The sequence below is a fragment of the Sphaerodactylus townsendi genome, linkage group LG07, assembly GCF_021028975.2.
Source record: "Sphaerodactylus townsendi isolate TG3544 linkage group LG07, MPM_Stown_v2.3, whole genome shotgun sequence".
In the NCBI taxonomy this organism is placed as follows: domain Eukaryota; kingdom Metazoa; phylum Chordata; class Lepidosauria; order Squamata; family Sphaerodactylidae; genus Sphaerodactylus; species Sphaerodactylus townsendi.
Window position 1 is genome coordinate 53,567,847 of NC_059431.1, and position 144,179 is coordinate 53,712,025.

The 144,179-nt window shown below is 43.8% G+C and overlaps 1 protein-coding gene across 5 annotated transcripts; it reads right to left on the bottom strand.

Moving 5' to 3' along the window:
* Nucleotides 1–2,241: 2,241 nt before the first annotated feature.
* On the bottom strand, nt 2,242–65,014 carry PJA2 (praja ring finger ubiquitin ligase 2). Of its 5 annotated transcripts, none has more exons than XM_048503060.1 (10): nt 64,939–65,014; nt 45,889–46,005; nt 41,692–41,892; nt 38,504–39,530; nt 33,300–33,485; nt 26,064–26,249; nt 20,536–20,647; nt 5,991–6,105; nt 5,650–5,771; nt 2,242–2,838 (listed from the first exon to the last, which is right to left on the bottom strand). In XM_048503060.1, the coding sequence occupies exons 2-10, from the start codon at nt 45,932–45,934 to the stop codon at nt 2,710–2,712; spliced, it is 2,124 nt and encodes a 707-aa protein (XP_048359017.1). In that variant the 5' UTR covers nt 45,935–46,005; nt 64,939–65,014; the 3' UTR covers nt 2,242–2,709. The 5 variants fall into 5 exon arrangements, with proteins under 5 accessions (XP_048359017.1, XP_048359013.1, XP_048359016.1 ...); XM_048503056.1 differs by having other exon boundaries at nt 38,504–39,569; XM_048503059.1 differs by having other exon boundaries at nt 38,504–39,569; nt 64,892–64,987.
* Nucleotides 65,015–144,179: the final 79,165 nt, after the last annotated feature.

Below are 144,179 nucleotides of genomic sequence, written 5' to 3' on the forward strand. Positions count from 1 at the left end.
GGGTGAGTGAGAGAACTCAATAGAAGTTTTAATAATTCTCCCTGTACCTCTTTGAAATAGACCGATACTTCCATTTTGTTCTGGAAATTGTGAGCTGCTGGCCCTGCGGGTGAAGTGCTAAATTAGTATCTTTCCCTGCACAACTCTTTACCGTGCTAATACATTGCTACAAAAATTTATTTTTCCAGGACAACAAACATGAACAAATGTGTTTTTAAAATTGAAAGTATTCTGCACGGGCTTAAACTATCTTGTATTATGTAGCAAATTAAATGACACATGGATCAAGTCCCAAAATGAAAATTTCTTACAGCTTATAATAAAATAATGCAGTGTGCACGCACCTATGTGCACTTTCACAGGAACTGATCTGTGAAATTTCCTTAAATTGGAGCCATCTGTTTTAGACTTACTATTTACACTGTGTAAAAGAAACAGTTAAACGAGTATAATTTAGTCTGAACAAATCACTAGTTCTATAAAACTGATGAAGCTGGCAGACACATTTGAGGACTAGTTTCAGCATTCTCCTAGCTGTTTACCTCTAGAGATTTGATTGACAAGGTGCCACAGAGTTCTACCCTATGTATTTAAGTTGCTTTGCTTTCATTAATATCCTTTGTGCTCCTCTTATGGAACTGCATGGTGGTTCAGTTCAGTTATGCTTAGGACCATGGAAAGAAGAGTGCAGTGAAAGCAGGCGTTTTAGAAACCTACAAAACAGATATTTTAGAAACCTACAAAAGTACAAGCTACAGGTGCTCAGTCATATATTTTGAATTTGCCTTTAGTGTTATTTGCATGACAATAATTTTACTATAAACACTCCATTCTATAATCTTCCTTCCGTTTTATCCTCCTTTTCAGCAGATGAATAAACTTTCTCTTATTTTGACTGGTCTGCCAAGTGGAGTTTTACTGTACTCGGATTATGTGTTACAAAGACTCAAATCAAGGGTTAATCTTTGGCTGTGATTTTTTAAAAATCCTTCTGAGCTTACTTAGTGCTATGCAGAGTAATGAGGCTGGGTAGTGTTTGCTCTCCAGGACACAGTGAAATCTGGATTTGGTGGAAGCTTTACCTTCCTCTCCCCTCCTTACCTTGTGACTATGGGGACAGGGTTCACATAAACATGGCAACTACATAAAGATGCCCAAAGATATATCACTGTATAAGTATCAGATACATTGGGTTGAATGCAGTCAGCTTTTTCATTCAGTCTTGCAGGATTATCTCCCTTACTTATCCCACCTGTGCATGCAAGTTCATAAAAGTTCTGTGATCCCTAATATAGTCTTCATGGGTGGTTAAGAGGAATCATCTTCTTTTCACCAATGGAATCCTCCTCTTTTCACCAGTGAAAAAGCTGGTGTGATCTAACCTATTCTCTCTTCCTCTCGTTCTCATATAGACACTCTCATTATGTATAGTGGTTAAGAGCAGTGGCCTGTAATCTGGACAACCGAGTTTAATTCGTCACTTCTCCATATGAGCAGCAAATCGTGCAAATCGTAATCTGGTGAACTGGATTTGTTTCCCAACTCCTACACATGAAGCATCCTGGCTGACCTTGGACTAATCACAGTTCTCTCACAACTCTCTCAGCCTCACCTACTTCACAAGGTGTCTGTTGTGGGGAGGGGAAGGTGATCGTTAGCCATTTTAACAGCCCAGTCCTGAGGGCCAGGGGAGTAGCGCCTGTATGTCAGAGATGGCACCATGGCACTTCCAGCGAGATTCCTTGGTAGTATAGAGAATGGAGGAATTCAAAACCCTCTCCGCCGCCAGGACTTCCCCAATGGAGCCCTATGTACTTTGCCACCCTTCTGGCATGCAGGGTTGGGTTTGCGACACAACTGGCTCCAAGCTGGGGTGGAAGCTGACCAAGATTTGCTCTGCCCCAGGAAATGTCTCCACCATGTTGACATGACTGGGGATAACACGAAAGCGCCAATGTGAGATGGGTGCTGTGGCCAGCTGTCACAGGGCACTGCAATGACCAGGCACCAGTGTATTTGCCCCTCCACTGGGATAAGTGCCCTGGGGAGGACATTTCTGGTGGCCTACTCCCACTCTGCCTCCAGAGAGGGATTTTGCCCCCCTTCTGGATTGGGCTGGCCACCTCCTTAAAAACTAAAGAAAACCAACTCATCACCATCATCTTTTTCTTCTTCTGTCTCTTTCTCTCACATACACAAATGCAAAACATATACACAGTATTACAAAGTCACAGGGAAGAGTTTGATTATGCCATTTATTTCCAGTGAAACCAAAGGATTCTACTACTGTGATCACAGAACATCTTCACATTTGATGCAAATATGAAAGAGCTATGTACAAAGTAATTGTGGCACTATTTTGGAACAAAAGGAAACAACCCATGACTCCAATATATAACGTAAAACAAGTACAATGCATACCCTTTTGTAAGCTCCAACTGCACTGCAGTTGCATTTTGAACACAAGTGCCACATTAATTATCATTCCATGAGACAAATTCAATAGAAGCATTAGACATTAGTTAATAGCAACATGTTTACTGCAGAAGACTAGTGCAATCTCATATACCTTTCAGTCTGATTATTTTAACCCTCCCAGTTTAGTGTATATATATATATACTTACATATAAACCAAATTCACATTGTAATTGAACAGGAAGAATTTACAATAAAGTCTGATAGGTAAACTCTCTTTTCAGATGTTATTTTTATTGTGTTCCCGAAGTACTGTGGACTGAAGGAGTAGAATCGTGATCAGGCAGAAAGGTTACTGTAGGAGTGGCTGTTTCTGGAAGCACAGGTGCAAGCACATGACGGCATACAGGACATGTTCCTGACTAAAAGGGGGAAAACACTGATTAATTGCAAAGGAAGGACATAACTTCACGTCAATTTAGAGGAAAGAACAACATGGAATGGGAAGAATGGAACCAAAAGGGTCAATCAGAAATTAACAGACTATAATGTTATTCAAAGCTTGATTTAGTTAATTTGATATGTAATTAATTGGCTTAGCATTTATTTGTAAAGTGCTTGTTCTTAGTGTGTTATATTGTCTTATGTTAATAAAATGATGGGTTACAAGTCTTATGCTCAGAACTATACAGTATTAAACAATTTTTTTTGGGTTTCATTTCACCAACAGATTTATTTACTGACTGCTCTAGTCATAATACAGTTTCATTGCTGTCCAGGATCTAATTCTATTTTTGATGCTATACTACAGCAATTCAGATCAAGGTACTCCATACAAAACATACAGTGTTTTTATTGCTGATGTTGTCTCCTTGCCAATCTAAGATAAATCCTGATACAGAACACTGAAGTGGTGTGGAAGTCCTGCCTTCAAAGTGGTTAGTATGAGAGTCTGCTAAACTGGTTGGCTTGACCTGAATTGCCCTGGTGCTATATGACAGCATCCTTATTATTACTGAAATTATTGTGCAGATCTTAATTCAAGTTTCTATTGAATATTTTTAAATACATCCATATGGACTGCACTATTTTCCTCAACACCGCTTCCATGAGAATTTCTGATGCCTTAGTTTTATTTATTAAGTACTGCTCATAAAAATGAACACAAACAATTATAATTCAAACAAACCAAAAGACTAATAAGAAGTTTGAAGGCAGGTAATACTGGTAATATCAGTGTACATGTGTGGGGGGAGAACAGCCTATTTGTAGTCTATAGCCAACTCAGTTTTGCTATTAAGCTCAAAAAGGTAGGTAAAGATAGGGTCTAAGGAGGCTTGCACATTTTAACCTTAATTTGTTACCCAGCTTAACTGGATTGCTGAAGTTTACAAGGTGTTACACTCTTTACAAGGTGTTATGTTATCAGTAAAATTACTGTTTGAATCACACAGAAAATCTCCTCAAACAGAAGGAATTTCTGTCACTAGACTTTCTCATCTCTCTCCTCCAAATCAAGGAACAAAATGATCAGTGGATATACAAACTCCTTCTTTCTCCCCACTGCCTGCATGTAATTTCTATTGTCCATTTAGCATTTACAAGTTTGTCATGAAATTGCAAACAGCAAATTATACTTCATACTTATCCTCTAATCCAAAACTAGAAGCCCATTTTAAACTATGGCCTAACCTTCATCTTTGCACACCTACTCTTGTCTTCTCTGCTTCATGCAGAGCAAGAGGCTTATGATTCTTTAAAACACGACCCCAAACTATAGAAAAAACATCCTTTTCTAACACTCTTGGTTTGTATAAATAATCCTTTGGTAAAAATCAGCTACTATCAAAAGGAAAGTCTATTCCTCTTTCTGTCTCCCTTCCTGGTGCTCTTGGTCCCCTGGAGGATTAGGTCATGATAGCGCGTGAGCTAAGCAGACATGAGCAGAGTTCTCATATGCCCTCTGCTCCCCAATCTCTCTATTGCTCAGCCAGCACTGCCCTGCTAGCATGTACCGTAGCTAGATTCTGGTTGCACAGAAGAACATTGTCAGCTTCAAGGGAAAGTCTCAAAAGCAGTCCAGCCAGACTTTAGATCATTAAAGGGAATAACTAATAAATCCTATTAAATAAATAAATCCTACTAAATACAAATATCTGGAAATACACAGATAACTAGGAACAAAACACTAAACAAAATAACAAAAAGGTATAATGCTAGCTAAAACTGTACTTACACAGAGACTTTGACATTCCTTCTTTGGAATGAACACAGGAAAATAGAAGCTTTCCAAATACTGTCCCTAAGTCTTGGCACAAACCAATCCTTGAACACAGACTTTACTTCTAGGCTTCAAGAGGCAATCTAGGCCTTTATTCCTTTTTGGGACTAATCATTCTTTTGGGGGGGGGGGGGGGGGAAATTAAGCTACCGATATAAGCTTTTTGTCAAACCTGTGCTGGTTAACCACCACAAAGTTCAGATTACTAATTTTAGGGCTCCAGCAAGAGATATTAAGATCAATCAATCTTGTCTCTCTAAACAGCATTACCAAAAGGTCAGATTTGAGCCCAAAGGCTCATCTTGTTCTTCAGCCCATCTGTCATCCTAATGCTGCCCCTTTCCCAATCCAAACTAATTTGAGGATTTTAGTTGCCTCTCATCTCACAAACAAGCCTATGCTATTTCAAGGCTTATTTCCTCCTCTCACAACTAAAACTGTTTGCCGATTCAGATACTGTTGCAAACTACAGCTACCACAAACAGGGGAAAAGGGCTGTATATTAGAAAATACACAAGTCTGTGGTTTGTTCATTAGGCTCCAAAGCATGAAGCTCTAAATTTTGTTTTATATTTCTCTCAATGAGACTTCAAAGTTTGGCAACAAAGCTATCCTACAGGCATTATCTTTAAACATGGGAGCAATTATACCTCTAGTCAGCTAAGTGCTTGAAAAGGAATTAAGCATAAGTAGCCCTGTTGGCACTGAACATATTCAGGCAAACAGAAAGTGGATAAAATCATGCAAATGTGGTTAAAACATTTAAATTGGTTTGAATTGAGGCCAACATGGATCTAACATTATGCAAAGAAATTATTACTCTATGTTTATTTGCCAACTTTGCAAAGAACTAAAAGCTATGCCCACTTGCAAAGCTGGGTAAAACATCAACGTATTTCAGAAATCTTGAGTTTTGAAGTATTGTAACTTTTTAGAAAAACAACTAGCATACCTTTTGTAACCAAAGTGTTATACAGGGTTTATGAAAAAAGTGATGACATGGAAGCTCCGTTACAATTTCTTCTTTGATGTACTCGCTGCAACAGATAGCACAACACTGCTCCTGCCCTACAGCTGAAGACAACACATGTATTAGCATTCGATTTTAAAACATTAGATCTCAAAGATAATGGATGCCAAAATTAACAAGTCTTTAAAATAAAATTCTGAAACTAAATCAGTTCTAACTAACTACAAGTTAGATTATGTTCCTAGGAAAGATACAAAGCTTAGGCTAGCACATTAATTTAATATTATATTTACCTGAATAATTAATGAAACAGTAATCCTTACCATTGTGATCTTCTGTGATAATAATTTGTGGTAGGCAGTCTATACTCTCTTTACTAGCTGGTGGATGAGCTTGTTCAACATCAATTGCAAGAGACTCCAGATGTGCCAAAGCAGTCTAAAAAAAACACATAAAAAGTCACTTCTGCTGCTCGTAATATATTTTAAAATCTTGCTTAAACACCATCTCAGCAACTGCAGAAAAAATGGCTACAAGTTAGTTGTTTTTATTTTTTTGCAGAAATTAAAACAAAAAGATTATTTATATGAATGACATTTCCAGGGACCAAGCAGGAAATACTAGATTCTGAAAATGACAGAATAATGGCCACTTCTTAATTAAGTCAAGAATATATTGTAGAAAGAGCTGGTCACCTGCCATGTTTCGCTACAATGGTAGAATGCAGACCAAGGTAGTCTGCTATAGTGATATAGTGATACTGTCAGTTTTTCTTGTTCAACTTGTTCAGAGTGGGTGTAAATGGGAAGTTCTCACAATGGAGAGATGTCGGGAGTGGTGTCCCCCAAGGATCCGTTTTGGGACCAGTGCTCTTTAACCTATTCATAAATGACCTGGAAGTAGGGGTGGGTAGCGTGGTGGCCAAGTTTGCAGATGATACCAAATTATGTAGGGTGGTGAGAACCACAAAGGATTGCGAAGAGCTCCAAGCGGACCTTGATAAATTAGGTGAGTGGGCTCAGAAATGGCAAATGCAGTTCAATGTAGCAAAATGTAAAGTGATGCACATAGGGGCAAAAAATCCAAACTTCACATACACGCTACAGGGGTCAGTGCTATCAGTCACAGACCAGGAAAGGGATTGCAGGCGTCTTAGTTGATAGTTCCATGGGAATGTCAACTCAATGCATGGCAGCTGTGAAAAAGGCAAACTCTATGCTGGGGATCATTAGAAAAGGAATTGAGAATAAAACTGCAAAGATTGTCATGCCCTTATATAAAGCAGTGGTGCGACCGCACTTGGAGTACTGTGTCCAGTTCTGGTCGCCGCATCTCAAAAAGGATATTGAGGAGATAGAAAAAGTGCAGAGAAGGGCAACAAGGATGATTGAGGGACTGGAGCACCTTCCCTATGAGGAGAGGCTGCAGCGTTTGGGACTCTTTAGTTTGGAGAGGAGGCGGCTGAGGGGGGATATGATTGAAGTCTACAAAATTATGCATGGGGTAGAAAATGTTGACAGAGAGAAATTTTCACAATACTAGAACCAGGGGGCATTCATTGAAAATGCTGGGGGGAAGAATTAGGACTAATAAAAGGAAACACTTCTTCACGCAACGTGTGATTGGTGTTTGGAATATGCTGCCAGAGGAGGTGGTGATGGCCACTAACCTGGATAGCTTTAAAAGGGGCTTGGACAGATTTATGGAGGAGAAGTCGATTTATGGCTACCAATCTTGATCCTCTTTGATCTGAGATTGCAAATGCCTTAACAGACCAGGTGATCGGGAGCAACAGCCGCAGAAGGCCATTGCGTTCACATCCTACATGTGAGCTCCCAAAGGCACCTGGTGGGCCACTGCGAGTAGCAGAGAGCTGGACTAGATGGACTTTGGTCTGATCCAGCTGGCTTGTTCTTATGTTCTTATGTTCTTAACTACTCGTGTTTTTAACTGGAATGCAAATAATAGGTACTTCAAATAATCGAACACCACTCTAACACACAAAAGTCAGGTAATACTCATTAGGACCAACAAAAATAAATCAATGCAAGTATGCAAGCTTTTAAACAATATCAGGGTATGATGGCAAAGACTAACCTGAGCAAAGTCTCTGACTTGAAACATCTTACTTTTCCCCACTCTCCTTTTTTATACTTAGCATCCATGCTGATTAAAATGCTGACAATTCAATCACTTGTACACGCTTCTGGGATATTTTGGTTAGTCCTAATAAAAAGCTATTATACTACTTCTGTTCTGGGATTTTGCCACTTTCCGTTTTTGTCTGTTGTTACTTTGAAATTGCCAAAGCACACCACACTTACACATGACACTCTTCTCCATTTTAATGAACATTCAATCTTGCCTTCATCTCTACTTTACTACTTCCTGTTCCACCTTCAGAAACACCTTTCCACTCAGATAGAAATCACAGTGGGCATTGTACCTGGCAGTCTCCTAGGAAAATGTGAACTTGACAGTTTAATTAAGCATTGCCTACAGGGTCAGTTCACAGCTGGCAGCAACCTCAAAGAGACAGCCTCCAATACACATGAGACCTCTACTGGACTCATATCCAAGACCAAAGTCCCTGCATAATAGCACCTGCTGACACCTAACCTGGTGCCTACCAAGTGTTTTCAGGCAGTGGGTGGGGCTTTTGTCCCATATAGCTTCTGCCTGGCCACTGAAGATCTGGTTGGCTGTGCAGATTAAAATAACATTTCTTTGGCGGCCTCTGCCATCAGTGTTAGTTTTATTTTGTCTTTCAATCCTCAGTTTATTGTTCAAGTCACTCTCCTCCTTCACTGTTCAAGTTACTTTGCTTCAAGTCACTCTGCTACCTCAGTTCCACATGTAGGGTTGCTCATCTGGGCTTGAGAAACAGTGTGGGGTGGGGGGAGAACTGGAAAATGTCAGGTTCAAAGTTTTTTAACTGGAATATTTTTAGTAATAGCTGAATAAAGCTGATGGATTCTGCTTTCCCTCAAAATTCTGGGTTAAAAAAACACAAGCCTGAAATAAACCGAGATTTTGTATTAGTGCTCAAGCCTATTCAGAATGGGTCATACAGACGGTCCAGTCTAACCCATTGCTCAATGCAGGATCAGCCTAAGCATCCCTGACAAGTGTTCATCCAGCAGCTGCTTGAAGACTGACAGTGAGGGGAAGCTCACCAACTCCCTAGGTAGGTGATTGCATTGCTGATCAACTCTTAACTGTAATTTCCCCCCAACAGGTACCTTTCAATTCATAATTTAAACCTATTATTGCAAGTAATTACACATTTCTTATGGATTTTAGAAGGTTTAACTGAGAGTAATTCTACATAACATTACACTGACAATAAACCAAATGCTAAGCTTTTATGCAATCCAAAAAGTTTCACAAGTGGCAGTTCTGTAGATCAGGCCAGTACTATTAGCTTCACATTGCACAAGGAGGGTACAGGGAGTACAGAATTGTTACCATCACCTGGTGCAACTAATGTGACATTTTAGTAACAAACCTCCTAGCTAACATACTCAACTAGCACTGATTCAGATTTGTTCAGTCTGTTTGGATTACCTCTTCTAATCAGAGTTAGAAAGGGTGCTGACAACAACTCAGTGACAAAGGCAACTATGACCTTGTGGTACAGTTAGCGATGTAATAATCTGATTGAAGATGCTGTAACAAAATTCACTGGATAGCTTGAAGCATTATACGAAAGCCATTCTTTTGTTTGTAGTTGTACGTTTTTGACAGAAATTCAAACTCTTTAAACACTAATATCTAACAGTACCAATATGTTTTTTTAAACTGTTCCCTTTATATTGCTACAACCATTGATAAAGTAGGTCATTAGGACAATAACAGTTGCTTATCAAAGTATAAAAATAAGATAATTCAGCAACACTGTGCACATTGGCAAATTTTATGTTTTTCAAAAATATGAGAAAATCACTAAATATGGTAGTCTGTGTTTCATACAAAGCAAAGCATTCTCTCCTCCAACGGCTTTCGAGTTTAGGGCTAACTATCAAAGGGTCAGCATATGTGGGAAGTGACTTAGCACATACAAACTAATATCACAAGACAGAGATGCCTGACTGTTAGAAAATGTTTTCAATGGAAGCACACAAAATATGTGCCTGATGTTCTGATACACGCCATTCTCTTATTCTGCAATCTTATACTTGCAAGGGGTATCTGTTCCCTTCAGCCTTTCCACTAGCATGCTAAACACAGGATAAGGCTGTATGCATCTGGCCATTTGCAACACAGCAAAAGTACTGCAGACTTTTAGAGAAGTGCACAGCAAACTGTCCTGAAATACCACATTTGTCAACAAACCTAGAAGCATGGGAAATATAATATTTTGTTAGGCTTTGCATAAGTGTGCCAACTTGGCTATGATGAGAAAGTTGTTTAAATAATTGTTTAGAAGATTAATCTTCCAAGGATTTAGCACAGTTAGAAAAACTACAAAGACTTCAAAGATATTGTCGAAGGCTTTCACGGCCGGAATCACTTGGGTGCTGTGTGGTTTCCGGGCTGTATGGCCGTGTTCTAGCAGCATTCTCTCCTGACATTTCGCCTGCATCTGTATCCTCTGAAGATGCCAGCCACAGATGCAGGCGAAACGTCAGGAGAGAATGCTGCTAGAACACGGCCATACAGCCCGGAAACCACACAGCACCCACTTCAAAGATATATTTTTACTTTAGACAAAAAGTGCACAAGACAAATACTTATTGGGAAAAATATACAAAGCCTTGTTTACACTGTAAATTATAGCTTATGCTTTAGATCTAACAAGCAATATTTTTACTATCATGTCAATTTTTAAAAAAAGAAATAGATCACATAAAGTATTTTGGTGTGTACATATCCTGAGATAAACAACAACAAAAGACTAGAGATACAATCTAAAGGGCTGCATACTGAATCCTACATGTGTAACAAGGTTTCTAAGCTCAGAAACAGCAGCCCCACTCAATGTCATAGAAAATATTTTATAAGAGGTTTGCAATGTACAAAGGCGGTCTGTTGGAGAACACACCAGTTGCATTTACTTGAACAGGCAACCAACAGAGTATGTTGTGTTCAACTTACAATGAACCTAAGTAATTGGCATATATTTTTAATGATCCTTTGCTGGCAAAAAAACCCTTTACTACAAATAAATTGCAATAATATAGACCCTAAAAGAAATCAGTCGTAACAAAACTGATACAACCTCTATAGTTAAGGCTACATTCAGGCATTATAAAGAAACTGAAGTTTACAAAAGGCACAAATCTGGTTTGTTAAAGTCTTCCTTGTTTGGGAAGTCTTTACTTGCACTCTGTATGCAAAGGGAGGAGGAAGAGAGCTCATGACAAGCCAGGTATATATTCATCACAAACAAATCTATCTGAATAGCACCAGTAATGTCAACTTCATGAAAATATAGTATCATATATAGTCCAGGAGTACAACTAAAAAAACATGGAATCTGTAATCTAGAGTATGTTAATTTCCAGTGTCTAATTTATATGCTTCTTTCTCTTCTCTCCTCTCCAACCCCCTTCAATTTATCTGGGAGGTATGAACAACATATCTGTGTTTTCTGTCCATAAAATAGCTATTGTGTTTTTACATTGTTGAAATTCAGATCTTTCCTCAAAATCTTGCAGCATTTTTATTAGACCCCAGTTAACAAGTATGAGGGAAAACTGATCAAAATACTCTGACGAAATCCTCAAATTTGAAGTACAATGGGAAATCACAAATGGGAAACATCAAAGAATAAGAAGTCTCTTTAAGATAAGAGAATACAGGGATTTTGATGTGGCAAAGGGTAGAAGAAATAGTTTGATACACTTTATACTCATTGGGGATTACATGTGACCAAAAAGTTTTTTAAAAAATATTTTTTAGTGGGTTGATGTCTATTTTTGACAAAGTGCTGTTGAACAGAACTAAAATGGTTAAACTTGTGTAATTCAGCCTAGTACATCAGTTGGGTCTTCCATCTGCACAGATGATGATATATTTATTAGAGAAAATAACTTTCTGAAAAGATGCCCCCACTTTACACCTGCACTGCAAGGGAAGGGTTGTGTTCTTTTGACGATTCTCCTGACAATGTTTGCTCAGATTTACACTAGAACAAAGCTTTGTTGCATTATATCCATAAAGGTAAACACACACACACACCTCAATGTTACTAACCAGGGTGGAACCAGTTGTATGTAATGCTCAACTGGACTAAAACCTTCCTCCAAATGTCTGTTTTCCCCTTAAATGTAAATTAGAAAAAAAATCCCAGTTTTTTTCAAATAGTTTCAAAATTTACAGATGTTTTATGTTACTATACAACAGCAAAAGACATAGATTTTTTTTAGTTCTCCATCTTGCACAGATATTGTATTTCATGAAATACTGGTATAGAAATAATAAAGATGGAACTGTATAGCTTCCCCCCTCTCCCTTCTATAACATCTAGTTCAATTTCCCCTTTGTCTTTTATAATTTCCCCTACATCCCAGGCATGAGTCAATGCAGAGGAAACAGTGTAGGATGAGCGAAATGTGAAGCGAGGAACACAATTTGTTATGGGGCTGATATTCTGGTACCAGATGTGTTTGCTTTCCAGTCTGTAGTTTCATCCTGTGAGAAATTTGTGTTTTTGACAATCACTTTAAATTTCTTTCAAGTATTTTAGAGCTCAAGAAATTTGGTGAACCTAGCAGACAACTCTGAGTATTATGAGGGATACATTTGACTCAGATCAAATTTCTGTTGATGAGGATAGAATATATGTTAAAAAGTAATCGTGTTAGCTAGGTAAGAATATACAAAGAGTTCAGAGGATTATGATACAGAACTCAAATAACTTGTGCACACTGATATTGGTATGACAATTTCCAATTATGTTAATGCATCAATGTGATACATTATCTTATCTCTAAAAAATTCTGGAATACCAGTGACTACATATCTCACATGAACAGCTTGGAAATGTGCTGGGAAAAGTCACTGACTCTTTCATGAAAGAAATGAGTCCCTCAGACAATGTACACAGAATTCTGACATTCTCATATATTAAATATATTGCTGACATTCCCTTTATGTAGATAATCAGAAATTGCAGGTACCTGTAGACGTTGATAAGTCATTTCCATGAATATGCTTGTTACCTGAATTTGAAAAGATTCAGGTTAGTGAAGGAGAGGAGTACAGATTTTTTTAAAAAATTGTACTCCATAATATAAAGCCAATATTCTCTTATATGAAATTTCAGGATCTTTTCAGCTCTATGATCACTGTGACAAAACATGACAATACCCCCAAAACAGCAATTTGGTAATATGTAATTTTTTAAACTTATAGGCTCCTCTTAATCGAAGGTTCTAACAATACACTATTATTCAATGTTACATGTGGGGCCACATACATATCAGCTGATGTTATCAGGTTGCTATCCCAATTTATCCCTTTAAAAACAGATACATTGAATGTATAATCTGCAGAGATTTCATTTATAATTATAATTATATTATATTAAATATTATATATATATATATATATATATATATATATATATATATATAATTATATATTATATATATATATAATTATATATTATATACAATAATAATATAATTATATTATATAATTGGCAATTTATCCATTTGACATATTTTGTTCTTTCAAAAAAAATCACAGGAAGAACTTGCCTTATGAAATAAAATTTTATAAGTGGGATTTGTACAATTTCTCTCATATATTAATGACTATTTTAATGCAGTTACTTTAGCTGTTTTAATGCTTGTATTACTTCCCCCACTTAGAAAGAAAGCTACCAAGGTTGTATTAATTTTCTTTAAATGCAGTACTTTGAAAAGCAATCACTTTTCAAAAGAGTAGCAATCAGATATGTTGACAAAGGAACAAACAAAGTAAGTACTGGACTACTGACAAGTGCATTTTTTCCCTTGAGCACAGCCTATTTAAATCTTCATGTTTCAGTATTTTCAAAGACTTCATATAATGCTGACACACAGTTTCAGGCATTTCAGTGTTCAAAGCAGTCCCTTCACAGCACAAAGTTCAGGAAATTCGGTGATCTTCTAAAAAGATTGTTAGACTTACCAACAACAGTTCTCTCCCTACAAGAAATATGAAACATGACATGAAATGGAGCATCACTTTGATGTGAAAAAGTAAACATACAAGAATCCTTGGCGAAAGGCCAAATGACTTGTTTGAAACCTAAGTAAAATGGATAGAAGTAACATGTTTTGAATACCTGAAATATTCTGCTGGGGCTAAAGAAGGCTTTTTCTAATTCTGTCTGAAGCATTTGAGTTTCTTACATTATGGTCTAGCACAACTGAATTAGGAAAAAGGAATTTCCCTACATTAAAACAAACTACCACAAAAGTCTGAACCCAGTAATGATGGGATAATCCAATTTTAGCACTGAATAATTAGTATGCTAAGGAACCATGTTTTCCATTTTTATGTAAGCCTCAACATTGCAAAAAACAAATAGTAAACTGAATGGCACTATGAACAAACTGATACTCAAGTTTCACAAAAAATGATTATTGCTAATCAATAAAAATGGTCTCAATTCACAGTATTAATTTATATAAGAAAAACAAGTATGGACAGTGTTTATGCATTTGTCATTCTGTGGAATAAATATTTGCATTGTGTCATGACATGATCTCGACAAAAGAAATTATGATTTATATTAAAGCAAGTTAGTTTTGATATAATATACATAGTTGTTCCCTTATACAAAACTACGTATGCAAATCAAACAATTAACAAAGAATTTAATTCTTAATTCCAGAAATTTGTTTTTCCTGTCCCACCGAAAGTTTGATTTGGGAGTACTGAATTAATTTTAATTACAACCTGTTTGACCTCAGCAGTGTTTCCAACTCTACATACCAATTTCAAGAGTTTTTTCCCCCTCTAATTAAATATTAACCAGAGCTTGGCCTATTCTGTTCTCATCTATTCTCATCGACAGGGTGAGAATGGCAGTACAGATTTTAATACCTGGTATATCATTTGTTATTAAAATCTTTTATTTCCCTTAAAACTATCAAAAGCTGAGCAGAGTGCAGTGTTTCTCATGACAACTTATACCTCAGCAGAGAAGTGCAGAATTTCAGTAGAAGCAAGAGATTTATCTGCCATTGTAAAATCCCTGAGAGATTATCTAGACTGAGAAGTAAATCTAAAATATTGCATAACTATTTTATTATAATACACTCAATGCAACTAACACACTATGCTGATAACTCAAACTTCCACTAGCACGGTCACAGCCCACAAAAATCTTATTAAAAAGATCTTCTGAATCTGAAATAATGCTCTAACTTGGACTGCTTTGCCTGCCTTGTTAAACTTAATCCCTTTCAAATGACCCTTGCAAGGCAATTTTGATTTATTTTGGACTTTCCTTAATTTGTTACCCCATTTATTGAAAAAGAACTGATCGGCTTTATTCATCCACAGCACAATGTTTTGATGTTTTAATACAGAGCTGACTTTAGCAACTGGTAGTGCTGAGATTCCAGAAGCAACTGACCAAAGTACCAGGAATGTGAACAAAAGGGCATTAGTACAGGGGCAGTTATGAATATTGCAGGAAACATATCATGTTTCCTCAAAAATAATCCCCACCCTGAAAATAAGCCCTATCATGATTTTTCAGGATTTTTGGAGGATGCTTAAAATATAAGCTCTCCTCCAAAAATAAGCCCTACTGGTAGTTACAGATCACAATCGTGGACAATGCCCTGTGCTCCCTGCCAATGAGGATGCAGCTTGTGTCACACGTGACGGGGGAAGCAATGGGTTGCCAAGAGCCTGCCTTAATGTATTGTGAAGGTAACGTATTTCCCCTAATATAAACCCTACCCCGAAAATAAGCCCTACTGCATCTTTGGGTGCAAAAATTAATATAAGACCCTGTCTTATTTTTGGGAAAACACGGTAGGGAGTACATGGAGGGATAGCAATGAATCCCCCATTGGTGGGTGTGGCGAGTACACCATGCCACTCGCCACCAAGTATAATGGATTGGCCAGAGAAAAGGGATTCCTGGTGGTTGTTTTCAGGAACCCTCCTTTATTTTAGTTTTGCTACCATCATTTACTTAAGGAGATCTAGAAAACCCCACACTGCTTCTAGCCACCAGTATTTTCAAGGATTCCCGCCTCTCAGTCACTCTTGCTTGAGGGGAAGTTCCTACAGGGTCCCTTAATTAATAATTTTGGAGGGAACTCACGATGGCTGGGGTTTCTAGTCAGTCACCCACGTTATCAATCACACACTCACAGACATGTACTGGCACGAGGGAATTTGAACAAAATAAATAAAAGTTTATTTTTGAAGTAAAAGAATCTCCTTTAACTGGCTCAGAGATAACCTTCAAATAAGCTTTTGATATTTGGTGGTTCTTCAGACTTAACACGCACACAGACAAACGCAGGTGTCTTTCAATAAACGAATTGGCTTTAATACCCTGTTCCCCCGAATATAAGACATCCCCTGAAAATAAGACATAGTAGAGGTTTTGCTGAAGTGCGAAATATAAGGCATCCCCCGAAAGTAAGACGTGGCAAAGTTTTTGTTTGGAAGCACGCCCGACGAACAGAACACAGAAAAATAAGACATCCCCTGAAAATAAGACATAGCGCATCTTTGGGAGCAAAAATTAATATAAGACGTTATCTTATTTTCGGGGAAACACAGTATGATTTACTTTTCTCCACAGACACACCCTTGACCTTATTCTTCCACTACCCACTGTTTCACACACAGTCCCGGCCCTGTGAGTTTCAGGCATTACACAGCCTCCCTCACTCACACACACCAAACCCTCTCTGCCTAGAGGTTTTGGAGCCCTCTCCAGACTGGTATGGTACAGGGGCTGGACAGACTCCTAAGTCCGGTCAGTGTCCACTGACAAGCCTCTGGCCAACGCTTCGCTCTGCACCAAAAGCCAGGGCCTTCCTTGGCCTCGCACAAGCTTCCTCCGCTTGAAGAGAGTTACCAGAATTCTGTCAGCTATCTGAGCTGGATCAGAATCCCTCTTCACAAGAGTCAGAACTGAGAGACTCCACTCTTCAGACTCTGCTCTCAAAATGAACACAAGCTGTTCTCAAACTGATCTGTTCAGATCTGATCTGTACTGAGCAGAACTTCAAGCTGTTCACTTTAGCACACACAAGACTGTTCTGCTGTCTCCTCTTCTGACAGGATCTGCTCTGTCTATCTTGTCAGCATTATATTGTCCCCTAACATTGGTCATAGGCAACTGTGCCTCCCAAAGACCAATCACATTGCTTCTATGTAAATTGGGGTCTGCTGCATTACTTTAAGTGTCACCCAGGCCTCTATAAGCAGGACTATTTCACACCAACCCTTCAAGGAGGGGCAAGTCCATTACATTGGGCAACATTTAATTCCCACCATGGACTGCAGAAGTCCTCCCGCCTCCCCACAACAGCCAGCCCAGCATGCAGATCAGCTGATCCATGGGCAGTAGAAGCCCTCCCATCTTCCCCCATCCCCACCAACCATCCCAGTTTGCGGATCAGGTGACCTTGGGAAGGGAGGTGGGGCAGAAGAGGGCCCGATCCTGCCTGCTGGACTAAATGCGCTCAGTTCAGCAAGTAGGATCAGGGCCCCCACACCTCTGCCCACCGCAAGCATCCCCATTCCATCCTTCTCTCACCCCAAATCTCACCTTTCCCCCCTCCCCATCCCAAAACTCACTTTCCCGCCCTCCCCCACCCCAAGCATCACTTTGCCATCCTGTCCCTCCAAGCCTTATCTTCCAACTCACCCTGACCGTAAGCCACATCTTCCATCCCTCCCACTTCACCCTCCCACACCAGTTTCTACACACTTCCCTCTTCTCTTGCCTGTTAGCCCTCTTAACTAGTCAGATTATTTGGACTATGAATGAATTAATGGTAAAGCTGCTGGGTAAGAACCTTTTGGACAGTCTGAAATCTCCAGAAGGAAATGATTTTATAAACTAACATACCGGTACATTTCTATTTTTCTAAAAGCACAGAAAACTAGAATCAGAACCCTCACAGAAGAGTTACAATCAAAGTAATCAAAAGTAAAAAACCATGTAGCCAAGGAGGCTGTACCGTCACTTTCCATAAAGGAGAAGCAGTTCTTCTCAGGCTGAAACCTAAGGATTCAGTTGCTTGATTCCCAAGCTAGAGTGTTTTCACTGGGGCCAGTGGCTACTTGGGGTGTCAATCAAGGCTTCCTGCACTTCCTAGTCATAACAACTGCAACATCCTTTACCAGATGGATGAATACTGTCTCAATCACTATTTTATGCTCAACAGGTGAAGCTCCAAATGTAAGTATTGAGGACATTATCAGTGGCCGTTTCTGCATGGCAGCGGAAACGACTGGGTCGGCGCTTCTCACGCCGACCCGAAGACGCTGGGACCGTCCACACGGACGGTCCCGGGAAGAGGTGGGCAGCCGGTACCGCGACCGGCAATCGGCCTCTGCGTGTCACCGACGACACGCTCTGGCCCTGCACGCCTGCTCGAGCGGCGCAGGGCAGGGGGGCGTGTCCCCAGGCCTCAGCGACGCGCCGGAGGCCCAGGGACAAGGTGAGTGCCGGGTTGGGGAGGCGCCGTGAAGCCTTCACGGCGGCGTATTCCAAAAAGAACGCTTCTTAGCGTTCTCAGAATAGGCCGGCTGCGGGCCAGCCGGGCGGCGCGGGGGCGGCGCGGCTGCGCTGCAGCTGCGCCGCCCATGCGAATGGCAGCCTGGAGACGGCGTTTTTACCGTCTCCAGGCCGTCATTTTCCGCCCGTGCGGAAACGGCCAGTGGTAGAGTATGGAGTAGAACTGAGACATGCAAATGGAAGCCATAACTACATACAAGGATGTACTTGCCAATTCAAAATGAACTGTTCATTCGTTTTTCCCCTTGCTTCTCTTGCCTCTCTAAAGGCAACGCTACAGCATTCGCCTAGGCAGGAATGTCCCCCAGAAACAAGGCTTGTAAGTTACAGAAACCAGTGAAACTCCCAACTCTCTTCTCTCAAACCCACATCAGACAATTGTGTAACAGATGAAGCAGTACCTGGTATCAAGATATAGAGAAAGAGGAAGCTGTTCCTCTTACTCTATCTGTCAAGCAGCTTTAAAGGACACAAAGCTCTGGTAAGAACAAGTTTCGCATGTCTATCTTGTGGAGTTGCCTCAGACATCTGCATGATATACCTTTATATAAAAGGACAATGCATTTACTACCACAGACATTGCCTGAGGTCATTTTCCCATCTCTCCAGGTTGGTATCCAAACCCAAACTTTTCCATGACCTGGTGAGACTGAATTTGCTGTATGCACTCTTCCTTGCCCATGCCTCTCCCCTACTTCCTACAAAATATTTGTTCTACACACAAAAATGATAATACAGACAATGTGCACAATAATTCCAAGACAGAATTAAAAATACAAGGACATCTGTTTTGGAAATCCTCTACTGAGCAGAAAAGTGAAACAGAAATGTTTTAAATAAAAATTTAAATAAATACTCAGCTATCTGTCAGTTTGGACAGGAATTTGTTTGCAAATTGCAATTAACATCCTTCAACTTCTGGAAAAGGGTAGATTTTTTAACATTTGAAAGTGCCTGTAATTTAACTATAAATACATTGTGCATGCAGTTTCTTCTAAGAACTGTCTTTCCCCCTAAGCCTTGTGTACCAGCTTGACCAAACTACCAAAGAAATAAGGTTTCTAAAGGATTTTCTGCTGGAAGGGGGGAAAATGATTATAAAACAGGGTTGTCTTTCAATTAAGGAAGAGCTTTTCATGGCCAGAGTCTTTTTTGATGTTGTTGTCTTAACTCTTTCTGATGATGTCTGTCTCCATAGCTAAGACGTTTGTGATCTATTTCATTTCAGGTTCTTACTGTTGCAGCTACATTCCCATCCAAAACAATAATATACTGAGTAGTCTCACAGCGAACTGAACATGAAACTGACCAAGGCTTCTCTAGCTAATGAGTTACATACTATTGAAAAATACAAAATAAAAAAAGGAAAATGCCTGGCTATGTAAAGCAAGGGAAGGAGTCGCTGGAAGACTCCCACCAGCTGCACAGATACAGAAACAGCATAAACAATTTAATTGTTTTTAAGAGAGACATCCCACAATAATCTAGGGTACAGTAAATAATCATAAATAACCAGCAGCTAACTGAACAGTTGCCATGACAAAGGTTGGCCGCAGGAGACAGACAAAAGGGCTTGCATTCTCTTTTGCTTGGAATTGCAAGCTAATCTTCAAGGCAATCCTCAACTGTGGCTGTGTTTTACTGCCAGGTACATTTTTTTGAAATTCTCACATGGACTTGGATGCTTTACCTGGGAGACAGTCTTATGTCATACAAATTCTATGACCAGACTTACTTCCAACCATGGAGCTACAAAAGTAGGCTGACAGTCATGTTTGGAATGGTAGGCTATTTCCCTCCCAAAGCAATGCTGCATTGCATATGATGTTAACTGTATTGAAACTGCCCAGTGATTGGAATCTGAGTAAAGTCCTGGGCCACTTTTGAAGCACTGTATTAACTTTTCTTTCCACAATTATTGTTGTAATGTTGTTCACAGGATTGCAACAAATGCGAAACATTAGGTTTGGCTTAGCAAACTACTCTTGACAACCTGTGTACAGCTATGCATTTTTAAAAATATACATGGCATGACAAACACTAAAATCCTAACTTCATAATGGGATAAATGGTGACCTAGTATAAATTATATAAAATTGTGTTATTCCTCATTTTGTTATTATTTTCAAACAAGCTAACAATAACATTACCTCCATGGCTTGTGCCAAGCGTTCCTCAAGGGCCATATATGTCAGGAATTGCGGATCCACATATGAAATGGCTTGAGCAACACCAAGACCATCACCAAATTCGTCAAGCAGCCTGGGAAAGAGGGAACAGAAACACACTAAAAATAACTATCTAATTTAATTCCATCTTCCTTCGCTAAGTACTGTTTATGTCTGCCAATTTATCTCAGCTTTCGTTAAGCAGCCCATAATACTGATGAAACCTGAAACATAAAATTGGGCCAGCATAGTCATATTATCAATATGCTAGGTAAATAACCACAGTTTCGGTTTGAACAGAGATTAGCTCTGTTGCTCACTCTCTGGAAGTAGCGGAGAGCAGTAGCAGAGGAGAGGAGTAACAGGGAGAGGAGAAGTGGGACAGACAGCACTAGGCTTCTGAGAGGTGGGGTTTGCTGAGAGGAGGGGCTTGCTATTAGCTCTGTTGCTAACTCTCTGGAAGCAGCAGAGAGGAGGAGGAGAGGAGTAGCAGGGAGAGAAGTGGGACAGACACACTAGGCTTTTGAGAGGTGGGGCTGGCTGAGAGGTGGGCCTTGCTATTAGCACTGTTGCTCACTCTCTGGAAGCAGGTGTTTTACTGAAAAAAGACCATATCTTGAGGGATAGTAGAAGGTACGGAAACTCAAGGGGGAGGCATTCATTAAAAGTTTAATATTTGAATATCTAAACAGAGTTAGATATGAAGGCAGGAAGCCAGCAGGGGTGTGGAGGCTCTCCAGTGTTTTGCATTGAGTGTCACATGAACAATCTACCACTAGGGAAGACGTCATGGGTGTGCCCTCGCTGCAATGAGCTCCTGGCACTCAGGGAACGTGTGCGTTCTCTTAAAGCCAAGGTGGCAGACCTGGAGAAACTGAGAAAAGCAGAGAGAGTGACAGGTGAGGCTTTTCAGGGACCTAACAGCCAGGTTTCACTCCTAGGGTGACATTTCTTCAGATGTCATGGAGAATGAGGGTCTGGGGGACGGAGGGTGCCAGTCTAAGGTGGTGGAAGATGCTCTCTTAGATGGGACCCCTTCCTTAGCTGGTGATCAGCTATCCTCTTGCACTGAGGAAACCCCTCAGGGAGATGGGGGGCTCCTCGTAGTAGGCGATTCGATCATTAGGAATTGGGTTTGTGAGAGGTGTGATGACCGCATGGTGACTTGCCTGCCTGGTGCGAAGACTGCGAATGTCATGCTTCGTACAGGGCTGGGGTGGAATCAGCAGTTGTGATCCACATTGGAACCAACAACTTTGGGAAATGTAGCCGGGAGGTTCTGGAGGCTAAATTTAGGCTGCTAGGTAACAGGTTGAAATCCAGGACCCCCAAGGTGGCATTCTCAGAAATGCTACCTGTTCCATGTGCAGGGCGAGCTAGGCAAGCAGAGATACAGGGTCTCAATGCGTGGATGAGAAGGTGATGTAAGGCAGAGGGTTTCAGACTTGTTAGGAACTGGGGAACCTTTGAGGACAAGGCAGGTCTGTACAAAAGGGACGAGCTTCATCTTAACCAAAAAGGAACCAGGCTACTGGCACTCAACATTAAAAAGGTGGCAGAACAGCTTTCAAACTGATCCCTGGGGGAAAGCCAACAGGAGCTGAGGTGACTTCGATTCGGAATATAGAATCTATGGGGATGTAGACAGAGAGGGAGCTTTTTTTAAATCAACCACATACAGGCATGGAACATAGCAATATTAATGTGATAAGTGATAGTGTCTACAAAGGGCTAGAGGGCAAAGCACATAAATCCCAGGTTAGGGACAGAGACTGGGTATACTGGTGTCTCTATGCTAATAGTAGAAGCCTTTAACCTAAAATGAGGGAGCTGGAGTACAGAGTTTTGAAGGAGGACATTGATATAGCGGGCATCACAGAGACACAGTGGAATGAGGAGAACCAGTGGGATGCTGTTATCTCAGGTTACATGCTCTACAGGAAGTATAAGACAGGGTGTATCGGGGGTAGGGTTGCCCTCTATGCCAAAGAGAGCATAGTGTCACATAAAATACACAATGCTAGGGGAGATGATTCCCCTACAGAAGCACTGTGGATATCAATACCAGGTGTGAAGGATAGTCTAATATTAGGAATATATTATTGTCCCTGACCAAAGCGCACAAGAGGATTTGGAGATGGAAAAAGAAATTAGAGAGGCCAACAAAATCAAAAACATAGTGGTAATGGGTGATTTTAACTATCCTCACATAAACTGGAAAAATGCCTGTTCAGGTCATAGTAAGGAGAGAGCATTCCACAGTTGGATACTTACAATGATCTGTGCCTTAGAGGAGATGGTTGTGGAACCAACCAGGGGAGAGGTGATCCTAGATCTAAATTCTATGTGGGACCCAGGACCTGGTACAGGAAGTCAGTGTTGTTGAGCCGATAGGGAACAGCGACCACAATGCTGTCAGATTCAGTATCTCTGCATGCGAGCAAGTGACAACTGCTAATGTAGTTACATTCAACTTCAGAAGGGAAAATTTCTCAAAGATAAGGGGGATAGAAGCGCCTTGATAAGCTGAAAGGGAAAATCAAAGAGAGAGTCAAAACTGTCCAAAGAAGCTTGGAGGTTATTTAAAAACACAGTAATAAAAGAGATCAGGCTGGAAAGTGTTCCGTGAGGGTTAGGAAAGGTAGCACCTAGTCCAAAAGAAAGCTACCATGGTTAACAAGAGGGGAGGTTGTAGAAAACTATCAGGAAAAAAAATGTCTTTTAGAAAATGGAAGTCCAGTTCAATTGATGAAGAATACGAGAAGGAACACAAATGGTAGCAAAAGAGAAGCAAGTTAGCTGTAAGGGAGGCAAAAAAGGATTATGAGGAATGCATGGCTGCGAACATCAAGACCAGCAACAAACAGTCCTTCAAGTACATCAAAAGTAGGAAGCCAGCTAGGAAAACAGTAGGCCTGTTAGATGATGAAGGAACAAAAGATGTGTTAAAGGATGACAGGGAGATTGCAGAGAAGCTGAATGAATTCTTTTCAACTGTCTTCACCCAAGAGGAGGAGAGGAAAATTACTGCCCCTGAACCAAGCTTCTTAGGAGGCGAATCTGAGGAACCAGCAAAGATTGTGGTGGACAAATAAGAAGTTCTGGTAGCCATTGATAAACTAAATGCTACCAAAATTCTTTCTTTACTATGAGTGCAACTTGCAAGAATGGCAAGTTGAGAAGCCTGTCTCTTATTTGTTCTTCTTCACCTTTCTCACGTAAATCTCTTCACTGCTGTATCCCCTGATCCATTTTATGCAGCATAGAGAAGACAAGAAGCATCCCTATTCTGACCTCCCCCGGTGTGACAACTACCGTGTTTCCCCGAATATAAGGCATACCCATGAAATAAGACATAGTAGAGGTTTTGCTGAAGTGATCAATATAAGGCACCCCCCGAAAATAAGGCGTAGCAAAGTTTTTGTTTGCCTTGGGCCACGGAACAGAACCTGAAACCAGAGCAGGAAGCTGTGGAGCTGCCCCTGGAGGAAGTGCACCCAGCAACAGCAACGCTATTGGCTTTTTACCCCAGCCTTTCTTTCCCATAGAAAGAAAACCCTCCCGAGGCTACACCGAGGAAAGAGCAGCTTCTTTGTGCACGTTGGGAAAGGTCAAGCCGTGCCTCTTTTCTCCCTCTAAGCACTTCTAACCTTGAAAGCCACCTTGAGTCTCCTTACAGGAGAGAAAGGTGGTTTCATTAATCCAAACTCCTCCTCTTCTTCTAGTAGAGTTAAAAAAAACCCTTCTAATATTTTGAGATCGTTGCTGCCCGCCCCCAGAGCTAGCTGGCCGAGCAGCAAGTGGGCATTTAAACCTAAAGCTCCCGAGGGCCAGTCCAGCCTCTGTTTCTACAGCTGGGTGGGGCTCGGGCCGGGTGGCAGCGATGGCAGCTTCCAGGCACAGGGAGGCAGTGCGGCTGCTGCTGCCTTCCTCTCCCCCTCCCCACTTTGCAGGAGCTCAGGCTCCCACCTTGGGGCCTCGGCCGCACACCCCTCCGGGCCACTGCCCTGCTGCCTCCTACCGGGCCAAGCTGCTCATGCCCCTATCTCCCAGGAGGGATGTGATGACAGGGACGCCTGTTGTGACTGAGGGAAGTGCGGCTGAGGCGTGTGGCCAGGAGCTTCACTTCAAGCACACGCATAGGGCTCCTTCTTCCTCCCCTCTTGTTTACCAGCCCGCTTCTCCACCACCTCCTCCTCCTTCCCCCACACTCCTGTAAAGTTTGCAAGCTTCAGCTTGCAAAAAAAAGCATCTCAAAGTTGCAGCCTTTCCCTGCACCCCCCCTAATAACGGCCCGGGGGTTGCAACTTGTAAGCATCACTCCTGGCGGTTTGCAAGCAGCCTTCTGGAAGGATCAGTGGGTATGTCTCCCTCCCATTTTTTTTTTTTGCAAGGGATGCCTGGAGATGCAAAACTGCACAGGACTTTACCCCGGGCCTAGAGCACAGCTATTGGAGTTGGATTTGGAAAAGGACTGGCCCAGAGCCGGGGTTTGTTTTGGAGTAATGGGTCCCTCCCCACTCGGTGGGGCACGCTGCTTGCAAGGCGCACCAGGTCGGCTTTCTGCATGCATCGGGCTGGAAGTAGGAAGGGAAGGGGGGACCAAACAGCTCCCTAGCTGGTGCTGGATTCTGCCACAAGCGCTTTTGCACGCTGCTTAGAGCCTGGGGTAGGGAGAATTAAGCGTACTTTTAGGCCCCTGTTTGGAAGAAGCAAAGAGTGACTTTTAAGGAGGAGTTTAGGGTGTGGGTTGTTCCATGCAGGAGATGGAAAGGAAGTGCATGGATTTGGATTCCCCCCTCTCAGGGACTTAGCAGCCCTAACCTGCAAAGCTCACTTCAGAGCCCAGCAACAGCTCGAGCCTGCCTCCCCGAAGTCTTCCAAGAGGGGGGGGGAAGGGTCACTGGGCTGTCAAGAAAGCGGGCGGGATGAGACGAGGAGGCTGGCGGCGTGCAGCCAGTCCGGCCGGAGGGGACAGCTTGGGGGCAAGCAGGAGGCGCTGGGGTGGGAGGGGAAGGAGAGTGATGACGCGAGCAGGGAGAAAGTCAGAAGGAAAGAGAAAGAGAACGGAGCAGAGAGGGAGCCAAAACAGAAGAGAGAGAAATGCAAGGGGGAGAGAGAGAAGACGAAGCAAGACAGGGAGAGAACAGAGAGAAACTGCAAGAAAGGGCTACCAGGAAGGGAAGGGGGAATTGGAAGCCCTGAGAGTCAGAAGGAGGGGAAAAGAGGAGGGTATCTAGGGAAGAGGCAAACCCAGTATATAATAAATGTTCATTTTTTTGTTCAACAATAAATGTGAATTCTTCTTCATGGAAAAATAAGACATCCCCTGAAAATAAGACATAGCGCATCTTTGTGAACAAAAATTAATATAAGACACTGTCTTATATTCGGGGAAACAGGGTAGGAAGCAAGCAGCACCCATCAAGAAATGTTATCTGGCTCTAGGACCCACCAGTTGCTAATATTTATTTTTAAGTTTACTTCTGTAGCAAAGAGAACACCCATACCTCCATTCCACATCTAAGTCTTCACTCATACTAGAATCATCCTCCAAATTGTTGTTGCCATCCAACATGAAAAAGCCAGGATGTACAAAGTGGCTGACTTGATCGTTTTCCTCATCACTGCTGCTTTCAATTTCCTCAGGATACTGCAACCAAGGAATTTCACCGTCTTCCAGAGAGGTCTGTTCCCTTTATACAAAAATTAGAAAAGCTATACAAAATGAAAGCAAAACTAAATGTAAGCAATCATACAGAGAGTTATCTTCATTTGTGCTGAGTGGCCATATTACATCCAGGTGTATGTAAAAAAATACAACCCTGGCAACCATTTTCCACATATAGTGCATTCTAAGGAGCCAGCAATTGTTGAAGTAACAGCTAAAATACATTTATATAAAGCAAGACATTTGGGACTTCAAGATAGAAAGGATACAGTTACTAGGCCTCCAACAAGCTACACAGATTTGGCAATACTTAGATGTCAGTCCAACATCAACTCACAATGGACTTCGGAACAAGGCCTCACTATCAGACCTCTAGACTGTATGTTTGGGAGCAGATGCTCCCTCAGTGTTCTGGCACCAAATCATTTTGGGCTTAAAACTAGTAGCTTGAATTGAAACCAGAAACAAACAATGAAGTTGTTGGCACACTGCTAGTATGTGCTCCCTTGTGCACATATGGTAATGGTAATGTGGAAGTAGTGAAGATAGACTTTAAAACTTGTCTCAACAACTTAGTGACACTGCAATGCAATCTTAATACCCCCTCCTTAAACCTCCGCATTTTGGAGAACCATTTTTTAAAAACGATTCCATCCCTACATTTCAACCACATTGTGTGGTTATGTCCCACCACTATTACTCAACAAGTATATGTTTGTTAGGAGAATAGAGCACAAAGCTCAAGAATTAACCACCTGTTAGTATCTGCTTTATTTTAGATACATCACCTTTACTTATACTTTATACTATACACGGGCGGATTCAACTGGTTGTTGTGGGTTTTCCGGACTGTGTGGCTGTGGTCTGGTAGATCTTGTTCCTAATGTTTTGCCTACATCTGTGGCTGGGATCTTCAGAGGTGTATCACAGAGAGAAGTCTGTTACACTGGACACAGTGTGTAACAGACTTCTCTCTGTGATACACCTCAGAAGATCCCAGCCACAGATGCAGACAAAACATTAGGAACAAGATCTACCAGACCACGGCCACACAGCCCGGAAAACCAACAAAACTGCATGAATCTCCAATTTCTGGTTGAATTAGCAATAAATGCATTTTGTTTGCTTGCTGATCAGCCTGTTTTCTTTATTTATAAGACACTGACAGCAAACTATTTTAAAACCTTATAGTATTCTTGTGTGAAGACAAGAGAATTATATAAGGTACCTGCTACTTAAAACTTCAATGTCATAAATTCAAGCACATAGAAACTACTTTTCCAAGTCATTCTGTAAGTCACGATTTACTGAAAAAGGTCTCAGAAAGCAAGAGAAACAATTACCCTTTCAATTGCTTCATTGTGTAGGTGGACAAAATTAATGGTCTTAACTACATTTTTTCCAATTTAGGAAAAAATCCAACGTATTCAAATGAATCATACAATACCTCACTATTTGTGACAGGCCATTCCTCCTTCTTTCACACTAAGAAAGCAATTGACAATGTAAAGGCCAAGCTAATTACAAACCCTATTAATGAACTCAAGAACCGTACAATTGTTTGTGTACAGGCATAAACCAGTACTAATATTAAGAAAATCTGACCAATTTATCAGGGAAATAGTGCAACGTGCTTTCAGTCATCTTTAATGAAACAGACTTAATACCTGCCACAAAGAAAAGCTTTAAACAGGAATGCTTAATACACTCAAGTGTAACAAAGGCTAATTAAAAAAAAACCTCAGGTATGGAGGACTCTGCTGAAGATGCCTTGCAGCAGTAGCAGCAAATTTGAGTATCTTAAATTACAGAGTCTTCCTCTCATTTTGATATTTGGCACAGCAAGCAAACCTTCTAAAATTTCCTCGCTTTTCTTCTATTTTCTCTTACATTTACATAATCAACAACATTGTTCTCAATACCGCTGTTAAAAAAGCACAGCCAGCACTGTAACAGTGGAGATAAGATGAACTCTCCAGCATTTATACCTTTCCATTACAGTTTTTATTTTCTTTACGAGTTAGTACTTTTAGTATTCTGAACTGAAAGTTTTATTTCCTAGATGGAAAATGAACAAATAAATCTATACAAAACACAAAGAATAGGTGCACTGTCATAATTTCATTGTCATTCAAGGCTAATACAAGGTTTCTACAAAAGATTAATATGTGCCTATGTCATTAAACTTGGGCTTCCTCAACTGTCTTGCTTTTAATGTGAAATCTGTCTATTTTAGAAAAACTGCTATATTTCCAATATTATTGCCAATCTTCTCTTTTAGAACAGAATGAGTTTAGACAAAAAAGGGAAATTAGGAATTTAGACAAAAAAGGGAAAATAATCTATTTTATTTACTCCTCATTTAGCACAATATTATTACTACATGGATGGATGTGCTGCTCCTACTTATTTTTCCTGTAATTGTCCTTATTGCCTACACTATTTAGATTCTAATCTCATCAACTCACCTTCCGTGTTAGTAACAAAAAAGGGATACAGGATTGGATCCACATTAAGATTTCTACTGACAAGGGTAAGGAAATTTCCACAAAATTCCCTGCTGCATACCCCGTTTGGCTTTCATGGTGTTCCTGAGGGTCTTCTGTCCCCCAGCAGCACCATTTCAGAAAGATCAGTGGACTGCAATGGGAAGGGGACAGGAAATTCTCTTTCACTGGTAGATATGTGATGTGTGAGCAGAACATTTAGCCTGGAACTACCCATGACATCATTTTCAATCACAGCTAGCTTATAATCAGACAGAAATAAGGGCTGAACTATGAATTCAGAACTGTCGTTTTGTTGAGAGTTATCACTTGATAATGCAGACAAAGGAACTGCATGTCTGAATGCTCATACCTGCACCAGCAGGAAATGCACCATAATGTACTCATAATGTACTCATTCTCCATAATGTACTCATATCCACAATGTACTCATTTTCTGTTGAAAATAAAACAAAAATTCTAATTTAACATAAAAATAGAAATTGCAGGGACTACTATTTTTATGGGTTTTAAAAAAGAAATTATTTCCTTGCCTGCATAGTTTTACCCCTCACACATAGCACTGTCTTTAATTAATAACAATGCCCAGGACAGAAGCAGCCTCGGTTTGTTAATTTACTGTGGAAACATCTAGACTGTCCCAAAAGTTGCAACTGAGGTTCAGTATGCTTACCAGATTAAATGACTGCAGTGTCAAGTCAGTACCTGAATAAAACTAAACCAAATAAAATGAAAGCTGTGACTGCATTTTGCCAATCAGAAACAACTTGTCCAAACAATCTGAGTCATTATTACAGGAATCTTCACTTCACTGTGGTAAGATCCAGCAGTACTACAAGATTGGGAAACACCTGGCATGATTACTAAAATAAACATTGCCAGGCAAGCAATGGGAGTGGGAGAATGTTTCCAGATAGTGCCTTGTCACTTCTAAAGGTGCCATAGACAGTTCAGACCAAGATAGATGCTGGTATGCTTCCCATTGGACACCTCTCTGTGTCAGTTCTTGAATCTGGACTTTGACCCCTAGCAGAGGAGCTTTGCCTGGACAAATTCCCAGTTCCCACATCAGTATTCACAGCAGCCAGCTGTGCCTCTAGCCTCAAGAATTTCCATTTGGATTACAATAGCCACAGCCCTGGGAAAGTGGTCACAGCCCTGGAAAAGGCACACCTGCTCGCTAGCCCACAAAGGATATGCTAACACGAGGCAGTCTTAACACAATCAGCCTTCCTGAGGCTTACCTAGAAAAATCCCATCACACACTTTCTGCCCCACTACCAGAGGACCATCCAACCTTCCTCTGAATTGGAATATCCGGGAGTTGTAATTCCATCAACTCTATACAAATCTACCGTATATACTCATGTATAAGTCGAATTTTTCAGCACATTTTTAATGCTGAAAAAGCTCCCCTCGACTTATATGCGGGTCATTAAAAATTTTTGTGTTTTTACTTTGCCGGCCAGCAGGGGGTGCAGTTTTTGTACTAGTGGCACCAAAATCTCAGGGTACCCTCAGAAGACTCTCCTGATGATACCAGCCAAGTGTGGTAAAATCTGGTTCAGGGGGTCAAAAGTTATGGACCCCCAAAGGAGGTGCCCCCATTCCCCATTGTTTTCAATGGGAGCTATTAGTAGTTGGGGCTACCCTTTTGAGGGTCCATAACTTTGGACCCTCTGAACCAAACTTCACCAAACCTGGCTGGTCTCATCAGGAGAGTCTCTTTATGATATCAGCCAGGTTTGGTGAAGTTTGGGTCAGGGGATCCAAAGTTATTATTGGACCCCCCCAAAGGGATGCCCCCATCCCCCCATTGTTTACAATGGGAAGCTAATAATAGATTTTCCATTTCTGATAATATCCCGCTTAAAATCTACGTTGGGTTACATTTGGACATGTACAGATGATGATGAGGAATCCAGGCCTTTGAAGGATTTTAACTCTTGTGTTTTAGCTTGGTTGCTGGTTGAGCTAAGGTTTTTGTACTTTTAAAGTTATTGTTGATACCATATTGTTCTTGTTGACCCTCTTTTCTACTTACAGAGCCAGTTTACTGTTTTTCTTTGAAATAAATATTCAAAAACATTTAACCTACTGATGCCTCAATTGATGCTGCATTTCCCACCCTCGACTTATACGTGAGTCAATAAGTTTTCCCAGTTTTTTGTGGTAAAATTAGGTGCCTCGACTTATATGCGGGTCGACTTATACACGAGTATATACGGTAATTAAAAGCTGGATGCTCCCTGGCTTTGACTCATCAAGTCATCATCCATTGTATCGTCCTCTCCTGAGAACAGGAACTCTGCTTTGTGTAGAAAGAATGGCTTTCTTAGCATAGTCAGAGGGTCGATTTTTCCTATATCTAGTCTACCCAAACAGCAACCTTTCACCCAATGTTTTCTGAACTGTCTTTGGTTTGGTTGCACTGTGTGCTAGACATCACCCTTTTCTTCTCTCATCCAACGCTAGCATTGGACTTCCTTTTCCTCGATCAGGTAATTATTACCCCTTATGAAATGACCTCAACTCTTCCCATCTACCCTTCACCTCTTTCAAAATCTTAGGCTTCTTCAAATTCTGTGTGTTCGTGTGTATTTTGCCAAAGATGTGTGTGTACTTTTATTATTTTTATTTATTATTTTTATACTTCTAATTCTGGTCTCCTGTGGCTTTCTAAAGAGGATAAAAACCCATGAACTTTGGGGGAGATCTTGCAGCCTGAACCTCTCATATTGCTGGGTTTGTTCCTGCTAACTGCCCTAACCTAAAAGGGAACAAACATGGGTTACAGAATCTTGCATGGGAGATTTTTTGTGGCATGCCTTTTTTGTGGCATGGGAGAACATCATGATGCACCAGAGTTGTGAGAAATACTATTTCACATACTCATGTTTTCTCAAAGTGTGGGAGGGATTGTTGGGTTAGTTCCTTTATTCCCTGTGAGAGTTATACTGGACACAGACTGGGAGATCAGCAAGTCAGACAATTGCTAACACTGCCAAGGCAGATTACTGCAAGTAAAGACACCACTGAGGATATTACTCTTGAATATGTCAACAATAGTAAATAACCTGTCAACTGGCCAATCAAATATGGGTTAAAATGTTTCAATCTTTTAAAACCATTTTTATTAAGAATAAGCAAAGCATACTTTGATAATGAACAAATATTGATACTGATGGTAATTACATAAAGAGGTTAGCTGCTGTTGTGAAACCTTGCAATTAACGTTTTAAAAATTGTAATTATGTTACAATGTAAGATAAGGATACTTTATAATTGAATAGTTCACTAAACAGTGTTATCTCTTAGATTTTGACCTGGAATACCAAAGCCAGCATACAGATATGAGTTAAAGCAAACTGCATTTGTGGCTTCAACAAATTAGAGATATGAAGGCCCCTTTAAAAATCCTGGAAATTTTAAGGAGGAATCCCATCCCATGAACTCATCTTCCTATTTTGCCAATGAAAGCACCTGAAAAACCCTCTAATGAAGTACTTTCTGTTTGGTAGGACTGAAATGCTTTTTAAGGCCTGGGATTATTTATCCAAACTTAATAGCATGAAAAGTTTTTATGGAAAAATCCTGTAAACATAAACAATTCAAGGATATGCTTATAGTTTAAATGTGACTAATTTTGTCCACAATTAACATGCTATAGTGTATGTGATAACAGTATTCAAAATTATCATAACGTTTAACCTGAAATATAAATATGTGGTGTAAATATGTGGTGTATAAGAATGTCCAAAAAACCTAGCACAGTGTGCAGCAGCTTTCAGAGGTCTCTTTTTGTTTGTAGTAAATAAAGGCAATTAGATTTCATAAATATGTCAAAAGGCTTGATTTTCTATGCTAAGTTATGTGATACATTTTATGTCGTTAAAGCAACAAAAGAAGTTTAGATTTGATAAGTATTTATATATTTATAAATGTACGTATTTCATTGCTCCCAAAATTTCTGTGGGGAGAAAATGGGACACAGGTTTTCCCCAAGGCTTCCAAATCTCTGGAAATTTTACATCTCTACATAGACTAGTTGGCTGTAGTTATATAAGCACTCAATCAACAACAGTTATCTGATAAGCATGCCAGTCTCGAGATAGTATCTTGTATTAGTTTGCCATTTTAAAAATCAAGATGGAATAAGTCCTAGAAAGATCTGACTCAAGAGTGTTGCCTTAAGTTACACACAAACTCATAAAGAAGAAGTAAGGAAATAACAAAGAGCCAGGCAATTATTCCAGATTTGTATCTATTGAAAATGTAAACAGAAAATGTAAACAGAAAAAAATGACTAGTTGCATGGCTTACAGTTTGGTATTGAAAGAAAAGATTAAGAATTAAGAAAGTAAAGATTAAGAAAGTAAAGATCTTTCTCCAGAAAAGAAGAAAACAGTTGAGTTGTTTAAGTTATATGAGTTTACCATCTAAAACACTGAGCACTCTCCATGTCAAGAGGTGTGGTTCTATGACTATGACAGAATGGAGGGCATAATCCTGTACTTTTAAGTATTTGCTGATAAGCACAGTTCAGTGTCTGAAATAGGAAGACATACCCTGATTGGAAACCAAACTCATTATGTTCCTCTTCCACACCACTGCTGTCACTCTGCACCTCAGGTTCCTGTTCCTCTTTTCCTGGAAGTGTCTCCCAGCTCTCATCACTGGAAGACTGATCTTTCATGGCCACAGCAAAATAGGATGGCAGAAATGCAGACCATTCACCATCACTGCATTCTGAGCTGCAATTTGAAACACCCCATTTGTATATAAGATGTCAAGTGATTTGTTATCAATTTTAATATTTTGAGCACAGTTCTGTCAAAAGCAAAATTTATTTTAAATAACAATATATAAAATCTTCACTACCAAACTCAAGTGGCACATAACAGGATTTTGGGCAAAATACCTCTGTCTGTGAAGTACTGCCTTAGTTGGAGTTGCTTTTTCACTTGCACAAGAGGGAGAAGGGGTGGTCTTGCCCAATTCCCTCACCTGTGTAGCCCCCATCCAGAGCAGCTTTTGTCCACAGGATCCCATGATCTCTCATATAAACTTTATAAAAGTCAAAATTGACACCTCTCTCTTTCATAATACCAAAAAAGCTGGTAGATCCAACCCTTTGTAATTTACAAATGAAAGCAGTATTCTTCATATGCACCTCTGTTAAAGGAAAAATACCAACAACCTGCTTTTAAAAGTTCTAAGAGGGCAGTTTAATCAAATTAAGAGCTACTTAACTAGCCAATATTTATTTCTGACATAGAAGATTAACAGTTCATCTCATCTGAATTGCCACAAAACATGCATTTTACTTTTAATATATGAAGCAGCTTGCCAGCAGACTGTCACAGACACTTGCATGGTCATTCATATTTTAGTGTATGCTTTCCCCTTACAAATATTTGGTTTTCACCAGAAATTTTTACGAATAAGGCAGGTCCAATTTAATTGATTCCAGAAGCATCCAAGCCCACTTAAAAAGCCTATCTTAAGATATTAAGCAGCAACTTCCCAACTACATTAAGGGACAGACAATGTGAACAACTTCCCTTCAACCATATGTTCATGGCTCCTTTGTTAAAAGCTGCATTCCAGCAGGTTTTCTGGCACTGTGGGGTATCTCCAATTGCTCCAGCAACATAGAAGATAAATATGATGAAATGTGATGAAATACTTCCATCTGTTCTTTGTTGTGAAAGAGCACATACTCCCATTACAGTAGTTAAACAAAACCTCAAAATGAAGTCAGCTTTATAGAACATACATATTCACCATTATGTGTGTGTGTGTGTGTGTGTGTGTGTGTGTGTGTGTGTGTGTACTCATCCATGTATGTAACTATCTGAATGTTTTAACTGTATGTATTTTTGGATGTTATAGCCAATGGCTCAAACAATAAATACTAATTGACTTGACTTGTATGTAACTGGATACCAATTTAGCAGTTTCTGAATAAACTTCAGACAGAAATAATTAGATGGTTTGCAGCAGTGGCGTAGCACCAAGGGGATGGGGGGGACACTGGTGCAGGGGCATGGCATGGCGTTCCCGGGGCATTACAGGGTGGGGTAGGGGCAGGTGGGGGCATGGCAGGGGCGCGGGGCACACGCGTGCCCCAGCTGCAGTTCCCCCTTGCTCCGGCCCTGGTTTGCAGTTCAATCCTAAGAATATTCTCTGTAAGAGTCTGTGTATACCTGCTTGGGATTGCACAGTTGGTCACCTAAATCTCTTGCTTTAGAAGAGTCTAAACACACTTTTCTAAACGTAGTCACTTCTAAATAGATCAATGTTTTTTGGTTGTTCTGAAAAGGATGCCCTTCTGCATCATATTTTCTAATACTACTTCTCCTTTCTCTCAATTGTGTAGCAATTTCTAAGAAAACATTGCAAAGTTCCAGCATATTATAATTACATTTAAACACCAAGTCCTCTTCCTAACTACACTCTGCAACACATACTCCAGTAGCACCAAGGAAATACTTAAGAACCAAGTAGGAAGATTGCCAAATTAGAGAACCATTATGGATACTTTTATTTCCTTTGACAACTTTGTGTTGCACTGATGATGTAACATGGCCATTCTTTTATTAAAGAGTTGTATAGATTCAAAAGATTCCACCTGGAAGCACTGGATTGACATTGCTCAGTCGTTTTCAGTCAACCTGGGTTGTCAGTTTTCCACTGTCATGCTGTCTATATCTTAAGATTATGAAGCTGTAGCACACTCTACTCATTATAATATTATAACTGTTAAAAATACCTATTTGTTATAACAGTACATCAGCTAAAAAAACCTGCACTGAGTATGTTAGCTGATATGGGTTTACTGGACTGCGTGCCCGGGGTCTGACAGTTTTAGCTTTTAACATTTCACCTGCATCTATGGCTAGCATCTTCAGAGGCGTGGCATGGTAAAATGTGTCTCCCTCTGTGGCACAGGGTAAAATAATTTATGCAGTTGGGTATCTGTTTTGTCCATCTCTCAGGTGGGAGAAATATTTGCATGTTTATTCAGTTATGTCTGCTCATTTGCAACTGCAATTAAGAGTTCGTTTGCAACTGTATTTGTATGTGTCTTGGTGGTTTGAATGTGTGCGATTCATTTCAGAAACCAGAGTGAAGTTAGGTGGTGGGGAAAAGGAGGAAATGCAGTTATATTTGTATGTATCCTGGTGGTTTAGATGTGTTTTGGTTACCAAAAGCACCAGAACTGAAAACCAGAATCGAATCAATTACTATTCAACAATCCACCAGATACTACAAACTCTTTCCACCCCGCATTTCCCTTTCAGAACTGAAGTCAGCACATTGGTCAGTACCTGCAAATCTCTCAAACTGAATTGTAGTCCGTATCAGAAAGTTTAAAGTTTGTGCCGTTTAATATCCAAAGGCAAAATTTAAAAACTGCACATCCATACTACCCCGTTTCCCTGAAAATAAGCCCTACCCCAAAAATAAGCCCTAGAATGATTTTTCAGGATTTTTGGAGGATGCTTGAAATATAAGTCCTACTCCAAAAATAAGCCCTATTTACAGATTCCCCAACACAGCTGAACTGGTCATGTGGGGGGCGCAAAATCATGGGGGGAAAAAAAGACATCCCCTGAAAATAAGCCGTAACACATCTTTTGGAGCAAAAATTAATATAAGATCCTGTCTTATTTTTGGGGAAACAGGGTAGCTGCTTTCCTAAAACTCAGTCTGTTAAGAGCATGCCTAACAAAATAAGATAAGGTATTCAGTTGGAAGGAGGCAGTGGGGGCAAGAGTGGGAGACAATCCACTTCAATGAAATGACTTCCTTCTGCCCACTACCCAAGCCAGCCCCCTGCCCTCAAAGCTAGATTTCAGATCTGTTTCTTTTTTAAAGGGAGTGATATTTGGGAAATGAATGGATGAAGTAATGTGGAAGAGGTTAGAAGTTGAAGTTTTCTTCTTCTCCCCCGTAAAATTTCAGATACACTCAGATAAAGTACAATCCTAATTTTTCCTTTGTGTCTATTTAGATATTTAACTTCAAGCTTAAATCGAGTAGTCTTTGTGATTCCAATAAGTGCACTAACAGTAAAACTACAGAAAGCCAGGTAAATAATTTATAAACATATTACCGGTATATCTTGTCTATCTGAACAGGCCACCAGAGAAAAGATTTTTTACTGTCATCATCTGCTTTAGATTTCCTTTCTGACTTATTTTACCTCTGTAACTCAATTCTTCTTCTATCATATGGAGATAATGTCTTACACAGTTCTCAAGTGCTTTGGGGATATTCAGACAGTATTTAAGGTAGCAAAATATATCACAGAAAAGGAAAATTGTTTGGTTTGTTAGCAGATGATCTTTAATGAAAGGCAATAAAGCACACACCTAATAGGGGAACCCTAATAAACATCATAAAATGCAAGTAAAGAACAAAAAAAATTTGTATTGATACAGTCTCCAATGAAGTATTTTTATCAACAGAAATATAGTTCTGAAATGTATTTAAAAGTAATATTGGGATATAAAGTCAGGGCTTTGCACAAGTTGCAAATAATATCCCCTCCTCCTTGCACAGAGATCATCTCAGCAGGGATGTAAGGTGACACCTGTTCCGAACGGACTTGCATTCTCATTTCAAGAACAGGTCCAGAACAGGGGGTGCTCTTGGACCAAGACCTACTGTTGGATCAGAAGGAAACAGCTGTGCCTTTTACCTGCTTTGTTTGGTTAGCCAGTTGATGCCTTTCCAGGACAGAAAAGAACTGGTTCACCACAGTGACCAGGTTACTTCTAGATCAGATTACTGCAATGTACTCTACATGGGGCTGCCCTTGAGAAGTGTCCAAAAACTTCAATTGGTAAAGAATGCTGCAGCCAGAATGCTGACTGGAGTGGGTCAAAAGGACCCTATCACTCCAGTCTTGGTCCACTTACACTGGCTTCCAATTTGTTTCAGTTCTGGCTGCCTGCTAACTGCCGGTATCAGGTTACAGCATCTCTCTGTCAATTTTCAAGTAGCAGCAATCAGAGGGAATTCCACAAGTGTAGTCAAACAATCCAGGTCAGGGAAGCCAGAGAATTTAAAGAAGCCAGTAATGCAGTGCAAGGATCAAAGGTTTAGTAGATTTCTGTCCCACCCTGAAATTTATTCGAACAAACAAACAAATCAAAGTTCCAGAAATCAATCAAGATGGGGTCAGCAGGTTCACCGTTAGTTGAGCTGGAGTTGTGTCCATGCCCAGGAACCCTTTCCTAGGAGGCTGTATAGCCACACACAAAGAACTCACACATATGGCCTGCCATTCAGGAACCATCCTATGAAAATTCATCTTCGCTGTCGGCCTGTAGATTGCTCTGAGAAGCCAGGTGTGCACTTCATCTTTGTGCCAGAAGTTCTGACCTCAGTCTCTTTCTGTGGGCTGAGAGACCCTGGGAGTCTCTTTCCACAGGAGACCCTGGAGAGCTAGGGCCAGGGGGCTGGTCTGCCCTGACTGCCTCGAAGTTAGGTGTTGCAAGTGCCACTGAGCTAACTGTTGGCTGTTCCTCTGGGACTGCCTGATCTATCTGCTGATCGTATACTGCCAGCTGTGGGCTAGCTGCACAGGGGTCCTCCTCCTCCAAGGAGGGCCTTCTTCAAGGAGTCCTCACTGCCACTGAGTTGGACCATGATAGTTTCCTTTTACATTGTATTCTAACAATTTGATATTGATATATTTATCCAAGCACTTAGTCATACCTATAGAAGAGTTAAACTTAAGTGTACATAAAACTCTTACCTGTCTTCATCTTTGTTGGAGCTAGATAGATTCCTTCCACAGTCTTCAAATTCATCCCAGAAAGCATTATCGTCTACTTTACTTTTGTTGTCTTGGGGAGTGATATTTTGTTTCCTTAGTTCACTTTTTGTTTTCTTTTGAACAGTTTCATAATCTCTTGGGTCAAAAAACATACTAGAATTGATTTTTTCTTTGTTGTGTTTCAAAACACGTTCTGTACTGTGTTGCTGGACATCGACATTCTCATTCCATCTCCTAGAACTGCTTTTTTCTTCCTCATCATTTGTAAATGGTTGCTTCTTATCCAAATGGCTCACAGAATTTTGCTTTCGAATTTTAGGTCTTACTACCAATTCAGATGAATTACCTTGGTCCACTTTTCCATGATTAGTACTCAAGTCGTTATAAATTCCTACTGGTGTCCTAACTGTAGGCTCAGCCGTATTTTTTTGCTGTTCCAGGTCACAAATGGTGCTAAAATTATTTTTTATTAGTGAATTGTCTTCACTGGGTGTTTTTAGAAGTGTCTTAGTTTGGTGAGTATTATCAAATTCTATGCTAGAAAGTCTCTTGAAAGGCACTGGTCTTAGATCTTCAAAGCTGTTGCTTGAAGCATTATGAGTCAATTCCGACAAATGTGACTGTAGGTCACTGAGGGAATCTACTTCTTTTTCCAACTCAGAAAGCACACTTTCCAGCGTCTCTTGAAATATTCCTGCTTCTTCTTTTCCTAAGGACAGATTTGTTTGGCCACCTTCTTCTTCACCATCACTGCTATCAGGCTCATAAGAGTCAATGTTTACAAAAGCAATGCCATTCTGGCCGTTCATGTTGTTATGCTCTGCAGAAGTATACTCTGCACAATTGTCAAAAGTGTCATCAGAATTCACACTGGTGCTCACAGCTGAGTTGTCTCCTAAACAGTAAGATCCTGGTAAACATGAAGCAGTATCTGTTTTGAGTGCTTGGCTCAATTCGGGTTGAACAAGAGGACCTTCTGATCCAACAGTTGCTGACAATGGTACATCTGTCAAAGCAGAACAAACTTGAGCCAGTGGACTGGAACCTTCATATAAAAAGTGTAAAAAAAAGCATATGTTGAAAAGGGTAGATTTGTTATAACTTTGTCATTACATACTCATGTGAGATGTGCATCTTTTTATTTGATGAATTTTCAGATGCACAACTGGGAAACATTATTTAGATAAATACATCAACACTGCATAACAGCAAGAGAAACTCTTGAGTTTATTTCTAGTTTAGAAGCACTTCAGTTTAACCCTAACATTACCTGGGCTTTTGTCACACTGCATAGTTGTAGATGCTGATACACCTCACACTTAGATGACAAGAGGACAGTTCACTGTAAGATCATTATATAGTATTTTACTATTATTATGATTTTATAATGCCAAGTCATCACACAAAATTAAATTGCTGTCTTTGATAAGAATGTCCCTGAAAGGAAAGCCCCATCCAAGTACATAGTATGACCAGGTTAAGAAGATGTTTTTGCTTTAAGAAACAAATGAATGTTTCACCATTACTATTCATGTTAAAAAGCACAGAAAAAATGTATATTTAATTATAATAAAGTTGCTATATATTTAATTATAATCAAGGTTTTGTTGGCAATACTATCTTCTAGAAAAGAAGTGCAGTAAATGGATGCAAGTTACAGCTTTTTGGCTTTCCCAATAATATTGGTATGTGACGACTAATTTTTCATGGAAGGCTTGAAGCGTTTTCCCATGTCCATTGCTGGTACAGCAGGATCCATGAAGAGGAACACGTGGGTTAATGGGCTGAAGGAATAAGTGAATGAAATTTAGCCCTTTCCTCAGTAGAATTGTACAGTTGGAAGAGACAGGAGGAACCATTTCACAAACTTTTCCTTCCTTGCACCAACCCCAGCCCCAAACCTACATAGATAGTCTTCTGTACAGATCCAACAAGCTCAGAACTGATCTTTGTATGGGTCAGGGATGTAGGTATAGATTTTTAATGGGGAGGATTCAGGGGGTGGGGCCAGGCCCCCAACCGCCCCTGGGTGCATGGCCACGCCTCCCCAAGCCCCACCCCCGGCCTCAGTGCTTATAAAGGCAGCTCTCCGAGGCCAGGGACGGCAGACTCTCCTGCCCAGTCCTGCCCAGCCCCCCCCCCCAGCTGGCAGCCCCTTCTGCCTTCCCCTCTGGGCAGAGGCATAGCTCGGGAAAATGGAGCCTGGTGCAAAATCTGAGTTTTGTGCCCCCCCCATGAGCGGCCACTGTGATGCTTGAATCCACCCTAAACAGCATCACTTTCAATGGTGTTTAAACTAGAGAGCCCAAATTCTCCTTTTAAATCCACCTTAAAGGGAGAATCTGGGGTCCCCAGTTAGAACAACATTGAAAGAGATGCTGTTTTGGGGTGGATTCTCCCCCACCCTGAAACAGCATCACATTCAATGTTTAAACTGGGGACCTCAAATTCTCCCTTTAAATCCATGCCGAAGGGGGTGGATTTAAAAGGAGAATCTGGGGAAATTTGGAGGGTGCCTTCTGTCACCAGTGCAATTGTTCAGCTAGCAGCACCAAACTTTCAGGGTATCTTTAGGAGACTCTCCTGATGATACCACTCAAGTTTGGTGAAGTTTGGTTCAGGGGGTCCAAGGTTATGGACCCTCAAAGGTGTAGCTCCCATCTTCTATTAGCTCCCATTGGAAACAATGGGAGATGGGGCACCCACTATGGGAGTCCATAACTTTGGACCCCCTGAACCAAACCTCACCAAACCTAGATAATATCATCAGGAGAATCTCCCAACAAATCCTGAAATTTAGGTGTTGCTCGCCTTAAACATGAACCCCCTGCAGGCCAAAAACCAAAAAACAGTAAAAAATACAAAAAACACACAAATGGGGCGCGGAGCTTCGGACATGCAATGTGGGGTTGAACCCGAGAACCTCCCCCCTTACTTACATCCTTGGTATGGGTCATAAGGGGCTACAGGAACAGAAAGTGATATGGAAAAACTGTTCCATGAAGGTAATATACATGCTGCAGCCATAAAAATACAATTTTGCTATGGTTGAGTAGCAGCAGCATCACATATATACAACAATAAAAAAATTCAGTAATACCAATCAACAGCAAATTATTTCAAATTTCCATGAAGAAAATTTCACTTTACAATGCGGTAACACTCACACAAAGAATTTTCTTTTTGAACATCATCTAGCTCTAATCCTTCACACTCTCCATCATGTTGGCTTGAATTTCTCTCCAGATTTGTCAGAGATGGTCTAAAACTGACATAGGCATGCCTTCTTCCGTATCTTCTACCAGTAATGGTCTGATATCCTCCTGCCGGTTTTGGCCATGTGGGCTTCCCGGCTTCCTGACCCATTGCTGCAAATAAATGAAAGCTGGGGTAAAAAATGGAATTCTCAACATATTAAAAGCTTATTTTTAAACACTTAGGTGAGTTATAAACATAAATTAATTTTCATGCAAAAATTAAAATTTAAATGCTCATAATGCTAAAACAGGTGTGCATCTTAGTTGTCTTCTATTTTAATATTTGTTGCAACCTCTAAATTTAAGAGAACTCTAATATAACGAAAACTCTCTAAGATAAACATCAAAATCTCATTGATGAACATAGACCATTCTATCACTCCCCAAAACAGCTTAAATAGTAATAAAAATGATTTGTATTATACAGAATCTCCCCATCTTAATGATTAATTCCTATTGCCAACCCTCCCAATGTTGTTTTATCAGGGCCTGTCTAAATGGAATCTTCCCCACCAGCATAACTAGAATTGGAAAGGCAGCACTTCAACTAGAAGACACCAAGAAGCCTACATAATTAATGAAGCAATTTCACTTCTAGGTATAGATCTGTGGCTGGGATCCCCCGAAAACAATTCTTCTTCTTCCTTCATACCAACTGGCATAGAGATATAAAACTTCTGGAAATCCTGAAGCCACATGAAAAACTGTTTTTTGGGAGTGGCAGAGAATTTTGGGAAAATGTGCAATTTTATGTAATACTTTTCTGTCAAACCTGAAATTAAAAAAACGTATTTAATAATGTAAAACACATCAATTATACTTAGTACATAACAATGTATTAGCACATATATGGAACTTAAAATTATAAGTATACCCGATACTTGAGAAAAATTTGCGAAGTGCTGTACCCTATATTACCATATCACCTGCATTTAATTTTTGGAATTTGAAAAATTTTGGAATCTGACTTATGGTGCCCCCAGGGGGGTTTCAAGATAAGAGTTAGAGGTGGTTTGCCACTGTCTGTCTTCATGTTATAACTCTGCACTTGGAGGTCTCCTATCCAAATACCTGCCAAGGCCGACCCTGCTTAGCTTCTGTGACCTGACAAGATCAGGCTGGCCTGAAGGCAGAAAACAAATTCTGTAGTAAAGAAAAGATATATCATTTGGACAGAAACACTCTCATGTGGTCATTAGCATATCTGAATATTAAGTTAAATTTCATAACATTGAAAACATTGAACTCTTTAATAGTGTATTATCATTAAGCACATTAAAGCCTAGTAATAGTAGCCAAAATTTAAATAAAAAACAATGTTCTATATGTCTTCAGTACACACAAGAATTATAATTAATGCTACAGACTGTCTTACAAATTTTCATACTACATATTTTGAGTAAAACGTTGTCTTTCACTATACTTATTCCCAAAAAAGAGAGAAAAACTGGACGCATTCACCCCACCCCCAATTTTAATCTACAAACTGCGGTAATTTTCTTTCCTGTTATAAGGCTACAAAATAGAACTATGTGAAGGAATTGTTTGATAGCCACAGGTGTTCAAATTAAGTATCAGCCATTCACTAAAACATTTATACATAATCACAGAAAAACCTTTTCTTACCCAGCACTTGATTATCCAGAATGCTCATAACTATTTTTGCCCAGAAGACAAGTCCTTCTTGTTCAGCCACTATATCCCTGTGTATTAAGATGCAAGTACCACTCCCACTTCTCCAGCTAACTAGCTAGTTTGATGTCTCCATCATAGATGAGCTTCTGACAGTTGATACTACCAGTTGATGTCATCCTTGGCTACCACTCTTTCCCTCAGCTTGCCTCAAGCGGTTGGAAGATAAATTCTGCAGGAAGGTCATGTATGCTCATATATTTTTAACTGCTCTTACTTATGCCAGGTTTTTTGTGTGCCACTAATGTTATAAAATCATGTCTAGAATTATTAAATGATTTTACAAATAATTTTTTTAACTCAAACCTAAGCAATGGAGAGAAATGGAGTAATGGCTGGAGAATACAGGGTTTTCACATTCAACCTGGGAACAAAAATAAGCCTCAGATCTTCCCTTAAATTCAAAAGACTGGGTCCTGAAAAGTGAACATTAGAGGGAATACCCCTTGTTACAAAGTGGCTTGACTCTAGTGCAGTGATGGCAAACCTTTTCGAGACCCAGTGCCCAAATTGCAACCCAAAACCCACTTATTTATTGCAAAGTGCCAACATGGCAATTTAACCTGAATATTGAGGTTTTAGCATGCATTACTCAGGAGTAAGCTTGGTGTTAGTCGGTGGCTTTGCTTTGAAGCAACCGTGCAACTATTCCAATGGGTGAATCATGACCCTAGGAGGGTTTACACAGAAGCAAGCCCCATTGCTAGCAACCGAGCTTACTCTCAGGTAAAGGATCGTGCTTCAGTTATTTGCATGAAAATCAGTGGGGTTTAACAGCGCTTAACAGGGTTACCTACACTGCTTCCTCAAAACTTGATCATAGGTTTAATGCTAATAATAGAGCCCAGAGGCCCAGGCCAGCCTAGATGTGGGGGGGGGGGCACTCTGTGCGTGCCACAGAAAGGGCTCTGAGTGCCACCTCTGGCACCCGTGCCATAGGTTCGCCACCACTGCTCTAGTGGGTATTGCATTTCTCTAGTTTCCATGTGGCTATTTTTGGGAAATGCTCACTCTCAAGTGGGTCTAATTAGGCTATTTTACTGCTTTCCCCTATTCATTACTATGGCCTTTCTGTTGGTATGACAGCTGCTATTCTTTCAGCTTGCAGACTAAGACAAAGAAGTCCCACAAAGTTTTATATATAATGCAGCAGAAGGTCAAGGGAACAAGTAAGACAAGCTATGGTTTCACAATCTAATATCATGGAATTATAGCAAGTAGCATGAGTTTTCCATCAACTGCAGAAGATTCATCAGAGATGCTAAAGCAAGTGCAAAACTACAAAGTTAGTTTAAAAAATTTACATGAATTCTACCATAATAATTACATAATAAGTAATAGTAACAGCTAGAAGTAACAAATGCAATGCTTGCTTCTTACTGATGCTGTCACAAACAAACTAAGCATGATTTCAGAAATCTGGAAGATTCCACATAGAAAAGTTTCCCCACCTTTTATGAATGGGTATATTTTGCCCTAACCTTTAAAAGATTGGATGAAGCACATGTTTGTTTGTTTATAGTTCATCTTTCTCACTTGGATTCAAGGCTGATTACCCAGAGTGAGTCAATACAATCAATAGGATGGGACGTTCAATAAACAAAGCAATAGGATTAGGGTTGTAAAACCAATCAGAAATCTAAAAACACAACTGAAGCAAAACACAAATATTAATACCACATTAAATAATGCAAAATGATGTAGAAGGATCCTAGTTTCAGAGAGGTGCGCACTCTAGGAAAGATCACAGTTCCTAATAATTTATCTGAGTAGCTGTGCATCATTTAGTACATTGAAACTCTATTGCCTATAGAGCACCCTTCTTGAAAAATTTAGTTTTTCATAGTTCAAGGAAAGCTAGTAGAATAGGAGCCTTCCTGACCTCTCCAAGAAGGCCATTCCATAAGGTAGAGACCACAATAAAGAAGGAATGTGTACGGGTAGTTGTTGATTGAGCAAACATAGATGCATCAACCTCAGTCTAATTCGCTTTCACCTACCTTTCCCTTTGTGGTCAACTTTCCTGCCCAAGTTAGTAAAACAGTTCAGGAAAACAAGACGGACATTCAGGCAAATGTGAAAAGTTATACACTAAAATCACATGAGAAAATTACTTTGTTTGCTCTTTTCTCTGTTCTCCCCATCTCCATGGGCACCCCTCCCCCCAAAAAACTGGCTGCAAGGCTGGATCCTGGCTTTGCAAAGGGAGGGAGCCAACAGGTTGCCTGTCAAGTTGGGGAGACATAGCCACACACCTCCAATTTGCAAGGTTGGATTCTAGCTTTGTAAAGGGAGTCAGCTGGACTTTATAAAAAGGGGGAGCCAATAGAGCTCCTATCATGATGCGGAGGATTCATAGGAAACACAAAGGAAGATTTGGAATTGTTAGTAAGTGGCTGATGTCAGGATACATACTGCAGTTCAGTAGGATCTTGTTAGAAAAGACTTCAATCTGATCCATATTCTTTCAGGAGCTTTCTTTCTGCCATCTCCTCAGTCCATATGATCTATCATTTTATTCGTCCATGAAACCTGTGATACCAATTACATTATTTTAATTAGTAACTTTAACAGAAATGCCAAGTTTGTGCATTCTACTGCAGCAGCCCATATATACATTTCAGCTCCATAAAAAAGCACCATATGTTTACTCACTGATTTGCTCATTCATTTCCCCCATGACCTCTCAAGAGGACTAAGAAAAGTAATTTTCAGTTGTAAGTCTAGCTGAATTTCCTATAAGCATTTTTATAACTTTTAGAATTGTATATTCTCCAATTATATAAGTAAAAAAGTGGAGCAATTTTAAAAAAGTAAACAAATATTTTGAAGCTTTTACAAACCAGGACATAGCAGAAATGTTAGAGAAATTTTATTGTGATTTCTGTGAAACAAGCAATCATACCAATACTACTGTCCCATTACTACCACATATCCAACCAATCATGTCAATTTGTTGTATTTTAAATTGCACAGAAGTTCGACATCAAGAAGCAAAACTAAAACCATAGAATTCACATGATTATAAAGCAACACTAAGCAATACAGAATTTTATTTTCAAAATTCTAATGTTTATCAGCCAGTCAAGATCTAAGTATGTTGAATTCCCCGCCCCCGCCCCCCAACCTCACAGAGCTCTATGGCTTTGGTCCGTAGATCTGTTATACAGAGTGACAGCGTAAATTAGCAGAATAATTAGAAATGGGAGAGGTCATCAGGGGATTTGGAGTCTAGTCTCATCAAGAATGCTATGTCCCACAGCATTCTTACAATTTTATTCTTAGTAATTCTATAAGGTATTATTCTAATGCTAAAAAACAAGATACAGATGCCATAGTGGTGCATATACAAACATGGGAAATCTATCCTTATTTGTAAAAAAAAAATCAGGACAAACAGAGCATTTTTTATATCAGAATTTTTTTTGACAAATCTTAGGTACACAATTAGTAAGAATCCACAGGACTTAATGACATTCTGGACCTTTCTGCCTTAGATAACCTGTACCACTTGTGTGCTACATTCCTTTAAATGACTGCCAGCACTCTCTGGCTTCAAGGGACCTTTGCAGCAAAGAGATAGCTTGGCAGAGGTAACGCACGTTAAAATTGAGTAATTAGCTGACTTAAAATTTCTTTAGTGCCCACATTGTTGCCACAAATATGAGGGGCAGGGCCATGTTTAAATAGGTGTCATGATGGTATCTGTATTTCTCTTTATAGAATTGTAAGAATATCTTTCTTTGGACCCTATATTGGTCTGGATACATACATGTATTTATAGTTTTGTTAATTTGCATATTTTCATTGCAGATACCTCGTGCCCATGAGCCTTCAAAGAGTCATCAAAGCCAGACACTACCGGATATTGGCAGCTTGTTGTGAGTTTTCTATTGAGCTTTGAGAAGCTTTCATTGATTTGAATTGTTAAAAGATTGCATGCTTTGACATATATTTGTGGAGACTGGGGCATTAGTTGTCTCATAGCCCCATTTGTAGACTATGTTCATATGTAGACTATGTACTACTGATTGAATAAAGTATCAAGTTATTCAGTCCTACTGACTGCTAGCCATTGTTTGTGCATTACTCACAGTTTTGATCATTAATGTACAAACCCCCACTTTTGTATTTTCTATGGAAGCAGTTGTGGGCTGGATGGGGGCCAACGAACTGAGGCTGAATCCAGACAAAATTGAGGTTCTCTGTGTTCTGGGCTTCTGAGTCTGCGAGATCATGGGACACCCGGTTCTGGGGTTGTATTGCCTCAGAAGGATGGGGTACAAGATCTGGGGGTGCTCCTGGATTCATCACTGTCCTTTGAGCCTCAGGTGACTGTGGTGGCCATGAGGGTCTTCCAGCATTTCTGTCTGGTTCACCAACTCTGCCCAGTTTTCGACAAAGGGGACCTAGCCACAGTATTACATGCTCTGGTAACCTCCCAATTGGATGACTGTAATGCACTCTACATGGGGCTGCCCTTGAAGACGATCTGGAAGCTGGAGTTAGTGTAGCATGCAGCAGCTAGACTGTTAGCCAGTATATCTGGCTGGATACACACCAAGCTGGTCCTTAAGGAACTGCACTAGTTCCCAACTCACTCCTGGGAACAATTAAGAACATAAGAAAGATCCTGCTGGATTAGACCAGAGTCCATCTAGTCCAGCACTCTGCTACTCACAGTGGCCCACCAGATGCCTTTGGGAGTTCACATGCAAGATGTGAAAGCAATGGCCTTCTGCTGCTGCTGCTTCCAAGCACCTGGTCACTGGAGCATTTTACAATCCTCAGGAGGATCAAGGATTGATAGCCATAGATTGACTTCTCCTCCATAAATCTGTCCAAGCCCCTTTTAAAGCTATCCAGGTTAGTGGCCATCACCACCTCCTGTGGCAGCATATTCCAAACACCAATCACATGTTGTGTGAAGAAATGTTTCCTTTTATTAGTCCTAATTCTTCCCCCTAGCATTTTCAATGTATGCCCCCTGGTTATAGTATTGTGAGAAAGAGAGAAAAAATTCTCTGTCAACATTTTCTACCCCATGCATAATTTTATAGACTTCAATCATATCCCCCCTCAGACGTCTCTTCTCCAAACTAAAGAGTCTCAAACACTACAGCCTCTCCTCATAAGGAAGGTGCTCCAGTCCCTCAATCATCCTCGTTGCCCTTCTCTGCACTTTTTCTATCTCTTCGATATCCTTTTTGAGATGTGGCGACCAGAACTGTACACAGTACTCCAAGTGCGGCCGCATCGCTGCTTTATATAAGGACCACTTTATGTAAGGGCTTTTATATAATTCAAGGTGCTGACGTACAAAGCCCTAAACAGCTTGGGCCCTGCCTACCTAAAGGAGCACCAGTGCCAATATTACCTGCCTGGGCAGTGAGATCACAGGGGAAGGCGTTCTTGGTGATTCCTCCCTCTGTTAATGTGCAAGGAAGCATGTAGGTAGGCTTTTTCCATGACTGCCCTCTGGAATACTCTCCCCTTAAAGATTTACCATCTGCCTACACTTTATGGGTTTAGGTGCATGGCAAAGACCTTCCTCTTCACCCAGGTATTTGGTTAGCCTCCCTGGAAACCTCTACAACTGCTGATCGGGGGGGGGGGGGGGGGGGGGGAGTGAAGGTTCCTTCAGTGTAGTTTCTTCTTCCATTATTCTCAATTCTTATCCTTCCTTCCATGATCCTTCTATTGTGGATTTTTTTAACCTTTGCAAGCTGCCTAGACTCTAGTACAGGGGTAGGGAACCTTTAACACTCAAAGAGCCATTTGGACCCGTTTTCCACAGGAAAAGAAAACACTTGGAGCCGCAAATAATTTTTGACATTTAAAATAAAGATAACACTGTATATATTAGGGTTTTTTTACCTTTTACTCCACTCATTCTAAGAAGCGCATGGATGCGCCCGCCCTGCTCGCTCGGCCGCCCCCTACTCGCCCGGCAGCTTGCTTGCCCCCCCGCCCGCCCCCCTCCTCGCTTGCTCACCCCCCCCGCTCACTTGCCCGCCCGCTTACCTGCTTGGCTTGCCCGCCCGCTCACTTGCCCGCCCGCTTACCTTGCCCGCCCGCTCACTTGCCCGCCCGCTTACCTGCTTGGCTTGCCCCCCACTCACTTGCCCGCCCGCTTACCTGCTTGCCTTGCCCCCATGTCACTTGCCCGCCATATTTTGTGCCATCCTTGTCCACCATTCACTTTCACGCCCGCTTACCTGCTTGCCTTTCCACCTGATTTCTTATCCACCTATTGCCTTTTCCACCCGCTCATGTTCCTGCCCGCTTACCTGCTTGCCTTGCTCGCCCGCTCACTTGCCCGCCCGCTTACCTGCTTGCCTTGTCCACCCGACCATTTGCCCACCATATTTCTTTTCCTTGCCTTTCCACCATACCACCTTGCCCGCCCGCTTACCTGCTTGCCCTGCCCGCCCGCTCACTTGCCCGCCCGCTTACCTGCTTGCCTTGCCCGCCCACTCACTTGCCCGCCCGCTTACCTGCTTGCCTTGCCCGCCCGCCCGCTCACTTGCCCGCCCGCTTACCTGCTTGCCTTGCCCGCCCGCTCACTTGCCCGCCCGCTTACCTGCTTGCCCTGCCCGCCCACTCACTTGCCCGCCCGCTTACCTGCTTGCCCTGCCCGCCCGCTCACTTGCCCGCCCGCTTACCTGCTTGCCCTGCCCGCCCGCTCACTTGCCCGCCCGCTTACCTGCTTGCCTTGCCCCCCCCGCTCACTTGCCCGCCCGCTTACCTGCCTGCCTTGCCCGCCCGCTCACTTGCCCGCCCGCTCACTTGCCCGCCCGCTTACCTGCTTGCCTTGCCCGCCCGCTCACTTGCCTGCCCGCTTACCTGCTTGCCTTGCCCCCCGCTCACTTGCCCGCCCGCTTACCTGCTTGCCTTGCCCCTGATCACTTGCCCGCCCGCTTACCTGCTTGCCCTGCCCGCCCACTCACTTGCCCGCCCGCTTACCTGCTTGCCCTGCCCGCCCGCTCACTTGCCCGCCCGCTTACCTGCTTGCCTTGCCCGCCCGCTCACTTGCCCGCCCGCTTACCTGCTTGCCTTGCCCGCCCCCCTCACTTGCCCGCCCGCTTACCTGCTTGCCTTGCCCCCCGCTCACTTGCCCGCCCACTTACCTGCTTGCCTTGCCCGCCCGCTCACTTGCCCGCCCGCTTACCTGCTTGCCTTGCCCGCCCGCTCACTTGCCCGCCCGCTTACCTGCTTGCCTTGCCCGCCCGCTCACTTGCCCGCCCGCTTACCTGCTTGCCCTGCCCGCCCGCTCACTTGCCCGCCCGCTTACCTGCTTGCCTTGCCCCCCCGCTCACTTGCCCGCCCGCTTACCTGCTTGCCTTGCCCACCCGCTCACTTGCCCGCCCGCTTACCTGTTAGCCTTGCCCCCCGCTCACTTGCCCGCCCGCTTACCTGCTTGCCTTGCCCGCCCCCCTCACTTGCCCGCCCGCTTACCTGCTTGCCTTGCCCGCCCGCTCACTTGCCCGCCTGCTTACCTGCTTGCCTTGCCCGCCCCCCTCACTTGCCCGCCCGCTTACCTGCTTGCCTTGCCCGCCCGCTCACTTGCCCGCCCGCTTACCTGCTTGCCTTGCCCCGGCTCCGCCCACTTGCCCTCTTGCCGGCTCGGCTTGCTGCGGCCTCGGCTCACTTGCCCGCTCAACCACCCACCTTCCTGCTTTCGGCCCTCGGCGGTGTTCGCCCCCCGCCCACTCGCCGGCTCGTGGCTGGCCCCCGACCGTTCGACGCCTGGCCACCTGCTTGCCTCGCTTGCCCGTCCGCCCCCGCTCAGTTGCCTGCCTGCCCGCTCGCTCCCCCCCCCCCACTTGCTCGCTCGCTTCCTCGCCCCCGCTCTGCTCGCTCGCCCCCTTACCTCGTTGCCTTTAATTTCTGCCCAGGCTTGCCCGGGAAGGGGCAGCCAGCAGGGAGCCTCACGAGAAGCCCCGAAGAGCCGCATGCGGCTCGCGAGCCGCGGGTTCCCGACCCCTGCTCTAGTACAACGTTGGGTATAGATATCGTAAATAAATAAACAAATCCCTGGTCTAGATCTATCTTTTAAAGAATATACATTATTGGCTAGCAACGTGAGGCAGAGGCAATATCCAGATATATATTATTGCCTGTATTCACTAGGTAGCACAAATTCCCTATGGTGAAGGCCTGGCTTAGACAACATACTCTGCTAACATACAAGTCACCACTCCACACAACAGAATTATCAGCCCAAGTTCATGGAGTGCTTATGGGGGGTGGGGGAGAACACTGAACATGGTCTTGGCCGGTGATAAATGTAGTACATTTGTTGCTGCAAGCAATGCTTTTCCTGGCACAGAATCCTTCAAAGAACAAGATTAAGAAAATGCTCATTTTCTTACCAGCACTTGCTAACTCTTTTACAAATAAATTTCAACAAAAGTTTTGCTATCTGGAACTTGATTATCCAGGGCACTCTGGAACAGCTAAGAGGGTAAGCCTTCCTGCTCAGCCATCATGCCCATGGATCTTCAAGAAAGCACACACCCCATTCTCACCTCTCCAGTCAGCCAGCCTTTGGCTATTGTAGAGTTTCTGACAGCTAGCACCATCAGGTTATTTGATCTCTGGATGCCTTCTTTCCTCTTAGCTTGCCTCTAGTAGTTGGGAGTCAACTCTGCTAGCTCACAGGTTGCCCTCATGTCTACCTGCTAAATGCCTTTGTGGATCAGGGAAAATGGAAAGGGTTCCTCTGCCTGTGGGAGCTGTCCCTATGCTGTCTCCAATGAACTGGAGTTTGGTTACTACATATTCTTTTCAGTAGTGGAAAAGGCACAGCAATAAGCCTGAGTGATTGGCAACCTCCAAACTCCACCAGTGCCAGATAATAAACTCAATTTAGATTCAGTTTACTGAATCTTATGCCCATCTTGATAGGAGTTCAGAAGTTCAAAGAGTCTGGACCCTTCGCTAGTTGTGTTTGTTAATCAATACAAGATGCACTGATGTCTGTCATCACTGCAATCCATTATTTGTTTCCAGCTCTTCCGAAAATTGCTATTAACAGCTGACCAACTTCCAACACATCTGGATTCAAGCAAGCTTTCAAGACACTTTTAATTGATGATCTCTGCTGATTAAGAAGTGATTGTGATTTAATTTAATATACAAAGAAAGAACTGATTGTGAAGACAAACTGAATGTACTGATCCTTAGATCTTTCTGAAGCTTCCATCATTGTTGGTCCTGACATAGGAATTACTCCTGCATGATACTGCACCATTCTCCCATGGAATGGGAGCCTTTTTATTAACTCACTGGAATATTATATCTACCAGTTTAGACTGTTCAGCATTTGTAAGAGCCTAAGATTGTCATATGGTGGCATTAAACTTTATACAACATCCGGTTCTCAGACTATTTCCAAATGACAATGTTTTGCAGTATGGTGTTTACTTGGTGTTGTTACAATGCAACACCAGAAGCAAGAGTCCAAAGAGAAGCTGACATCCATATATTTGGGCTGGGCTTATTACAAAACCATTGTCACTGGCAGGCAGTGAAGAAGCTTCCATTTGTAACGTCCCAATCCTCAAAGACAAAGTAAATGTAGCCTTTTTGTGCCTGCTGGTTGACAAGGAAAGGACAGCAGCTGACTGTATGTTGATAACAGCACCCTTTGATCAATGACACTGTTACTATGTCCTGACTCAATATACACCCAGGAGCCATTTTTAAAAGACAAGCTTCTTCCCATATTGCTGCCTGCTTTTTCAAAACTTAATACCCATAGAGCAGGGATCTGCAACCTGCGGCTCTCCAGATGTTCACGGACTACAATTCCCATCAGCCCCTGCCAGCATGGCCAATTGGCCATGCTAGCAGGGGCTGATGGGATTTGTAGTTCATGAACATCTGGAGAGCTGCAGGTTGCAGACCCCTGCCATAGAGGCATATATGACTTTCCCTGCTAATCACCAGAACGATGGTTATAGCTCCAAAGGCTCTGTTCAAATACAGTGGAACCTCTGTTTTTGTTGGTAATCTGTCTGAAAAGAATCGATAAAAACCAAAACTGATGAAAACCGATGCAAACTTTTCCATAGGAATCAATGTAAATCCAATTAATCCATTCTAAGCACTCCAAAAACCATACCAAAAACACATTTTTGGTGAATAAACATAGTGTTTAGTGCTGAAAACAGTAACAAACAATAACACGAGGACCAGCTTCAGAGCCAGTGGACCAATGTTGCACCAGAAACATCCAGAGAGGTCTGTTTCTGACACCTCTTCAAGATCTGTCTGAAATGGGGCAAGACATTGTCATTAAACAAGTTGCAGGCATGGCCTGCAACAGCTTTGTCCGGGTTATTTTTCTCCACAAACCCCTGCACCTTACTGCAAATCGATGAAAACCGATGAAAATCAATAAAAACTGAGACAAATTTTTCACAGAAAAAATCGATGAAAACCGAAACCAATGAAAACCAAAGGCAATGAATACCGAGGTTTCACTGTAAAGACAATGTGCTCAACTCAAGGAGCTTCCTTCTTTCAATGTAAGAGCTATGCTCAGTAGGTGCAAGGGTTCACTTTTAAACGAAATTGTGGATCAAATTCCAGGCCACCATTAGTACCCATAATTATGAGTCCTATTTATTGAGGCTAAATCTGAAACAGTTACAAGCAGAATGTGACCAAGGGTTAATAGGGACTCCTGTTATTTATATGCTTCTGGTGATGTAGGTGCCCTCCCACTTATACAGAAGATATCAAACGTATGATATCCTGTCTATTCTGTTCCTGAATTTTCTGTTCCATTGAAAAGTTACAGCAAAATTCACCTGATGCTTGGGGGAATTAGTCCCACAATATCTTTGTCCCCCTCCCCCATCTTTCTCCCCTCTCTGGGCAACTCAACAGTCTCCCAATAACCCCTTTCTAGGTGGAAAAACAAATGAGAAACAAAATGACAGAGATAATTTCCATACATCTCAAGTTAAGTGTCCCTTCGGTCCTTTAACTGAAGCCCTTGCACAGGGTTCTCAATTTCTCATAGACTGCTAGTTAAGAACAAGCCCTTCGGGGATGAGGCCTATAAATTTAATAAACAAACAAACAAACAAACATACATAATTGACACAATGATATGTTTTCTTCCTCTATTATATCAACAGAAGTTAGTTAGTTAGTCTCTGGTCCATGAGAAGATTGTTGGCCAATTTGTAGTCAATCACTTAGTGTCAGCAGAATTACTGCAAAAAAAATATCGAGTACATGAATCTTGGTCAGATCCAGCAAGGCACTTAAGGAAAAAATGCGTACTCAAGATCACTTAACACTAATTAGATGTAGGTCTTAACAGATCTTAAATATACAATCTTCATTGTTCAGGAATCCTGTGTATAGACCCTTGTTTTGAATATTCAGCCCCCACTGATGGACCATAAGAGTTGTAGTTAAAGATTAGACCTCAAAAGATATATTTACTGAATCTATGACTGTAAAATGTTTTCACCAAGGTGACTGTCCTTACAGGCATAAATTTCCTTTTTTCAATTTGACTACTTCAGCACTGTGAAGTCACCACTCCATACATTGTCTAATTTTGCCATATGATGCTTCCATTAGTATGGGGGCAAACAGTTCAGACCTGCCTAATTAAGAACCTGAGTTTTGTACCACAAGCAGTAACAGGGTTGCCACTAGAATTTTATTTTCCATTTCTGATTCCCTGACCAGCTTTTCTCAATTCCCCTGAATTCCATTTTAAAAAAAAACCCATTTGAAAAATGCATAGGTTACTGTACATTAAAGGTTTTATTAAACATTTTAAAACTACACTAGTACTAAAGTGCAAAATTTTAAGAACTTCAATGTGTTCTTCAAACACTGATTGTTAACTCAATACATCGGTTTTGAAACTGAACTAAAAATTATAAGATGGAACTTCAATACACGGAATCTCTAAACATTAACAAACAACATTTTTGTTCTAGTTTTAAAACTAAAAATTATATATTTATTTTAAATGGCTCAACTGAAACCACATTACGAACCTTAGTTCTGAAACTGCAATTAAAAATCAAGTTAGAAATCATACAAGTATTCTTTTTAAAAATGACGTAATAATATAACTTGTTACTTCTACAGTTCTCTCTTTTTAGCATCTTCAAGTTGTTTAATTTCTCCCTCAAGTTTCTTCTTTTATTCTTGTTGCTTATCGCATTTCACCTCTTAAGTAATCCGTGTATTGCGTGTGAACATACTCGACTGACTGAAATACTCTCCTATCAATTACAATGAATTCAATTTCTCTAGAATTCAAGGCAGCATCATAAACCTTGTGTTAACAGACAACAGTTTCTTCGCTGGAAGTTCTTTATTAACACTGACTTATTAACAGAAAAACATACTTTCAACTGAAGAATTACCATAAGACATGATAGGAAATATCTTGACAACATTTTATGGGACTTAGAAATTCTTGTTGGCCATCAAAATGTCTCTATCAGAGAGTCAAATCCAGTTTCATCATCATATTTTACCATGTATACCTGAAATTGAGATATGAATTCATTGTGGGCCACTGTGGTTAAAGCAAGGCACTATTTTGATTTTTCAGCTATTGTGTCATTGATTCAAATTGTTCATGTAAAAGTTACAGTACAGTTCCTATTCTGGGAATTCAAATCTTTGGTTTTGTATTAATGATGATAGGATCTAATGCTGATAAGCCATAAACCTATCTTGAGCTTCAGAGGACTTCCCTCAACCAACTATTCAGCTCAACAACTATGTTTCGACATGGTATGTAAACTTGGTTGCCTGACATTCACGGGCAACCCCATCCAAACCTGGAATGAGGCAACGTCCTCCTGCCTCTAATAGGGCTTTCTGGAGATTCAAAGAGCTCAGGAAAGTCTGGAAGCTTCCCCACTGCCAGAAGGCCCCATAGGGTTTAAGGCAGGGGCTGATGGGAATTGCAGTCCATGAACATCTGGAGTGCCATAGGTTGGCCACCCCTGGTTTAAGGAATATATGCCACCAAAAGGGTGGCAAGGGCTGATGCACCATGCAACCAGCCTTAAGCTCTGAAAAGAGCCGACTAATGTCAGCTCTGCCCCAGGGAATGCATCAGCCTCCCCCCCACACACACATGCACACTGGCGCCCAAGCAGGATACCAGTGCAGCCCGAACTTCCAGGTTCTGCAGCAGAAGGGCTGTGGGACATGTGGCCACCAGTGCATCTGGCCCCTCCACAAGGGCAAGTGCCCAGAGGAGGGTGAGTGCCCCTTGAATGGAGCCAGTGGTGTAGGGGGGGGGGAATGGCGCTCAGGGCAAAATAGTACCCAAACGTCGCCCCCACTCCTCCACCCTACTTACCTTAGCTCAGCCGACAGCTTTTTGCAGCCTGGTGGGAAAAGCAGCCTGGTGGGAACTACACTTCCCAGGAGACCTTGCAAGCCCCAACAAGCCCGCAAGGTCTCCTGGGAAGTGTAGTTCCCACCAGGCTGCAAAAAGCAGCTGGCTGAATTCAGGTGAATGGGGGGATGTAGCGCCACAGGGCGACGCTGTGAGGTGGCAAGATCCAGCCACTTCTGGGAAGGAGAAGGGGCGTGGCTGGGCCTCGGCATGACATACACAAGCCACCCGGGCAGGCCTTGGCCCAGGTGGCGCGTGCATGTTGCGCAGAGGCCCAACCACACCCGTCCTCCTTCCCGGAAGTGTGGGGGCGCCCGGGGCGTTTGTCCCCAGATGTCTCAGTGGCAGCTACGCCTATGAATGGAGCTGTACATTTAGCTTCTTTTAAGAGCTTCTTTACTGCAAAGCCAATTTTAACCAGGTTTCTGTCAAGCAAGTTCTGAGACAATTTTGCTTCAATTGTTAACAACTATGAACTAGATGATAATTCTTGCAGCTTGTCTGATTTTATACAATGAGTCATGAGCTTCTTAATTAGCTTATAAAGCTCTTCATACAAAATAGCTGCCAATGTTTTTTGGATTTAAAACCTTTGTAGAAATTGTTTGCAATTGTTTTCATGAAAGCCATTTTATGCCTCATGAGAAGATTTTGCACTTTTATGTCACTTACAGAGCTACTGTTAGGGAGTTTTGCCTCTTCTACATCATTCTTAATATTGCCAAAAACAGTTATACCCCTATCGATACATAACATTCTCCAACCACGTAGTGGAGCAAAACTTGGGAAACTGTGTGCTTCCTTTTATACAGATTATGATGCCTGCCTAGCTGGGGAATCTTTGAACAGATAATACACATTGTATGAGGCTGAATTAAAGTCCCATTTCACTGTATGCAACGCTATTTTAAAGGAACATCAAAGCTACATGTTCCAAGGTCTATCAAACCATTTTCATCTTTTCAGAGTTGGTTTTCATTTTTTTTCTTTTCATTTTTTAAGGAAAAGGTGATCTAAATGTGGCCCATCCATACATAGCGATAGAAATTTTACAACTGGTAAAGAGGACATTACTTTCTTGACATTTCTGAAGAAGGTTTTCAGTAACAGTAGTTTGAAAAATAGAACACTGGTCAAAACCCGCGCAGAAACCCTTTGGCAGCATTCATCCCCAAAATTAACCACTAGATCCATTTGACCCTTTTGGATCACCTTATTCAAAGTTTCATCAAAACAGATTACGTATGCCTGGCACTGTTTCAGTAGAACATCAGAAAGGTATGATGCCAAAGCAAAAATGACAGCACACATTGCTTTTGTTTTTCCAAGATAAAACGGTTGGGCTATTTGGCTATTTGACAACATTGCTAAACAACCACCTCATTCCAAAGCATGATTCCTGTGAGCAAAAGGCAGGGCTTTTTTGGCCTTTCAGGGAAGACTCATCAGAGCCAATCCTGTTAGTAAGTATGGATGACTTGATTCCACCGAACTTGCATGACTGATCTAGGCCTGGCAGCTTGATTGTGTTTAACAGCATTCAACCTATGAAAACCAGTGTGGTGTAACAGTTGGAACTTCAGAGAAGGGTCTGGGAGAACCGGGTTTGAATTCCCACCTTGCTGTGGAAGCTCACTGGGTGATTTTGAGCCAGTTACATACTCTCAGCTTAACTGACATCACAGGATTGTTGTGAAGAAGAAAAAAAATGAAAATAATGTAAGCTTCTTTGATCCCCACTGTGGAGAAGGGGGTATAATTAAAGTAAATAAACAATAAATATAGCTGAAGATGAGAAGCAGATAAAGGGCTGTTTGGTGAATGGCTGAAAGGAGGGAATGAGGCAGGAAAAGAGGAGAGAAAATGGAGGAGCAAAAGAGGAAATAGTGTGGGGAGTAGGATACGGTGGAAAGTGAAATGCACCCCCACAAGTCCTTGAGAGTTCTCAACCATGCATGAATGCAGGCCTGGGCCAGTGGCCAGCACTACACAACTGGGACACAGTTTTCCTAGGTAGAGGTTGTTTGGGGGAAAAGAAAACCTAAAGTCAAATGGACAGATAAATGTAAGTTAGCTGTTGGGTGTGGAGGCGAGAAGGAAGCAGGAAGAAGGGAAAAGCTATATCAGCTTTCAGAAAACAGAAAGAGGCAGAGGCGTAGGGGGGGCAAAATGGTGCCCAGCCCTACCCACCCCTCACGGCACTCCCCCCCCCCCAAACTTACCTTAGTTCCTTTCTTTTGCAGCCTGGTGGCAACTACACTTCCCACCAGGAAGTTCCTTTCTGCTGCAGCCTGGTGGGAACTACACTTCCCACCAGGAAGTTCCTTTCTGCTGCAGCCTGGTGGGAACTACACTTCCAAGGAACAAGGTCTCCTGGGAAGTGTAGTTCCCACCAGGCTGCAGGAGAGAGGAATTTCCTGGTGGGAAGAGAGAGAAACTAAAGGGCAAGAGAGAAGAACTAAGGTAAGTGGGGGGCATGGGGGGTTGCGATCTGGCATGCGATCAGTGCACGGTGTGCTCCCCCGCCCCCTTATAGCTCCGCCACTGGAAAGAAGAGACAATGAGAGAGGGAAACAAGATGCCCCACACAAGTTCTTGTGGAGTCCTATTTGTAAACTATTTAAATTACTGTTGTTGTTTTTTAAATAACATTTTAAATAGTTTTCATTTTATTAATATAGTTCTGCATTATAAACCAATCTCAAATGTATTGTTAAGAGTAGTATTGTGATATCTGAACTTCACAGCTGGCAGAAGAAATAATGCACAATTTGGTGAACTGTCAAAATATTTCAATCTTCAAATCACATGAAATTGATTCCAGTTTATTTAAATACAAAAAACTTTTAAGAAGCCAGTCAGCTTCTTCATAAAATAATGCTAACTCATACAATTTTATTTTGTTTCGTTTTATTGTTCAGTTATCAGCTAATAAAAATTTTCAAAATCATATAATAGAATGTGTGTGTATCATTATATTACACTTGTATTCTGCCACCTCTGTATTCAGCTGCCACAAAATATAGACTGTTCTCTTGCAGCAATGTTTCAAAAGTAGGTCAATCACATTTTTTCTGCCTTTAGAACAATTTTCCTTGCTTTCCAGAAAGTGGCAAACCTGTTATATCTGTTCTCCTCCAGAAGCAGGTTTCTTCCTATGGTATGCTCCAGATATTATAATTAGGCTAGGTTTTTGTTATCTGTGGTAAATTGTGGGACCAAGAGAGAGGGATTGGCCCCCTCAGTGAATGCCGTTAACCCACCAACAGTTATCTACAACCAGCTGTATCTGTTCATGCAATAGGCTTTACTGCTAGTATGCTCTAGAAATTAGGACAAGGTATAAGAATTCCATATACACTACTGATAACATCTTTCCAAGTATTCTAGATGTTCTCAGTAGGTTATAGAACTCTCATCCTCAGGAGTTTTGTGAACCACTTTGCATCTTTCAAAAGTGTTGCTGAGATAGGACAGGAAGGGAGAACAGGAATGCAAAATCAGTTAGCAATGATGTTTTATGTACCTGTCGCTTATCCTTCATCTATGCCTCCTAACTATGCTGGGCTGGTTTTCTTGCCTTTTCTATGACTTAGTTGTTTTGACGGAAGCATATGAGGTGTTTTATGCTTGTTTTTTCAGCCTTAGGAACTCCAGAAAGATGAAGGGAGCCTTTTTTTCCTATGGCAACCCCCCCCCCCCTTTCAAGGCACCAGAAAATTGAGGCAAGTTCAACAAACAAAAGTGAAAGTTTTCCCATTCATATACTCTTTTCAACAACAACAACAAAAACCCATAAGTAGAAATGTAACTACACCACCTAGACCAGTGGTGGCTAACCTTTGGCACTCCAGATGTTATGGACTACAATTCCCATCAGCCCCTGCCAGCATGGCCAATTGGGTCCTAGTGCCTACCTAACAGAAGTAGGTAGGCACGAGGACCCAAGCAGGGCATTCTAAAACAAAGACAGCCGAGCTCATGGCAGATGAAGTTACAGTTCTAAGGGTTTTGTTGTTGAGAAGGAAGCTTTTACAACTCTGTTGCAATGGCATCTTGTTCCACTGACTGACTTGCATCAGATAAGCTGGATGTTATGAATGAACCACTGTTAAGTTCCCCAAACTAACTTAATACAAATTAAATTCTCTTTACTCCACTGTCATCTTAAAAAAAAGTACTGAATCAGACCCAATTCTCAAATTAACACCTCTTTTATTATTTTTTTTGTAAAAGTCTTTTTTTCTCATTCTTCCTTAGACTCTTCTAGAGGGGATATGCAACAGCTGGCTTAGTTTCTACACAGCTTGTACTATAACTTTTCCAATATATAACAAAAGACCCCACCTATGAGACAGTCGCAAACCAAGTCGCTTGACAGAAGTCTCATTACAAATTTGTAAATTCTTTTTATATTGTATCTTTTAAAGTAATGCTTTTGATATAAATGAAAACATACTTTTGAGAAATTCTCACATCTATCATAGTACTACTGCACTTTAAAACTAGCCAAATATTTAGATAAATCACAGATTACCGTATATACTCATGTATAAGTCAAATTTTTCAGCACATTTTTAATGCTGAAAAAGCTCCCCTCGACTTATATGCGGGTCATTAAAGAAAATGTGTGTTTTTATGCTAGAGGCACCAAAATTTCAGGGTACCCTCAGAAGACACTCCTGATGATACCAGCCAAGTTTGGTAAAGTTTGGTGCCCCCATTCCCCATTGTTTTCAATGGGAGCTATTAGTAGTTGGGGCTACCCTTTTGAGGGTCCATAACTTTGGACCCTCTGAACCAAACTTCACCAAACCTGGCTGGTCTCATCAGGAGAGTCTCTTTATGATACCAGCCAGGTTTGGTGACGTTTGGGTCAGGGGATCCAAAGTTATTGACCCCCAAAGAGGATGCCCCATCCCCCATTGTTTACAACGGAAGCTAATAGTAGATTTTCCATTTCTGATAATATCCCTCTTAAAATCTAAGTTGGGTTACATTTGGACATACAGATGATGATGAGGAATCCAGTTTTGGAGGATTTTAACTCTTGTGTTTTAGCTTGGTTGCTGGTTGAGCTAAAGTTTTTGTACTTTTAAAGTTATTGTTGATACCATATTGTTCTTGTTGACCCTCTTTTCCACTTACATAGCTAGTTTACTGTTTTTCTTTGAAATAAATATTCAAAAACATTTAACCCACTGATGCCTCAATTGATGTAATTTTATTGGCATCCATTTTTATTTTTGAAATTTACCAGCAGCTGCTGCATTTCCCACCCTCGACTTATACACAAGTCAATAAGTTTTCCCAGTTTTTTGTGGTAAAATTAGGTGCCTCGACTTATATGCGGGTCGACTTATACGCGAGTATATACGGTATGTATTGTATCTGCCAGTACTGCTAGGTAAATAGAGAGAGATGCATAGAAAAATATAAAGATACATGAACTTGAAAACAACATTGGTAACAACAGCCACCTGTGTGACGCCTGGCACTGCCAGTCTTTTCACTCTGGAGAGTCAGGACTTAAAATTAAAACATTCCACCTATCTATTTAGAATAATCAAGAAACTGCATAATTCCAGGAAGCTTTCTACAGAAGGCAAAAATTTTCAACTCAGCCCAACCACATCTTGCATTTCGTAATTCAAAGTATTTGTGGTACAAATTAATTGTTAAATGTGTATTTGATGCAGCACTCACAAGGTAATCCTTAAGAGTGCTGCATCAAAAACAGGACTCAAATAAGAGTGAACGATAGAACTGTCTAAAGTGTTATCTGAGGTTTGAAATATTTAATCTTGCTTCTAAAGTCTGGGCCCAACACCACAACATCTGATTGTTTTTATGTGCATCTGTACTCTGAACAAGAAGATACTGTTAGGACAGAATACTGAGAAACAGAATGGTCTTCAACTGGCAAAGATGTCAGACAAGAATGTATTTTATCTTCCTGTCTCTTCAATCTATATGCAGAACATAATCATACGGAAAGCTGGATTAGATTTAGACAAAGCAAAAATTGGTGCAAGGAACATTAACAATTTGAGATATGCAGGTCATACCACATTACTGGCAGAAAATATTGAAAACTTGAAAAGACTTAAGTTACAGCAGAAAGCACCAAAGCAGGCTTACATCTGAACTTCATAAAGGCAAATGTAATAACTACTTGGGATTACAAAACTTTAAGATTGAAGACAAAGAAATTGAAAGTGTTAAAGATTTTCTATTCCTTGGCTCCTTCATTTGAAATATGGTACTGGAGGAAAGTTTTACAGATACTATGGACTGCCAAAAAGACAAATTAGTGGTTTCTAGTCCAAATCAAATCTGAACTCTCACTAGAAACTAAAATGACCAATCTGAAGTGATAGTGTTGTGGTCACAAGAGTCACTGAAAACCCCCCCAATAATGCTTGGAAAAGTTGCAGGCAGCAGGACAAGAGAAAGAACCAACATGGGATGGATTGATTCAATAAAGAAAGCCATAGCATTAGTTTTCAAGGCCTGAGCAAGACTGTTAATAATGATAGAACATTTTGAAGGACTCAAATTCATAGGGTCTCCGTTAGTTGGAAGGGACTTGATGACACTTAACAAACACAAACAATAAAAGAGTCTTAAGTCTAAGAATTTGTGGTCTAGGGCCTGCTTCATAGATTAGGGGCTAAAGGAGCATTTATATAAATTTTGTTTTCTCATCAGCACTTCTGCAATCTCTATTGATATAAGTTTTGATACACAATCCATATATGTATGTAACCAAATATCAAACTACATAAAATATACATTAACTCTCTGGTTCGTATTTAGCACAATGCATCCATACAAGCATTAAACTTGATTTTTTCCCCTCCAGTTCCCAGGCGATATAGGAAAAATGGTATCATTGTAACGAATGCAATGTAAATATTTTAGTGTTCTTTCTTCACCATTTTGCATCATGAAACATGGCATTTTAAATATGATGGACTCAAACTTTTATGTTAAATACTCTCATGGAGGCTGAGTAAGATGACAGAAAATAGAGTGGCAGAAACATCCTGAGTCATAGATTGGACAATACAGTCTTTTGATCCCTTCCAAACTTGAGTTTATAAAGCAACTAACCATGATTACTTGTGACTGGCCAACAGCCAGTGCAACACAGAGAAAATAGTATTTCTTTCACACAAAAAGCAGTTACTATGTACACCCATAGATCTCTATCCTTACATAATAGTCCCTGAGCTCCTAACATAAAAGCAGAAACCAATAACTTAATGATGCACTCAACATGAATACATATGCATGTTTTTAATGAAAGAGTTGATATACAAATACTTACAGGAGTTATACAGTGGGGGCAAAGCACTGTGTGTTCATCAGATATGCTTCATAAAAATAATTTCATTTACAGTCTCAGGCAAGTTACAAATTCCGTTTTACATATTGCAAAGGAGGGGTGCCTTAAGAAGACCACAGTATCCATGCAAATTTCACAGGCCAAACCTCCTATGAGACTGTCAGTGGATGACAACAAAACCTCCCTCGGTATACTCACGTGTCCTTCCACATCCTACACACAGAGAGCCTGCAACAACTGGGATCTGGGGGGACAAGCAGGCTCACGTCTCTCTCGTGTACGCACTCCTTCTATAGACAACTTGTGGACCACCATCCCTTCCCACTTGCCCCTCAGGGCAGCTCCCCATTCTCCTCCCCTTCGCTGCAGGAAAGTGGCATCACCTTATAAAGTAGCATCACCGCACCTCCCTCGCCTTTCACCGAAAGCCTGGAGAGGCAGTTGCGAAACTTCGATAAATCCCGGACCTCTCGGCTGGGGAAGCAACCCCAACCCGGGGCACAAGAGAAAGAGAGAGAGGCTGCTGATGCGGCCTGTTTCCCCACCCCCACCACAGGCCTCGGCACAGAGGAGAACAAGAAGGATTCAGCTGGAGCGAAAGAACCTCCGATCGCTCTGGAGCTCTCCTGAGGCTCCGGACCCGACAGAAGCCCCTCCGAGCCCACCCTGCGCTCGGCCTCCCGCCGCCCAGGCGTCCAGACGCGGAACTCACCCGCCTTCCCTGAGCCAAAGGCCGACAGGGCAGCGACAGCAGAGGCAGCTCCGACACCCAGCCTCGGAATGGAAAGCTAGCCCAACCAATCCGGTGCTGCGACTTTAACAGCGCCAACCAATCCCGCCCCGCATCTATGACCCAGGAACCAATGGATGGGAAAAGAAGGCTGCTTGTGGGCGGGCCCTGTGAGGGAAGGAGTGAGGTTTGCTGATGTCTGTCAGCGGCATCCACAGACGCCTTCCGCTCGCCACCAGCGCATCCTTCCCTGGCCCGTCGCTGGCAACTCTACCCCCTCGGGGCCGTCCATAGCCGCAGCCCGCCCTCTTCGCCGCAGAGCTGTGCCGATTCCGCGTCATAAGCAGAGCTGGTTCTGTATCATTATGATCTAATTGGGCCCCTCGAAAAGCGAAGTCCACGCGACACCTTTCATTAAGGCCAACCAAAGCGACCCGAGTGACAAGGAATCAGATACCAAGCTCAATTGATCTTGGCCGTCAGGAGAGTAGCCAAGAGAACAGCACGAAGCGCTGCGGCAACCTGTACAAACTCAGACATTGTCAAATGCAGGAAAGTTGAAATGCTGCATGACCAATCTCTTCTGCAGCCTGGCACGCTTGCATTTAAAGTGGCTTTTCGGGTTTTTATGCGTGCCTTTGAAACTCTTCTATTTCTCAGGCATTACACCGGCAGTGGGAGAGGGACTGAAAAACACTTTCAATGGAATTATGTCTACACTCTACAGCAGGGGTGGGCAATTATTTTTTCCATGGGGCCGCATAAGAAAGAGAAAATATTGTGGAGGGTTGGGCCAAAACGCAGTGGGGGCGAGGCGCAGTGGCGTAACTAGGCAAACTGGAGCCCTGGGCAAAACCTGAGTTTATGCCCCCCCCCAGGCGCATGCCCAATGCAACGCGCACCCCCCCTTGTAGCTACGCCCACTGGCGTATCTAGGCAAACTGGAGTTTGGCGCCCCGCATGGGCAGCCACCCTCCTCCACTGTGACCAAGCAATGATTTTTTACACCAGGTTGTTCCAAAGTCACCATCACATTATAGAACATGCCCCAACTCACAAATCTGAACACAGCAATAAACCATGCCACACAGCAGAAATAATTTTTTGAAAACATTTTCAAAATGCTTTCAAAATGTTTTATGCTATGAAAACATTTTATGGTGTTGTATCCAGTACCCCCAATTGGGGGAAACAGCATCAGTTTAAACAACATTGGAAGTGATGCTATTTTGGGGTTGATTCTCCCCCACCCTGAAACAGCATAACGTGCAATGTTTAAACTGGGGACCTCAGATTCTCCCTTTAAAGCCATGTCATAGGCGGGGGGATTTAAAAGGAAAAACCGGGGAAATTTGGGAGGTGCCTGTTGGCAGGGGTACAATTGTTAAGCTAGCAGCACCAAACTTTCAGGGTATCTTTAGGAGACTCCCCTAATGATACCACCCAGGTTTGGTGAAGTTTGGTTCAGGGGATCCAAAGTTATGGACACTCAAAGGTGTAGCCCCCATCTTCTGTTAGCTCCCATTGGAAACAATGGATGATGAGGCACCCCCTTTGGGAGTCCATAGCTTTGGACCCCCTGGACCAAACTTCACAAAACCTGGGTGGTATCAGTAAAAGATGCTGCTGATGATACCTCCCAGGTTTGGTGAAGTTTGGTTCAGGGGGTCCAAAGTTATCAACCCTCAAAAGGTGTAGCCCTCATCTCCTATTAGCTCCCATTGGAAAACAATGGGGATGGGGCACCCCCTCTGGGAGTCCATAACTCTGGACTCCCCTTGAACCAAAACCTCACCAAAACCTGGGTGTGGTAGCATCAGAGAGAGTCTCCCCAAAACATCCCTGAAATTTTCGTGGTGCTGCTAGTTTAAAACAGCGCCTCTCTGCAGGCCAGGAAAATGGAAAACACTGAAAATTCAAAAAATCCCACAAAACAAACCTGGTGCTTTCTCCCACAGTGGCTGCTCTTGCGGCGGCAACTGCCCACTTTAGCCCAATGGGAGGAACGCCTGCTGGCTTAGCGGGCAGTTTAAAGTTTCGCAGCCGGCAGCCAAGGTAACCGGCTTCTGCGGGGCTTTCAAAGTCAGCCAGCCTCAGCAGCAGGCGCAGGCGAAAGCCCCGGCGAGAAGCCGGCAGCCAAGGCAACCGGGCTTCATGCAGGTTTTCTTAAAGCCATTCCCCAGCAGGTAGGGCGAGGCGCGAGTTCGCGAGAAGCCGGCAGCCAAGGCAACCGGCTTCTGCGGGGCTTTCAAAGATGCCTCGCTCCCCAGCATGGCAGGGGGGCCGGTCAGGGTCATCCGGCAGGCCGGATCCGGCCCACGGGCCATATCATGCCCAGGTCTGCTCTACACCCTAAGCTTAGCCATTGTGAAAAAGCATACCCCTGGGACAAGCTGTTAACCACCCCAGGGTGTATCAGGGACATCTGGGGTCAAATATCCTTGGGCTGTGGCCATTTATGTGGGGGAAGGAAAATCCCCCCCCCCATCCCTCCTCCTTCCCTGGGGTCCATACACTGACTTCAAGACCTGATGCATAAAAAGTTGTGGTGGGGGAGGGCTGCTGCCCAATGTGAGGGAGGGGGGGGGGCGGGGAACTCAGATTTTGCACCAGGCTACATTTTCCCTAGAAACGCCTCTGAACTCAGATTTTGCACCAGGCTACATTTTCCCTAGAAACGCCTCTGAACCACCCTAACATAGTCTGCTCACCACATACCAGATCAGCATATCTGATGTTAAATATAAAATATAGCTTCAGCATGTGCATAGCCAGGGAAGTGTATAGAGCAGTGATGGTGAACCTTTTTGAGACTGAGTGCCCAAACTCCACTTATTTATCGCAAAATGCCAATCCGGCAATTTAACCTGAATGCTGAGGTTTTAGTTTAGAAAAAAACGGTTGGCTCCCTCTTCCTCCCCCCACTTGAGCAGGGGCCAGCTGCTTGAGCTGGGACCAGCCTGCTCTAGCCTCCAGCAAGTCCCATTCACACCGCTCTGTGCCTCTCTAGCATCTCTGCCTCCTCTGCACCCCCCCCCCCCCCCCCCCCCCCCCCCATAAAGGGGTCAATATCGTGAGCACAGTAAGCACCAGACCTCGCCAGCCGAGCCCCTCTCTCTGCTCACCATGTGGTGTCCGCGTTGTGCTCAGTGGCCCAGACCAGCCTAGATGTGTGTGTGTGTGGGGGGGTGATTTTCCACCCCCCACATGACGTACTCTGTGTGTGTGTGCCCACAGAAAGGGCTCTAAGTGCCACCTCTGGCATCCGTGCCATAGGTTCACCATCACTGGTATAGAGGATTAATTTAAGGCTTACATTAGTCATTCACAAATTGTTACTTGCAATCAAAAAGTTGTCTGCAACTTTCTCACACTTGAGTCCATGCACATCCACAGAAATTAATGGGAAGGAGTCTTTTAATGATGCCTATATGTTATTTACCTGAGTGACTGTCATATTTACACCACTGACAATATAACCTGCCCATCAGACTCTGTAATAGGCTGAAGAGAAGTGGTAAAAATTGAGCATTTCCTGATGGTGATTTACTGCATTGTGCTGGGGCTAGTATTTTGATGGAATACTTCCAAAGAATACCAGGATCCTGACACAGAGGCTGGCAGTGGCAAATTATTTCTGGACATCTCTTGTCTTGAAACTCTATGGGGTTGTCAAAGACAGCTGTTACTTGACAGCAAAGGGGGGGGGGATCACACATTTCAGAACTAACCTGTAAGAAACTGCTTTTATTTTTCCTTGTAACAATAACAGGGCAAGGCACTCGAAAGACATACAGCTTTCATTTGTGTACTGAATGACACAATTATGGGATTCCAAACCGAGAAAGTCATGCCTCTAATATTGCACTTGATAACTTTTACACAGAATCTGTCTTTGCTGTTGGAAGCAAAGCATGTCTGAAGATAATCTGAATTATTTGTTAAAGTCTTAGCATAATAGAAAACATAATAAAAAGGAGTTCATTCTTTGAAATAAAAGCTGAAGTCTTTGAGGATCTTGGCTAAAACAGTTGATAATTTAATTCTTTCTGCTATATATTGTCGGCGCTACTTCTATGGTCAGAATCATTTAGGTGTTGTTGAGCTTCGGCTAGTATGGCTACAATGTTCTAGCAGCATTCTCTCCTGACGTTTCCCCTGCATCTGTGGCCAGCCACAGATGCAGGTGAAAGAAGATGAAGATGCCAGCCACAGATGCAGGCAAAACGTCAGGAATGCTGCTAGAACATGGCCATACAGCCCGGAAACCACACAGCACCCAAATATTTTATATATGTTTCTTTGGGATAAGTCTTCATGTTTTCTCTGTGTACACTTAAGAAATGCAATGCAGTCAACTATATTTTCCTGTGTTTTCCCTTTTGTTCAGTTGCTTAATTCCCACCAAACATCTATTATACAAGCATTTGGTTACATAAAACCTCCTCTGGCCTTAAAGTCTATGCACCCACCTTTATCAGTGCATCCAGTTTACCAGAGATAATAGCCATCTTTACCTTCTCCCAGTCCCAACTTGAGCTGAACTGCTCTCTAAAGTGAAGATAAATGAATGGCTGTAATAATTTTGCATTAAAAGTGTTTCATGTATAACTGAACTGAAACTGTTTATGCTAAGCTTTCCACAGCCCCACCCCATCCCCTAGTGAACAAGCTGCAGGCACACCACTTACTTCCATTAAATCAATAGGAGAAAAGCAGGAAGGCAAGCAGGGGGAAGGATGACACTTGAAAAAATGGGGGCAGTAAGGAAACACTTATTTTCAAATTACTGTGGGATGAGATCGTATCCCTTCATAAACCTTAATAATAGTATTGTCGAAGGCTTTCACGGCCAGATTCATCTGGTTCTGGTGGGTTTTTCAGGCTGTGTGGCCGTGGTCTGGTGGATCTTGTTCCTAACGTTTCGCCTGCATCTGTGGCTGGCATCTTTAGAGGTGTTATCACAGAGGGAAGTCTGTTACACACTGTGTCCAGAGAGAAGGGAATGTTTAGGGTATATATTGTCCATGTCTTAGGGTGGGGAACCAATCAGTAAGTGTTTGGGTGGAACTTGTTATGCAAAGATGTGATTGATAGTATTGTATTGTGGGTGAGGCTTATCAGTCCAGGGAGTGATTCACATTTTCATGCCCTGCAGCAGCAGCAGTATTGGTGAATGCAAATCCTGTGTTTGGGTGGAGTCCATTGTTCATGAACTTAGCATACCCTTGGGGTTTGCTTTTGGTGTTTTTAAGTACTGGTAGCCAAGCTTTGTTAATTCTCAGAGTCTCTTCTTTCCTCTGAGAATTAACAAAGCTTGGCTACCAGTAATTAGAAACACCAAAAGCAAACACCAAGAGTATGCTAAGTTCATCTAGCCAATTACAACCGTTCTAGGTTGTAGATTTCTGGCACATTTAGCCAATTAGCAGCCTCTCCCCAGAGCCAGGTCCTGATCTCGAACACTCTCCCAGTCCAAGTAAAAGCTGTTACCATGGACCTCCATGTACAAACCCACTTGAATCAAGAAAAAGCAAGTTCGTCTGGGTTCCCATCAAAGTCCACCTTAAAACTTTTCTGAGGCCCTCCCTGGGACACAGAGCCTTGTCGGTAGGTCAGAGCGCTCCTCCCTGCTGTGACCGACCCGCCACCCTGGTGGTAGTGACTGCGGTTCAGTGTAAGGTCGGACAGCTGCCCCCATAAGGAGCGCAGCTTGGCTCTCAGTTTACCTTCTGTGTCGTCCCCCTTGACCCCCCTCCTCAGATGTGGGGAGCTTGAGAGCCGTTTTCTCCCTTTCCTGTTCGGCCATCAGGAATGCCACTTGCTGCCAAAAGTCTGAAAAGTCAGATTGTAGCTGGTCCCTCTCCCGAGTGACCTCCTCTGTCCGGAGTTGCAGTGCATCATAAGCACACCATTGCTTGTCCACCTCATGGTTCGATCCACCCCCCAGTGCTTCGGATTTCTCTAGGAATGTCACCAGGCGCGCTCGTTCCCTGTCCACATCTTCGTGGAGGGTGCCGACCCCTGTCCAGGATGAACAGCTTGCCTGCTCGTTCGGGTGTAGGCCGCCTCACCGGGGTCCCTCATCCTACTGGGGAGAGTCCAGGATAGCGGGCAAAGATTTGTTCTCCTGACCCAGCCATTCCTATAGGATGTCTGGGCACGTGGTAGAACAATAAGAGTGAGTTTCAGCATAATGTAAGGCTGAACACACTCAAAGTTAACTTAAAGAAAATAACTTTATTGATTTGCGTTGCCCTAAATAGAGGGTGATGGAACTGAGGATTCGTGTGCTCAGTTCGAGTATTTATTTTATTTCTGAACTTAACAACCACCAAACAGTTTTCTCCCCTCGCCCAGTCTCTGTCTTCTCATTGGCCATGAAGCTCCGGTGGAATGTAGCTTCTCAGTTTGTTTTCCTGCTCTTGTTGGAAAAGGTGGGAGCCGGTGCATGCTGGGAGTTGTAGTCCTGACAGCAGGGGCTTTTCTGTTCTTGGCCAGCAGCAGCAAGGGTAATAGCAGATTTAATTTTTGGCCATTGCTTCCTAGGCCTGCAGCAGCTCCAAGCTGAGCCCTTGTTCTGCAGGTCTAGGAAGCAGCAATGGGCCTCAAAAGGTAAACTGAGTTTGGTTGTGGGTCCTATTTCAAAACATTTGAGAACCACTGGCTTAGATTAATCTTAAGGGGGGGTGGGGGTGGGGGTGGCTAGATATGTTAAAGCAGGACAATGGCTGATACAGTATCCCCAAAATTAGGATCAAAACTATCTTTTTACAATGGTGCAAAATTGCCGAAATCACGATTAACTTCAAACACACCATTAACATCAAGGCACAGCTCATAAAACATGAAAGGTGGTAAATATAGGTTTAAAGAAGAGGTTTTTTTAAATTGTATTTGCTAGAAAATATTTGCTTATCTGATAAGAAGCCTATGATTGCTTTTTGGAGAACTAAGAACTGGAGAGAGTATCTAGTCCATAGTAACTCTCATGAATGTATAGGCATCAAAGAGTTTTTCCAAACACAAATCCTCCCAGGAACATTCTGCCTCTGGAAACTGTAATTGCAGTTAATTAATATTCCATATGATACACACACACACACACACACACACACACACACACACACACACAAACAGAGTATAGGTTTTTACAACATGTAATTCTATACAGCTTTTATATTGGAATATCAGCAAGGAACCTAAGAACACAGCAAAACATAGAAGTAGTATTACATTGAAAAGAACAAATGCCCCATTGTCTGAATACTTTATTGATAACAGTCAGAATCCCTCTGACTTTACCTTTTGGGCTGTACAAAAATTGGCTTGACAAAATGAGAAGCTGCTATTGAAACAAAGAAGCAGTTTGAATTATGAAACTCCAGACACTGACTCCTAAATGTTTAAAATTGATTCTGGAATTGCATCAATATAAAATCAGCCACCAGCACTCAAGGGGACAGTCCTAGGACATTCCCAAGGTAGAGCCAACTTTAGTCAGCTTCCTGAGGGCTTTCAGCCCAGAAATGCTTCCTTTTGCTTCTGGTTGACTTAACGCCAGCTAAAAGTGAGGTGCAGCACAATTGAAGGATTTCCGTTGTTTTTCCGTGTTTTCTTCCAGTGAATGCTGCTGGGAACCTGGGGGGGGGGGGGGGGGGTGTCCCAAGGATTGAGCTGTTAGGAAACAACCCTAGGCAATTCTATTCAAGAATAAGTTCCATGTTATTCAATTGGATTACTGCCAGCAAAATATCCTCAGTATTTCATTGTAAATCCCACAAGATTAATAGAAATTAAGTCTGAGCAAAAATGCTTGAGACTATGCTACACATGTTATCAGTCTTTCTGCAACTGTGAGCTATTGCTGTATAGATGTCTTTGAGTGAAACTGCCATGATGCTGAGTTGCTATGATAATTTTCTTTGGGAACAGTTTTGTGGAAAGGTTTGTTCCTGTATTGGTGGTGGTTGTGATGTTTTTCATGTGTTTCTAGGATTTCTAAGAATAGCTGTCATGCATATACTGCAGCAGCAGACTGCCAACTTTCTTAACTGATAGGTATTAACACTAAACATTTATCAGACGTATTGCCATGTTAGTGCCCAGTAATTCCAAGAACTGACAACTTTGTAATCTTTTCTGGCCTCCCATATTATGCACAAAGATAATATATGGAGGTTTATTGGAAAAAACACCTTTCAAATTCACTTTTCACCTTCTCATTCAGTTCCTACCTTCCCCTAGTCAGGGATCTTGACACTGGTGATACTCTCAGTTCACTACTTCTTGGTTCTTGTTTTGAGTTCCTTAGATTCCCGTATCTTCTGCCATAAAATCTGGAAAACATCTTTTCATCTTACTTCCACTACCTGTAAAATGTTCTCAATGAGCTCCTCTGTGCATTCCATCTCTTGACACATTACCTGCTTTCCCGCTATCCTTTCCTAGGCAGGGTATATAGGACTGATTATGTCCTGTGTGTTTAACTTTCACAGCTCTGGCAAGTATTTACACAGTGTTTTTGTTCACCATGAGTATTGCTCATATCATAGTACAGCATTATTAGCTATCCAGTGATGTCACATATGTGCCTGTACCACTTTCCCATTAATTTTACATTTTTTAACATCTCCTTAAGAATGGAACAAGCCTTCAGGAAATATGTCAGGTATTCAGGAATTAAGTCTCAATGGCAAACGGTCCATGACTTAGATAGTACTGCTGCTACCACCAGTCATGTTAGGAAGGATAACAATTCTCTACTGTTGTGCAAATTCAATATCAGGTGACCAAGGAGTAGATGTGAATATGCATTATTTTTTGCTCTACAGGTAGGATATTTAGTTGCTACATCAAAGCACAGTTCTTTCTGACTCAAGTAATTTGCCCAATGTGCCTACTGGCAAATGGAAGGAGAATTTTTAAAATAAGAATGAACCAAAGAAGGGGCAAAAATGGTAAACCAGAAAGTCAAAGAGCTGGTTGGACTGCAGAACAATGAGGAAAGAACACCAAAGTGTTGCAATCATTTTTATAATATATCAGCCACTGATTCTTGATAGAATCCTCCATACTGCTTGGCAAACTACTTGACAAAGCTCTTCCTGGATTAGCGTTATTCAGTTGTGTGAACTAAGAAATGGGTTTGAATGTGCTCACTAAGGGAACTCTCCAGTAGATATCAGCAAGTCACTTGCCTTCAACCTCATGCAAGTCCTTATTTTTTTTAAAAAAATTATTGTATCATTTGAATTTTATATTTTATATAAGTATCCTTTATTTGTTTTTGGAAGGCTGCCAAGTCCCGTTTAGTGATTGGCTTGTTGTTCTGTGCCATGATCTTTCTTTCTGTTTAATTGGCTTTTTAATGAGTTATAAATCACTCACCGGCTCTCTCCTGGCTTGGATTAGCTTCCATTGGAAACAATGGGGGATGGAGGTACCCGCTTTGGGAGTCCATAACTTTGTACCCTCTGGACCAACCTTCACCAAACTGGGGTGGTATCAGCAACAGACTGTCCTAATGATACCACGTAGGTTTGGTGAAGTTTGATTCAGGGGGTTCAAAGATATGGACCCTCAAATGGGTAGACCTTCTACTATTAGCTTCCATTGGAAACAATGGGGGATGGAGGCACCCACTTTGGGAGTCCATAAGTTTGTACCCCCTGGACCAACCTTCACCAAACCAGGGTGGTATCAGCATAAGACTATCCTGATGATACCACCTAGGTTTAGTGAAGTTTTATTCAGGGGGTCCAAAGATATGGACCCTCAAATGGGTAGACCCATCTACTATTAGCTCCCATTGGAAACAATGGGGGATGGAGGCACCTGCTTTGGGAGTCCATAACTTTGGACCCCCTGAACCAAACTTCATCAAACTTGGCTGGTATCATCAGGAGTGTCACTTGACGATAGCCTGAAATTCGGGTGTTGCTAACCTAAAATCTGCGCCCTCGTCAAGGGCAAAAACCAAAAAAACACTTTAAAAATACAAAAACCCACAAACGGGGGCGGGACAGAGCTTTGGACATGCAATGGGGGGTCTGAACCAGAGAACCCCCCCCCCTTACCTACATCCTTGTTTGGATGGTATAACTTTACCTAACCTCCTTTTTATCATTTAAACTACCCTATGAAGTAGTTTAGACCGAGCAGAGTAGTGGTCCAACAAGCTTTATCACTAAATGAGCTTTTGAATGCAGGTTTTCACAGCTGGACCTCAAACAACCATCTAAATATTATACTTCTCTGGGGCTCAATGTTTCTGGGTGCAAGAAACTGTGTATAAGAGGAAACTAGATCTGATGTTGAGTATTTTGTCTTTAAACAGAAAAACAAAATGCTGTAGATATCTGGTCTAATCAGATTGTACCTTTTTTGGACAAATATACAAGTGCTGATGTTTTTACAGGATCATAATACACATATAGTCCTAAGCTCCTGAAGTGTTATTGAAGAAAATTGACTTGCTTAGCCATCAAAATAAAGCTTTTGCTTATTTTGATGTTTGTTAGTATTATCAATAGAATCATAGAAACAAAAAGGTGAGTATAGATTTTATTTTCAGGTAAATAGCTCTCATTGATTTTTCCAGGCTTCTCGACAACTATTCTGTCAAGCAAAGAATCTACAATATAGAAAGACATAAGCAGCATGACACCCAAACAGTCAAGAGAAAAAAATTCACACAGATCCTTACAGGTATACAGAGACATATCCGAGATATATTCCTTCCTGTTAAAAGAATAGGTAAAATAAATGTACAATGCTGAGAATGCTACTGACAGAAAAGAACAGGGGGGACAAAGGAAAAAGAATCTCACATCTTCATTTGTTCTATCAAATGTCCCCCAGTTGATTTACAAATTAATTGCTGTCTCTCCCAAATATCAATGTCTTATAATGATCCTGAAAGCAGGCAACTTGCTTTTAGTTTATTTTATTGTAACTGCTTTTTTAGTACCATGAAAAGGACATTTATGGGTTATAAAAAGAAGAGAAGAAAAAGAGTTTAGATTTATAGTCTGCTTTTCTTATCTGTAAGAAGTCTCGAAGCAGCTTACAAACTCCTTCCCTTCCTGTCCCCACAACAGACATCTTGTGAGGTAGCTGGGGCTGAGAGAGTTCTGAGAGAATTGTGACCAGTCGAAGACCATCCAGCAGGTTTCATGTGCAGGACTGGGGAATCAAACCCAGTTCTCCAGATTAGAGTACACTGCTCTCAACCACTATATCATACTGACATAAAAGGAAAGAATATGATGATTTTCTTATAGGATAGTTGCCCATATCTTAGTAAGTGGGAAGATGGGATAGTGTGATGAACTAGTCCCACCTTCAGAGAAATGTGCATTTATGAGGTGGGGTTAAAGTCAAATAAGTGGCCTGACTTTTGTCTTTGCAGACCTATGAGTTCTTTAACAAAAGAAAGAGCCAATGCAGGTCCACAGTTATTCACACCGCAAACCAGAAGACAGTTCACTATTGTAGACTCCAGAGGACAGAAGGGAAAAATTGTACATTTGTAAAAGAATACATAAAAGAATGGATAATATAGGCAGCAAAATCAGGATTCAGTAAATAGTTTGGAGATATTCTGCATTGCCCATGAGTTGCTCCACAGTGGTGTTCTTGGTAAAATGGTGATGGTACCTCTTGTTTATGTGCATCCTTGTCTTGTTCCTTTATTTACTATTATATACCTAACCAGACAGTTTCACATAATTAAAAAACATCTAACAGGTAGCCAAGGTATATGTGTCATGATTTGAAATGGTAATTCCATTTATAATGTTTCTTTTTACATGCATCTTTAAAGAGATTAAGAAAATAATTTCCTGTCATCAACTGCCAATTTTTACTTTTCCAACTGTTTGTAATGTTCTAATTCCACTGGCTTCCCGGGTACCCTGGATTCTCTACAGGGAGTTAGGTCCTGAAGTTCTAATGTTTTTATAAGCACAATATAAAGTATAGCCTACTTTCATCATAATCAAAAAAATGAAACAAAAATTCTTTGAAGCTCTTTCAAGAAATTGTATGTTCATAATAATCTACTAGATACTTTCTTGAAATATAATTCTTAAGAGTATCTTATGACTGGCTTCTATCATTTCAAATGGAGACATCATTATTAATACACAATCCCACAAAGCTTTAGTGTAATTTAAAACCTTGGCTCAGTGTGTACTGCAGGCTGACAAAGAATATAGAGAATAGGTACAGTAACTGGCGAAAAGAAAGGGACACACCCAGAGGCATACCTAGGCAAACCGGAGCCCTGGGCAAAACCTGAGTTTGATGCCCACCCCATGGGCGGCCACCCTCCCCCACCATGAGCAAATACTTTTTTTCCCCATCAGGTCATTTCAAAGTCACCATCACATTATAGAACATGCCCCAACTCACAAATCTGAACACAGCAATGGGCCATGCCACATAGCAGAAATAATTTTTGGAAAACATTTTCAGAATGCTTTCAAAATGATTTATTACTGCTATGAAAACATTTTATGGTGTTTTTTCCAGTCCCCCCAATTGGGGGAAACAGCATCACTTTCAATGTTATTTAAACTGGGGACCCCAGATTCTCCCTTTAAGGTGGATTTAAAAGGAAAATCTGGGCTCCCTAGTTTAAACAAGTGATGCAGGAGTCCAACCCCAAACAGCATCATTTTCAATGGTATTTAAACATGGGAGCCCAGATTCTCCTTTTAAATCCATCTTAAAGGGAGAATCTGGGGTTTCCAGTTTAAACAACATTGAAAGTGATGCTATTTTGGGGTGAATTCTCCCCCACCCTGAAACAGCATCCCTTTCAATGTTAAAATTGGGGACCTCAGATTCTCCCTTTAAACCCATGCCAAAGGGGGTGGATTTTTTAATAATAATAATAATAATAATAATAATAATAATAATAATAATAATAATAATAATAATAATAAACAACCTTTATTAGGCATTGAGAAAATAAAAGAAAGAAAGAAAACAAGCATTGGCAGGAAGGGAGTGTATTTAAAAAGAGAATCTGGGGAAATTTAGGGGGTGCCTGCTGTCAGGGGTGCAATTATTAAGATAGCAGCACCAAAATTTCAGAGTATCTTCAGGAGATCCTACTGATGATACCACCCAGGTTTGGTGAAGTTTGGTTCAGGGGGTCCAAAGTTATGGATTCTCAAAGGTGTAGTAGATGCCCATGTTTCCTGAAGTAGGATCAAATCAAATTTTCTCAAATAGGAAATAAAGCCAGGATTGATACTCCTCTTGCTCCAACCAGCAACATTCCAGGAGAGGAATTCAATACTTGGGGAAGGTGTAGCCCCCATCTCCTATTAGCTCCCATTGGAAACAATGGGGGATAGGGGCACTCCCTTTGGGAGTCCATAACTTTGGACTCCCTAAACCAAATCTCACCAGGTCATATCATCAGGAAAGTCTCCCAAACAAATCCCTAAAATTCTGGTGCTGCTAGCTTAAAATCTGTGTCCCCTGAAGGCCAAAAACGGGAAAAAATGCTGAAAATACAAAATCCCCCACAAACGAACCTGCAATTTTGTCGCCCACCACAAGGTGGTGCCCTGGGCAGCTGCCCATTTTGCCCAATGGGAGGAATGCCTCTGGACACACCTTTTTTATTACAAGAGAAATCTGCAACAATCAGAACAAATAAAACATTACTCAGTTGAAGTCGTCTTTTGTCTATTCATTTCTGATATCTGGGTAAGTCTATCCTGGGTTTGAGGTCATAAACAGTCAAATGTACTGACCAAGTTCCTTTGTGCTGACTACTTACTGGTATTTGAGGGATGTGTTTGTGGTATATTCCTTCTCCCTAGCCATACTGGAGATAATGGCAGACCAAAGTGGTTCCTGTCCCAGTTCTCTGAGGCTACATCAGCCTTGCAGTCTTGATTTGAAGAATATCTTCTTGACCCTTCACTTGACCCCCTCACCAGCCATATTTCTAATCTAAATGCTTTATCCATACTAGTGTCAGGCCACACCCCGTGTAGGGTCCTGCGCAGTTGTGTTTATAAAGAATGGTAAGGAAATAATACCCAATAATCAAATTTAAACTAGAAAGAAAGATTTTACTGTGCAGAATTAGGTATTTCACACACAGGGTGAGCTCTAGAAGAGAGTCACACCTCACCATACAAAAGACCTAATCTTTTGTAGTTTCCAAGAATACATACATCATAATTCTTAATCTTACCAGCATACATAACCCATATAATCATATTTCTCATATGAGCTTTCTTCTCTTAGCAAAATCAAATTTGGCTTGTCTGCCTATTTTGTTACACAAACGCTGTACTTTCCTTTCTCTTGCCCTTATGCAAGGGACGGCAATAAACTAAATTCTGGCCATTTCCGCACGAATGTGGAAGCGGCCGGGTCGGCGTTCTTGACGGACGGTCCCAGAAAGAACCGGGGAGACGGCGCCGCTGGGCGCCGTCGCCCGGTCGCCTTACCTGCTCTCCGGCCCTCCGGCGCGTCGCCGGGGCCTGGGGACACGCCTCCCCTGCCCTGCGCGCCTGCTTCCGGGTCGCAGAGCAGGGGGGCGTGTCCCCAGGCCCCGGCGACGCGCCGGAGGGCCGGAGAGCAGGTAAGGGAAGCGAGGGGGTGGGGGGGAAGCGCCGGGAAGCCGCTGCCGTTCGCACGGCAGCGGCTTCCAGCCGGCATTTCCCCAACAAGAGCGCTTCCCAGCGCTCTGGGAAAATGCCGGCGTGGGGATGGGCGGGCGGCGCGAGGGCGGCGCGGCTGCGATGCAGCTGCGCCCCCTGTGCGAATGGCGGCCTGGGGACGGCGTTTTTGCCGTCCCCAGGCTGCCATATTCTGCCGGTGCGGAAACGGCCTCTGTTTTTTTGGTTTTCAATCTAGATAACCAGTTCCAAACATTCCTAAGGGTGGGTTAGAATCATAAAGTTCCCTTTCTCAGGGTGAAAGATTTCACATACAACTTATTCACTTTAAAAGGTTTAAAATGATTTTAACAAATATAAAAAGTGATTCTAGTAGAATACAATACAAGTTATATAAATATCTCATCATTTCAGTGTTCATTAAAATATAGAGAAACACATTTTCAATAATTTGATTAGATTCCTTTCTATTTTATTGCTATGTTTATTTCACATAGACCATCCCATACAGATAGTTTTGACAAACAAGTCTACAAGATATGTCTTCTGTCATGTCTTGGCCCTTAGTGAAAATATCTTTCTTAGTGATATAATCTTTTGCTTGCCTGCATAACTGCTACGTAACTGCTGACAAGCTGGCCTAGAGAGAAAACCATTTTAAATCCTTTGGTTCTAAAAATCCCTTATTCTTTAATATCAAATACAATTTTTAGACATTGGTTCTCCATCCCCACACTAGTATTGACATAGAGTGTGATTAGCTTGCTGTTTAGCTCCCCTAACCTCCTCTGCCCCCAGGAGGTCCCTAAGAAAAATGTCATACTGATCATCAAATGGGGGCACTCCAACATAGGTAGGTCTGATAATTGCTGCAGAATGTAAAGGCCTGTTTCAGACTCCAAACCTCTCACATATGTATTCAACTTAATACTAGTCCTATTGATACACTTAGGCTTAGAGGTGCTCATCTGTACTGTCCACTTTGAAGCATTTGTGGCCACATGAACAAAATCTCTGGGAACAGTTCTAAAAACAGGTCCTAGTTCTTTTTCCTACAAGCTAGGGAACATGCCTGTCCTTTACTAAAATCATTCTCACCTAAGTGAGTAAGGGTGACGGAGGCAGGGGGAAGGCCCTAAAATAAAGAAAAGACAGGAGAAATAAGAGAAGCATGGAAAGTCCCATGCTGGGAAAGCAAGGCAGTGGTGGTGAGTGGGCATGGGGATATGGATGGACACTTCTCAGTAGCCTTCAAGCTGAGGCAAGCAACCTGTGTATAAATAACCAAAATAAATAATAGAATAATCCATATATAAATTTATTCAAAAATAAATTCAGCATATTTCAGGTAGGTAGTCATACTCAGGCTCTGTTCAGTTGTCACATGAAACCATGATTTAATTGAACTCGCTGCAGTTAGTGTGACTATCTGCATGCCAACAGGCTACTCCACTTACTATGGTTAGTTAGGGACACGCCCTTTCAGCACAGACACTTTAAAATGTTTTGAGGCAGGAAATAAAACAATTCCTCCATGGAGTTCCACATTGTTTTTACCCCAAAACATTTCATTTGCAGCCTCAAAGCATTTTAAATGAATGCCCTTGTAAAATTATCCTTTGGTTGATTTTCAAAATGGTTTCATTTGCCTGTGCGGTCCCTTTAAGATGTTTTCCAAGCTCCTCTGCCTTCCCTGCTCTTCCACATTAGCACCCCTTTCTCAGCTCACTCCTAGCCCCTTGTCTGTTTTTCCTGCAGGTTTCTTTATTGGGGGGGGGGGGGCTAATAATTGAAGGAGTGACTGCAGAAGGTGCAGAGAATTGCAGCAATGTAGTGTGAAGCATAGAAACAATGTTCTCATACAAAAAGGAAGAAATCACAAAATTGTGGCCAGGAATTGTTTGGAGGGGGTGAGTACAGACATACATTATGGTAAAGGGGTGGGGGGTCTGAAAACAAACGTTTGCAGGGATTTGTGTGGAAAAGGCCTATATCAAACCAGAACCTGGAAACATGATTTGAAGCTGCCTCATTAATCATAGTTAATCTTAATTATGGTTTTTCATAAGTTACAAGCAGGGGCATACTGCTTAATCTTCCCACCACACATGCTGCAATGAAGGCCAGGATGCTAGCTGGGTCTCTGTGGAAGAAGAAAGGAAAAGAGCAAGGGTGATGAAATTATCGCTGGTTAAGGCAGACTAGCGTTTGAATGATTATCTGCAGGTTGAATCCTGGGTTCACAGCCTAACCATAATGAAAACCCCAGCAATTTAGAGGAACTTAAAACAAACTAAACTGCAGTACAAAGCTATTTGATGGAAAAGCTGTCAGTTATATATTGCTCCCAAAGGGCTTCAGTCTGATATTTCCTCTGGCTACTATTGACAAGGGTCAACTCCATTCCTCTGAGTGACCTAGAATTGGTCTAGGTCAGATGTAGCTGTAAAGAATGATAGAATCACCCACACACAGAGAAAGAATGATATAGAAAGTGTGTCCATCACATTCACTAAATATATTAGTGGTCAACTTGACTCATACTTCTATGGCTGTTTACAGACAATTGCTTTTCAGAGGCTTGGAGGTGGTACTCTACAGATGTCATTGCCCAGGATCCATGCATTCATTTTTGTGCTGTTGTCATATTTCCTGCACAGACAGCTGTTTGTACAGCTTTGAGCTGTAACTTGCAAAATCTGGAAGAAGCACCTCAGTAAAGTGACCAGCCTAGATTTCAGATTGAATATTCAAAAAAGTTATCTTGTAATCCAGCAAATTAAATAGTTCCCAAGCTCTGGGACACATTACTGGGAGTCTTGGATATTACCGTAATTAACGAATGCATCATGGTAAAAATAAGAACCTTGGTGACCAGCTATAAATTCTAGCAAGCCAAATGCACTGCATTTAACCCAGAACCATTTTTATAAATAGAAGCAAAACATTTGTAGACTTTTCCTGTTTTGCAACAATTGGCTATTTTTTACATCAGAGTATATTTTCCATGGCTCCCAAGTTTAGTCCATTTACATTCTGAATACCAACTCTGGTCAGTTCAAAGTAATGGAACTGCTGAGCCTATGCACAGGAATATGGAATTCTCTCTGGAAGGTCAATTCCCTTTCCCAGCACAGTATCGAAAATGTTGGAAAACAACTGGTAAAGAAAATGTTGTGGTTGAAAGATGTGTGACTGATGTGTAAAATGAAGATGTGAAATAAGAAAAAGAAAACATAATAGAAAAAGTTCAGTCAAAGAACAGTCTGAAAACTACCTTATTACATGCTTTTGACCAATATTCTAATCCTGTAGACCTTCATGGCTGCATGGCTGGATGTGTGGGAGATGTGTCCATCATGTTGCATTGCCCAGAGTTATACTGCCCTGTTATAAAAGGATATTGACAGCATTTAGGGCCATGTGTCATACTGCCAAATTGGTTCTGTGCAGTGGTAGGATTCAAATAATTTAACAACCAGTTCTGGTGGTGCGATTCAAATAAGTTAACAACTGCTTGTTCTGGTGGGTTTTCCGGGCTGTGTGGCCATGGTCTGGTGGATTTTGTTCCTAACATTTCGCCTGCATCTGTGGCTGGCATCTTTAGAGGTGTATCACAGAGAAAAGTCTGCGAACCTGCTGAATGCCACCACTGGTTCTGTGGCTGAAATGCTTTATGGATTCCACATAGCTGAAGTCTCATCTTGTTTTGCTTGTTTCACACATTTACCACTTCATGTCACACATCAATTGTGTCAGAGAACAGCTCTGTGAGGATACTGTCTTGAGTGCCCACATTTGTTGCTAGTGTTGCAGCAACATTCCATTGTATTTACAAATATGATGTCTTGGACGGCTTTTATGCAAGCAGAACACTTGTGGTATGTTATAATGCACTGCTGTCAAAGTTGTTAGACAGCATCCTAAACACTTATGACACAATCCAACATATGCTTAATTCTTTTTCATCTTACATCAATGGGACTTTGGCTGAAGTGTTCCATTAGACTACCATCCATCCCACTGGTACAAATATACAGATGATACAGCAATGCACACTTGTGACTATAGGTTAGACTGCAACTTTATTGGCAAGTGCAGCAATTCTGAGTATGCTCCAGGTTCTTCTGGCTTAAGGAGAATGACAACCAGCAAGAAGCACAGTGGTAGTTTCCTAACTTTCAGTAATTCTTAATTTTTTAAAAAGTGGCTCCTGTTGCAACACAGATTTAAATAGTCTTCCGCAGATATTTCATAATTAATTTAATGTGTTCATTTGTCTTTTTTATTATTGATATCCCGAACTCGGAACAAAAAACAATTCCCAAAGCAACTTACATAAAACAAAATACCCTAAACAGGATAGGAATAAAAATATAAAATACCTACCGGTATGTAACAATAAAAAAAACTTGCAAAATCTCAAGTCATTCTGGAGCAGCTTGGAATGGCAATCCACTGGCATAACTCAGATAATGTATTTGAAGATATGCTAGCATGACAGTGATGCAACATTATGCTGTGCCAAAGCAGCTCTAAGATTTTATCAGCATCCCAAACCCTCCCTGTGCAAGTTCCACCTGACACCAAAGTGACAAGGTTGCCAACCTCCAGGTGGCGTTAGGACAACTCCTGGATTTACCCCTAATCTCCAGGAGACTACATAGATCAGTTTCCCTGAGGACAATGGAGGGTAGGCTCTATGGCATTACCCCCCTGTTGAGGTCCCTCCTGCCCCCAAACCTTGCATTTTTCAGGCTCCAGTAGTTGGCAACCCTATAATTTTACACCAGCAAAAAATTTAAACACTCTCACTGAGCAATGAGTGAAAAATGTAGATACTTCTGCTGCCTTCCACGCAGCTAGAGCACATAGTTAAGGTGTCAGATCTAGAACCAATCAATTTGTTTTAAGCAGATTTTTGTTACTGTATATATGTTACTCATTGCAATAAAATAATGATGACATCTAATCAAGGAACTAGATGGAACTGGAGGGCAGGCTAGCTGAATTTATGGGGCAGACCTGTGAATTCTATTATTTTATAGTGCTGCTCGCTTACAGGGGAGTGCTGCCTCCTCTGGGCCTTGTTAGACCACTGCTATCTCATAGCGGATAAGCCATTGCCAGTGAAAACTGCCACCTCTAGGTCTTGCTAGGCTGCTGCCACCTCGCAGGCACTGAAGAATTGCTGCTGGCCATAAGCTGTTCCCTCATCCCACCTGTGAAGGCAATGACAAAGAACTGCTGCTGCTGAAGGAAAGCAGAAGGGTAGCTGCTGGTGTACATTGCTGACCTGGGAGAACTGAGAGCATGTGGTCAGCTGGGGAGCTGGGAGCTGCAAACTGACATTGAACAGAGCTGGGAACAACTGAGGCAAGGCAGCAGCCAGGTTAAATAAGGAAGGGTTGGACCAGAGTGACAGCTCCATGTCTCCAGGAGCTCCTTGTCTGCCTGGATCTCCTCCCTTCCCTGACTGGCCCACAGTGCTGATTGGTTGATTTAGGCTGCTGCAAGGACTTGCACACTGATCTCTCCATTGCCAGGTTGAGGCTAGCAATCGTCTCTACTTGAATTACAAATGCAACCCTGGGTAAGTCCAAGGCCATTCCTTTTCACATTTGAAGGTGCTGTGTTGTCACATATTGGAACTCCACTGCTTCTTTGGGGTTAAAATTTGACCAGCGGTAGGTAGGTGTTAAATTACTGCAGGAAGATCTGCTAACAGCTACCATTTCCTCTGGGATGCTTGAGAGAGATAATACAGCATGTTCTGTTGGGAAGAGTGCATGACTATTTTTGTCCTCCTAGTCAGCAATTGCTAGTGATGAGAGTGCCCTTTTCAAAGTCAGCATCCTCTGTACTCCCACATTGCTGATGGAGGAAACTGCTGCAGTTTGACAAGGCAAGAGCAAGTGCCTTTTACTACTGCATGGTTTGCATCATTACTTACGGGGGTATCATTTAAATTGCTGTTGTTCGTTTTTGCCTTGTCCCCATGTAAAAAGAAAAAGGGGAAAAAAGCAATGGACCACCCATGTTATTTTGTGCTGAGAAAAGGAGTATGCAGCCTTTGAAAAGGGGATTGTACCTAGTGACTTATGTCCAACAACTCAGAAATAGCTGCATGCTGGGTCCTTGAAATTAAAGTGGAATATTCAGCTAGAACTGAACATCCACCCGTTACTGCTTAATTTCAAATGCTACAATAGCAACAATACATCCAACAGCAGTCGGGAATAAATCAGCACTAAACTTTTTTAGGGTAAGAACATTAAAATGTTTACAGTTTTATTTTCAACAGAATATCTGAAATGCTGTCTTTATCATTAAAAAGTACAAAGTTATAAGGTGAACATGGGAACAACTTTGACGCACTGGAATGTAAGAATATTCTTGTAACAGGCCATATTCTTGTAACAGACCTTGTAACAGGCATAGATTAAGAAGAAAATAATTTGATATTCTTGCTTAGCATTGGCCATGAAAATAAATGAATCTATTCATGATACATATGCATAATTAAGATCTTGACAGTGAATGCTCATTTTGGTATAACTGCAGCCATGCCAACTTTCTAGATCTGTGTTAACAGAAATATGAGCATCTGCCGGACCAGTGTTTCCTAAACTTTTTTTCCATGGCCCAGTTATTTTAATACCTCTCCTCCATGACCCACTAAAATTTTATGGACTATTTATTACTAAAATAAAACAAATTTGAATGTCCATAGAGTTTTCCTTTATTATTATTATTGGGTTAATTTCACAGCTGCCAGTTCTTTTGCTAGTTGTTGGCTTCCATTACAATTTGAGCCTCACCTAGAGGCCTAGGAAGTTGTAATGTATTGACGTGGTATTCATGCGGATCTCAGTAGGGCTGCCTTCTGAATCTGACAGATGTTAATTTTTTCGATTTGAAGATGATTGAAGTGCTGCCTTAGTGTTTTGGGGATGGCGCCTAGGGTGCCGCTTATCACTGGGACAACCTCAGCTATTTTGTGCCATAGATGCTGAAGCTTGATTTTCAAATCATGGTATTTAGTGACCTTCTCCTATTCTTTTTCAGTGACCCTGCTGTCACCCGGTACTGCTATGTCAATGATGGCCACTTTCTTGTCCTCCATCACGGTAATGTCTGGTGTATTTGTTTCAACACTTTGTCAGTTTGGATTCAGAAGTCCCACCTTCTCATTTTCTATTACTTTCTCTGGACAATGTTCCCGACAGTTTTTAGTTGATCTTATGTTGTAATTCATGCATAAATTCCAGTGGATCATCTTGGCCACTGAGTTGTGCCTCTGTTTATACTCAATCTGGGCTATCTTTTTGCAGCAGCTGAGGACATGATCTACAGTTTCGTCAGCTTCTTTGCACAATCTGCATTTTGCATCATCTGAGGATTTTTTGATTTTGATTGATCGAATTTGTTCTAATGGCTTGCTCTTGATCAGTTAAAATCAGGGATTCAGTTTCCTTTTTCAGACTTCCATTTGTTAATCACACCTAGGTCTTTTTGTTGTCCACCTTGTTCTTGATTTTCTCCAGAAATCGGCCCTGTAGAGTTTTGTTATGCCAACTTTTGGTCCTCATTTTAATCACATTTTTTCTGTATTTTTGTTTAGTTTTCTGGGTCTTCAGCAAATGTCTGTTCTTCACCTCAATCAATGCCTGTTCTTGACTTTTATTCACATAAACAGCCAGCGCATGTTTCTCCTCTTCCACTGTTTGCTTTAATTGCAGAAAGCCTCTGCCCCCAGATTTCCGAGGAAGGTATAATCTATAAGTATCACTGCATGGGTGAAAGGCATGATGCAGTGTCATAAGCTTCCGAGTTTTTCTATCCAATGCATCCAACTCAGCCTGTGTCCAGTTGATGGGAATTCCTGCAGTGTGCCTAATGATGGGTATGGCCCTAGTGTTGATGGCCTTGATGGTATTCCCACTGTTTAATTAATATTTCAAAATTCTTCTGTCCCTCTGGGTGTATTCTCTGCTGACCACTGTCTTCACTTGCCAATGCTTGATGTTATCCAGCTGTAAAATACCCAGGTATTTATAAGCTCTCTCTAGGTTGCACTTGATGAGTTGACCATCAGGCATTTCTATGCCATCACTTTCAGTGATCTTGCCCCTCTTTATTGGCACAGTGTAAAGGTTTCAATGGTGTTGATGGTAAGGGCAGCCACCTAACCTTGAGTACATTCCACAGCCCGGGCGATGGGCCAGCTTCATCGGCGGAGACTTTATCTCTGCGCGGGAGATGAGGTCTCCGTTCCCATGGGAAGCAGGGAGGGGGATGGGATGAATAGAGTTATAGCCTGTGCTTCTGGCGGGAAGTGTCATTCCTGCCACTGCGTGTACTTGAGCTTTCTAAGATGTCTGAATAAACGGTCTTTTTTCACCAAAGAGCCTTTTATTTCTGCTTCTATGGAATTCCTTACATTGTGGCAGGAATCCTTAATTCATCTATATCCCTAGTGCAGTGGACCTCTGGGGTGTCTGGAAGCATGGAGAGGGGGGGTTAAATGTGTACTGCGAGGAAGATGCGGTAGCCCCCAAAGAGGGCTCCGACCTTTCCCTTCTGGATCTGGAGGAACCGACGGGAGAAGCGAGGCCTCGCTGGTGACTCTTCCACGTCCCTCCATTATCATGCACGAGTCTTCCTTTTACTCCGTTGGAGGCGAGGGGCGTGGCGGAAACCATGAGGACTTACACTTGGAAATTCGTTTAGAGCGTTATCTATGGATCGAGCATACCAATGGATGGGATCTCTACCCGTTTACATTATGGATTACAAACCTCAGATGCAACCTGTCATTGGAGGAGCCGGGCCTGACCACCTTTCATGCGGCAACCCAGGAGTCCATTAGGCGATTCCTGGACTTCGTATTTTGGTGATATAAAAGAGACCACCATTGGCACAGCACTTTCCAAGGGCCGATCCGAAGGACACTGGGGGGGACTAAACCTGGGATTGGGAGGGGTGTCCGTGCAGCCGTCCGATCGGACCCCCCTGATCCCGGGTCAGCGGCTGCACTACAGGGTACCGGTATTTCTGATTGTCTCCGATGTCTAAGCTTCCAGAGCTGACGAAGAGTCCGAAGAAAGCCTGCACTCCTAGCCGGATCTGTTCCCTCTCCCATCGAAAGGGAACTGGGATGAGGAAGTGGAGCGACTTCACCGAGATGCCCAAGAAGCATGGACCCGTGAAGGCGCCAGCTATGGGAGGAGGAACAGGCACAGTTGCACAGCAAGAGCGCCTTGAAACCTGCAGAGGGACCGGGAACAGCTTAGCATAAAGAAGTCCAACTTTCGAGTTGGACCGTGCCAAAGATGCGCTCAAGCGACAATATGCGCATGAGAACCTGTCAGTCCATGATAAGGTCCTGGAACACGCCAGACTGGATTTACAAAGCGACAACGCGAAAGCGTTCAGGCCTTGCGCACGCATAAAGTGAAACTACTGCAGCTATTAAGCGGGGCCGAACTGGCTAAATTGGAGCGAGAAAAAGCAGCCCTGCATGCGCGCCGGGATACATTGACCCGCAAGGAGAGAGAGCTGGCTGCGTTGGAGAGGGAACTGAGGAGGCAACGAAGACCAGGAAGGCTAAGAGTTGGAGTCTATGCTGTTACTGATACTGCCGGTAGCCAGAGGAGCAACGTGGCTGGGTCCTGCCACCTAAGCGCTCAGCGACACCGGTATTGATACCGCCCCCGATTCCAGCCCCCCCTGTACAACCGCTGCCAGCCCAACCATACTCAACCCGGTGCAACCGCCCGCCCTGCAGTAGCCAAGAGCGATGGAAAGGGGTTACTATAGACTGATACCTACCCGTTTTGATGGGACCGCTTCCAAGCTTCCCTACTTCATTTTACGGCAACTCGATGCCCACATGGAGGACTATGATGATTTATACCCGGTCTGGCGAAAAAATACGGGACGCTCGGCTCCAGTCCTGGATGGGGCAACTAGCCGACTGGTTTGTGACCCTTTTGGATTTGCAAGAGATGAAGACTCTCGCATACGGTGCCCGCATTCCTCCAAACCTTAAGAGCGCGCTTCCGAGATCCGGGAGCCGAGAAATGGGGCTATCCAGCACCATCAAAACTATCCAGCAGGGCAGCCGTCCGTTTGCAGAATTTGCCCGTGAATTTAGATGCTGGTGGCTGCTGGGCCTCCCTCCCTGGAATTAGCCTGAGCGCGTAGAAATGCGAATACTTCTCAGATGCTGTTGGCGGCAAGCTGCGTGAAAGCGGTGTTTTTAATTCGGGTTCCTCGCACTGTTGCTGATTGGATCCAGTTGGGATCCCAGGTGGAATCTAAGCAGAATACGCTTCGTGCCGGAGGCAGCCCACGCCAGCCGCACCACCACTCACGTCCACCAAAGGCAAGCCAACCGCCCCCCCCACCGAGACCACCTCTGAGCGCCGTCGCCGACTGGGATTAATGCCTTTACTACGGAGGACCAGATTCGTCTAGCCGCCAACTGTCCGAAGAAACAAAAACCAACAGCTCCAGCCCGCACGCGCACCCCATCTGCCAAGCCACCGCGCCAAGTCGGGGCCGCTACTCCGGCGGGCTCTTCTAAGGCGGTCATCGAAGGCGACCCTGGAGGAGGGGGAAGCAGCTGTTTGCCTTTCTTCAGCCCCCATGGATATGGGTCCGACTCCTGACGCGGTGAGTGAAGGCAGCGCTCCCATTACTATCCAAGCGTTTCTGGCCAACCCCGCTAAAAACATACTCGCATTATAGCCTGCGGCCCTTGTGGATTCTGGCTGCTCCCCATGCTTCATGCGGCCCCAGGTGGCAGAGGAGCTAGGTCTGGACCAAATTCCCCTGGCTAAGCCCATACCATTCCCACCCAAATGGGCGGCAGCCCTCACCGGGGAGCGAAGGACCGGCCCAGTTCAAAAAACACAACCGGTTCTCCTCCGTTCGCGCCGACCATTGGGAGAAAATTAGTTTTATTTTGGCGCCAGTGGCCAAACACTCCCATAGTTTGGAGCGTACCGTAGTTGTGTTACATGAACCAAAGTTCATTTTGGAAAGAGCGGATCTTAGAATTGACTGACCCCCCTGCGGTGAACACATGAATTGGGGGGTAAACTCAACTTCTCGTGCCACACCCCCCTCCCTGGCTTCATCGGCGACTGCTCCCGATTCTATTGGCATCCCACCGGCGTACCAAGATCTAGCCAGAGTTTTTCAGGAGCAAGAATGCGATCAGTTGCCACCCCATAGAGACACTGACTGCAAAATGGATTATGTACGTAGGGGCGCAACTGCCCAAAGGTAGAATCTACATTATGAGTCCCAATGAGGGAGAAGGAACTTCGTGCCTTCTTGGACAAGAACCCTGCATTTCGCTTGAGGTTCATACTGTGAGGCTACCAAACACACACCGCACGCTGCTCCCGTTTTGTTTTGTAAAAAAGAAAGATGGGTCTTCTGACTGCACAGATTATCGAGGTCTCAATGCAGTCTCCCTGTCCAGTAAATATCCTTTACCTTTGATCAAGGACCTTTTTAGATGCACTTTGGGCAAAGGGCGCATCTTTACTAAATTAGGCTTGAGAGAAGCTTACTACAAGTTGAGAATTGCTGAAGGCTATGAACACTTGACTCACGTTTAACACAAAGTTTGGACAGTTTGAATACTTAATAATGCCATTCGGGGTTAAATTGGGGCCCCCAGGACTTGCTGTAGCCCTCATCAAGCGAAGTTCTCCATGATTTATTGTACAAAGGAGTTGTGGTATACTTAGATGGCGTTTTAATTTATTCACAAACCATAGAAGAGCATGAAGCATTGGTTCGGGAAGTATTGAAGCGGCTTGCTCAACAACTCTCTCTTTGCCAAACTCTCCAAATGCTGTTTCCACCAGACCTCCATTGACTATTTGGGTTACTGGATCTGCAGCCAGGAGGCTTAAAAATGGATCACTACTAAAATTAGTAGCGGTCCTCCAATGGCCTGCCCCCACCAGCCATAAAGAACTCCAATCTTTTTTTCTGGGTTTTGCCTTCAATTTCTATCGTGACTTTATACCCCAATTGGCTGGGCAGACTCTCCCTCTCACAGACCTCTGCCAGCACTAAGGGTAAAGATCCACTGTCCATCAAGCCCGGGGCCCCCACTTCCTAGTCTGAAGAATGTCAAACACCCTTTCAGCTCTTAAGGTCTGCTTTTAACACCGAACCTATCCTAAAGCCCCCTGACCCAGATCTCCCGTTTGTGGTTCACGTGGATGCCTCGGACAAAGCGCTTGGGGCAGCCTATTTGCAGAAAAAATAAAGATAATTGCAGAGCTGGTTCGATGTGCTTATTTATCAAAGAAATTCTCCCGATTACTGAACTCAACTGGACTGTGGGGGGGATAAAGAGACTGCAGCCATCAAAGTAGCACTCTCCACTTGGCGCCACTGGCTGGAGGGGGCTAAACACCCCTTTCAGGTTTGGTCAGATCACAAAAACCTGGCCGCTCTTTCCACCCCCCTCAGGATGTCCATAGAAACAACTCCGGTGGGCCGTTTTCTTTTCACGTTTCTCTTTCACGGTCCATTTTTTCCCCGGGAAAACCAATAAACTGGCTGACGCGCTCTCGCGCCTACCCAGGGAGGGGGGTGGAGCTGCCTTACGAGACATTCCACGCACTGTTCTCTCCCCCTCCCAGTTAGGACTGGCTGTCACCCGATCTCAAAAGCGTCCACTCCTCACTGCACCGCCCATTCCTAGTCTTTCGTCTCTCCTTTCCCTCACGGGAACTTCGAGGAGGCGGGGCTGCCACGAAACCTCCAGCGGAGGAGAGTGACTCCCAATTGCGTTTGGAGAGTGGAGTTTGGCGGAGGGGGGAGTGCTGAGCCGTGCCTCCCCCCCCCTCCCGCAAGCAGGTTCTTGAAACCTGCCACGATACCAGCTTCAGCTGGACATTTTGGCTTTCTGAAAACTCTGCATTTGTGCCGTCAGTTCTGGTGGCCGCGCAATGCGTAAGGACATTAGAAGCATATATTAAAGGCTGCTCTGTTTGTGCAGAAGCCAAAACCATTCCGGGAAAGCCCCATGGGCTGTTGAAACCTCTCCCGGTGGCCTCCCGCCCTTGGGAAGTCATCTCCATGGATTTTATTACAGATTTACCCGAAAGTCCCTTATGGCAACACGGTCTTATGTGGGTGGTGGTGGACTTATTTTCTAAACAAGCCCATTTTATTCCATGTGCTTCCATCCCCTCCGCTCCTAAGTTAGCACGGCTGTTCATTCAACATGTTTACCGTCTACACTCCGCCCCCGTTAAGGTGGTCTCCGACCGCGGCCCCCAATTCATTTCAAAGTTCTGGAAGGCGTTTTTGATGATTAAAAAAGCATTTACAAAAATGTAAAGAAATCAAACTAAATAATTTATTACAAAACCAAATAATTTATTAATGAGAAGTGTGATGCTGTTTCTTATTAACTAGAAACTTCAGGTTTGGAGAAAAAAATGACAACTTTATTGACTTCCAAGCAATTTCTATATTTATTTTTTAGGAAATCCAGTGTTGAAAAGCCTATTTCACACTTATAGGTCATGACAAAAGTCCAGTACATGTGTCTGCCATTGCGTGAGCTCCATTGCTACTCATCCCTACACCTAATGCCATTTTGATTGATGTAATTTTCAATCAAAATAAAAAAATCTTCAGTTGTTGTTCTTGTCAGAGGTTAACAAAAGAGAAATTCTTCATGAGTTGTATTGTCAAAATTGTATCTCACAAAACACATTAGATTGGCATTGTCTGATATGCCTGTGCTTCCGTTGACTTGCAAGGAAAAAAACTGCATTATTTTAAGTGACCTACAACTGTTTCTTCAATATTATCTGCCATCTCCATGATTCTGTGCTTTACTATGTTATTTGACAGCCTCAGCATATTTGCTTGGTTCTCCTGTTTTTTATCACATATTTGAGATGCTAATATTTTCATTGCTGGAACTATTAATTTCTCAGCAGCTGTGTGAGGGTAACCAGTTTCAGCAATTATTTTTGATATTTCATAAGAAGCTATTACAAGGTTTTCAGACTGTGTGCCCTGAGAAAAATTTGAAGATATAGTTTTCTTGGTAGCTATTAATTCTCTCTTTTTATTTATAAAGAAGTCTATTGGCTTATTGCTGTAGTTTGGATGTTTCAATTCAAGTGTCGCTTCAATTTTTAAGGTCTCATGGATTCGTTTGAAAGTGCTGCATAACAAATAACACATAATGGTTAGTCATCAGCACCCTTCATGAAACCGAATTGCATGTAATCCTCAGAATGCTGTTGAGTCCAAGACATCTTCTTTTTTGTAGGAGTAGTAGACAACATATCATATGACTGTTTATTAGTGCTACTCTCAGAACTCGTGCCCGGCTGCACATCACTCGACTGTCTGTTAGTGCCACTCTCAGAAAGTGTTTCTGGCTGCACATCACTCAATTTTTCATCAGTGCTAATCGAAGAGTTTAAAACCAGAACTTTTTTGTTTGTTGTTTCATTACCCATTTAGCCATCTTCAAATTACACATAATCAGTAAATACAAAAATAATAAGCTCTCTCTCGATACTTAACTCAAACTGAACAAGCAGAGCACAGGTGCAGGTGAGTAAAATAAAAGCAGACTGCCAGATGATTGGGCCAGTGGTTTGGTCGCTTGTTTTTCATACCACTGTGCAGCCGCGCTATTGGTTAAGCTAGGTTTTCTAGTTTGGCCCCTTGGACCTTGGTAGTAGAGGTCAAACTCATCCCACCATCCCTTACCTGGGTGGTGGTGCACCCACCCTTGTCCCCAATCTCCGGGACACATCTTGAGGGTTGTAAGTGTTTAACGCACAGCTTGCCTGAAGGGGTCCTGACTGGCCCTGCTTGTTGGTCCTCCTCGCCCTTCTCCCGGAGTTAAGCCACCACCCTTGCACCCTCTTTCCCTATGCTCCAGTTGTTCCTCTCCTCTGGATCCTTCACTCTGCTCTCCTCTGCCATGGTGCTCATTGCTCACTCTAACCACCTCTCCATGTCCTTCTTCACCCACCCTGTGCTTTCCCTCGTTTACCCCTTTATCCCTTTTCCCCAGTGTTTGTACTCCTATCTGAGCTCACCCCCAATCACCAGCTCCACCCCTGGCCCTGGGGCTGGCATGGATGGTTTCAACAAGGCCATGCTCCCGCCAAGCATCTTCTTGTGCTGGCTCGGTAGGGGTGAGCCCAGCCTCATCTGCACGCTTTGGTTTTGTCAGTCCTGCACCATACTTGGCCTGGCAGCTTGCACGTACATGGCCTGGATGCAGATGGCCCAACTATTCTCATCGCCCAAGGCCATGGGGCCTCTTTCATTCACTTGCAATCCCTCAGGGGATGGGGCGGTATATAAATATGATAATAAATAAAAAATAAATAAAACTAGACTGGAGTACAAGACCCTAACAGGTGTCAGGGAGGCTCATTGGAGTGTCACTTCTGCCCCCACCTCCCTCGCAGCACCAGCATCTGTGGCGAGCTGCAGCTCCTAGCTCCTTTTTGGGTGGTTGCCTGGCTGACTGGGGGAGCTCCAAAGCTGCTGTATCATCCCAGCTGGTCTGGCTCCAGGTGGGTGGTGCCCTCTGAGCAAGGACAGGGGTGGGGTGGTCAGCCCCAGCCTCGTAGATTAGGTGACCCAGCATTTTGCTTTCCTGACCCAGTGCCGGGTCATGACCCACATTTGGGAAACACTGTGCTAGATCATTGTGTTTTAGAATCATGCTATCCTATGTATGTCCTGACCTGGATAGTGCAGGCTAGCCTGATATCATTGGATCTTGGAAGCTAAGCAGGATTGGCCCTAGTCAGTATTTGGATAGGAGACCACCAAGCAATACCAGGGCCATGACACAGAGGCAGGCAACAGCAAACTCCCTCTGAACATCTTTTGCAGTGAAAACCCTATAGAGATGCTATAAGTAAGCTGCACCTTGGCAAAAAAATATCCTATGTACAGAATTTGTAAAACTCACTGAATAGTGTTTGCAATAGCAGTCTACAGTAAATCCATTTTTTTGGTAACAAAGAATATTAATGAATATAGCACATGTGTTTAACATATTGATTGAATATAGGTAAGATGCTTACCTGGATTTGCGTAAATTTCTCTTGTGTAATGCGATTGCCCAGCTCCCTAACATAAAAGGGTTTGAACACATAATAGACAGGGAGGTTTGTAATCTGGAGTCACCTCCATCAGAAGTCATCCCATCAAAAATAATCCCAACCCAGAGGAGGAGGAGAAGTTCTAAAGGTCAGAGATGATTTCACTACCAGTTCCCAAGCCCTTTCTTCATGATCTAATGACCACCTGAGAACGATTTTTTGCTTAGGAGAGTGATTCCTCTATCTTTAGACCAAGAGTTGAGGCAACAGCAGGTATCCAGTCCTGCCACAGTCAATGTCTGGTCCCTTTAGTTCCCAGCCATTGTTTCTAGGGAACTGGGACACAGAGACATTTATCTCCTTGCAGGGCTCACTCAGGGCTGCAGCAATGTTCCAAGCTCCAGCCTCACTAAACTACAATTGTCATGACAGGCTGGTGATTTATCTAGATTTCTACCATGACTGTCAGCTGTTAGAGGTCCTGACTGTTGTGAAAGGGAAGTGTAAGATGCTTTGAATTACAGAGGACCCAAATCTCAGGGAAGAACACTATTGCCCAGGAGAGGGAGTAATAAACTGATTAGGAAGAGGCAAGATGGATGGCTTTTTGGATGACGTAAGGGAGGCAGTAAAGGAGGGAGATGTGAGCTCCAAGTGTATTGGACAAAAGAGTACTAAGAGGCCCACTGGGGAAATCCCTTCCCAAGAACCCCACCAAGCTACAGCAGGAAAGGTTAAAATATCTGGACATCCAATTAACAGTGCTCAAGACAGGCATGAAATCAGGGAATAAAGTTATATAAGTTCCAGCAGGCTTGTGTCCATCCCAAGGAGGGGATACCAGCTTTTTGTACATATTGCTCTCAAGTGTTTTTATTTTCTTACTTAGGCCTTTTCTTCATGCACATCTTACCACTGATATTCCCAGTGGTCAAATGTTGTGTCTTGGAAATGTTTCCTATGAAATCATTCCGCATACTTTCTTTCCACTGTCATTTGAAGTTTGCCCCTTCTTGTCTCTTCAGCTGCATTTATTTCACATGCCACTGCTGAAAATGCATTATTCCTGATGGTGATAGGATGTCATCCATGATGCAGAAGAATAACCTCCCAGGTGCTCAAGCATTACAGTACAGTTACATTTTGAAGCAGCAGTTCAAAAATACTTCAGACTCCATTTCTACTATAGAAAGCTATCAATCCAAAATGATTCCTTGAGCAGGTGCAATTATCTAATGGAACAGAAACACATAACTCCACCCCCCCCGCACAACCCCCACATTTTAGCCAAATTAGAGCTGCAATAATGCACAATCATTACTGTCGCAGTCAGTGGCATACCTAGGCAAACTAGAGCCCTGGGCAAAACCTGATTTTGATGCCCCCACATGGGCAGCCAACCTCTCCCACCATGACCAAACAATGATTTTTTCCACCAGGTCATTTCAAAGTCACCATCACATTATAGAACATGCCCCAACTCACAAATCTGAACACAGCAATGGACCATGCCACACAGCAGAAATATTTTTTGAAAACATTTTCAAAATGCTTTCAAAATGTTTTATTACTGCTATGAAAACATTTTATGGTGTTGTATCCAGTCCCCCCAATTGGGGGAAACAGCATCACTTTCAATGTTATTTAAACTGGGGACCCCAGATTCTCCCTTTAAGGTGGATTTAAAAGGAGAATCTGGGCTCCCTAGTTTAAACAAGTGATGCTGGAATCCACCCCCAAACAGCATTATTTTCAATGGTGTTTAAATTAGGGATTCTCCTTTTAAATCCACCTTAAAGGGAGAATCTGGGCCCCCCAGTTTAAACACCATTGAAAGTGATGCTGTTTTGGGGTGGATTCTCCCCCACCCTGAAACAGCATCACTTTCAATGTTTAAACTGGGGACCTCAGATTCTCTCTTTAGATCCGTGCTGAGGGGGGTGGATTTAATAATAATAATAACCTTTATTAGGCATTGAGAGAATAAAAGAAAGAAAGAAAACAAGCATTGTCAGGAAGGGGGTGGATTTAAAAGGAAAATCTGGGGAAATTTTCAGGAAGGGGGTGGATTTAAAAGGAAAACTTGGGGAAAGGGGGTGCCTGCCGTCAGGTGTGCAATTATTAAGATAGCAGCACCAAAATATCGGAGTATCATCGTGAGACCCTACTGATGATACCACCCAGGTTTGGTGAAGTTTGGTTCAGGGGGTCAAAAGTTATGGACCCTCAAAGGTGTAGCCCCCATCTCCTATTAGCTCCCATTGGAAACAATGGGGAATGGGGCACTCCTTTGGGAGTCCATAACTTTGGACTCCCTAAAACAAACCTCACCAAACCTGAATATCATCAGGAGAGTCTCCCAAAAAATACCTGAAATTTTGGTGCTGCTAGCCTAAAAACTGCGCCCTCTGCAGGCAAAAAATGGGAAAACACTGAAAATACAAAAAATCCCACAAACGAACCTGCAGTTTTTGTGCCCCCCACAAGCTGGTGCCCTGGGCAACTGCCAACTTTGCCCAATGGGAGGAACGCCTCTGGTTGCAGTCTCTTGTTAATTTCACTCACTTCTAACTGTGAACACAGTGTGTCTTTGCCTTAATGTTACTTTGCTAGTTCAATATAAAATTGAAAAAGCTGATCCAATTGCCCCTGCTTCTTTCTATCTGTGTCTGGATATTAAAATTGCAAACTGTATGTGAAATTGACAAAGCTGATCCAATCAATCATGCTCGTTTGTATCTCTGCCTGAATGTTAACATTCAAGTTTTATGTAAAATTGACAAAGCTGACCCAGTTGATCCTGCTTCTTTATATTTCTACCTAAATATTACCTTTCTAGATCGATATAACAAAAATTATGTTTTAAAAAATTTAAACAGAGGAGGAGGGGAGGAGAAAATGGCTGAAGGGGAGGTTGGGTGACTACATGGGGTGTGGATAAAGGCCAGTTTTTTTGGTGGGGTGGAGAAATAAAATCTGTTTCAACATGATTACACATTTAAGGGAAGCTGGCTTGGAAATGTATCAAAAAGCCCCATGGCAGTTCAAGTGTTTGGGAAAACAACTGAAAAAAACCTGAAGGGTAAATGTTTCCAGAACCAAAGGGGGAAAATGCAGAATTCAAAGGAAAAAAGTAGCATTTGGCACTTGCCACTCCCCAGTAAATAACTTGGGTAGAAAAGGCCTTAGATCTGCAGTCATCATTAATACTGTGATATACTTTTCTCTGTGTACATGTGATCTATAGTGAAAACCTATGTAGTCAAAGAGCCTCACCTGCCAGTCTGACCATTTCTTCCAGATATATGTTACAATCTCCTGGCTAGGGGTGGCTTGGAGACAAAAAGAAAGAGAAAGAAGGGTGGGACCTAGGAGCATCCACACTCCCCTTAAGAACACCGAGCTCAATCAGTGTGCCATGCCACTGGTAAATGAGAAAGGGACAAATCTGCTTTGCCATCTCCAAACACCTGATGGCAAAGGGGGGGGGGGCACAAGCAGGGAGTCCTTTCACACTTGCATAGACACCTCCTGCCTACTGTGACACTGATTACCTAGTTGTCTACTGAAACTTGTGCCATACCTTGCTGGTCTGAGGGCACAATGCTCTTACTTGTCTGTTACACTTCTTCAACAAACTGGATTGGAACCATTGTCTTTCTGGCCAATTCAGTTATATGAAGTTATCATAATATACAATGCCAGTTATCAACATTTGGTATTAATTTGTATTCATGTAGTCAACTTAATTACCACAATGATTATATAATTCTAGAAGTCATTGAGGGTTATCAGAATATTTTTCACATACCTCACATTTTATTTTATTTTATTTTATTTCACTGAATATGCAAGCTGCAATGGGTTAATTTTGTATCTTTTCATATTTTCTAAATTGAATTTGGATACATCTGCCAATAGCAGGTTACAACTTCTACAATTATACTTTTTGTGAAGAGAAAAAGCGATTTACACTGAGCTCCTGCAAATATTTTGAGGCACAGCAGACTTCTGGATGAGTAATTTCCTCCAAAATAAGTTAACTTGCAAATTTAACAGCACTGACATGTTTCCATAGCAGCAACATTTTCACCAATGCTGAATCTGAGAAAAACGTGCCAACAAAATTGCCCATGAATACCATAATATTGAGATATCTGCCATTTACTAAATGTGAAAGTAGGGAAATTTGAACAAATGTGTACTTCTAGGCAAATTCCTGCAGATAATAATCACAAATCTCCAGTCTGTATCATCATTAAAAGGGATAAAGCTGTATGTTAGTATTACTACTAGCCAAAGCCCAAGATAGCAATCATAAACTAGTTTGTATTGTCGAAGGCAAAAATAAACTAGTTTTACAAGCCAAATTACATAACATATGTCAGAACCGAAGAATTTTGAATAACCTTTAACAAATGAGAGTGCGCAGAAATGAACCAATCAACTAGGGTTCCAATGAATTAGGGTTACCAAGCTCCAGGAGATGGCTGAAGATCTGAAGGTGATGGCTGAGGATCTCCTGTTATTACAACTGATCTCTAGGTGACAAAGATCAGTTTACTGGGAGAAAATGGCCACTTAGGAAAATGGACTCTATGATATTGAAATCCCTCCACTCCTCAAACCCTGCCTGCCCTATTTAAACCCTTCCCCAAGTATTTCCCAACCCAACATTGGCAATTCTGATTTGAAATAAAGAAGGGTTGTGCATTTTGAGACTTTGGCTTACAGAGACATAGTTTTCTGCTTATATAGAACTTTTGTGACTTCAGTTAAATAGAGTCAGTAATAAGCTGTGAATATAGATGGGGCATATCATCAGTCATGGTTGGTGAAGGACTGCAAAAATATTGAATAAAGAAATGTAGGGACCCAGTTAATACTATGCTTCTGAAGATTATTGTTCCCCAAATACAAAAGAGGAAAGCACATATTAGGTGTGAAAAACAAGGCATCGAGACTGGATATCTTTATTACTGCAGACGGCCAAATTACATTCTATATATTCTTACTTATATCTCTAAGACAGGTCACCAAACACCATCTGGGAGTTCCATGCTTCCCAGGTGGTCATGGTCCTCGTTAGGACTGGGGCCCCAGAGCACAAGGAAAGGATACTTAAGTCTTCCTGCCATAACATTTTCCCAAGCTGAAATGGCTCTGGGAAGCTGCTATTTGCTCTTTTGGAGAAGCTTAACATATAGCACATCAGTACACATTAATTTACCCCAAAGATCCATTCAGAATGGAAGAATGGCATCGGCAGAAGGCTTAAATAATTCTTCTTTGTACAGCATCCAAAGTAAATTGGTTCCAGTTTGAACTGCATCTAGTGCTGTTTTCGCACTTTCTAATGCTCTGTGGCTTAGCCAGGGAGCGTACCTGCTGCAGGGCTTCTCACCCTGCTTGTAGTTCCCCACTACTGCCCAGCTCTGTCCTTCACTTGAGTCAGGGCTGGTGAGGAAAGCCCCAAATGGTTTACCACAAGCCTGGGATTTTCCCACAAGCACAGCTTAAGCCGCAAGCTCTTCTGGATTCTCTTTCATGCATGCTTGGGCATCCCCCCTTTTCCTGCGTCCGGATCACCCCATTCCCCCACTTGCTTTCGTTATTTTTGTTGTACACGACAAATCAGGCACTGAGAATTGGTGACCTCATCCCCCATCTAAAATCCTTGTGTGTGTGTGTGACAGAATTGTCGTCCTTCACCCACCTCCATCTAAAATGTAAATCTAAAATCCTTGCGTGTGTGAGCGAATCACCACCCTCCTGTTCACAGTGCCTGCACACACCGCTGTTCTGCCTACGGTTTCTCCCTCCTCTATAAAAACCAAGGTTTCTCCCTCTGTTTTTTTCACTGCAGGGCGGGGAGGGCACCACTTCTCAGCGCCTGTCCATTGGTGGGATGGGCCAGAGTGGCTGGGCGGGAAAACTGGCCTCGCTTATGCTACGGAGGAGTTTTGCACACTGGTGGAAGTCTCCAGAGCAATAAAGGGGCATTTCAAAAGGACCTCAACCTTTGTGGTTCATAAAATTTGCAGAGCAAAGTCATTGTTGTGGGGCGGCTCTGAGGCAGAAATGTGGCAGCCATGCTGCAGCACCGAAGTCTGTGCAAAACTCCCAATTGCATCAGGGCATTTCCCATGCCAACAGAGGAGAAGTTTTGGCATGCAAAAAAAAGCCCGTGTGCAACTGAGAAGCAAGGAATTAATAGAATACATCGTGTAAGTCATACCCAGGGCATACCTGTGGAAAATGTATAATCTAGTTTGTGAATAGGCCTTTCATTTAATGTAATAAATAACAAAAGAACCTCATTGTTGCTTTGGAAGGAAATATCATTCAGCTATTGGAAAAGGCAGATAAACAGGTTATGGCAAGTCTGAATTTGAAGAGAGAGAAATGGAGGCTGAAGATTTAGCTGACAAACATGAAGGCATACTTGGAGTGCAGTTGCTCTTTTTAGATTAGAGATAGTGCTGCCTTTTTGAAAAATCTGTTTTCCAACCAATAAGCTTTGTTTCTGAATTTGTACAAAAACAGATTAGAGAAAATCTCAACCTCTTTTTTTCTGTGATAGGAAACTGGCCTTCAATGTTTCCAAATCATTGTGAAGATAAAGAACAAAGTAAAGCATGTAGAGTTTTTAAAAAGGGAAGTACCTTTTTTTGCCAATAAGAAAGATCCAGTCAGTGGGGCTATGGATACAGTTAACCTAATCACAAGGCTGAACCTCTACCTTTTGCTCTCAACATTGATTCATGCATCTTTCATGTTCTTCTCACACAGATTCCAACGCCATATTTTGCCTTGGACTACTATCATAAAATAATGGTGACTTTTATTATGCATGATATGTGAGGAAGACATCTCCCATGGAGCTAAGATGCTCTTTTATCTTTTACACCCCCTAGAACAGTGATGGCGAACCTTTTCGAGACGGAGTGCCCAAATTGCAACCCAAAACCCACTTATTTATCACAAATGCCAATACGTTAATTTAACCTGAATACTGAGGTTTTAGTTTAGAAAAAACGGTTGGCTCCAAGGCGCACATTACTCGGGAGTAAGTTTGGTGAAGCAACCGTGCAACGCTTCGAATGGGTGAATCACGACCCTAGGAGGGTTTACTCAGAAGCAAGCCCCATTACCAGCAATCAAGCTTACTCCCAGGTAAAGGATCGTGCCCAAGCTAGCCTAGATGTGTGTGGGGGGAGGGGGATTTTCCATGCCACCCCCACATGATGAACTCTGTGCACGCGTGCCCACAGAAAGGGCTCTGAGTGCCACCTCTGGCACCCGTGCCATAGGTTCGCCATCACTGCCCTAGAACACTGGTTTCCAAACAGCATTGGAAGCATGCTAGGGGCTGATCCACAAGAAGTTCAGTAATGGTGGAGAAGGTTATCCAAAGACTGCCTCTCACTGCCATTCTTCTGTGACACATGTGTTCTTGAGAATATTCTAAGTACTTTTTTGTTCAAAGGCAACATTAAAGTAACATAAACCTGACTAGCACCTTGCATGAAGTCCTGTGCAATATTCAGGAAGTCTGTGTAAGACAAATCCATTTGGAAAGTCTACCCTGAAGACATAAAAACAGCACAGAAAAATATGTCCTGATTTGTAATCGTATTGTTCAAAACCATGCATACCTGGCAGCTTAATAGTAATGAGAAACTGAGGCACCATGTTGAGCTAAAAAGTGCAATGTAAGGAAGAACTTTGATTATTTTGCAAGCATATCTAGTGCTGAAGCTCATCTGGCCAAACTGCTAACATCTGAAAATAGAGTGCTCAACACCAAATAAATAACAAAAACGCAATAACTTTTCCTATTACTCCCAAACCCAACATAGTTATAGTCTCCTAAACAGAAAAAAGAAATAGCTACTGTGCTGAAAAGCTTGCACTTTTAACACAGATGAAAGAAACATAAAAGATTTTCTGTACATTAGAAGGAGGCTGAACACAGTGTTCAACTGTGTCATGACAGTTGTTTGGAGACAGCAATTACTTCTCAAGCTAGTGATTATGAATCCACTTAACTTGTAATGAGCTTTGATTTACAATGAGCCCAGCTAGAATGATAAAGAACTTGTGTTGTGTTGTAAACTGCCTAGAACCCTCCAGGGATGAGGCGGTCTACGAAATCCAAATAAATAAATACATAAATAAATAAATAAATAAATAAATAAATAAATAATAATAATAATAATAACTGTCCTCTGCTATCATCTTTCCCTGCTTGAGACATTTCACTGTTTAAAGGGAAGGCATTCAGAAAGAGTATAAACTCCTTCCTGGTGATTATGTCACCTCAAAATTCCCACCTTGTGCTTTCAAATTGATATCTCAAGATTACATTGAAGTCTTTGGCAGACACCTTGTTCATTACTTCCAAGTTCCATTCTTTACAATCTTCAACAGGGAAGCTGTGTTTTAGGATAAGCCTAGTATCACTACTTAGTGCAACTAGGCATCTGCCTCCTCTAATCTTCAACAGAAAAAAATTGAAATGATGGGGAAAATTGAAATCTATGGTATACATTCTTTTCAAATTTAATAATATGCTACTGCATTGTGGAGAACTTTGTCAGATCATAAAACAATACTATTTGACATAATTATGAAATCTATAATTTTCATATGGGTGTCCCTAATAGCCCTAAAGATTCCTCATCTTCCACATGTCCACTGCAAGCATGTAACCAAATTCTTGTATTGGAATCAATTACCATGGGGTTTATGGACTGCCAATGTTTCTTCTTCTCAAGTGCTTTTAAGATGTTAGCTGCTGTATCTGCGTAAGGTAGGCAGATGCCTGCAGAGAGAGGAGTGAGATTGAGGAAATCCTGCTTTGTGTGTCTGTGCTGTCAAATCACAGCTAACTTATGATGACCCTGTAGAGTTTTTAAGGCAAGAAATGTTCAGAGCTGGTTTGCCATTGCTTGCCTCCATGAGAGCTGAGAAAGTTCCAAGTGAACTATACAACAACAATAGACCTTTATTGGCATAAGAAACAAAAGCGTGAGTATAGACCATCACTAAATTTAAAAGAGTTGTACATGGCGTCTATGAGTAGTTTTACATTCTAAAATCACACTTCATTTATGAAAATAACGAAGATTAAAAATTTTTGTCCATTCCATTGTACATGGGATTGTGAACAGGTATAGTAAAACTACATTTAAAAGACAGGATTAAGATATTCGTTATTCATAGCCTATTTGCTAAAAAGGTATAGCCTTCCCCAAGATCTATAAATTGTATATACTAATTAATACTATAAATTAATTAAATTTCCATAAAATGCAATAAATAACAGTGAGCTCCTTATAAACACCTTCTAAAATACCCCAGGAGTATCAGAGGTATGGAGTATTTCACATTTAAATAGTTTTGTACTGGCCTATTTTACATACCTCTTAAGGACATGACTTGCAGCAAATAATTGGCTATTCTCCCAAGTATAGAAGGATTATTACTGTTTAACAATTTTGGGATTGATATTTTGGGGGGCACATTTCCCATTATCGGTAGTACTTCAAAGCTTCCCTCTGGGGATTATATTTTGGGCAATAACATAAAATGTGGTCTCAATGTTTCCACCATGGTGGACAGAAAAGGGCATAGTCTATGTGAAAGAGGCTGCTTCTCAATCCGCCTTGCAAAAGGGCAGGGGAAAAAACATTGCATCTGGCCTTGAGTCAGTACCCAGCTGTTTAGAACTGGGATTTGTAATAAGTATTTGGCCATCGTACAGGCCCAGTGGTTTATACCAAAGTACAATGGGGGAGCATGTTGTTGTTGCACGCATTGATTAGATGTTGATACTCCTGGATCATATAGTCTAAGCTTCTAATTAGGCTATATATTTTGTTTGGGGTCCTTCAATACCAACTCCTCTTCTAATGAGAAAACCCAATGAATTGAGTTTACCATTGATTATATTCCACTACCTCTAAGCTTTCTGACCTCAACTAAGGTCCCTATGCAGTAGGCTTCCGTGGTTGTAGCTGAAAGCATATCTTTATCCAAAACTTAAAGGTAAGTAGCCAAGTCCCTGAAGTTAGTACTAATAGGTGCATGCCCTGCCTTGCTAAGCATAGCAGCACCCTATATAAGGCACACAATGTGGGACTCCAAATATTTTGTAGAGAACTGCTGATTGTACCTTTTCAACCGCAGATTGGACCAAACGGTAATCCAGGATCGGAACCCTCAGAAAGGAGTTGTTGCAAGACTCTTGGCTCTGGAAGACCTTTTTTAAAAGCAGAGGGAATGTGTGCTTTTGGCCTTTGGAGTAGAAAAAGTTATTCACTGCATTTATTGTGGCAGTACATCCCTTCACCGCTGCATTTCTATGATGTACCCATTTGGTGTGTTGAATTGAAGATGGATCCCTAGGTATTTAAGTAGCGATTTAACCTGTTCAATGTCCTTTCCGTATAGACCATTTTATGGATTTTAAGTCTATTAGAAAGTAGACCATGATTTTGGTTTCTTTGCGGGTATTTATATTTAAGCTGTTAGTTGTGCAGTACACCGCACATTTTGACATAAGAAGGTTGAGACCAGCTCTAGTTCTTGAGAGTAGAATTGCATCATCCGCGATAAAGCAGGATGGGAGTTGATGTTACCTAGGACTGGACAACATGTGTTTATTGCTGTTAAAGTTGGAGCCAAATCATTTAGAAACAGATTAAAACAACGTGGGGGCCAAACAATACATCCTTGTTTTACACCGGTTGTTGTTAAAAAATTTTGGAGTGAGTATTCCCTCTTGTGCACACACCTCTTACCTGGGAATAAGTTTTATGGTGTAATAGTCTTATCAAGGAGAGTAGCTCCATTTTCTACCCCCCAGTAATTTCAAGTTTCGCCAGAGCTTCTGTTTCTTTCAACTGAATCAAACGCCCTCTGTAAATCAAGAAAGGCACATATACAGTTTGGAAACCTAGCTCTTTTCCTGATGTATTTATGGAAAAATTGAATCAAGGAGGTAAAACAATGATGCAACGTGAGCATACCCCTTTCCTAAAACCAATTTGTTCCGGCCTCCTAATATTTTATTCTCTGCCTCAATCCACTTTTTGTAGACGCATTGAGCAGGAGCTTTGCATACAATTTTCCTGCTACTGATAATAACAGGCTAATTGGCCTATAATTAGCTGGTACGTTAGGATCACCTTTCTTATAAATTGGAACAATAACAGCATTGGTCCAAATCCCCGGCATTTTGCCCGTGTTATTGATCTCAGTGAAAAGTTTTGCTAATATAGGTGACCACCAATCCACAAATTCCTTAAATAAATCTGGGGGGAGCTGGTCAGGCCCAGATGATTTATAAGGTTTTAGATGTCTAATAAGATTTTTTATTTCTAACTCCGTGACTGGTGGCCAAAAGGCAAATTCACTGGTCAAATAGCCTGCAATGTCAGGAGGTGAAGTTTCCGCAGACAGTCCCTGAAAATATTTGGACTAAAATAATCAAACCATTGACTTGGACGTGATAGTGTTACAGAGGAAGAGTGACTGCTCGCTCTTTGGCTACTCATCTCGCCAAAATTTCCTGGTATTCTTATCTCTCGCTGCTCGTGATAAGAGCATCCCATTCATCTTGTGTAATGCTCTTTAAGTGATTGTGTTGGAGACTCCATCGCATAATGCAGATTTTAAAGCAAAATAGTCCGTAGTCGGAAGATTGACTTCTATTGGTTGTAGTATTGTTCAGAGTAGATATTTCTTTAGCTGGACCTTTTATTCTTCGACATTCATCTATCAACAATCATTGCTTTCTTATGTCCGGTCCTGATATTGTTTATTGCTTGTCTTCTTTTGTCCCTTCCATATAATCAGCTATGTGTCTCACCAGATTGTCATATTTCTCTACGAGTACAGAAGGTGACTCGGAAGTTAAAATTCTGCTGTTTGAGTTTCTTCATTTTTGGCATGGCAAAAAAAGTGTTAAACTTCAATCGAAAAGGATTTGTTCCAACGCATTCATTGGTAAAGTGCAGCTTGGTTTCTGTATTCTCCAGTATGTCAGGAGCCTCTGTGAGAGAAGTGTTAATTCAAGTGGGTAAATGATCACTCCATAGGTTTGATGACTAATTTGATAGTTGACAATATATTGAAAAATGGGCTGGGAAACCAGAATATGATCTGGAGAACTACAACCTAACTTAGATGAAAGATACGTGTATTCTCTCCGCGCTTTTGAAATTTGGTTAATCCTAGTGAGATTGATTAAATCAAAATATAAGCTTAATAAAGTAAGTTGGTCACCTGCTGTACTTTCGAATTTGGTCTTTGCATCTTCTTTCCTCAATGCAAAGTGCCATGGGAGAGGAGATTCTATATCTAAATCCATGTATTGCTGTAAATATGCTTCATTATCACCTCAAGTCTGGCATTCCAGTCTCCCTGTTAATATTAAAGATGCCTGAGGATGTTGAGATAATATATCCTGTAAATATTCTGTGAATTTGTCCCAATGACACTTAATTTCATCTTTCGTTGATCCAGGTGGGATATATATATTAATTAATATCCATGGGGGGGACTTATCCCTCAGTATAAGCATCGCGGAGCAATTTTGCCCGTCACAGTGTGGACTGCAGCATTGTAGGATAATCTTCTCTCAGCTTTGGAGTAATATTGCCAAACCTGCCTGGTATCTTCCTTTTTCCACTTATTCTTGTATGCTGGCAGTGGGATTGTGATGTAATTTCTGAGGTGGGGAGCACCCGGGTCCCAGGTTTCTTGTAGACAGATAATGTCATATCTTGATAAAAAACTAATTACATGTGGGTTGTAGGATTTTACTCGTGCCATCCTGCAAACATTCCAGGAAAGTATTTTAAAGTTGATGGAGAACTTTAGTCAATCTCTTCATGATGTATTTCATCCAAGGTCCTGGTGGGATCGAAGAACACACATCCATTTGGGCTATTCTCATGGAGTCTTTTAATCCCGCTTGGGGGTTTATTATCAAATTCATAACTCTCATCAAAGGGTATGCATTTTCTGTGCATTATTCTGTGTATTCTGTATATTATCTCTGATCTCGTGAGAGATACTATAATTCCCATCTATAGATGGGTCAATTCCAGGGCTCTTCTTTGATGATTGACACTCCATAGGGACTGGCCCAGTAGATGAAGGGAACAGATGCGAATTTCAGCAAAGTTCTTGTGCCCACGATTTCCCCTGTTTTTTTTGTCCCTCTTGAGCATAATTTAACACTCGGCTTGGCCATCTATCACTTCCAAACTCAGGGAATGGTATTGTGCGTATGATCTCTTGCCCAAACCAACTTTGGGCTAGAGGGTTTGTTGTTTTTGTCTGCTGGCTTATAACATAACTAATAAAAGCGAGGGTTCTAAGCTATTTGCTAGAACTCTTTGTGGCTTGCACATCTTTGAAGTGTCCATGGTGCTCCTTTCTGGACTCAAGCATGTTGCATCATGCCTATTAAGAATGCGATTTTGCTCCCTTTCCTTCTCCAATTCCATCCCATGAAAGTCTTGCATACCGATCACCCTTTCCTGCGTTTGTTTCTTTGCGCTGGGACTAGGATGCTTCATTACTTCCTTAGCCGGCTGCATTCCTGTTTTGTAAATGTCTGTTTCCTTATCGAGTTCCAAGGTAGTTTTATTCTCATGCCTTTTTTGTGTGGATGATTTCTTGTAGATTAATGGTTGTATGATGGTATTTTTAAAAACCCGGAATCAAGCCTTTGTAGGATACTAACTGAGCTCTTCTGTGCAATAATAGCTTTGCAGGAATTCTAGATGAATTAAAAGTTGGGGCAAGACTCCTCAATTGATGATTTCCATTGTCCATCATTTCTATTGAGCCGAGATTAACATAATGCATATCTTCTTTTAGTAATATGCTAAGATAGTGCTTAGCCAAATACATTTTACACCCGTCAGGGACTATACTCTGTATTTACCAATGGTTAAACAGATTTTATTGGGTATATCAGCAGGTTGCAGGCATTGCTGTCTGGTCTGCTTTTTTCTGATGGGGTTTGAGGCTTGTGTCTTCTTTAATAGAAAGTGGTCTTGATGGGACTAGTCTGAGGCTCTGTTTCTTTGAGCTGTTAAATGGTCTTCAGTGCGTTCTTGCTTTTTGGCATTCATTATTGCACATCTGTTTTGCCATTTAACAGTTTAAGCTCATTATATATGTATTCAACTGTCCCCACTAAGAGAGACACAAGGCTAACTAATTCTTGCCTGTCGTCTGATAGCATAATATTACTGGCTGCACTCCCAGTTGCAGTAATTGGTGCATTCTGCTCATTTGTAGTTTTACTAGTAGACATTCCTGTTTCAATTTCTTCTGATAAGCTTTCAAGGGAGTTTTCATCTCCCACCACTGATTCATTATCAGCTAACGCCTCATAACGATTTGCTATTGGGATTTGGAAAAAGTCCCGTATTTTAGGTTGTTTAGAAATGGGAGGAGAGGTCTCATCTTTCTCTCTGGTCCGTTTTTTACTCCCCATTTTAAGTGATCTGTTCTTCACAAGAGACGTAGAAATTTAGGAAGTTATAAATAGCTGATAAGAAAAGAAAATAACAAGCCTTATCGGAGCTAGTTTTCGTGCTGCCGCTCCCAGGACGCCGGAACCGGAACCGGATCTATAACTGGCTCAAGGTCACCGAGCAGGCTGCATGTGCAGGAGTGGGGAATCAAACCCTGCTTTTCAGATTAGAGTTCCATCACTGCTTAACCACTACACCAAGCTGACTCTCTAAAATGTTGGACTAGGATCTGGGAAACCCAGATTCAACACACATTCTGCCATGGAATCTTGCTGGGTGACCTTGGACCAGTCTCAGCCTCTCAGCTTCAACCCTGGCAAATATTTGGATGGAAAATCTCCATGGAATACCAGGCAATGGCAAACAACCTCCAAATATATTTTGCCTTGAAAACTCTATGAGGTCATCATAGGTCAGCTTTATCTTGATGGTAAAACAAACAAACACACAAACACACAAACACACAAACAAACAAACAAACAAACAAACAAACAAACTGACTTTCCCAACCAGGCTGGTATCTGGCAGTTATTGCAAGAAACAACCAACTGGCCTTTTTTTGGATTGCTGAAAATATGTTGCAAAAAGTAAGAAGCTGTTGTCAGTTTTTTTGCTTGAGTTGCTGATGACTACCAACCTGAGTCACAATTTCTAGATGAATGATAAGTGAGGAGATCTATTTTAGAGTTGGCTGAGTCAGGATAAAATTCTGCTGTTGCATCTACATGTCTTCTACAACAGCAAACAATATATTTGTTTCTTTTAATATTTTGCTTCAGGACCTCTTGGTAGACATGATTATTATCTATACATTTTTATCCCACTCTTTCTCCCAAGAGCTCAGGACAGCATACCCTGAAATTTTGGTGATGCTAGCTTAACAATTGCACCTATGACAGCAGGTACCCCACAAATTTCCCCAGATTCTCCTTTTAAATCCACCCCCTTTTGCATGGATTTAAAGGGAGAATCTGAGGTCCCCAGTTTAAACAATGAAAGTGATGCCGTTTCAGGGTGGGGGATAAGCCACCCCAAAACAGCATCACTTTCAATGTTGTTTTAACTGGGGGGCCCAGATTCTCCCTTTCAGGTAGATTTAAAAGAAGAATCTGGGCTCCTAGTTTAAACATCATTGAAAGTGATGCTGCTTGGGGGTGGATTCCACTGGAGGTGTTTTGTGAGAGATGATGCTGACATTTGTTTGGTAAATGTATTGCTGGGGTGATTTGTGAGAGATTTACATGCTTAATACCCACTTGCATTGGCTTGGAGCTGTTTCTCAGACTAACAGCCTAGCTCATAAGGTTGGTGTGAGGACAAATGTAGGAAAGCGAGTTGGTGAGGAGAGAGCCATGTATGTTTTGCTGGGGTTGGGAGGTGTTTTGTGAGCTAGTGCAAAAAATCATTGTTTGGTCATGGTGGGGGAGTGTGGCCGCCCATACGAGGGGGGGCGCCAAACTTAGGTTTTATCCCCTGGCTCCAGTTTTCCTAGATACACCTCTGCCTGGATGTTTGCAACCTTGTTTTCCTGGCTAATTATTTAGCAGAGAAATCTATATTGTAAACAATAATTTTGCAAGAAGCTGCTGAAACCTGATGTGCTTTTTGTACCCGTCTGTGAGTAGAGATATTGACATAGTGAAGGCTGGTTCTCTCAAAATGCAAATTTGCCCAGATTGAAAATACTTACCTTCAAGAAACTGTAAATCTTGACTCAAACAAATTTAGATATGGGGTAGCATTCAAAAGAGCTCATACTCGTGAAACCTCTCTTCCCTTTCCCTAGACTTGTCTGGTCATGAGGAGGTGATGACAAGCCTTTCTGTTTCTGTACAGTCCTTTTCAGATACCTCAAGATGTTACAACAGGAGTGTTACAAGCACACAATCCTCTGGGAAAAGTACAGGGAATCAGAAGGGGTGGTGCTTATGATTTATACTTTTTCTGTGAGCTTCTTTGTGAACACTTAAAAAATTTGATGGGTTTTTACTTTGTTGTGTTCATAAAGAAAAAAACTCACATGGGATTGTCCCTCAGGAAAGGAAGGGTGAGGATGATCAAGGCCTTTTGGAACACAATATCATTTTGATTGGAAATATGAACAAACCATGGTATTTATTTGACTTTTTTTGACTGATATCAAAAATTACAGAAGGAGCAGCCGTCATAGAGAACAAATTCTGCCAGTAATGTTACAAGAAGAACTGACAGTTGAGACATTGTGGAGACAGTGTGGCTGCATAGAGCCGGGTGTGATATGCCATCTGCTGTGTGGGTGGATAAATGGGTAGGGGGGACTCATAAACTCAATGTCCTTTAGCTTTGGGAACTGCCAGGAAAATTTGTACTTGAAACTTGAGACATAGTTTCAGATACTTTCACACCTTTTTCTCTCTAAAAATGAAGTTTACAGTTCTGTATCAATGAATTACCAGTGAAGAAAAGATCCAAAGAAGCAATAACAATGATTAAATGCCTCTTTGAAGGCAAGCTGGTCTGCTAAAGAGATAGATAAAAGATTAAATATCCGTGTGTGATGTGTGTGTTTGTGTGTGTGTGTGTGTTTATGTACAATAAAAAAATTAAGCTCCTTTGCTTAAGGAGACATGATGGAATTATTGTGGACCTGTATGGTTTTCTAGGAGTTATAAAGATGTACTCTCAAAAAACAATAATTACCAGTAATTTTTTAAAATTCAAAATTTTCTCAATTTCACTTCAAAAGCCATACTTAAAAAAGTTCTACATGGGGAAAATATGAAAGAAAAGCAGGAGGTAAGTTACTCCATAGAAGAACCAATGGCTATTTGCTAATGTGATCATTATGCCCACACATCATTGTATCTATTGAAGTGATGTAAATACCTGATGATAGAGATAGTGTTATGTTTGTTAGGTAACAGTCTAAGTGCTCAAAGACTCAGAGACCAAATAAGAGAGTTTGAGGCAAGAAATCTAAATATAAAGGATCAGTAGTTTATTAGGAAACTTCTTGCAGTAAAGGTACTCCTTCCAGGGCAGAGGCAAAATTACAAAGAAAAGGTGCAGTTTATATAGGATTTTCGCTATATTGGTTACCCTAGTGCAGCCATTCTCAACCAGGGTTCCGTGGTACCCTGGGGTGCCGTGAGCATGTCCCAGGGGTTCCGTGGCAACACTACTGCCCCCGCTCATTTTTGTGGTGTCTCCCAATGGTGCCAGCAAGGACATGGAGCTGGCCCATGGGGCAGGGCCTGCCACAAGGTCAGCAGCCACTACCACCCCCAGTGCTTCCCTTCACCCTGGGAGGGGAAGGTGGGGTGTTTGGCAAGCAGGGGTACCGTGAGATATGAAGAGTGAGGTCAAGGGTACCTGACCTCGAAAAGGTTGGGAAACACTGCCCTAGTGATTACATTTCAAAGCATTCCTAAGCTTGTCAAAAGTTGCAATAAACAATTATTTACAGCAAGGTTGTTCCTGTCTCTCACCATGTGTTGATGCCAGTATCAATACAAATTGCAACAGAGTCACTGAATCTTGTCAAACAGGGATATTGGAATAATAAACAAAGGTATTTATGCATATACAACATCTTTGAGAAACCGATAACAAACACCAGGCGCTGAGACAGTTTGGAGACAGATATGTTGACTCTTGGGGTGCTACAGTCTGCGCATCACAGGGACACAATATTTGGCTACCGGAGGCTGAGTGATATGTAGCCAGGGTGTTTCTTCATCACTGAACAAGGGGTTAACAGATGCCATCTTTATTGCAGATAACAGGAATGGGAGACTCATTCACACTGTCCCCAGGGAGTGAACCTTAATTTCAGTATGCAGATAGTCTGTTATCAGTTCTGTTGTGTTAACATGAGAGGCTTCTTGTTATTATAAGGCCAACTGGTCAGGCAGGAAGAAAGTATCGCAGACTTCTGGCATATACAGAACTTTCTAATATAAAGCAAAATCAAAACTCTTAAAACAATTGTAACACAAATGACAGATACAATATATTGAATACAGAGAGTATATAAGGCATAGCCTAGATGGCGAACCTCTGGCATGTGTGGCAGCCGACTGTTGCCAGTGCCTGTTGTAGCCCTGCCCACTCTGTATGGTGGCCTGGAGTGTCCAGGGGGAGGGGAGAAATCCCACTGTGCTCCCAGGAGCAGGACTGGGGAGCACCGCCTCCCCGCCCTCTGACCCAGCATGGCTTATTCCCCCTTAAGTCACACGCCGACAGGCACAGGAGAAGAGAAGCTGAGCTGGGAGCCCAGCAGCTACAGAACTGATGATGATACTGGCACTTGTTTGGTAAATCTTCTGATGGGGGGGGGGCGTGATTTGTGAGAGATTTATATGCTTAAAAGTTAATTTCCACGTGCACTGGCTTGGAGCTGTTTCTCAGGCCAGTCTACCTCACAGGGTTAATGTAAGGACAAAATTAGGAAAGAGAGTTGATGGGGAGAGAGCCATGTATGTTTTGCTGGGAGTTGGGGTGATCTGTGAGAGATGATGCTGACATTTGTTTGGTAAATCTTCTGATGGGGGTGATTTGTGAGAGATTTATATGCTTAAAATTTAATTTCCACTTGCACAGGCTTGGAGCTGTTTTTCAGGCCAGCCTACCTCACAGGGTTGATGTAAGGACAAAATTAGGAGAGTTTATGGGGAGAGAACCATGTATGTTTTGTTGGGGGTGGGGGGTGATTTGTGAGAGATTTACATGCTTAAAAGTTAATTTCCACTTGAACTGGCTTGGAGCTGTTTCTCAGGCCTACCTCAGCTGTTTCTCAGGCCAGCCTACCTCACAGGGTTGGTGTAAGGACAAAATTAGGAAAGAGGTGGGGAGAGAGTCATGTATGTTTTGCTGGAGGTGTGTGTGTGTTTGTGAGGTGGTGCAAAAATAATTGTTTGGTTGTGGTGGGGAAGGGTGGCCGCCCGTACTGGGGGGGGCACCAAATTCAGGTTTTATCCCCGAGCTCCAGTTTGCATAGATATGCCTCTGCCATTGATCCATCCACCCCCCACCCCATCAAGCTTTCTCTGCCCATGGATCACAGGGTCCATGGCCTGCATCTGTGTCTGGCATCTTCAGAGGTGTATCACAGAGAGAAGTCTGTTACACTGGACACAGTGTGTAACAGACTTCCCTCTGTGATACACCTCTGAAGAAGCCACCCACAGATGCAGATGAAATGTTAGGAGTAAGATCCACCAGATCACGGCCACACAGCCCGGAAAACCCACCAGAACCTGTAAAACCTTAGTATTCAGGTTAAATTGCCATATTGGCACTTTGAGATAAATAAGTGGGTTTTGAGTTGCAGTTTGGGCACTTGGTCTCGCAAAGGTTCGCCATCACTGGACTAGACTAATACATAACAAAATAACTAATAAGCATAATAATAGTACAAAAACACATACAAAACAAGGAAGACAAGGGGCCACTACCCACTTACCTCACTAAACTGCAACGCCGCTGCGACCCCGCAATGAAAAGCCTCCGTGGCTTCTGACCATGGAGACATTTGTTCCCCACACGTTTGCAATTCTTGAAATAACGCGGGCAGCAAAGAGCGGGAGTTCCGTTGCAATGAGGGGAATGGAGCGCTCCGATTGGCCGTCGAACATGTGCGTCATGAGTTACGAGAAAGTGGCGGCCAGCCGAGGGCGGGTCTCCAGTGTGATTGGCTGGGAAGAGGTTGTTTATGATAGGTTTGCACGAGCGTGAGTGCGAACGTCATCAAAGAGGCGCTAACAGCCCTCTATTAAGACGTCGGCACATGCTGACGTCAGCAGTAAATCGTTGGCTGCGCTTTCTGTGGAGACACGTCATCAGCAGTGTTTGGAAGTGAAAGCAGAAGCCAGCTCGCACGCACGCCTCTTGTACTTCCTCATTCGCTCGGCGCCGACATTTTCCATTTGCTCGGCACGGGCTTTGAACAAGTTGAGACGTGAAGACGTGACTTCGACTGGATGTCGCATCGTGTCCTACGTCATCACTACGCGCACTTTTAGACGGGGACACCCCCACTTAACAAGATGGCGCTCCCTGTTCCCTGATTGGCCGTGAGCTGCGCGTCACAGCGAATCAGCCGCGCGCAAACAGCCGAGGTTCCCCACAACCCCGCGGCACCCGCGGGGTTTTTAAAAAAGTTGCTCTTTTTAGCGGAGCTAATTTGCCGCGCAGCCAGGAGGCGGGAGAGAGGTAAATCCCTGGCAGCCGCGCAGTGAGCGCCAGAGATGTGGGGAGCGTCCAGGACCCCCGTGGCTTTTAAAGAGGTGACCCCGCGGCTTATGGTGAGTGGATAGTGACCCAAGAAAGCCTAAAATCTAATTCTGGAGTGACACTACAAAAGCTACATATATTTGTATGAAAGATAATGGCTATTGTAACATAAATATTCAAAATAATGTATTGTCGAAGGCTTTCACGGCCGGAATCACTTGGGTGCTGTGTGGTTTCCGGGCTGTATGGCGTGATGCCTGAGCAACATTGTTTGTGGCTGGCGTTTCAGAGGATCCCATCTGTGGCTGGCATCTTCAGAGGATGAAACGTCAGGAGAGAATGCTGCTAGAACACGGCCATACAGCCCGGAAACCACACAGCACCCAAATTCAAAATAATGTATTTATCATTCTGTGAAATCTAAACGTCATTCTCATAATTTTCCGATGATTGAGCTCAGTGAGCTAGAGTGCACCTAACTATATGTTGACCTGTGGCCATCAGAAATTAATTCATGCTTAATCCAGAAAATAGAAAAGGTTATCTTGTGTCAAATGCACAAACCAGGATACAAAGGAACATTCAGTTAGACCCACACATCTAAGGGAACTTTAAATTTGTGTTTCCTGGACTACAGTCTCCCCTCCAACTCATTGGTTTTGTAACTTAAGTACAGTTTGACATTGTGATCAACTGTCTAAAGAAAATATGTTAAAATCTCAATGAATATTCATAAGCCATAGTGCATACATAAATTATATTTTTGGGCCCTGGCCACAACAATCCTCTCTGCCCATGAAATTTATAGGTAGCATACTACTAATACTGCCATTACCCAATTATACTATCTAGCTTCTATACTAATCAGTCTTTCATATTTTGGCAAATGTTGGCAAAATAGCATTCAGGCTTGGTGAACTTTGCTTTTGGGGTTCAATTTTATGGGCCCCACAAGGCTTGTTTCCCTTCTGCTGGCCTGAGTTCTCTCAGAACTCTCTCAACCCACCCCTCCCACCACCCCGCAGAAGCAAAGTTCACCAAGACTGGATGCTATTACCAGGAGGGCCTCCTGGAGCCACCTTGAAAGGCTGGTGCCTCTGTCTTCAAAAATGTTCAGCCTGCACAGAAATTCCCCATTGGCTACAATGGAGCCACTGCAAAACTCAGAATCTGCCAGGCTCTTCAGCAAGTTCTATGGTGGGAAAAATGAATTAACTTTTCCCAACTTAGACTTCAATGGGGGTTGCCGTTATGCCCATCTGGCTCTGGGCTGGAGATTTGGGTAGGGCTCTGGGGAGGGAGCTTGTTCTGGGTAGGAGCATCTAATTTCCTGCAGAACTGCTGGTGTGAGTCTCCTGAAAAGAACCAGCCAACTTTGTTAAAGTTTGCTTGGGAAGGGCAAATGTTGTGGGCACCCAGTTGAAGGTGAACCTGCCCACAGAACAAGTGCTCAGCCATCTAAACTTCAGCAAAGTTGGCTGCAGGAAATTAGATGCCCATACCCAGAACAACAACCCCACCCCCAAGCCCTCTCCCCAAACCTCCAGCACAGTCACCTGGACATAACAGCAGGCTGCACATTTTTGAACATAGAGGCACCAGACTTTCAAGGTGGCTCCAAGAGGCACTCCTGGTAATAGCACCCAGGCTTGGTGAACTTTGCTTCTGGGAGCGATTGGGGGGGGGGGCAGGTTGAGAGAGTTCTGAGAGAACTCAGCCAGCAGGCTTCATGTGTAGAAGCAGGGAAACAAAATAAGCCTTTTGGGGGCCCATAAAATTGAATCCCAGAAGCAAAGTTCAACAAGCCTGAAAACTATTACCAGAAGGGCCTCCTGGAGCCACCTTGAAAGTCTAGTGCCTCTATCTTCAAAAATGTGCAGCCTGCACAGAAATTCCTCGTTAGGTACAATGGTGCCAAAGCACTGCGAAGCAGAGAATTTTGGGCAATTTCCTGGGATGCCTCTGGTGGGCGCATTTTTAGAGCTAGTGGCACTAAAATTCCAGGGTCTTATCCAGAGACTGTCTTGATCATCCCACCCACTTTTGGTAAAGTTTAGTTCAGGAGGTCCAAGGTTATGGACCCTCAAAGTGGTACCCACCATCTTCTGTTAGGTCCCATTGGAAACAGTGGGGGATGGGGCACCAAAGTTATGGACCCCCTGAACCAAATCTCACCAAACCTGGGTGGTATCAGTAAGAGACTCTGCAGATGATACCCTGAAATGTTGGTGCTGTTAGCTTTAAAAATGCGCCCCCTACAGGCCAAAATGCAAAAACACCAAAAAAACCTAAAAAAGCCCAAATGCCTTGCATTCAAATTTGTTTATATTCGGGAAGGACATATTTGGTCAGTTTTGGCCTGAATGTCCAGATTCAAGCCAAATATGGGATTCGGTGCACCTGAATCTCCAAGCTTATTCCTTACCCTTCTTGGAGGTTAGCAACCCACATCACCTCAAGTCTGTGTTGGGAAAAAAGATGCCATGATTAATAGCATTTGGTTTGATGACAACTCCCATTTTCAGAAGGTTTACAGTTAAAGCTGGAACCTCATAAAGGGTTTCTAGTTGCTTACCAGGAACTTTCTCTTCTACCAGTGTACTTCAGCATGTGTTGGATCTTTCCCAATCCTACCTATCTAAGAGTAAAGGAGTTCGGTTTGACTTAGGAATTGGCAATTCTTGTTCATTTGTTGATAGGTTTCAGCAAAATAAACCCAGTTTTTATTATGTAATCAACTGAGATGTTAGTTTAATGTTCCAGTTTTAAGACAATAAGTGTGAAATATTTAAATCATTGCAAATATGCTATATAAGTACTAAATACTATAATTATGCATATTCTACAGTTTTGTAGCATAAGGGGGGTAGATGTTCAAATTCTACTAAAAAGAGATGTGAATATTTAGGAGTTTCAGAACTACATATGCAGCTGAATCAAGTCAGCTACCCATAAGCCCTAAAGAGTCAATAAGCCAGAGAGCTGACAGGAGGATAAGTATTCAGTGGTTTAAAGAGAGAATTAGTATTCAGTTGCTAGGCAATGCACTTCTAGGACTTTGACTCCCTGCTTAAAGGACCAGAGTGTCACTTTGTTTTTACTGTATTTTAAAATCCTTGCCTGTTTATAACATAAAAAAATTGTATTCAGAAACTGCTATCATTTAAAGTGACATAAAAAACAGAAAAGAAATTCCTTGCCTTAGTCCTTTAAGAATGGAATCAAACAATTGAATCTTCTATGTTCTAAAAAGGTTGTTTACACTTACCCTCCTGTCAGCTGGCTAGCTAACTGCCTTTTCATTGAGTTGACTTCTTGGCCTTTCCTCCATGTGTCTGTTGACCTTCTAGCCTGTTCCCTTTATGGGACTTGATCATATGCCCAGATCTCATGCTCAGAGCACCACTTCCAATAATGGATTAGAGCACAGGCCTTAGAGATAAGAGCTGACATTGCTTTCTATTGTTGTGGTAACCTTTGCTGGCTCAGCAGTCCAAACAGTTTTTCCCAGCCCCCTAAGTTGCCTCTTCCAGCAGTGTGAGGGCTGCCTAAGAAATTACCTACTTGATAACCATAGCACTAACATTTACAGCCAACAAAAACCCATTGAAATTCTAATGCATGCTACTTACATGAGATATAAATCTGTGATACATCAACAGTGATAATTTGTGTGTGTAATCTGCTTTACATTCTGACATAATATAAGCTTTATTTTGTATCCTGTTTTCTTTCTTCCAAAAGCACAGATATATCTTCTCAGAAATATCAGTTACACTTGGAGTATAATGAAAGTCAGTTTCTATATGTGGATGAACTATTCACATATAGAATAAAATAATTCAGAAGTTTGGGAGGAAAATGAGTGTCGGGGGCGGGGGGTATCCTTGACTTTTCTGTGGTATATAGTCTGAAAGCATGACATTCCAAAATCATGAAATCAAACCAGTGTCTATACAGGTTCAACACTTTAAAAAACCTAACACTCATCCATCACCCAGCAGCTAAGCAAGATATAATGAAAGGGTGGGGAATCCAGGATGTCTTTCTTAGACTGGAGGCATAAAGGCATACTCAGAATTATAGATTTGGTGTTACCACCGATTGTACGCACAGTTAGAAGGCTGCAGACTGAATCCTTCTTGTTCACAGGTTCAATTGAAATGTCCACATCTCTTTTTTACTTCTTCCTTGAGAGAAACAGATACACAAACCTTTCAGTTTTGCATCATTTGTACTATCCTTGCATTGAATTGCCTATAAATGGCCAAAAGTGGTATGAAAATACCAAAATATGGGGTTTCAGCAGGCAAGGGGAAACAATGTTTTTCACTGAATGTTTTTTTCATGCCATGGAAAACCTCAGCTCTCTCCTCAGGTTTCTTCAGGACATCCCCTTATTTTACTGAAGCAGTAAACGGTGGGTTATTTGCAGTTGCAGCATGGAGGGGAAGAAAGGAAGTCACATTCTGCTGATGTAAATTCCTTCTGTCAGTAGAAATTTTCACAGGGGGAATGGAAGCAACCCCAATTCATCAAATGCTGTAAAAGAAAGCAAAGAATCATCAATGAAAAGGATGCAGAACAATACTGATGACCATGGAAACATAAAGAAACAAAATCAGCCTTATTAACTTACCCCTAGTTACAAAATAGGTTGATTTCCCCTAACACAGAAACATAAACACAGAAACAGAAATCAGGAATGGACCTCAAGGATCATTCAGTGCAACTCCCTGTACAATGCAGGAAATTCACAACCGCTCCTCCCCTCCACCATCCCACAGTGATCCCTGCTGTCAAAAGTCTCGGTGTGATACTTGGTGCCTCCTTGTCAGTCACACATGTGGCTCACCATGCATTTTACCACCTTTGCCAGGTGAGATTATTGGTACCCTTTTTGCCCCAAACTGACTTTGCTACAGTGATCCATGCAGTCCCCTCTAGATTAGACTACTGCAATTCGCTCTTCACAGGGCTACCTTTACACCTGCTCTAGAAACTCCAGCTGGTGCAAAATGCAGCAGCATGGGTCCTTACCGGGACCCCATGGTGGTCACATGCTCTCAGCTTGTGCTCCGCCAGCTGCTTTGACTCCAGGTCAATGCAGGAAAAGGGAGAAAAGGAAAAAATAGGAGGAGTGTAAAAAATAGGAGCGGAACCAAATCTGTATATGCTATATGAGTAAAGTTAAGCAAGTTTGGCACATATGTTAATAAACAATTTTTATTCATCAAAGCAATTTATATTGCTGTAATGAAATTTGTCACAGTAAGCAACACATTTTTGCAGTTCTGTCACAGTAAACACACATCTAAACATGAGTCTGAATAGGCTGTGGGGTATCTCTAAATTCTATATCTTTCTGAATGTTTTCTGTTCCAACAGTAGCTGGTTGTTCCTCCAGTTAGGTGCTGGAGATCTCCCAGAATTTCAACTAAGCCCCAGAAGACAAAGATCAGTTCCCCTGGAGAAAAATGACTGCTGTGGAAGTGGACTCTATGGTATTATATTCTGCTGAGATCACCTTCCCTCCTCAAACCTCACCTCCCAATGTTCTACTCCCAAATTTCCTAAGGAGAGAAGGAAGCTGAAAAGAGAAGTGTCTGTGGGGGCTTTTAAAAAAGAGACAGAGGAAACAGAGAGGGGGAGGGAAATGAGATGCCTCCCATTTATCCCTTTGGGGCCCCATTTGTGTGTTTGTATGTGGAATATTTAAAATATTAATCTTCAGATATAAAACTATAATAACAGACTTTAAGGATTAGAAAAATCTGTTTAGTACATGAAGCAAAACAGAACATTAGTTATTAGCTATAACTAGAAGTAATTTGTTACTTCAGGTTCTACTCTGAAGCGTGAACGCCCACTATTTGAAAAATCTCTCCCAATCATCCCATAAATTAAATACTGGCAGTTTTACCATTCCAAAACTTAATATAATATTTTAATAACTGTCAAAAAATCTAGCTTCATAAAATACATTCTGAATTAAGTGTTTGTTTGTTTGTTTGTTTGTTTGTTTGTTTGTTTGCTTGTTTGTTTGTTTGTTTGTTTGTTTGTTTGTTTGTTTATTTATTTATTTATTTATTTATTTATTTATTTATTAAACTTTTATACCGCCCCATCCCCGAAGGGCTCTGGGCGGTGTACAACACAAAAATATAAATTAAGTTACTAAAACCATTAAAACAGTGATAGCAGTAAAAGAGGCGTCCGCCAACCCCAATTTTAAAATTCTCCCCGGGAAAAGGAGGGGGGGAATGAGGAGAGTCACGATTAGATGAAGTAGGCCCAGATATATAAGAGCCAACTAGAGGGCCACTGTTTCAGTGGCTGGATTCTCTTCCAAAGGCCAGGCGGAATGAAGCTCCCGTTTTACAGACCCTCTGGAACTTCAGTTAAAGAGTCCCAAGTATGGGCCCGGACAGGCTTGAGGAGGAAGGGTGTTCCACCAGGCCGGGGCCATTTACATTTGTGTTTCTTACCTCAATCCTTTTGTGTTTTAGGTTCCAAAATTTCAAGGTTAGAGCTCTTTTTTTAACATGGAGACCCTAAAAGATAAAATAAAATAAATTATTAAAATAAAATAATTTATTTAAAATAAATTATTTTCTCTAAACCAAAAGAAGATTATGTGGTTTGACATATATATCTATCACAGAGATGAATCAGGGAAATCAGGAAAGGGATGTACGTAGATGCTGCCCTTTTCAGATGTTCTTTAAATATATGCAGGGGCCTGAGGAGAGCAAGATAATTTGTAGTGTTCCCATTCCTGGCCTCCATGTATTCATTTGAAGTTTAGGATACACCCTACATTAATAAACCTAAATGTATACAGGGCTGTCTGTGTAATCAAGGGACAGTTATATGCATGCAGGCTTGGTTCCAACTTTTAAATAAATTAATGGATATCAACAGCAGAGATTGTAAGTTTTCCAAGAACATCTGAAAATAATATGTGTGCGTATTCATGTGTGTATCATATATCTCAGTATGAACTGAGCCATAAAGTGTGGATTAATAGATTTGCAAAAGAGAGCTAGAGACAGATAGGGGAGATTTCTCTGCAAACCTGAAGAATGTCCCAAGTCTGCAGAAAAATATGAAATCTTAAAAAATACAATGAAGAATTAAATTTCTTTAGAATAGGAACAACAGCTGTAGCTTTAAGAAAAGAATGTCCACTGAATTCTTCGAGATCAATTTGGAGATTGCTAGTCAACCACAACATTACTGCTGAACTTTCCCAGCCTCGCTATCTATAATGTGAATCTGTGGGAGGAGCAGGAGTGGACTTAAAGGCCCAAGCACCTTTTGAAAGGGTCCCTTTCCTCTTCCTTGTCATGTGTCCTGATGGAGGAGATCTCCCTGGGATCCAGCCCAGCAGCAACCACCACAGATGCATTACCCACACGCCACTTGGCCTGGCCTGGCAATAGTAACCACCAAGCCACTGGTCCCAGCCCATTCTGCCATCCGCTGTACCACAGGGCCTTTTCTAGCCTGTTGGACATTTTGTCACTGAGCTTGGTCTTCAGGCCACTAGGCTACTGAATCCAGCCCAGCCTGCCAGCCATCACACCACTGGGTCCAGCTCAGCTTGGCAGCACTACTATACATCTGTGCCCTGCCAGGTCAGGCTGTTATTGTGTGATCTGACCAGACTTTTTCCAGGGAGAGGCAGCCAGGAAAAAAGAAGGAGGGGAAGCTGAAGACATGGGAACAGATAAAGATAGGTTGGTGGGTGGGAAAGAGAGAAGGAAGTAGGAAAAGGAAAAGGACAGAAGTGATGGGAACTGCCAGGGAAGGAAAATCTTCAGGAATTTCTCTACTCAGAGTGGGCAATCTTATGTTATTCCAATGAGGGTAGTGTTAGGCCTTTCTTTTAATGAAGTGGCTCTCCCTTAAGTATTTCAGTTAACTCCAGGTTATCAATAATGGAAAATATATAAATCAGAAACACTTCATTTCAAAGATCTTATGCTTGTGTCATTAATCAGGCTTTCTCTTGGACTTATTTTGAAACAACAGTGTTGCTCCAAAAATCTAAGGGCTGAGGTGCCTATCACTTCAAAGCAATTCAGGACATAACGTATCTCCATTTAGCTAAACACTGCCATTAGGGAGGAATGAGCAGAATGTAAGAGGTGAAAAAAACAGTTAAAATAGTTTCTAGTGTTTACTCCTTGTACTCTAACATTTTATAGGAACCACAAGGCAGTGAATACTTCTTGTTTACCAAATTCCTACCTACCTACCTACCTACCTACCTACCTACCTACCTACCTACCTACCTACCTACCTACCTACCTACCTACCTACCTACCTACCTACCATTCATTCATTCATTCATTCATTCATTCATTCATTCATTCATTCATTCATTCATTGTATATTCTGCCTATTTGCAACCAGCACTGGAGATTCAGTACATACATGGCCCTGTACTAGAAGACTCTGTCTTCTGAGTTTAGAGTTGCTGCTTTTGATTCCCATTGGGGATAAATGTGTGGTATAAATGAAGCATATAAAAGCAATAAATAAATAAATTTCAGTTGCATATTTCATGTTGCATAGTTAGTCTAGATCAGGGGTCTGCAACCTGTGGCTCTCCAATTGGCCATGCTGGCAGGGGCTGATGGGATTTGTAGTCCAGGAACATCTAGAGAGCCGCAGGTTGCAGACCCCTGGTCTAGATTCAGGAGAGACGAGGATTTTCAGCATCTTTGAGAAGGACAGCTACCAGAGCTGCAATTTAATAAGTATGTAGTTGACATACCTGACACAATGTAGTTTCCTTGACATATCTGACACAATAAATTCACATGATCTCTTTTTAAAAAATAGGAAAGGCAGATTAACCTTGGGTACTGGAAGTTTATTTTACATAGTGCCTGTAACATGATAGCAGAATCATTAGTATCAATGTGAGATTTCACACTGAGGTAGTTTTGCAGGATTTATTATGATTCCTGCCTTCATTAAACTGTCATATCATAATGAAATCATGACAGCTTAATGTAGACTTTCTATAGGTAAGATGTATACAACTAAGTATGAAGGATCTTTCATTCCTGTTTGTTTCTGAATAACTGAATATGGTTATGAACATCAGTATTATTAATAGACACAAAAATCACAGATTTATATGAATAAAAAGATTGTATATTTTGTATATACAACTTGTATATTCTGGGGCAGATAATACATAATATTCAGTAGAATAGTGAAATTTCAGTAGTATTTCATAACTTGGCACTTCCTTTTTGAGCCCTTTGGTTTCACTTCCAGTCCATTTCTGTGCTGCCACCATGTATTCCTGGTCCCCAATTGCTTTGCATGCCAGCTGCCACTCCTTTTGTACTGCATTTAAGATCACTTTTATCCCAGTTGGATGGGTAGTTATGGTTGCAGGAAATCTGTTCTGTTTAGAAGCCTCAAGTAATGGTCATTTTTTTTCTGTAGAAATAAACCCTGTTCTTTTCCAAATGGAAGAATATTCACCTTACTAGCAACATCTGATGGCTGTTGAAAATAGTGCAGATTTAGGGCCTTGTCAGCTGATAAAGTGAATATTTTCCCTATTCACTTTCACTTTTCAAAAAGTTTCTGCTGTGTATTGTTGCCACCTGGAAAATACATAATTATAACCTTGAATTCCTTCTTTGTCTAGTTAATTAAATCTCAGGAACTCTGATACACTTTTCTTTTTCATAGGTACTGTCCCTACAGAGTAATATAGGGATCGAGCAAGTCAGATAATGAGGGGAAGAGTGAGGGGGAACAGCGCCTGGGGCATGCCCCAGAATGCCCCCACCACACCCCTGCACCAGTGCGCGCCCGGTGCATTGTGCCCCACCCGTCCCTTGATGCTACGCCACTGCAGATAGTATCTCTTGAAATTAAAGTACCTGATATCTCAACTATGTATGCTAGACAGCATACATGGTGCAGCATTTCTAGTGTTGGATTTGGTCTGATGAGACCTGGGTTCATATATCCACTGTACCTTCAAAGAGGTTCTTTGTATAACCTTGGAGGAGTCACTAGCTTTCAATCTAATCTTCCTTAGGATTGTTGTGAGGACAAAACAGAAAAGTGGAAAACTATATATGCTGACTTGAACTTCTTAGAAAAAGAGGCATATGGACAGACACAGTGAACCATTTATGTACTTTAAACAACCTCCCCTCCAAATTCTAATCAGAAGCATAAAAATTAAATAAAACATTACTTCTGGAGTAACTGCATAGGATTGCACTGTAAATAATATCCATCCTATCCACAGGAATGCATTTCTTGAAAATCAGTCAAGGAGCAAGAATTTTTTGTTCCTACTGCCTATATTCTGATGAAAAAAGATCTCAGAACTGATGTGTCCTACAAGTTAACCTGATTAGTAAATATCTCTTTTAGTACCACAAATTAGCATGATGAATAAAAAGCTGTTAGTGTGATAGACAGAGAAATTAGACATTTTCACAGAATTAGCATTCAATTTTCTGGCAAAGTAGTCAATGATGAAAAGCTTACAATGTTTTATATTTATATGTGGTTATATATTACAGAGTCATATGGCTGAAAACTCTTCCTTGTCTTTTGTTTTACTTCTTTTTTCAGCACTAATAGTATTTTGCAGGCAAAATTTATATAGTAGCTATATTGTTAAATTTTTTAAAAAATTCAAAATGCAGGAGTATTCACGTAATCAACTAAAACAACGTAAGAAACAAAAGAAAGGGGCAAGCTTTTGTATTTGCTAGACCTCTTCTTGAAGGCAGGTGTGAAACAAGTGAACTGAGAAATAAAGGGGTAGAATGAGGGAAAGAGATGTTAGTCACAATTCTTCAGAACTCTCTCAGTCCCACCTACCTCATAAAGTATCTATTGTGGGGAGAGAAAGGGGAGGAGTTTGTAAGCCACTTTGAGACTCCTCATAGCTGGGAAAAGTGGGATTTAAATTCAAACTCCTCCTCTTATACTACTGGGCATGCCAGTGAAATTCCAGGTTGTACAGAGCCTAGAAGGGAATTCCCATAGCATGTTGCTGTTGCACATGTTTAAATTAAAGATTGTACATGTTTAAATTAGAGATGCCATAAATTACATGAGAAATATGTTTCACAATCAAATATGATATTTCAATTGTGGTGAAAATATGTGGGCCAATCGCCAGGGTTATTTGGTTCAGCTCAAAACTACTTGACTACCTGCTGAACAGGTTGACATCAGGTTGCTGCAAAACTGCACATGCACAAAATGCCACAATTCCAAATGGATCAACAGCCACTAACATCACTAAAGACTATTAGACAAATACTGGGCAGTATTTTTTCAACCCAGCATTTATTTATGATTGTTTTATATGAGTTGTGTCTGATTTAATCTGATTTAACTGTCTATTTAAATAATTGCCTGCCTAACAGAATAGTGGGGCAGAAAGGATGGAGGAAATCAGAATCCTTCTAGTAGTGTGTGGACTGGCTCTCAGGAAAAGCTAATTGCACTGTACCATTGGAAGAAACAGATGGAGCAACTTGCCAAACAGCCATGAATAGATCAACAAACTATCATTCAGTCAAAAACCTGACCTCCTGTTCCTAACTGGCAAACAGGATGTGAGTCAGACTGGCAGGTGTTTGAGCATCTCCAATTTAAATTAACGGAGTCAGTAGTATATGCAGAATTGTTCTGTCCCACCATCACTGCATTTAAATCATAATTGATAGTGTTAAGATAGAGGGAAAAGGCATCAGGCAAACTGTGTTAGGCCATGTTGTCAATGTTCTCAGATTGCACTGAAAGGCGGCTAGGACAGCTAGTGCCATAGTTGCTCTTCCTTTGAAAACATAAAAGGATACAGCTAATCAGATTTGCTTCCAGCATTAATTGTAAAGCTGTTAGCAAACTTAACCTAATTCAGCCTGCATAAAATGTTTGTGACTCTACATTAAGGCTTTAACAAACAGGGGCATAAATTTCTCTCTCTCCCCCCCCCCCTTTTGTTTATTTTTGCTTAATGTCTGAAGAAAAGTCTAATGGCTGCAAAAACTCTTTCAATAGTTTGCATCATTTTATTGTTCCTATATGATTGGACTGGAGCTAATGTTATCATAATCTTCAGTAATGAGAGGAAGGATAACCCAGGAATGACATGCCAGTCAATCTGACGTCTGTCCCAGGGAAGATATTGTAGCAGATTTGAAATGGGTCAGACTGTGAGCATCTAAAAGACAATTTTGTGATCTGGGGAAATCAGCATAAATTTGTGCCCAATAGGTCCTGCCAGACCAACCTAATATCCTTCTTTGATTGAATGACAGGCTTACTGTGTTGTAGAAAACCCATCAACATTGTTTACCTGGATTTCAGTAAAACTTCTGACAGGATTTCCCATGATGTTCTAATGGGTAAACTGGATGACTATGGACTAGGTATGGAGGAAAGACTTATATCTCCAGATATGGATTCATACCTCTATCAGCCAGCATGGCCAATTGGCCAATTGGCCATACTGGAAGGGGCTGATGGGAATTGTAGTCCATAACATCTGGAGTGCCAAAGGTTAGCCACCATGGGACTAGTAGGTGGATAGGGAGCTGGTTGGAGAACTGCATCCGAAGCGTGGTTGTCCATGTCATTTCATCTGATTGAAGGGAGATTCCAGCATTAATCATAAAGCTGTTAGCAAAAAGACTCGGTTCAGGGCCTTGTGGTTTTCAATATTTTTATAAATTATTTGAATGAGGGAAGGGACAGGAGTGATTAATTAAATTTTCAGATGACATGTAACTGAGAAGAATAGTGAACATCCTTGAATCAGATATGAACACATCAGTGAACAGGATACAATTCAACAAGGATATATGCAAAGTTCCACCTCCAGGTAACAAAAATGAGAGGCACACATACTAGATAGAGGATAGACCTCTGGGCAACAGTGTGTGAACAGGATCTTGGGGTATGGATGAATTGTAAGCTAAATATGAGCAGTCAGTGTGATGCAGCAGCAAAAAAAATGCTTATTTAGACTTGGGGTGTATCAATGGAAGCATTACTTCCAAATCACAAGATGCCATAGTCCTGGTGTACACTACATCAGTAAGGCCACACATGGAGAACTGTGTGCAATTCTGCAGGCTTCACTTGAAAAAGAATATGGACAGACGGAGCTAGTAATAATAATAATAATAATAATAATAATAGACCTTTAATAGGCATTAATAAAAACAAACAAAATTAAAAGCAAAGAATCAGTGCAGGGATCTGAAATACAGCATATAAACATATCAGGACCTTTCCCAAGAAATGTCCAACCGTCTCCAGTATCATGGACGAGCTATTATTTAACAGAAAACAACCCCAAATATTAGGGGTGAAATACTTTAGCAAAGGAGGGATAATATAATGAAAATCAGGTCTAAAATCAGCATATTTAGGACAGTCAAATAAAATGTGCAGCAGCATTTCGGGAGTATTGGTGCAATAAGAGCAAACCTGGGCTTGTACAGGCCAGGGGCCTTGAAAAGTGCCCTTGTAGATAGGCTGAGGGAAAAGAGTTACACCTAGCTCTAGTGAGAACCCACCTTTGTTCGGGATTGAATAGAGCCTTTAAATAATAAGCCATTTGCACTTTGGTAGGGATAATACTGAAGTATATGGGGTGAGCATGAAACCTCAGCTCTATGAACCAAGAGTTGGAGTTCTTGATTAAAGAGACAGGATTTAATAGTTTGCAGTATTTCGTTGGGGGCTAGCATGAGCAAAGCACTCCAGGAAAGGTCTAGGGTGATCAGTTTGTTCTCAATGTGGGGCCACCAGTCAGAGTGTTGGATCTCAGGAAGGGACAAATATAGTTATTTGCATCACTGGAAAAACAGAGACTGGTGAAGAATTTGAAAGTGCAGAGCCAGGCTCTTGTAACTATTATTATTATTGTAGATTTCACAGCTGCCAGATCTTCAGCTGGTTGTCGGCCTTCGTTACAATTCAAGCCTCGGGGATAGGGCGGTATATAAAATAAAATAAAATAAAATCATCATCATCATCATCATCATCATAGGCCAAGGCTGGAACCAATTTCCGCCCCCTAAGATCTAGTAAGGAGGTGCCGTACAGTATCACATGGGCTTTGATCATGGCAGTCTCAGTCCATCAAATTCTAGGAAAAGACCGTTGGTTGAGTGAACAATATAATTGAATTTGCACTTTAAACATAAGGGAAAGTGATCACTCCAAACCTGGAAGTCTACCTGGAAAGTCTCAACAACTGGAAAGAAGGATTGGGAAATTAGGGAATAATCAATCACACAGTGCCCATAGGTAGAAAGTGCCAGGGTAAAGTCTTGGGGTCTTCACCAACCAGCTGTTGGAAACTTCGGTCATCCCTGCACACCCTGGCATTAAAATCTCCTGAGGAGAAATCTGGAAGACCACCAGTGGATTAGGCAGGACAAATAATTAGTAAACTGAGGCCAGATGGAGCTAGTATAGAGAGAGATAAAGATGATCATGGGATGAAGACCAAGCCCTGCGAGGAAAGGCTGAAGGATGTGAGAATGTTCAGTCTGGATAAGAGAAAGTTGGGGCAGGCACACATTATTTGTTTCTTCAAGTATTTGAAAGACAATCACTTAGAGGAGGGCAGGAAGCTGTTCCTGTTGGCAGGAGAGGTTAAGACTTCCAATAATGGCTTTAAATTATGGCAGAAAGGTACCAGCTGGATATTAGGGGGTAGGTTTTTTTGTTTTTTACAATGAGAGTTACAGCAGTGGGATTGACTGCCTAGGGAGGTGGTGAGCTCCCCACTGGCAGTCTTCAAGCAGTGGCTGGACAAACACTTGTCGGGGATGTTTTAGGCTGATCTTGCATTGAGCAGGAGGTTGGACCAGATGGCCCATATTGCCTCTTCCAACGATATGATTCTATGATTCTATAATCCTGCTGTTTCATTATTTATAAGGGATCCATAAAAAGAACTAAGGCGAGATAGAGAAATAGTCTTGCAGGCCAGTGTTAAGCATGTTTACTCAAGAGAATTCCCATTGATTTCAATATGGTTTACATCTTGGGAAGTCTGCATAGGTTCATGATGGATGAAGTGACACCCTCATTACAATATTAAAACCATTAGAGCCGAATCTGGATTTTTAGTTTTTTAAAAATCCTTTGATCCAAGCAATAAATGACAGCCCATAAAGTCAACACTATATTATACAGTGAAATAGGAAAAAGCTCCATTATCTCTCTGCACTCAATATAGATGTTACAATGAATTCCAATAAAAGCTGAATAAAAATGTTGTATATAGATATGTTTAAATTACATATTCAGTTACAGGTCCCAGTGGAAACAAGCTCTACATACTGTTGAAATGAAAGGACAAAAAGCAGTATAAAGCAGCTGGGGAAATATCAGGATTAAGAGAGGAATTGGTGCTATTAAGCAGCCCCAGGAAACTTTGCACTGAAAGTCTCATTCAAACATGCCCAGGGTTTTAAAGGGAGAATAAAAGAGGTGGGCAGTTCCCCAAGCAACATGTTACACTTTCCACTATGATAACAAATTACCATCTAACATTCTACAGCCAACACCAATTAGATGGTATGCCACACTCATACTCAGGAGTGCATTTTATCTATTTAAACAAAACATTCCTGCTTTTTTATTTAAATTACTATTCCAAATACTCATACTCCATACCTCTCCCTCCACTAGGATGGGTGGGCCATGTCCAGATGCCGGGCCTCCTCCCCTTCCTTCCCTTGCATGCCATCCCTCATACGCTCCCCTTCCCTTGCATGCCACCCTCCCTCCCCTCTCCCTCCATCCGCTAGGGTGGGTGGGCCAGGTCCAGATGCTTGGCCCCCTCCCCCTTTCCCCCTCCCTTGCATGCCACCCCTCCCCTCCTTTGCATGCCACCCTCACTCCCCTCCCCCTCCCTCTGCTAGGGTGGGTGGGCCAGGTCCAGATGCCGGGCCCCCTCCCCTTCCCTTGCATACCACCCCTCCCTCCCCTCCCCTTCCTCTCCACTAGGGTGGGTGGGCCAGGTCCAGATGCCGGGCCCCCTCCCCTTCCCTTGCATCCCACACCTCCCCATTTCCTCCCTCCACTAGGGTGGGTGGGTTAGGGCCAGATGCTGGGCCCCCTCCCCTCCTCTCCTCTGGCTCTGGTGAAAACCCATCTCTATCTAGGATCAGTTAATAAGCTAAGACAGGGGTAGGGAACCTGCGGCTCTCCAGATGTTCAGGAACTGCAATTCCCATCAGCCTCTGTCAGCATGGCCAATTGGCCATGCTGGTTAGGGGCTGATGGGAATTGTAGTTCCTGAACATCTGGAGAGCCGCAGGTTCCCTACCCCTGAGCTAAGATAATATGCTGACTGTCCCCGTTTTATAGTGATTCCATAATATAATGGTGAACACCTTACAGCACCCCAGAGTACACAGAGAGACAGCTCTGAAGCTTGGACTAGACAAAGGATCTCACACCTGGCAGCTTGAGGCATCCAACATGCCAGTATCTAGAACTTTGCAGAATTTAGGATCCAACTCTGGCTACAGGAAACAGTCTATCAGCACCCTATGTTAACCTTATTGTTTTTGTTAATGCAATAGCTCTCCATTATAGTTTATGCTAGTCCTATTGTTTTTCTGCATTCTCATTTTCCTCACTTATAAGTTCCTGTTGCTTGAGATGGGAGTGTCCTGCAGGTAGGGCATGACCAGACAAGCCAGAGGCAAGGCAAGCAGTATGTGAGATATACTCAACCAGTTCGGAGTCAGGGTAGGCAGCCAGCAAAGGCATAGTTGAAACCAGTTCAGAGTCAGGACAGGCAGCAGGTAAAGGTGAGGTCAAGCCAGTCAAAGGCCAAGGCACAGGCAGGAGATCAACCTGGGAGCCGGAGGTCAGAGGAAGACAAAGCACATGGAACTTTCCAGGAAGTACACAGAGCAAAGCCCAATGTAGGGCTTATATAGAAAGTCTGGCTAATGAGGTTGAGATCCTTCAAGGGCTCAATCCTCGTCGTATGCAGATGCCTTTATCTTGCAGCCTTCTGCCATACCTTACAGCAATGCGAGCATTCCTCCTTTGAGCAACTTGGCTCTTCTGAGATTCCTGAAGGCTCTGCCAGCTGCAAGGCATTGGCCTGTGCCTGAGTTTGCAAGGAAGGGAACTGGCTGTGCTGCCTGCATTTCCTCATGAGGAGTCAACTCTGAATGCACAGTTCAAGCTCTTTCTCCTTGACACTTCCTGGACCCACCTTTTGAAGGGTTCCCTGGGGAAGGGACATTATCCTCTTGTTCTCCTTCCAGTCCAAGGGCTAGGCTCTGTAGACTGAAGGGAGCAAGGGCCAATGGGCCTTCCTCCTGGGTCTGGGTACACCCTGCCTCACCCCCCTGGCCTTCTCTGAAGAAGCTTTTGTTTCCATCCTGCTCAAGTTTATGGAGGCTGGGACAGCCTGTCTTCTCCACCCCAACAGGTACTCTCCTCTGGATCTGACTTCCTTTACTATGCCTTCCTTTTATTGGACTGTATCCCACCCTGCCTCCTTTTCTGTCACCATACCTCTGGAATCCTTTAGGTCTTGCTGAAGCCTTGGTGCATTGCTGGGCCAGTGAGCCTGGATTGTCCTGAGGAGTCTTTACTCCTCTCCTTCTGGTGGCTTTCGTGCTGCTGTCTCTTGTGGCTGCTCTGCTGCTGCAGCATGCTGCGACCTCCCCAGCTGCATCAGTTCCCACAGGAGGCTGGAGAAGGTCTCTCTGTCACCACTAGCCTCAGCTGCCAGCTCCTGTAGGGCTCTTCTTGCTGCAAGTGTCCCAGACACCTTTAACCAAGTTGGTACATGTAGAGCAGGGGTGCTGCCTCTGGATAGTTCCGCAGATGGAAAAGAGTTAACTACATGGTGTAGTTCTATTTTAAAATATCAATCTTAATTCTTGAACTTTTGTGTTATTCTTTATTAAGGTTGTATATTGTTAATATGATTTTTTTTAAAAAAAATCGTCAATGGAAAAAATATTTGTATCACCCACCAGTGATACATTTCATATGCAATGAAATGATTTTCTGGAGAATTCTAACAATGTGTTTAAGTGGAAAACATCAAAGAAGTAAGAATAGTTCATTTCAGTTCAATCAACCTATATAAATTGTTCTCAAAACAATTATTAAATGAAAGTTCTGTGTATTTGTACATATTGTTTCTATTGCCAGATTGTCTAAATCCAACAATAAATGAAATGTGTCACATAAAAATACTGTGAAACAACAAAGTAAACTTCACTGCATGAAGAGAATGTGGGGAAATCATGTCACTTGCAACAAAAAAGGCAACAAACCGGGTAATGGAAGCCACACTGTGTTGAACTACTATGGTTTGCAAAGGTCAATAGAACAAAAATGGCTAAGCTACAGACTGAAACAAAAGAAAAGCTTTTAAAAGATAATTATAGCAGCAGGTTCTTCAACCATTTGATAAAGACAATGTACACAGGAGAAGGAAATGTGTAACTGTGAAGACCAAACCATTATACTATATAAGGTCCTTCTTTTATAGACCTTGCTGTAACAAGTCTGAATATTTGGAGTGCATCCAAGAAATCCAGCATTACACTTCCATTGCAAAAGGAACACAAAGTGGACTTGCAAATGCTATTTATGGGATTTGGTGGCACTTCAGATCTACAGTACAAAAGCACAAAATATTGCATAGAATTGGTCTCTTTTGTCTGAACAGTATAATACTGGGATATTTTCCCACGTATATGGAACAGTAAGGGCAACGCCAATGGAAGGAAAAACCCACACATGGTGAAACTATATGTTGAAACCCAGCTTCATGTATAAACTTATTGTGAGAATAAACAAAATGAAAAGCATTTGAATGCATTTGAGCAGGTTCTTATTCAGCGTGAATTCAGAAGCCTACATATTTTTTGAAGTTTGTGACCTTTGATTCATTAACACATTGAGGGATGTAACTTACAAATATATACTTCATGGGGTCAGTATTAGACGAGAATCTAGTTCAAATGCCCCACTTTGCCATGGAAGGTTGTTGGGTGACTTTGCTCCAGTCACTTTTCTCAGTCTAACCTACTTCACCGGTTTTTGTGAGGCAAAATGGGGCAAAGAGAACCATGTACGCTGATCTGAGGTCATTGCATGTTGGGTACTGAAGTACTAGGTAGCTAGACCAAACCTAGGGAGTGGCCTCAGCACTGGGGAATGAAAATCCTAGAAACACTCCCTGAAAAAACTTAAGAATAGAATGAACAATGGAAATTTGGTAAAGAGGGAAAACTGAAATGCATTTTTTTCTGCTTTTCCTGCTAAGTTAACTAAGTTAACTAAACATTTACTTAATATCTTTACAAATATAAAAGTCAAACTCTTCTTATAGATTTGCACAGATAAATCAGTCCAATATGTTTAGCATGGGGCATTGTATTACTCTTCTAATCCCTCATGAACTTGTTTGAGCCAATCGGTTTATGTATAGGAGAGAACAATATCAAGTTCAACAATATCAAGTTTAACAAAATTACCAGCTTCTCTTCTATGTCATTATGTTTCTCAGCTAACAGGAAAACAAATGAAAAGGTAAACTTGCTTTCTGAGGAAACCAGAATGACACTCATTTCATGTAAAATCAGAATAATGCCACTCATTTCATTTGCTTTTCTCTTGCATATAGTCTGTGTTTTTCTCACAAAGACCACAGTTGCAACAGTTTTCAGTTGAAAGCGCTTGTTTATAAAACCCAAGAAGCATCCTATTCATGTGTGTGTTTGACAACGGCTTTTAATTATACTTCCAATATTTCTTTATAGAGATGAAACATTTCTCTTTTTAGTAGCAACCACTCAAAAGGCTTTGTTATATGAAGTAGGTACTATGTATCATTTGGCAGTTTTGTTTATAATGCAAGCTCATTACCATACTCATTATTGTAAGTTATAGAAGTTGTCTGGCTCGCCTTCATTAACCATCTGGCAGTTAAATGCTGATTTGTGTTTATATTTTAAAAGTTAATTTTAGGAACCTACCTGAATATCCACCAAAAATATTGATTTCATCTGTTTTCCCCATAACTGGGATGGGGGGGTCCTCAGCCCAAATCCCACATTCTTTTGATTTCGTTCCAATTTTAAAAAAAGAATAAACTTATGACGTTATCAAGAAATTACAAGAAGTGAAAAGAAGAAAACAATTCGCCCCTTTTCTTCTTGCCCAAACAGTAACATGGCCTTTCTTTTTGCTATACAATGGCCATTTACGCATATGTGGGTTCCCTCTCTTTGAGCATGCGTTTCCTTCGAGTTTGATTCTCAGAAGCATATTTCCTACCTTTTCTGCACTCACCTTGCCTCAGACCAGTGAATCTCTGTGGTTTCTGAAAACTCTTTAAGTGCATTTTTTTCTCTCAGGGGAAGCAAAAGAGATCCGTATGCATTAGCATTGCCTTGGGTTTTCTTGCTCCTTCCTTCCTGCCTTCCCCACCCACACTACACCACTGGCCACATTTCAGGATGGCCATGGCTGTGTTTGCTCTTGCCTGCCTTCCCATCCTCATTTCTGCCCCCCACCCCACCCAAAGCTGCTGCTGCCATTCCTCCCTCCTTCCTGAACCTCCATTGAGACTGTTGTTGCTGTTTTCAACCATTTTCTGGGACATGAAAAAGAAGCTATATAGCTTTGCAAGGCACTAAAAAAGAAGGGGGATGGCAGATCAACCCAGATAAAAGTAAACAAAAAGATGTGGGGAAACCATTGTTCAAAGCAATCAGCTGTGCGGTAGGTGGTATGTACATGATAGATTGTTTCTTCTATGAAAGCTTGGTTTAGAACATTGTTGCTTCAAATGATCCAGGAAAGGTTCAAGATCTCACACAAAATGGTCTTATTTCTTTCATATAACAATGCCAGTTCCCTTGCAACACTGCTGTTGAGAGAACTATCTAAATATAAAATGTTCATCCATGTTTCCTATTTAAAAACTCCAGAAAATTCTAGCAATTGTCAGGTTATTCAGTTGAGCAGTCTGAGTTTAGACTTCCAAGTCTTTTTAATCTGAAGTGAACCCCACCAAGTTCTACAGGAATTATTATTGAACATTGCAGTCCCATTCAAAGGGCCAGGCAACTGGATGCAGTACCACACCCTCACCACATTGCTTTTCCCAGGGGTGCTTTCCAGCAGTATAGGGAGGCAAAAAATACGAAAAAGTCTCCTTGCCACCCATTGGGCTTAATGGGCTCACACCACTAAAAAAAATGGCTAAAGTCCAAAGCCCCAGCCACTGGCATAACAGGGGCAACAGCTGGGTGGAAACTGACTAGTGTGAGCTCCTCCACAGCCATGCCCCCAGACCACCCTCCTATGCCAGTGGGGGTGGGGGTACAGGAATGTTGGTGATGTTCAGAGCCACATTCCACCATCGTGGAGGGTCATGGTGGCTGCCCACTGGCAGATCCACCCTCTCTGCCAGGGTAAGTGCCTCAGGGAAGGCAATTCTGCCAGTGTGGCCCTATGCTGCTCCCAGCTGCAGATTCCGCCCCCCCCTCCCCGCCCATTTGGATGGGGCTGTAAAAGTGCAATCCTAAGTAGAGTTACACCCTTCTAAATCCATTCACTTTAATGGACTTAAGGGTGCAACTCTTTTTTAGGATTGCTCTGTAACTATGATTAGGATTTGGCTGTTAGACTTCTCCTGTTGGTCTTCTGTAAAGAAACAAAAAAGGTCGTTTCTGTAAAAGGACTTTGTCCCACATAACTTTAAGGAGAGATCAATTATATTTCATGTGTTCCTTTCACTCAGGTTCAATTTAATTAAACATCTTCCTCATGTGTTCACGATGCACTTTCATTTTTATAAAAGCGTTAAATTTTACTTAACTTTGAAAACACTGCAGTTAACAGCTCTGATATAGTCTTTAGAAATAGTATACATTATGTATCTCTGGGATTCATATACTATCTGTAAATGGCATAAATATAAGACTCACGGCATAATCCACAAAGGAGTGAGAAATTATAGAGAATGCAGCATGACTCCTGCACCAATGTAAATGCCACTTGCACCAATGTAAGGGGCATTTATGATGGTGCCAGACATTTACACTGGCACAGGGGAGCTGCTCAACAGCACCACACATGGATGGCAGCACAGCCATGGCAGCAGCGCACACCAGAGCATCTCCAGCACAGGTGCTTACACTGGCACCAAAGGAGATGTGCCCAAGATGGGACTGGAATTAGTCAGCTCCCTGAACCCTTTTGGCATGAGAATGTCCAAATTTGCTGTCATGAATTTACGCTGGCAAAAACATCAGCACAGTCCATGGAACTACATGTTCCACAGGGGTTGGGGGAGCATCCCTGTCAGGTTGCTGGCCGTGGTTCAGCAAGCTGCTTATGATGCTGCCTGTTTGTACTGTGGCTGTGACTTCCTGGGCCACAGCTCAGCTACTCCCCTCCCTTGGATTGGGCTGTCATGGTCCTTACTCTTTCTGGGATCTAAATTTATGGTTAAGCCAAGATTAAGTGCCAAAGTTTAGAACTTTTATATTTTTTTATTTTTTTATTTATTTATTTATTTATTAAACTTTTATGCCGCCCCATCCTCTAGGGGCTCTGGGCGGTGTACAGCATAAAACATGGTAAAACAAGTCACTAAAATCTTTAAAACAGCGGTAACAAACATTAATAGTAATCCATAAAATAGCTTAAAACTCATAAAACAGCAAAAAACCATAAATAGTATAATGGGGAAGGAGTCCAATCTTCAATTTAAAAAACCTACTCCGCATAAATGATATAAGGGACCCTCAATATGAGGGGATTCTGGATGTAACTGTGCCCTAGGGGCATCCCCACCCCCCCCCCCCCCCACCCCCCCCCCCCCCCACCCCCCCCCCCCCCCACCCCCCCCCCCCCCCACCCCCCCCCCCCCCCACCCCCCCCCCCCCCCACCCCCCCCCCCCCCCACCCCCCCCCCCCCCCACCCCCCCCCCCCCCCACCCCCCCCCCCCCCCACCCCCCCCCCCCCCCACCCCCCCCCCCCCCCACCCCCCCCCCCCCCCACCCCCCCCCCCCCCCACCCCCCCCCCCCCCCACCCCCCCCCCCCCCCACCCCCCCCCCCCCCCACCCCCCCCCCCCCCCACCCCCCCCCCCCCCCACCCCCCCCCCCCCCCACCCCCCCCCCCCCCCACCCCCCCCCCCCCCCACCCCCCCCCCCCCCCACCCCCCCCCCCCCCCACCCCCCCCCCCCCCCACCCCCCCCCCCCCCCACCCCCCCCCCCCCCCACCCCCCCCCCCCCCCACCCCCCCCCCCCCCCACCCCCCCCCCCCCCCACCCCCCCCCCCCCCCACCCCCCCCCCCCCCCACCCCCCCCCCCCCCCACCCCCCCCCCCCCCCACCCCCCCCCCCCCCCACCCCCCCCCCCCCCCACCCCCCCCCCCCCCCACCCCCCCCCCCCCCCACCCCCCCCCCCCCCCACCCCCCCCCCCCCCCACCCCCCCCCCCCCCCACCCCCCCCCCCCCCCACCCCCCCCCCCCCCCACCCCCCCCCCCCCCCACCCCCCCCCCCCCCCACCCCCCCCCCCCCCCACCCCCCCCCCCCCCCACCCCCCCCCCCCCCCACCCCCCCCCCCCCCCACCCCCCCCCCCCCCCACCCCCCCCCCCCCCCACCCCCCCCCCCCCCCACCCCCCCCCCCCCCCACCCCCCCCCCCCCCCACCCCCCCCCCCCCCCACCCCCCCCCCCCCCCACCCCCCCCCCCCCCCACCCCCCCCCCCCCCCACCCCCCCCCCCCCCCACCCCCCCCCCCCCCCACCCCCCCCCCCCCCCACCCCCCCCCCCCCCCACCCCCCCCCCCCCCCACCCCCCCCCCCCCCCACCCCCCCCCCCCCCCACCCCCCCCCCCCCCCACCCCCCCCCCCCCCCACCCCCCCCCCCCCCCACCCCCCCCCCCCCCCACCCCCCCCCCCCCCCACCCCCCCCCCCCCCCACCCCCCCCCCCCCCCACCCCCCCCCCCCCCCACCCCCCCCCCCCCCCACCCCCCCCCCCCCCCACCCCCCCCCCCCCCCACCCCCCCCCCCCCCCACCCCCCCCCCCCCCCACCCCCCCCCCCCCCCACCCCCCCCCCCCCCCACCCCCCCCCCCCCCCACCCCCCCCCCCCCCCACCCCCCCCCCCCCCCACCCCCCCCCCCCCCCACCCCCCCCCCCCCCCACCCCCCCCCCCCCCCACCCCCCCCCCCCCCCACCCCCCCCCCCCCCCACCCCCCCCCCCCCCCACCCCCCCCCCCCCCCACCCCCCCCCCCCCCCACCCCCCCCCCCCCCCACCCCCCCCCCCCCCCACCCCCCCCCCCCCCCACCCCCCCCCCCCCCCACCCCCCCCCCCCCCCACCCCCCCCCCCCCCCACCCCCCCCCCCCCCCACCCCCCCCCCCCCCCACCCCCCCCCCCCCCCACCCCCCCCCCCCCCCACCCCCCCCCCCCCCCACCCCCCCCCCCCCCCACCCCCCCCCCCCCCCACCCCCCCCCCCCCCCACCCCCCCCCCCCCCCACCCCCCCCCCCCCCCACCCCCCCCCCCCCCCACCCCCCCCCCCCCCCACCCCCCCCCCCCCCCACCCCCCCCCCCCCCCACCCCCCCCCCCCCCCACCCCCCCCCCCCCCCACCCCCCCCCCCCCCCACCCCCCCCCCCCCCCACCCCCCCCCCCCCCCACCCCCCCCCCCCCCCACCCCCCCCCCCCCCCACCCCCCCCCCCCCCCACCCCCCCCCCCCCCCACCCCCCCCCCCCCCCACCCCCCCCCCCCCCCACCCCCCCCCCCCCCCACCCCCCCCCCCCCCCACCCCCCCCCCCCCCCACCCCCCCCCCCCCCCACCCCCCCCCCCCCCCACCCCCCCCCCCCCCCACCCCCCCCCCCCCCCACCCCCCCCCCCCCCCACCCCCCCCCCCCCCCACCCCCCCCCCCCCCCACCCCCCCCCCCCCCCACCCCCCCCCCCCCCCACCCCCCCCCCCCCCCACCCCCCCCCCCCCCCACCCCCCCCCCCCCCCACCCCCCCCCCCCCCCACCCCCCCCCCCCCCCACCCCCCCCCCCCCCCACCCCCCCCCCCCCCCACCCCCCCCCCCCCCCACCCCCCCCCCCCCCCACCCCCCCCCCCCCCCACCCCCCCCCCCCCCCACCCCCCCCCCCCCCCACCCCCCCCCCCCCCCACCCCCCCCCCCCCCCACCCCCCCCCCCCCCCACCCCCCCCCCCCCCCACCCCCCCCCCCCCCCACCCCCCCCCCCCCCCACCCCCCCCCCCCCCCACCCCCCCCCCCCCCCACCCCCCCCCCCCCCCACCCCCCCCCCCCCCCACCCCCCCCCCCCCCCACCCCCCCCCCCCCCCACCCCCCCCCCCCCCCACCCCCCCCCCCCCCCACCCCCCCCCCCCCCCACCCCCCCCCCCCCCCACCCCCCCCCCCCCCCACCCCCCCCCCCCCCCACCCCCCCCCCCCCCCACCCCCCCCCCCCCCCACCCCCCCCCCCCCCCACCCCCCCCCCCCCCCACCCCCCCCCCCCCCCACCCCCCCCCCCCCCCACCCCCCCCCCCCCCCACCCCCCCCCCCCCCCACCCCCCCCCCCCCCCACCCCCCCCCCCCCCCACCCCCCCCCCCCCCCACCCCCCCCCCCCCCCACCCCCCCCCCCCCCCACCCCCCCCCCCCCCCACCCCCCCCCCCCCCCACCCCCCCCCCCCCCCACCCCCCCCCCCCCCCACCCCCCCCCCCCCCCACCCCCCCCCCCCCCCACCCCCCCCCCCCCCCACCCCCCCCCCCCCCCACCCCCCCCCCCCCCCACCCCCCCCCCCCCCCACCCCCCCCCCCCCCCACCCCCCCCCCCCCCCACCCCCCCCCCCCCCCACCCCCCCCCCCCCCCACCCCCCCCCCCCCCCACCCCCCCCCCCCCCCACCCCCCCCCCCCCCCACCCCCCCCCCCCCCCACCCCCCCCCCCCCCCACCCCCCCCCCCCCCCACCCCCCCCCCCCCCCACCCCCCCCCCCCCCCACCCCCCCCCCCCCCCACCCCCCCCCCCCCCCACCCCCCCCCCCCCCCACCCCCCCCCCCCCCCACCCCCCCCCCCCCCCACCCCCCCCCCCCCCCACCCCCCCCCCCCCCCACCCCCCCCCCCCCCCACCCCCCCCCCCCCCCACCCCCCCCCCCCCCCACCCCCCCCCCCCCCCACCCCCCCCCCCCCCCACCCCCCCCCCCCCCCACCCCCCCCCCCCCCCACCCCCCCCCCCCCCCACCCCCCCCCCCCCCCACCCCCCCCCCCCCCCACCCCCCCCCCCCCCCACCCCCCCCCCCCCCCACCCCCCCCCCCCCCCACCCCCCCCCCCCCCCACCCCCCCCCCCCCCCACCCCCCCCCCCCCCCACCCCCCCCCCCCCCCACCCCCCCCCCCCCCCACCCCCCCCCCCCCCCACCCCCCCCCCCCCCCACCCCCCCCCCCCCCCACCCCCCCCCCCCCCCACCCCCCCCCCCCCCCACCCCCCCCCCCCCCCACCCCCCCCCCCCCCCACCCCCCCCCCCCCCCACCCCCCCCCCCCCCCACCCCCCCCCCCCCCCACCCCCCCCCCCCCCCACCCCCCCCCCCCCCCACCCCCCCCCCCCCCCACCCCCCCCCCCCCCCACCCCCCCCCCCCCCCACCCCCCCCCCCCCCCACCCCCCCCCCCCCCCACCCCCCCCCCCCCCCACCCCCCCCCCCCCCCACCCCCCCCCCCCCCCACCCCCCCCCCCCCCCACCCCCCCCCCCCCCCACCCCCCCCCCCCCCCACCCCCCCCCCCCCCCACCCCCCCCCCCCCCCACCCCCCCCCCCCCCCACCCCCCCCCCCCCCCACCCCCCCCCCCCCCCACCCCCCCCCCCCCCCACCCCCCCCCCCCCCCACCCCCCCCCCCCCCCACCCCCCCCCCCCCCCACCCCCCCCCCCCCCCACCCCCCCCCCCCCCCACCCCCCCCCCCCCCCACCCCCCCCCCCCCCCACCCCCCCCCCCCCCCACCCCCCCCCCCCCCCACCCCCCCCCCCCCCCACCCCCCCCCCCCCCCACCCCCCCCCCCCCCCACCCCCCCCCCCCCCCACCCCCCCCCCCCCCCACCCCCCCCCCCCCCCACCCCCCCCCCCCCCCACCCCCCCCCCCCCCCACCCCCCCCCCCCCCCACCCCCCCCCCCCCCCACCCCCCCCCCCCCCCACCCCCCCCCCCCCCCACCCCCCCCCCCCCCCACCCCCCCCCCCCCCCACCCCCCCCCCCCCCCACCCCCCCCCCCCCCCACCCCCCCCCCCCCCCACCCCCCCCCCCCCCCACCCCCCCCCCCCCCCACCCCCCCCCCCCCCCACCCCCCCCCCCCCCCACCCCCCCCCCCCCCCACCCCCCCCCCCCCCCACCCCCCCCCCCCCCCACCCCCCCCCCCCCCCACCCCCCCCCCCCCCCACCCCCCCCCCCCCCCACCCCCCCCCCCCCCCACCCCCCCCCCCCCCCACCCCCCCCCCCCCCCACCCCCCCCCCCCCCCACCCCCCCCCCCCCCCACCCCCCCCCCCCCCCACCCCCCCCCCCCCCCACCCCCCCCCCCCCCCACCCCCCCCCCCCCCCACC

Bases quoted from the DNA above. Each gene is read 5' to 3' on its own strand.
- PJA2 (XM_048503056.1), bottom strand. From the start codon at position 45,934: ATGGATCAGATTGAAGTCTTTTCTAACAAGATCCTACTGAACTGCA. The intron at 39,570-41,691 runs GTGAGTGTTACC...TTTTATATGAAG, and splicing joins TCAAAAAGAAAATTCTTTGT to GTTCCAGTCCACTGGCTCAA. The intron at 26,250-33,299 runs GTATGTCTTCCT...TTTTGTATAAAG, and splicing joins GAGTTTGGTTTCCAATCAGG to GGAACAGACCTCTCTGGAAG.